The sequence below is a fragment of the Haliotis cracherodii genome, unplaced genomic scaffold, assembly GCF_022045235.1.
Source record: "Haliotis cracherodii isolate W230 unplaced genomic scaffold, xgHalCrac1.p SCAF_5, whole genome shotgun sequence".
In the NCBI taxonomy this organism is placed as follows: domain Eukaryota; kingdom Metazoa; phylum Mollusca; class Gastropoda; order Lepetellida; family Haliotidae; genus Haliotis; species Haliotis cracherodii.
Window position 1 is genome coordinate 22,383,898 of NW_027266308.1, and position 140,005 is coordinate 22,523,902.

General features: G+C 38.9%; 12 protein-coding genes and 2 pseudogenes across 14 annotated transcripts; 12 read left to right on the forward strand and 2 right to left on the reverse strand.

Annotated features, from left to right (window-relative positions):
* Positions 1-1,777: 1,777 nt before the first annotated feature.
* LOC139444258 (proton-coupled folate transporter-like) lies at positions 1,778-4,894 on the reverse strand. Its single transcript, XM_071225181.1, has 4 exons — positions 3,778-4,894; positions 2,915-2,998; positions 2,372-2,528; positions 1,778-1,841 (listed from the first exon to the last, which is right to left on the reverse strand). The coding sequence occupies exons 1-4, from the start codon at positions 4,892-4,894 to the stop codon at positions 1,778-1,780; spliced, it is 1,422 nt and encodes a 473-aa protein (XP_071081282.1).
* Positions 4,895-12,999: 8,105 nt separating this feature from the next.
* Positions 13,000-17,084, forward strand: LOC139444254 (lysosomal proton-coupled steroid conjugate and bile acid symporter SLC46A3-like). Its single transcript, XM_071225177.1, has 4 exons — positions 13,000-14,140; positions 14,588-14,671; positions 16,448-16,604; positions 16,877-17,084. Exons 1-4 carry the CDS (start codon positions 13,000-13,002, stop codon positions 16,923-16,925), a joined length of 1,431 nt encoding a protein of 476 aa, XP_071081278.1. The 3' UTR covers positions 16,926-17,084.
* Positions 17,085-18,100: 1,016 nt separating this feature from the next.
* LOC139444248 (lysosomal proton-coupled steroid conjugate and bile acid symporter SLC46A3-like) lies at positions 18,101-23,925 on the forward strand. The gene is made up of 4 exons (XM_071225172.1): positions 18,101-19,643; positions 19,906-19,989; positions 20,742-20,898; positions 22,283-23,925. The coding sequence occupies exons 1-4, from the start codon at positions 18,521-18,523 to the stop codon at positions 22,374-22,376; spliced, it is 1,458 nt and encodes a 485-aa protein (XP_071081273.1). The 5' UTR covers positions 18,101-18,520; the 3' UTR covers positions 22,377-23,925.
* A 974-nt stretch (positions 23,926-24,899) lies between these two features.
* Positions 24,900-29,270, forward strand: LOC139444234 (lysosomal proton-coupled steroid conjugate and bile acid symporter SLC46A3-like). Its single transcript, XM_071225157.1, has 4 exons — positions 24,900-26,028; positions 26,340-26,423; positions 26,906-27,062; positions 27,984-29,270. Exons 1-4 carry the CDS (start codon positions 24,900-24,902, stop codon positions 28,231-28,233), a joined length of 1,620 nt encoding a protein of 539 aa, XP_071081258.1. The 3' UTR covers positions 28,234-29,270.
* A 16,720-nt stretch (positions 29,271-45,990) lies between these two features.
* LOC139444233 (proton-coupled folate transporter-like) lies at positions 45,991-50,006 on the forward strand. The gene is made up of 4 exons (XM_071225156.1): positions 45,991-47,147; positions 47,474-47,557; positions 47,976-48,132; positions 49,129-50,006. The coding sequence occupies exons 1-4, from the start codon at positions 46,019-46,021 to the stop codon at positions 49,394-49,396; spliced, it is 1,638 nt and encodes a 545-aa protein (XP_071081257.1). The 5' UTR covers positions 45,991-46,018; the 3' UTR covers positions 49,397-50,006.
* A 2,567-nt stretch (positions 50,007-52,573) lies between these two features.
* On the forward strand, positions 52,574-59,818 carry LOC139444235 (lysosomal proton-coupled steroid conjugate and bile acid symporter SLC46A3-like). Its single transcript, XM_071225158.1, has 4 exons — positions 52,574-53,850; positions 54,207-54,290; positions 58,336-58,492; positions 59,124-59,818. Exons 1-4 carry the CDS (start codon positions 52,707-52,709, stop codon positions 59,350-59,352), a joined length of 1,614 nt encoding a protein of 537 aa, XP_071081259.1. The 5' UTR covers positions 52,574-52,706; the 3' UTR covers positions 59,353-59,818.
* Positions 59,819-61,187: 1,369 nt separating this feature from the next.
* On the forward strand, positions 61,188-63,892 carry LOC139444240 (lysosomal proton-coupled steroid conjugate and bile acid symporter SLC46A3-like). Its single transcript, XM_071225163.1, has 4 exons — positions 61,188-62,324; positions 62,450-62,533; positions 63,184-63,340; positions 63,704-63,892. The coding sequence occupies exons 1-4, from the start codon at positions 61,205-61,207 to the stop codon at positions 63,828-63,830; spliced, it is 1,488 nt and encodes a 495-aa protein (XP_071081264.1). The 5' UTR covers positions 61,188-61,204; the 3' UTR covers positions 63,831-63,892.
* Positions 63,893-64,392: 500 nt separating this feature from the next.
* LOC139443600 (lysosomal proton-coupled steroid conjugate and bile acid symporter SLC46A3-like) lies at positions 64,393-68,783 on the forward strand (annotated as a pseudogene).
* Positions 68,784-71,137: 2,354 nt separating this feature from the next.
* Positions 71,138-75,243, forward strand: LOC139444244 (lysosomal proton-coupled steroid conjugate and bile acid symporter SLC46A3-like). Of its 2 annotated transcripts, XM_071225169.1 has the most exons (5): positions 71,520-71,535; positions 72,066-72,245; positions 72,511-72,594; positions 74,644-74,800; positions 75,060-75,243. In XM_071225169.1, exons 2-5 carry the CDS (start codon positions 72,086-72,088, stop codon positions 75,187-75,189), a joined length of 531 nt encoding a protein of 176 aa, XP_071081270.1. In that variant the 5' UTR covers positions 71,520-71,535; positions 72,066-72,085; the 3' UTR covers positions 75,190-75,243. The 2 variants fall into 2 exon arrangements, with proteins under 2 accessions (XP_071081269.1, XP_071081270.1); XM_071225168.1 differs by having other exon boundaries at positions 71,138-72,245.
* Positions 75,244-83,313: 8,070 nt separating this feature from the next.
* On the forward strand, positions 83,314-88,321 carry LOC139444252 (lysosomal proton-coupled steroid conjugate and bile acid symporter SLC46A3-like). The gene is made up of 4 exons (XM_071225175.1): positions 83,314-84,424; positions 86,465-86,548; positions 87,802-87,958; positions 88,192-88,321. The coding sequence occupies exons 1-4, from the start codon at positions 83,314-83,316 to the stop codon at positions 88,319-88,321; spliced, it is 1,482 nt and encodes a 493-aa protein (XP_071081276.1).
* A 1,802-nt stretch (positions 88,322-90,123) lies between these two features.
* LOC139444255 (lysosomal proton-coupled steroid conjugate and bile acid symporter SLC46A3-like) lies at positions 90,124-93,199 on the forward strand. Its single transcript, XM_071225178.1, has 4 exons — positions 90,124-91,231; positions 91,482-91,565; positions 92,162-92,318; positions 93,121-93,199. Exons 1-4 carry the CDS (start codon positions 90,124-90,126, stop codon positions 93,197-93,199), a joined length of 1,428 nt encoding a protein of 475 aa, XP_071081279.1.
* A 9,454-nt stretch (positions 93,200-102,653) lies between these two features.
* On the forward strand, positions 102,654-106,575 carry LOC139444242 (lysosomal proton-coupled steroid conjugate and bile acid symporter SLC46A3-like). 2 transcript variants are annotated; one of them, XM_071225164.1, is made up of 4 exons: positions 102,654-103,833; positions 104,004-104,087; positions 105,180-105,336; positions 105,647-106,575. In XM_071225164.1, exons 1-4 carry the CDS (start codon positions 102,723-102,725, stop codon positions 105,774-105,776), a joined length of 1,482 nt encoding a protein of 493 aa, XP_071081265.1. In that variant the 5' UTR covers positions 102,654-102,722; the 3' UTR covers positions 105,777-106,575. The 2 variants fall into 2 exon arrangements, with proteins under 2 accessions (XP_071081265.1, XP_071081266.1); XM_071225165.1 differs by having other exon boundaries at positions 104,028-104,087.
* A 17,908-nt stretch (positions 106,576-124,483) lies between these two features.
* LOC139442169 (uncharacterized) lies at positions 124,484-125,517 on the reverse strand (annotated as a pseudogene).
* A 3,322-nt stretch (positions 125,518-128,839) lies between these two features.
* Positions 128,840-137,249, forward strand: LOC139442993 (lysosomal proton-coupled steroid conjugate and bile acid symporter SLC46A3-like). The gene is made up of 4 exons (XM_071223921.1): positions 128,840-130,178; positions 130,354-130,437; positions 131,860-132,016; positions 132,327-137,249. Exons 1-4 carry the CDS (start codon positions 129,068-129,070, stop codon positions 132,400-132,402), a joined length of 1,428 nt encoding a protein of 475 aa, XP_071080022.1. The 5' UTR covers positions 128,840-129,067; the 3' UTR covers positions 132,403-137,249.
* The last annotated feature ends 2,756 nt before the right edge of the window (positions 137,250-140,005 follow it).

Genomic DNA, 140,005 nt, shown 5'->3' on the forward strand with positions numbered 1-140,005 from the left:
AATCCATCTTTAATGAAACAATTAGATTTAAGTGTAGCGAACTTATGACTAAGTTTCTGGGGCTTTGAGTTGCATGTGTGCAAATATGTAACTGTTTTTTATTACGTGTAAAAACATTTTTTTAACATTTGTCCTCAACAAATATGCAGAAAATATTTGTATGCTGAAAGGCAAAAGAAACGTCTCTTCTGAAAATACTGATAAAACTTAACAGACACTGGCAGTTACATGTTCTGTGGTCAATAAACTCATTTAACGTTCTACTGCTTCTTTTTGTTGCCTTAAAGTCCATTTAACAATTGAGTTTAAAATGGAGTGCTTTGCCCAAACGCAGAGGAAAAGTCTTGTCAAAAACATGATGCACGTGCATATCGTGGATGGTATGGGTATAAAAGACACCCAAAACTGTTAAGCTGGCTTTCGTTGTTTCGATTAATCAGCCATGCCAAGATTATCAGGAAATGAGAGACAACAAGCGATCGGAAGACTGCAAGCAGGCCAGAGTGCACAGGTCGTTGCAAATGCATTCAATGTCAACGTCAGAACGATATATCGTTTGCAACATCGCCACAACACCACCAACACCACCGACGACCGGCCGCGTAGTGGTCGTACTAGAGTCACTACTTCCGGACAAGATCGGTTCATGACACGCCAACATCTGCAGAACCGATTCCGAATGGCCACTGAAACAGCTCGGCAAACCATTGGCAACCACCAGCGTGCCATCAGTGATCGTACAGTCCGACGTCGCATAACTGCCAACAACATCTCGTGCCACCGTCCTGCCCGTGTACCCTACCTGAGAGATCGTCACCGACAGGCCCGACTGCAATGGGCCAGGCAGCATCAAAATTGGCGTCAACAGCAATGGAGAAGAATCATCTTCATTGTTTTAAGTTGCTACTGTGTTTCAACGGTGGTTGGCAGAGCCAGGGTCTGGCGAAGGAGGGGCGAACGTTGTGCTGATACTTGTGTTATGGAACGAGATCCGTGGGGCGGCCCAAGCATCATGGTTTGGGGTGGAATCGGACTGAACCAGAGAGTGGGACCTGTGGTCTTTAGTTATTGGTCAAGGCAGGGGTAATGGCATCACAGCTCTCCGCTACATTGACCTAGTCCTCAGACCCCATATCGTGCCTTTTTTTGCCCGTCATCACAACAACACCTTTCAGCAAGACAACGCCCGTCCCCACACTGCCAGAGTCACCAGGGACTTCCTCCAGCAGCACAACATCCAAATCATGCCTTGGCCTACCCTCAGTCCGGATTTGAATCCCATTGAACACTTGTGGGGTGAGATCCAACGCCGACTCAACGACGTACGCCCAAGGCCGACAACTGCAGCAGAACTGCGTGTAGCGTTCCTGGGGATATGGGCCCAGATCCCAATGGCCTTCATCAACAGGCTAGTCCACTCCCTGTACAGAAGATGTGTGGCTGTAGTCAACGCCCATGGTGGCCACACCAGGTACTGATTTGGAACCCCCCAGCTGTGATGCTTTCTGGTGCCTCCCCAAATTCACAATTCGCAAAAACATTCCCCAGACTGTTAATTTCATGTGGGTCAAACTCTGACTTTCTCCAATGTCTTTACTTACATATATACGCATTTGAAAATAAAGATATTGATATGATACATCCACATGACGTTTCTTTTGCCTTTCAGAGTATTTCAATGTTGACAACTGTTGGCTACATAGCACGTGAGCTACAATGCCATGCGGTGCATCGTTTCTTCTGGGAGAAATGCGTTTTTGCCAATAACCACACCGCTCTAGTTTACATTGATTTGTAGCGCTGTTGATTTCCTCTGTTTTTGTATGAGGATCGCCATCACTCTGAAACATAACAACTATATACCATAGGGACATAACCATATCACATCTGATTTTTAACTTCATCTATATAGATAAAACCCCAATATTGACTGTACATTTGGTCGCTTAGTTTTAGTGATATGTTTGGGAATAGACATGCATACAAGTTCAGCTTAGATAGATACAAGAAATAACTGGTTATATTTACGTTGACAACAATAAATGAATTATAATATGGCTCTATGGACTACAAGGCCTCACAGATTAACCAGTGACGACACCAGACGAACCAGGGTCCATAAGCTAGATCACAACAAACTAAGTATTAGAATCTTCTCCCAAAACCTTTGTTTTTATGTATAGTTTATTATCTACGCTCACAAACAGATCAGATGCATATACGATTTGGGGATATATGAACTCTCTGATAAGGCTCTGCGGAAGGTGGAGCACAAGAAATAGATATAGATAAAATAAATAGATATGATCTATCGTATCTTTACAGTGATAAGAAAAACAAATAATCCCTGTATTGGTATATATTTACTCACATGAACACAATCAGGGCAATGCCATTGGTGGCAGCATAGGACATGTAGACAGCGCCCCGCCAGAAGGTGACAGTCACCTGGTAGATGTTGTTGTAGAGAACAGCTGCCACCACAGAACACAACGCCTGCACCACTGCCAGACTCGCGAATATCGCCCCTGTCAAGTACACAGTAGTTCATACACGGCCAGTGAATAAATAGAGACGCAAACATCGTCCTGTCAAGTATACCGAGTTTCATAACAATCCAGTGAATAAACAGACACTGGGATATCTGTAATGTTATTACTTATACATACCTTGTCACCCCGTGGGGATTCCGGGCTAGAAAATGTCAACCTATGCTGTTCGTAAAGGATCGAGTGGCCAGGCTCGGACATCGTACCTCGACGGCGTTGCTTGCTGCTAATAACGTGTGTATCAATTACTGGATTGTCGGTCCCAGACATGATTTTTAAAGGCTTCATTTCGACAGAATACTTCTTAATGCAGCGTTAAACAACAAGCAAAACAAGCCATACCCTCTGTCTACCAAACAAAATACCTTGTCTATTTGATGGCAGTTGCTTGGACAGAATACTCCGGGCCATTGGTGTTGGAAGAAAACCGACGATAGCAACGCCAGGATCTGTAACGCATAACTGACATGTAGTGATGGCAACATTAAGATAAGTATGTTACCGCTCTGACATGATATATGCTCTTCAACAGCAAAAATGTTACAATGAACATATATGGGTAACTATTTATTATATCTAAGGTATCAACATTGGTGACTATCGATAATTAGCCTGTACTCACAGCTTAAAAGGACAAATATCGCAAAAAACACAATCGAACAGAAAGAGTGACATTAAAAGCATCGAATATTCTGTACGCAGAACTTAATACGCAGTCTGTATTTCTTTATGTTTGTGATTTTTAAAAAAATGTTGAATTATTGCATTAAATTATGTTTAAAATTTATAACCATGTTATCATGTAAAAGCCACACACAAACGATGCATGTGACACATACACACACGCCTCCACCCTATGATCTAAGGGACGCAACTCCTACACTACACCATGAACAAAGCTGCATAACAGATACTGAATAGTGAGAGAGTGAGTTGGGTTTAACGCCGCTTTTAACAGTATTCCAGTTATATCACGGCGTGTCAGCTTAATGTGGGAGGAAAGCCCGAAGTGATGCAGGTCTCAGACGTTTACCACTTCGGTAAAACCCACGGGCATGGGTATGGTGCTGACAAACCTAGAAACATAATCGGGGCGAACCGATCATAGGTTTCTGGCGTGCCCAAGGGACGCGACTCTGCACAGCGAATCGCGGCGCCTTAGACGACTGGGCCACCCGTGCCCCCAGATACTGAATAACACGAGTCTGTTTATAATGAAAATACTTACATCCAAGATACAGCATCCACTCGACCGATGCGAAGGCGAACAACATTTCTCCCCCAGCGTTAGAGATCAAACCTAGCATCCCCATGGTGATGTCAGAGCAGCAACATTGTAAGAGACGGACGATCGCTACACCAAATGTTTTCCTCACTACAGTGCTGATCGTGTCATATATACCCATCTTCTCAGGACTCCAACAGAACGGCAGGTTCATGAAGAACAATGTGTCTATGTTAGATCCTCCTTCGTCACTCAAAGACGAGAAGAAGAACACACACAGACCAAGCCAGAAGATAGCACGTTTCAAAACAGTACCACCAAAGTATATGTCAGTTATATTGCGCATGCCATGCAATAGGGATTTGCTACTCTCTTTGTCATTAGAATCTGTTGGTTTGGCACTCTCTATGAAACATACCACCAGCAACATATCAAACAATGTCACCGCTGCGGATGTAAGGGAAGGATAGAAGAACCCAGTGTTTTGAATGAAATAGCCAGTAGCTGTTGAAGCAAATGACTCTGACAGACCTATTACACATTCCAGGATGACTATGTTCAAACTCCTGCTCTGTTCGGGAGGTGTGTGGTCTGCTGTATAGGCCATGGTGGCCAGCATAAAGCCCCATCCACCGCCAAGTAAACCATCCACACCCGTAGCTAAGAAGAAGTAATTCAAATCCAGGCGCCAATGGATTATCACTGCAGTCATAGCGTTGCGCAATAAATGGCCAGCCATTGGACAAAGGAATAGAAATTTTCTCCCAATGATGTCCGAGTACGATCCAAGAATGATGTTGCTGAAGACGGCGATACCGGCTGAAGTACTGGAATACTGCCATAACTTGGTAGAGGCGATCTGTTGAGCCTTCTCCTGAAGACGGTATCCTTCATCAGACGTGTTCTGGAAGCAGGGAGCCAGAACAGTGAAGTTCTTGATGCGAGTGTCATTCCCGAATACGGAGTCTGCCACACGATGGTAGATGTATTGACTCATCACAGGCATGTAGATATGCGTGCCCGACGCCAACAAACAAACAATTATGTTGTTAATAACCAAACTTTTAACATTCACCTTGGTGCCGGGTGACACCTTCTCAAGGAGAGGTGTTGTTTCCATGTTTACTTGTAATGCATTGACACAATTATAGACCGTTCGATATGTGTCTCCTTTAGGTGATGATACTGAAATCAAACCTTGACTCACTCTATATGAACGGTTATCTGTATACACGAGGATAGCGGCTGATAACTGATTGTTGATCACAACAATATATAATCAGGTATTTGTGTCAATTGTTAAATGCAACCTATTTACGACATGCACATTCCTGCACCAAACTGTTTTTCCTGGTCTTCACATCTGCATTCAGGATTATAGATAAAAATAATTGTTTTTCTAAGAGCAATCTTGACGTTAGAAGTTATTAACGCATTGGCGATATCTCAGCTGTATAGCGACAATAGCATTTAAGACCGGGAAAAACATACATACGTATCCGAAAGTCTATTCATCCACCTCTGGTGATTCCAACCGACCGATCCTACTTTACTGGTGTACAATTTTTGTCTCGTTAGCGATTACTGACGGTTCTGTTGATAAATACTCCATGGGAATTCCGGTGCAGAATAGGCCTCCACAGTCCCATACTTGTTGAATGTGCCGATTCATGACGATAGTTCCAATGTGTCTTCTGGCTTGTTGCGGGTCACCGTCCCCCGGCGGCATGAATCGTTGTTCATGCTATCAACCACTGTTTTACCTGACCGCGAGTATTTACAAGCCGTCTTGGTATACGTAAAACAACATTCACTCACCAAACTTTGTTATAATTTGTATTCATTCTTTCTGTCCGTCTTGTCACCGTCTAACATTTTTATGACGTTTTACAATATTATAAAATGATAATACACCTTCCAAAAGCCCGTGTTAGATTTGGTTAAGGGTGAAACGATACACCGATATTCCGATGCATCGCGATACTTGACCCACGATACGATATACGATAAACGTGGGCCCATTTATCGATACACCACGATACGGAACGCAAATCTCAAGTACTGCGTTTCCTCGCTATTGTGCCTTTCAATAAACCGCTAACTTGGTTATAACGCGCTAACGCATGGCTCCCCAAAACGTACTTACATTTTTAATAAGCTCAGGTTTTACACCGACAGATGTTTTTTCCGCCATCTCATAAAACATTATCAGCTGATCACCGCAAGCACATAACACCGAAAATACCAGTCAGCAAATCCGAACTGAAGTACGCAATTCATTACTATTATTATACTATCTTGTTATTAAAACGTATTTATTGTATATCTGGTCTTGTGTTTGTAATATCTTCTATTAATTTTATTCAAAATTTCATTTAATATTGTAATAAGTTATGTGAAATCGTGTGTGAAGAGATACAGCAACCATGGTCAGATTACCGCTTTTGACGCATTGAAACGAACTTTAGTTGCTAGAGAATGGATACATATATTAAAAATGCCATACTTTGACTCGTTAAAAGTCATATTTGTGGCAATTTGGCTAATATATGTCAACATAACGTTTTCGCAATCGAAATACATGTAGCCCGGGAAGGCCCTAGGGTGACTGGTCAAATTGTTCCATACATAAAAATATCCTGCAACAGCAATCACCAGTACCAAAATGCTACACTTGTGGTTCATATAATTTTAAATATATATATAGTAAAAGCTGCAACTAAGGTAACACGATATTGGAATATATTATTCCTGCTAAAACAATCATTTCAGATACAATTTCTTCGACCATTGCGTCAAATTCTTTGAAGTTGTATCACTGGTGGAGTACATTAATTATTTTCTGGTGTTTGAACTTTAAATTGTTTTGAAGGAAAGTTAGAGAAAGTTCCACTTTGAAGCTGAACAACTTCAGTTGTCTTGTTATCATAAAATAATTTTGACTGTTCCAAAATCATGAAAGGTTCAAACTTAACATGCTTTAAGTCTTGTTTTTTATCATTGCGTATCGAGATACGTATCGAGATACGTATCGTATCGTGACCAGAATATCGAGATGTGTATCGTATCGTGACCCTTCTGTATCGTTGCAGCCCTAGATTTGGTCACAGCAACCAATGCTACATGTGAGAGGCGACTAAATAGATCGCGAGATCGCGAGCTCAGGTGACTTGATTGATTCGGCGTACACACACACACACACACACACACACACACACACACACACACACACACACACACACACACACACACACACACACACACACACACACACACAAAAATACGGAAATGCATACAGAAATACATACATACAGAAATACATACATTAATGCAAACACAGATACAGAAATACATTCAGAAATACATACAGAAATACATACATACAGAAATACATACACACAGAAATACACACTTATGCATACATACATATATACTGAAGTACATAGAGAAATACATACATACAGAAATACATACAGAAATACATACATACAGAAATACATAGAGAAATTCATACATACAGAAATACAGAAATACATATATACATACATACAGGAATACATTCGGGTTGTTTTTGTTTTTGTGTGGGTTCTTTTCGGGTTGAGTGGGTAACGAGCTTTCACTGTATGGTGTTACGTTTTACCCTCTGTACCTCTCTTAGTGTAACATGTAATTTTACTCTCAAAACAACACACACGAGTACAAGAGCACAGTTTACATAATATTTACAATTATATACAAAATTGCGCCTTTTGAAAGACAATCCCATCAATACTTTGCTGACAGTAATGAGATAAATATCTTTTAGTAGTGTAGGTCATAACAACACGTCTATATTCATTTTCGCTTGGCCAATAAAAACCTTTCTGTAAATACATGTACAAATATATCTATGAGAACTATAATAAGGACATCTGAATAGATAGTGAAATCCACATTAGATGAATGGACGCACATATGTTCTGTAACAGTTAAATGTAAATGCACTTGTCCATCCAAGGTTGATCAGGGAGCAAAATGTGGATTCATGTTTATTTATAGTTTGTTCTTTATGTTGTTTATTTCATATTTAGGTTAGTATATGGTGTAGAATAAAAGAAATAATCTTACATATTTTTCAGGTCAGTGAAATTGAGTTATTCATTTAATTACCTGGCATATGCATACCAGATAACAAATGGCCATTTTGACGAGTGTAACAGCCGGCACTTATCGGAAGGATAAGCAGGTCATATCTAATAGTAGCATGTGTTATATGACAGATCAAATGCTGGCACAAACAGAATAATAATTTGAATCAAGCTGGGGTTTGAACTCATCATCAACTGACTGGTCCGTAGACGTCGATGAAGGGATACGCACTTGGTTAATTTCGTAAGCATGCAGGCCTTCGGTTTATAATCACACAAATACATACGATGCATGTACAGTATCAAGCATCATATGCACAACTTGGACACATTAGATGATCGTGACATGTCATTTCAGGGCGTTTTCATTTTGTTAGTGACATGTAAATATAGAACTTTTTGAATGCATCATACCGTCTGTTTTGTAGTGGGGGTACTTCCAAATATACATCTAAATATTCTCTTTACATAACCACCTTTACATCAGAACAGAACAGCAGAATTTCTGGATGTTTTCACAGCAGACGCAATATCGTAATTAGTTTCCGGTATAGCAAGACATAGTAACCCTTTCCGCGAACACCTGGTGTCATTGCTAATATACAGTAATTCATTGACTTCATTTGACTTTAACACCCAATGGAATCTGTTTAGGATACTGGTTATTCTCTAAACTTTACGTTATATAATTACTTTAACTGGGTCGATGTTTCTGCTAGTGGACTGCATGCCTCTTTACAAGAAATGGTCACTGATTTCACGTACACATCGCAGATTTAAAATTACGCAAGCTATTTCCAAAAACATCCAGGCAGATATTATTTTCTCAGATCATAGAATATGAGCAAATTAATAGATTATGGAATTCGCTCCCTGTACACTTATTGCAAGCTGGACATTTTGTAGGTTATGTTTCTATAGCTAAGTATCTTCTTTTCATTGTTTTTCGTTTTAAAAAGACCAGCTCGAAATGTTACAATAATCATTATGATTCTAAGCATGCTGTCAGTTAAACTGGTGACTTGTAAAGATCAATGAAATGAGAAATGAGTATTGAATTAATAGTAGACCACATGAATAGTAGAATAGTATGGCACCCACATTTATCGAAATACAATATCATCTTTTATGTAACCAGTCACAAGCAAAATGTCTTACATTTCAGAAAATAATTGAATATCACTATTGCCATTGGAAATAACTTCATTTGATGCACGTTTGAAGAGTTAAAAGAGAGATTAATAAACATCCTAGACGTAACTAGTTGAACAATCAAAAAATCTGTTAAACTTATATAGCCTCTTACACAGGATCTAACGCATTCATGTATACTTCGTATAGCTTTCAGTTTAACAACTTGCTATTCGGAGCACTCAACACATGTGTCTGCTGCTTCATTTATAGCAATATTATCAAAACTCATGAAACAATTAGCGGACACCAGCAAAGCTTATATATAATCCATTTACCGACATTCCATACTCCACTGGCATTCAAATGATTGATTGTTTAGGTTTGGTCTCCATCGTGTGTTGAACTGTCACGGTTGATATAGCCTGAACAGCAGTATGAACTGTCAGCATCTGATCAAACAAAACGAGCCTGCTCACACATGTAGACCACTTGTTCATCAGCTCTTATAACCAGCAGGGGGTTGTTGTGAGCTATTCCGACTACGTCACGGCGAGGAACGAGCAAGTGGGCATCCACACAACTAAAGCTGGTAATGTTGTAAAAAATATTTGCATTTGGTGTATAAGACTGTGATCTGTTATGCGTTTAGTGGACAATCTTTTACACACATCCAATCACTTGGAAATCTTAGTATCCATCAATGTGTCAAGATCACAGATAATCTTGTATATTTTAATTATATGTTAGTACTTCAGATAGATGTATTACGGTACGGTTACATTAGTATATTAAGCTTAGCGGGTTGTTTTTAGATATTGTCAGGTAATACTATGGGAACAGGTTAGGTTCAGGGAAGCGTGACTGGGTACGGGTGATGGCTGGGGAGTTAATTGGTGTAACAATAGGGAGGTCAGGGGTAGCTTGGGCTTTGGGGTCAGTTTAAATAGCGGGGCAGGGTAATAATTAGTCCTGCACCATGACCGTGGAATATATTTATTTTATGAAAAAATAATAATCTAGAAATGCATACAATGTGTAATATAAGATTTCAGAGACTAAATGTTAGTCTAGGTAATAATTTGTACAGTCAGCCAGAATCAGCATGGTCATGTAAGGCATGGACTAATATTGTGGGAGACTTCTACTCTGGTTGGCGTAAGTTTTTTTTACATTTATTGTTTCATGTTGAATTTTATTTTAGAGGATAGAATTTTGAGTTATGTATTTTTTCCAAACGTAATTATATACACATATTGATGGTAATAGCGTAAAGCCACTGTAACAAATAACCACAACATGATCAAAGTATAAACAGTTCAACTCAGTAATATGTAAATCGGAGTATTGGTGCATGGCTGTATGTATTGTGAGGTAGTGACACATTCCTCAGTGACTGTAATTGCTTATATTACATTGTAGTGTCCCGGAACTACGCGAATGTAGCATGGAAGGATGAAAGAATTTTTCCTTGTAACGTATAGGAAGGGGTTTATCATAGCAGTGTAGAGGAAGAAGTTTATCATTGCAGTGCAGAGCAAGAGATTTATCTTTGCAGTGTTGCAGATAGGGTTAATCATTGCAGGGTGGGCGGAATAGTTCATCATGGCATTGTGTAGGAAAGGGTTTATCAGTGCATTGTAGAGGACATAGATCAACATTGCAGGGGTGAGAAAAGAATTCATTATTGCAGTGTAGAGGAAGAGGTTTATTATTGCAGTCCAGAGCAAGAGGTTTATCATTGCAGTGTTGATGAAAGAGTTAATCATACATATATATGGAATAATTCATCGTGGCATTGTGTAGAAAAGAATTTATCAATGCAGTGTAGAGGAAAGAGATTATCACTGCAGGAGGGAGAAAAGAAGTTATTATTGCATTGTAGAGGAAAGAGAATATTATTGCAGTGTAGAGGAAGAAGTTTATCATTGTTATGTAGAAGGAAAAGGTTATTATTGAAGTGTGGAGGAAGAAGTCTTTCATCGCAGTGTAGATTCAGTATTGCAGTATAGACGGAGTGGTTTATCTTTGCAGTGTGGACGGAGAGGTTCAATACTGTAGTGTAGAGAAAGACGTTTATCATTGCAGTATAGAAGAAGACGTTTATCATTGCAGCGTGGAGAAAGCACTTATCATTGCAGTTTATCGGAAAGAGTTTATCATTGCAGCGTGGAGGAAGCAGTTTATCATTGCAGCGTGGAGAAAGCAGTTTATCATTGCAGTTTATCGGAAAGAGTTTATCATTGCAGTTTATCGGAAAGAGTTTATTATTGCAGTATAGAGGAAGTAGTTTTCATTGATGTATTTTGGTGGGGATAGATGCCATCCTTAATACAAGAACGGGTCACCCAAACACGCCGTATTTGTGGAAGCGTGTTTTTTCTTGTTTCCGGGCCAATTACATAAGGCCATGTCACGCGATTGAACCCAGTTAATCTTCATAGTGTCGCGAGACCTAGTCAGGAAGAAGGCCTTTGTGAGTATAATTTTTGTTACGTTAAATGAGGATCAATATGTGGAATGGATACTCTGTGTTTAAGTGTACATACGGTTTGTTTTGACGAATGTATTGTTTCGTTGTGGAAACTTGTTGCTCCTGCATGGACATGCGGTTTTCAAATCAGTCACATATGCATCACAAACTGTCGAAAAGACGGACATAGCTCTGGACGACGGGGTCGAGTGCTTAAAGGACATGTTGGCGGTATTTTGATGAAGAAGATTTCCATCTTCTGTGGAACAATGCCGTGGTCACGATTTTATTTGACCCCGTGTCAAATAAGGCCGAGCTGACTGTACGATTTGATTTTTTGTGTGAAACGTTGCTGTGTTCACTATTCCATTTAACCTTATGAGAAACAATGCTGTTGACTTTCATAAATATCAAAAGGGGTTGTCTTCATTTTTTAATGACTGTGCTTAGTTCTGCTTTTGAGATGTGACATGTAGAAGAGTTTATCAATGTGGAGTAAGAAGTCCCCATTGCAGCGTTGGGGGGGGGGGGGGGGGGGGCGGGGGGGGGGGCTGATAAAGTACTGCAAAATATACAGTTTTATAGGGGCGTGAAACTCTCGTACTTCGTGAGACTTGTACAAATCAGCTTGGCGTATAGGCCTTAGGCAACAAACATTATAATATCGTGCATTCGAATACTAGTATTTGCTTCGAATGAGGATGAGGATGGTGGAGTACACAGTACATTTATATCCCTATAAAGTACTGTCACTCGTCCTTTATATATAACATAGCGACATATGCTAGTATGCTAAACACATTGAAGCACATATATGCTACAATAGAACATATCGGTAGTTCAGCTGGCGTCTAAACATCCGGGCTGCACTATATTTAGGTCAGCTCGTACACGTCCTTCTTTCTCTCCTTCTGCTCCGCTGGGTCAGCGAGAGGGCGTTCGGCGGGTCATCTAAAGTGCAGGGTCAATGTACAAGTCACGCTGTTGCAGAACAAAAGCACGAGCCAAGTGATTGAATGAGAAGACAACTGTAATTTCCAGGACATTCATCTCCTCATTTCGTTTTGTTTTCGTCTGATGCTGTAGGTTTGTGAAATGTGTATGTGTAATGACGAACAAGCAGAGAGAGCATGGAGAGCAATCGAGTAGTATTCAACCCAGGCAGCAGAAGAAACAAAATCTACGGAATCTTGTTGGAGTCAAAATCATTGTGTTAATGAACATGATCTAAAATAGCCATCTTTTTATTTTTGCAGGTTCTTAAAGAATTGTCAGTACGAGTACTGGAACTATGAACATGATAAGCCTGCATAGTTATTGAGGATCGGTGTATATTCGCCCCTTTAATGTTGTTTTACGCCGCTTTAGGCCATATTCAGCAATATTACAGCGGGGAACATCAGTACTGGGCTTCACACTTTGTACCTATTTTGCGAATATAACCCGGACTTTCGTATTAAAGGGAACTTTTGAACCCCTAGGCTGCTCCATATCATGCCAGTGATAGTGACACGTGTGGAGATGGATGACGAGCCATTGGTTGATGTACCAACAACCACTAGAGGGACCAGAACAAACGTACGGAACCTCATTGTCGTCAACATCATCGTGGGTGTACTGACGTGTTCTACGAAGATATATGAACCTGTGATAGGGCAGTACGTGTACCACAGAGTTGCTGATGAGGTGTTTGGAAACGACAGTCGTATAAAGAACTACAGTGTTCTGGCCCCATGTTTCCAGAATACATCCGACCCTGGGTATGTTCTGGTGCAGACACTCCAGGAACGATCATCCTCCGTTATGTGGCATTTCTCTCTTGTCGGAGGGCTCATTGCAAGTGTAGTTAACATAGGGGTCGGATCATATTCAGACGTTGTCGGCAGAAAGTTTATCTTCATAACATGCATGCTAGGCCAACTTTTGAGGAATGCCATAACATCTGTGATAATCGGGCTTCATCTCAGCATAGACTACTTCTACATTGTGTCAAGTGTTGACGGGTTGTTCGGGGGTTCGTGGGGCTTGCTGCTGCTAGCATATGCCTACATCGCCGACAACACCCCTCCACTACAGATTCGGTCGTTTGGAATATTACTCTTAGAGTGCATGAATGCTTTAGCTGAAGCAGCAGCATCAACTGCAGCAGGATATTTTATCGTACGTTCAGGATTCTTCTACCCTTCACTCTTAGCATGTTGCGTGACGGTCTTTGGGATATTTCTAGTGGCAGTATGTTTAACAGAAACTGTGGTGAATACAAATACCAACCAGAGCAGGTGTTCGTACATCTTCAACGTGTATTACCTGTTCATAAAGGAAGGACGTCGACGTCAACGCCTCCTGCTGTGGGTCGGCTTGGGCGCCTTTTTCTTCTCGGTCATCAGCACATCCTCAGAGATCAACGTGGACCTCTTGTTTCTGATGAACCAGCCTTTCTGTTGGAGCCCGTTCCAGAACGGCATATACGATACAGTGAGCACTGTGGTTCGGCGTACTGTAGGGGCAGGTGTGGTGAAAGGCCTGCAGAGGTGTATATCCGATGAAGTGTTGGGAGTGTTGGGGTCTGTGTTTGTCATACTCGGGGACATCGTCTTCAGTATAGCAACTTCAGGCTGGATGTTGTACCTCGCATGTAAGTTTTCATTAATTAACTATAATGAAAAGAAAATACCAAATGAATGTTTCAAAGTTCTTCACGAAAGATCAGACTATGTCAGAATTCATCAATTTTACATGAATTTTTTTTTTCATTTTATATAATATTACTCAAACAGCGACATGTATTTCTTACAGTGTTACTTATTTCAGCAATTACCGACCAGGGTGCCGTTGTACAAAGCGATTTTAGCGCTAAGGTGATCGTAACTCCCATACCTTAACATGGACTTACGACCGTCGTAGCGCTAAGGTTGTTTTTGTACAACACCCTGGTCACGATCACGCTGAAACAGATATCACGTGGTTTCATTTGCCATAAATGTGTACAAGATGTACATTTTGTTATATCAGATCAATTTCGATAAACCTGAACATTCATTTTATAGACCTACAGTTTTCAAATGACGTGTTTTTGTTCCAGTTCCAGGGATAGGTCTCATTGGTTTCCTGGTGTCGCCTATTGCTCGCGGCATTATGTCCAAGTTAGTTCCACCTCAAAGGCATGGTAGGTATTTGGTCGTCTGCCTTTGTCATCTGTATATCTATGGTTCTATTGTTCTGGACTCTTGTCGAACTTGTTATCACCCCGCATATCCATCCACCACATCGAAGTGCATTTCAATATGAGTGTGTAAACGAGACTTTCCGGCAACAACACGCGAGCTGTTTCATTATGCGTGTGAAACTGAGATTGAGACGAGCCGTATAAAACCTAACGAGGTACGCAGAAAACCACATGTACCCCGAGTGATACGGCTACAACGAATTTATCTTACCGACACGTTTTAATATGCCGTTGAAAAAGAATGAAGAGAAACTAAAAATTGTAGAAAAACTTCTGTTCGGTTGAGGTGAGGTTAACTTATGCTATGTCACACAACTTCATTGACTCGGAAAAAACGTGCGACTTTTTGCTTCGAAGCGGGGTATAAGGGATTGTTTCTCCCGCTCAGGAATCCACGTGCAGTCTGTTTTGTGGCGGGACATATGGGATTTATTCTCCCGCTCAGAAATCCATTTCCCTCCAAGGCGGTATAGATAAATATATAGTATTTTATCAAGATCACGTGAACCAATCAGATCTCATCATTAGGTATGAAAAAGAACGTTATACATGCAACATAAATCAATATTGTTATTGTCAAAGTATGATTACAGACAGTGATTACATACAGGGAGAGTACAGTTTCAGTATGCGTAGGAATCTATTTTATATAATATTATCTATTTTTATATTACCATTCCCATGTCCCAATGTCATGTTTCATCCCAAACTGGCTTAGTTAGATCATGCTGTGGCTCTTGGAAGATATCGTTTAAATGAAATTGCATGGCAATACTTTGCAGAACATTATGAAGTCATCAGTTTCTGTGACGTCACACGCAAATGACATCCCAAATCTCTGCCATTAAAGCACATTTTTAAACTCAAGACGCTCCATGCGTTCGAGTAATAAAATTAGAGTGAACTGAGTCAATCTGAGTTACGACATTTATGGCAACTAGGGTTGACTAGATTCAAATAATTTGCATTATTGATTTTCCGTAACAGTATATCAAAACATACATATGTTATCAGTACCTGGTTAATTGTATTGATTAAAATGTTTATATTCATGACTGAATCTATAAACAAATTAGCTTTAACGATGACATCACTAGGTTATTACCAAGCAGAATACCGGACACCAGAGGTTCAGTTGGAATAGGCAATTTAGGTCACTCGAAGTATGCCGTAAATCAGTGAACATGACCTAACATTGGTCAACCAATGTTAACTTCGGTTCACCTGAGACATACAGGGTTTTTAAATCGAATGCAAGCACTGTTTTTTGGCTGTTCGTAAACTGATATATATGGAAGAATACTTTTGGACGATAAATAGACTCTCACCCTTGTGTTTCATACATGTAGTCATACTTAAAACAAAGTAACGTGAACTTTAATGATAGTTGGATAGACGCAATCATTTTGCTAACACTCCAATAGGTTGAATATGGGTACTAAATCGTCCCATAGTCTTTCTTCAAAGGTTCCCCTCCCGTAGTTAAACAAGAGCGGTCACCCTCCCATAGTATAGCACAGTATAGCGTATATCACTTGAAGATTAGTTTGGGACATTAACTTGATCGAACTTTGTTTTAAGTAGGAGAAAGTCCGAAATCTCGCGATTATTTTCGCACGTGAAACTTGTTCTCGGCCTAACGGCCTCGAACAAGCTTCACGTGCGAAATTAATCGCGAGATTTCGGACATTCTCATATACATATTTCCCACTGCAGGTGCTGTATTTGCGAGTCTGGCGGTGGTGGAGTCACTCAGCAGTGCGTTAGGTGCTGTCACCTTCAATAACATCTACACGGCTTCTGTGGCTGTCTGGGGTGGAGCGGTATATGCTGCAATGGCAGCATCCCACTTCTTAGCTCTGTGGTTCTTTCTGTAAGTGCTGTAACATTTCAGACAGGAAAGTTTCGCAGTGAAATCCACAATTCATAAAGAATCCTTTGTACAAATTTTCTAAATAACCGCATACAAAACTAGACTATATTACACAAACCGACATGCTACGCTAATTCATCAACAAATACTGGTTTACAAAATAGTCCAAGTTATTCAAGGAAGTACCTAATCAAACGATTACAGTGCCACTAATCCTGCCTTTTCAGTCGGAAATTCAGAACAGTTGTGAAATGTTTTTTCTTTTCTTGCAGTGCATTCAGGTTGCTGAACAAGGACGGTATACCATTTGAAACAACATGAATAGCAAATGACAAGGGTTGCCATCATAAGCGTCAGTCGTGTCACATGTTGAATACAGTCGTATACCGGCGTGTAACTCGGCTGCACACACTTGCATCATCATGCTGTCATTTTCTGTAACTTCTTGTAGATTTTCTGAGAATAGATTGAATATACGTTCTCATTTGATAAATGAATCACTACAGAAAGCTTTGCTTTGCCAATTGGGTGATAGACATGCAGTGTTTCAATGTAGATCTGTGTCAATAAGCATTAACCGCGCTAAGCTGAATTTCGAACCGAACGCGCAGTTAATGTTTAATTTAGCGAGTTTAAAACCAACAGGTAATCTAGCTCTACATTGAAAACACAGTAGGTTTATCACCATTCCACCATGACAAAATTAAACGCAGATTCTTGGATGTTAACCGCTTGAGTTAAATTTTCACACATTTTATTTATGACGTTATACCGTTCATTGTGATCGATGCAGAAAATATATCACATTTGTCTATAGAAAAGCGCCACATTTCAAGCTCGCTGTTGTCTTTATATATACCTAAATCTTTATACACACTTACTGCCCAAAATGTATTATAATAATCATCGTAACTCTTCATCTGTAACTTATAATTGTACATTTCATGATTTAAAAATGTCTACCGGGAATAACCGAAAGAGAAGACCTTTTCTATAGATATATATTCGGGTGTCATTGTGATTTGATACCTTTGTTACATTGAGTAACTTCCAAATCAAATGTATATATGGTATTGAATAAAAATATACAATGCAATATTACAATGTGTCAATTTCTTATTATTTAATTAAAACAACATATCACGTTCGGGGCCAAGTATAACGAACAAACCATTGTACAGGTTTAAATTGCCCCGAGGATGTAACTTACGTGTAGGTATATAAACTTTACTTCTCATGAAATGTAAAGTTAAACATCTGTAGTCATGTGATTGGCTGAACAACTATAACTTTATCATGCGCGACGAAACCTGATGGACGTGTTACAACAGACACGTGTTGTTCCGCCATAATCCAAGTTTGTTTATAAATAGCATACAGCTTAAATACGGGACAAAGAAACGCTTAGTCACCCGGTTGTATAATTCACGGCTATTTCCGTGTCGTTACCTACCACTAAACACACACAAACACACATGTATTGACGCAAGTAAGATTCGAATGTTGATTCATAGGAGACGAGTTGCGCTAAAATCTAGTTGGTAATATAGCAACTTCTCTATACATAAACATTGCCGTCTTGAGCCGTGATGCCTCGATCCCAACTGAAATCACTTTATTGAGGTCACATGATTGAGGTCCCATTGGGTGAACGATCAGTATATAAGCCCGCGACTCGTGGATGGATCAATACAACCACCGAGGCATGGACACTATTAGCTCTGACTGACAAACAACCAGGATATTTATGAAAAGACATCAAGCGGGACACCGCTTGACCTGGACTCCCAGGCAGGAGGGACAGGTGAACAGTGATAAGACAGGCGTGTATTTAGCCCAGGTATGGTTGTATTTATAGCGACAGTCATGTGAGTGTGTTATTTTGTATTCATTAACTAAAGCCTGTCAGTGTCAGCATGGAGGACGAACCGCTACTACCGTCCCATGACGGGGAAAGCCGTAGCGGAGAGAAATCCATCGTCAAGAATCTCCTTTTTCTTAATTTGGTGATGTTCATATTAACGCTTTCAGGCAGCCTATTTATGCCTGTGATGAGTCAGTATTTGTACCATCGTGTATCAGAGGATGTATTCAACCACACTCTTGTCAACATGACCACAACACAACCCTGTTACCGGAACACCTCGAGCCCCGATTATATGCTGCAGGAGAAGGCTCAGCAGGTCACTGCTGAAAAACAATTGCAATTCACGATGTTGAAAAGTGCCCTGGCTATCTTCAGTAACATCATGCTGGGTGCTTATTCCGATTCTATTGGTCGAAAGTTCCTGTTTGTTACGCCAATGACAGGGCAACTGATAAGAAGCGCCTTCACAACAGTTATCATAGGATGTAGGCTGGACTTGAACTTGTTCTTCCTGTCTGAAGGCATAGATGGTCTCCTGGGAAGTTATTACGGCATCCTACTCGCGTCCTATACATACACCGCCGATAACACGCCGGCTACAGGTTCCCGTACCATCGGCATCGCTGTCGTCGACCTCACCGAGTTCCTAGCCACCTCTCTCATCTCCATAGCCAGCGGATACTTCATCCAGGATGTGAACTTCTTCTACCCAGCTCTCACTGCCACGCTGGTGTGCATGGTGGCCCTCCTCATAGTCACACTATTCCTTCCGACAAGCACATATCATGTTAGAGATACGGGCTCGACATGTATGAATCCAGTGGAAGGTCTGAAAAGAGTGTTTGGGTTTTATGTTTTCGACAACAGCGCCTTAAAGAAAGCGTGTTTCATCCTTATTTTGCTTTCCTTTGTGTTTAATGTCATCAGTTCTGTTGGAGGCTCCAACATCGACACTTTGTTTCTCCTGAATGCACCGTTTTGCTGGACTCCAGAGAAACTTGCATATTACGTCACAGCCTTCACTGTGTTATGTCCGCTGATAGGAGTGCCCTTAACCAGGCTGTTTCAAGTGTGCCTGATTGACGAGATCATTGCCGTGATTGCAACATCTGCAACCGTCGCAAGCGATGTCATACACTCATTTGCGTCGACGGACACCATGATGTATATAGGTGAGTGTCGATTTAATCACGGTTATGCTATTAGAAGTGGTCTTATTATGATAATGACTATTATGCCGTATTTTTGACGTCCACCGACGTTGTATTGCTGAAATATTTTTTAAAAACTCACTCACGCACTATAAGTGCAGTAAAGAGTTAAGAAAAACGCTGATTCCTTAGGGTTCGTTCAGTTGTAGCCTACACAACGAATCAATCAATGTGTGATAAATATTACAACACTGACTATATACAGTGCATACACTTGTTGCAGTCGTCGGGGTGACGTCAATCGGCAGCACGCTTTCAGGGATCACCCGAGCCATCATGTCCCGCATGGCGCCACCCAACAGACAAGGTAAGACACACCATGAGACCGACAGTACTGAAACAGGTCACTGTTCGTCAGTATAGCTGTACTATTGCTACAGGTCACTGTTCGTCAGTATAGCTGTACTATTGCTACAGGTCACTGTTCGCCAGTATAGCTGTACTATTGCTACAGGTCACTGTTCATCAGTATAGCTGTACTATTGTTACATGTCATTGTTCGCCAGTATAGCTATACTATTGTTACATGTCACTGTTCGCCAGCATCGCTGTACCATTGTTACATATTCCCTGTCAGTCAGTATAGCTTTGCTATTGTTTCATGTTCTTAGTTTGTCAATATTGCTTTACTATTGTTACATGTTCCTAGTTCGCCTGTAGAGCTGTATTATTGTTCCAGGGTCACTGTTCGCCAGTATAGCTGTATTATTGTTTAAGGGTCACTGTTCGCCAGTATAGCTGTATTATTGTTCCAGGGTCACTGTTCGCCAGTATAGCTGTACTATTGTTTAAGGGTCACTGTTCGCCTGCATAGCTGTACTATTGTTCCAGGGTCACTGTTCGCCAGTATAGTTGTATTATTGTTCCAGGGTCACTGTTCGCCAGTATAGCTGTACTATTGTTCCAGGGTCACTGTTCGCCAGTATAGCTGTATTATTGTTCCAGGGTCACTGTTCGCCAGTATAGCTGTACTATTGTTCCAGGGTCACTGTTCGCCAGTATAGCTGTACTATTGTTCCAGGGTCACTGTTCGCCTGTATAGCTGTACTATTGTTCCAGGGTCACTGTTCGCCAGTATCGCGGTGGTGGAGACGATCTGCTCCCTGGTTGGCTCTCCCTTGTTCAGCAGGGTCTACCAGGGCACGGTTGTCATTTGGCGAGGCCTGGTCTTCATTGTCATGGCTGGAATGCATGTTGTCGCTGCCGTCATTCTCGTGTAAGTATCTCAAAATGTCAGCTACTTACGAACAAAGTAAAACTAATTATGTAATGTGCAAGTGAATATCGATAAACGCCGCACCAGCAACATTACAGCTACATTCGCGGAAACTTGACATATGTCATAATTTGAAGAAATTATTACAGCTACACTCGCGGAAACTTGACATATGTCATAATGTAAAGAGATTATTACAGCTACATTCGCGGAAACTTGACATATGTCATAATGTAAAGAGATTATTACAGCTACATTCGCGGAAACTTGACATATGTCATAATGTAAAGAGATAATTATTGCTACTCTCGCGGAAACTTGACATATGTCATAATGTAAAGATATTATTACAGCTACACTCGCGGAAACTTGACATATGTCATCATGTAAAGAGATTATTACAGCTACATTCGCGGAAACTTGACATATGTCATAATGTAAAGAGATTATTACAGCTACACTTGCGGAAACTTGACATATGTCATAATGTAAAGAGATTATTACAGCTACATTCGCGGAAACTTGACATATGTCATAATGTAAAGAGATAATTACAGCTACACTCGCGGAAACTTGACATATGTTATAATGTAAAGAGATTATTACAGCTACACTCGCGGAAACTTGACATATGTCATAATGTAAAGATATTATTACAGCTACTCTCGCGGAAACTTGACATATGTCATCATGTAAAGAGATTATTACAGCTACATTCGCGGAAACTTGACATATGTCATAATGTAAAGAGATTATTACAGCTACACTCGCGACAGGTTGACATATGTCATAATGTAAAGAGATTATTACAGCTACACTTGCGGAAATTTGACATATGTCATCATGTAAAGAGATTATTACAGCTACACTCGCGGAAACTTGACATATGTCATAATGTAAAGAGATTATTACAGCTACACTAGCGGAAACTTGACATATGTCATAATGTAAAGAGATTATTACAGCTACACTCGCGGAAACTTAACATATGTCATCATGTAAAGAGATAATTACAGCTACACTTGCGGAAACTTGACATATGTCATAATGTAAAGAGATTATTACAGCTACACTCGCGGAAATTTGACATATGTCATAATGTAAAGAGATTATTACAGCTACATTCGCGGAAACTTGACATATGTCATAATGTAAAGAGATAATCATTTTTACAGCTACACTTTCGGGAACTTGTCATATGTCATAATGTATTTAGATATGGATACAATAAAGTACGATGCCTTTTAACACAAAACAATCAGCATCAATTTGAAATGTTGCCCACATATACAAATGTGAACTTTCAAAGGAATCAAACAAAGATTATCATATTACGAAATGATAAGATATAGAAATATATAACAAATGCCAATATCTCTCCCAGGGTATTCATCTTTGTATCTCGGCCAGTGAGGGAAGAACAGAAGAGGATCAGGGCATTGAATGTTCAGGAGACGGAGGAGGACACGAGGAGCTAATCCAACAGGTCATCCAGTGCTGGAAGAGATCGGAAATTCTGACAAATTATGAGGCACGCGTGACTCATAAGAGATACCGCATTTCGCTGTTCAGAGTTGTGTTCTTTAGGCTTGCGAGAACCCTATGATCATGGGTTCGAATCTCAGATACGCCCTAATTATGTTTATGGTTTGTCAGCATCATACCCGTGCTTGTGAATTTCAAATAAGTGGTAGACATCTTAGATCTGCGTGGATTTTCCTCCCACCTAAAGCTGACACCCTGTTATATATACAATCGAACCTCGCTTGTCCGGACACTTGCGTTTTCTCAAATAATGTCCGGATTATACGAGTTTCGATTGCCATATAATAATCAAACCACAACAAATATCACTATGAACGAGTCAGAATTTGGCATTTATTATATATGTATCCATTTTATGACGTTGTTTCAAGGCGTGAATAACGGTAGTCTGACCACGATTCTATAAATATTGGTGCGATCTGCCAATCAGTTCACACACGATTTGTCCGAAAGTAATACACTGTGATCCCACATGACACCAGCCCCTTTGACGTCGGAGGCGGGACGGTGAATTGCAAAACAAACATAATCAAGAGTGGTCAGGGGCGGTTAAGTAGCTTAGTGGTCAAAGCGTTGGCTCGTCACGACGAAGGCCTGGGTTTGATTCCCTACGTCAATTATTAAACCTCATTTCTGGTGTCCCCCGCCGTGATCTTGCTGGAATATTGCTAACGGCGACGTAAATCCACACTCACCCAAGAGTGGTCGCTGTCCGGTAAGTGGGACACAATGGTGTGTATTTTCACTGTTGGCAGTTGTGACCCCGAGGAGAAAACAGACCTCAAGGGTGCCAGGATTAAATTGTGCGATGACGTCATAAAGACGTTTGACGTCAACTTACTTCAGTGAAGATCGATATGTGTGATGTTTCCCCTTCATAAATATGAATTGAAGCTTGTGAATTGTATTTTTGTGTTCCGAAGGTGCTGTAGTTTTAAAATAAAATTAAAAGTCAAAATGTGATTTTTCACCCATAAGGTCCCTTATCTCATGGTTGGTCACAATTGCATTTCACTTTCCGAGTAAATGAAGCATTTTATGTAGTATAGATCGTTTCACGTAAATACCGTCTCCGGACATGTGTGGTCCGGCTAAGTGGGACTTCACTGTAATTGATATATAATATTCAATGCGGTGTTCAATCAAACGCACTCATTCACTGCATAAAAGTTGTTACCAGAATCATTGTCTCTTTCAAGTTGAACGCTTTCATCAACTTATAATATGAGGTGTTCAATAAAATAAATTCACAAATTTTAACTCAAAATACAAACTTTTGAGTGAGTGGGATAAAATTTAACATCGCATTTTATACAAATGTTCACAGTATTCAGGTGAAGTTATTTTCCTCTGTGATATACATGGCTGCGTGGAAACATTACGAAGGGCTTTCATAAGGTCAAGAGATGTTTTTGCTTGATCATTCTTATTATTTTCACGTACATATGATTGTATTCAGAACACTAAAATAAAGACACTTTTATTACGGGTAGCCTTATTTGTGTTAAGAAAAAGGAAATTGCAAGTGAAAATTACAAACAATTGACAAGGACATGACGTTATAGGTTTATTGTTTTATGGTCGAATCTGGTTTGTTTGAAGAGCGAATATGCTAATCACACAAGTTCCCGTCTTCCTGAATATGTTTTGTATGTGGGAGAATAAGGAATATGTAATACGTGACAATTGAACAAAGAATCTGCATGCTTCTTTTTCATAGCAGCTTTTTACTCCTGAATCCGCTGTTCAGAGTTGCAACCCGTCTCCACATCCCTTCTCCCGTTCGAATCTCACATTCGCCTTGATTATGTTTCTTAAAAAGGTTGTTTTTTTTATCTACCTCATGGGTTTCAGCAATGTGTTACACGTTCAAACTTGCATCTCACCGAGCTTTCCATCCACATCAAGCTGACACGACCTGACCAAGCTCAACGCGAATGTCGAAGCTTGTTAACTTGTTAACTTCGGTGGCACAATATTACCAAGTAGATGCCACGCATTCATCTGGATGTGTCACAGATTCAGGACAAACCCATACACTTACCCAACTCAACATTTCAACTCTTCAAATTCCTGTTCGGTGTAGCCTTTATACAGCATGGGGTGTAAATACGATATGCGGAAGGAACGCTGGTTTTACACGCTACTGTCTCTTCCTCGTCCTAGCTGTACGGTCATAAAGATATCAAGATAATGAATCACACACATTCCTCGTTACGGCTTGATTGTTTTCCTCAAAGAGGTCAATGCTATAATTATCACAAAGGATCGTTTACATGTGTAGGAGGGTTCACAATTTGGCCGCTATATCTAATGGGTTATCTTCAGCCATGGCAGTGCAAGGCTGAAAGTTGATCAAGTTATGTTATCCAGGAATGTCCATGTGATGTTATATCATGTGACAAAATTGATGTTGATATCACAGGTAGTGTAGCGAGCACTTCATAACATACAACATGGAAACAGAACCGCTCCTGCAAAAGGTGGAGGACACTCCGGAATCTGAAGTAAAGAAATCTCAGATCAAGAATCTCCTGTTTGGCAATATGATAATATTCATAGTTGTAATGGGGGCGATGTTGTTCTCGCAAGTGATGAGCCAATATCTCTACAAACGGGTGATGGAGGACGTGTTTAGTAACCACACGGTGGCGGCGAAAGGCCCAATGAATCACACATGTTACCTGAACACATCCAACCCAGACTACATCCTTCAGGAGAAGGCACAGCAGATCGCAGCAGCCAAACAAATGCAGTTCACAATTCTGAAAAGCAGTCTAGCAATCATCACTAACATCATACTTGGTTCCTATTCGGACTCTATTGGTCGCAAGCTCCTCTTTGCTGCACCTCTGACTGGCCACTGTTTGAGATTTGGATTTACAGCAGGCATTATCTACTGGAAGTTGGATATCAATTGGTTTTTTATATCAGAAGGGATAGACGGCCTAACAGGGGGCTACTATGCTTTGCTACTAGCATCGTACGCCTATGCTGCTGACAATACTCCGGCGACAGGTGCTCGAACCATGGGCATAGCCTTCGTGGAGTTCTTTGAGAACATAGGATCTGCTGCCTCATCAACAGCAGCTGGCTACTTCATCCAAGACGTGAACTTCTTCTACCCGACACTGACTGCCACACTCTTCGTTCTCGTGGACGTTATCCTGGTGGTGACACTGCTGCCCAAGACAAAGGGGATTAAAAGAGCGAAGAGCAATTGGATTACACCTCTTGAGGGATGTCGACGAGTGTTTGGATTTTATGTTTTGGAGGGCAGTAAACGGAAGCGAATATGTTTCATATTAGCTATCTTGATATTCGTTTTCACTGCCTTGCCAGTCGTATGTGCGTCTAATATTGACATACTTTTCAAACTGAACTTTCCGTTTTGCTGGACCCCTGAGAAAATAGGTTACTATAGTTCAATAGGCTCTGTGGCACAACAGGTGATCGGTGTCCCGTTGACGCGACTGTTACAGTGTTGCTGTATCGATGAGGTGATAGGAGTGATTGGTTTACTGGCAATAGGTGCGGCAGACAGCCTACAGTCTATTGCAAGCACAGACTGGATGATGTACGGAGGTAATAGATAGTGAATATGATCGACCATTTTATCTTTCCAGGTACCAATGATTATGACAAAATGTACACTGGTTTCCCTCTTGGTGCATTCATACTTAATGAATTATGGATGTTATTTTCAATCACATCTGCTGAAAATGCTGAAAAGATTCATTGAACCAAGATCATGGTTCATTATTTGTGAAATTATTCATTACAGATCATACTTATCCTTAAACAATTAACATACTAACTTGACTATGATGCATGTTAAAAAGGTTCTTTAACGTTACATGTGATTAATAACACCGTTAGTATTATTGTTCTTCTAGTTGTGGGCATCAAGATCCCTGCTGCCACGATGTTCCCAATTGTTCGCTCCATCTTGTCCCGGTTGGCTCCAGCAAACAAACAAGGTCAGAATGTGTGTATGGAGGATGTACTGAATATATCATATACCATGTCAAATGAAGCACCTTCTATGAAAAAAACCCCGATGGCCTCTATCCAAAATGCACGTCGTGATATAACTGGAATACGGTTAAAAGCGGCGTTAAACCCAACTCACTATCTCACAAGGTAAATTGGTTCCTTGTAGGCAAGCATGAATATTGTACTGTTCATATATCACACGGACAGCATAAATAAATGGCAGATATGCTCGTGGGGACACGGATGGCACTTTTGTTGCTTTGTCTTGTGTAAAGGGGCTGTTGGGAGACTCAGTGTCTTAGGTGATTGCATATTGTCACACACGACAGATGCTTATTCCAACAGTCACTTGTTGGCTTTACCAACGCCCAATTATTTACAGACACACTGGTATTAATGAATATTGCTGACTACAACATATTTTTAAAGATGCACATCTCTGTACACAGTTGTGCTCTTATTGCAGGTTCCTTATTCGCCAGTATAGCAGTGGTAGAGACGATATGCTCGCTGGTGGGGACTCCGATCTACAGCAACATCTACCAGGACACGGTGGTGGTGTGGAGAGGGTTGGTCTTCATCTTCTTGGGAGGCACGCATGTAGTCGGTGCCATTGTTCTCGCGTGAGTAGTTAATGCACTTCTTTGTCCATATTCACAATCTATGACCGTTTTAAATAAATGTTATCTTGTTCAGTTTGTCAGCTTATGATTGATCAAGAAGGATTTGTACGCAGTTTTAAAAAATTCAAATTTGTGGAAATTCCAGGTTAGAATAGATGGCCAGAATACTATGCTGGTCGTAAGAGGCAACCAAATGTATCGGGTTGTCCAGCTCGGTGATGTGGTTGAGTGTGTGACATCGAACCAAGACGGTGTGGAGAGTTGCTCACCATACCAATCACTTGATTGTCTTGTCCAGACTTTATTGGCCGCAGTCAAACAGCTGGAATATTGCTAAATGTGGCGTTAAACGACAAACAAACAATATTCCGGTCACATCAGCCAAAGCTTTAACCACTAGGCTTTTCAATCTCTCAATTCAGCAGATGAACGATAAATACTGGTACTACTTCTGACTAAATCAACCCGTAGCCTTGTCTACAAACGGAAAAACAACCGTTTGAAATAATATGTGTACTTTTCTCTAGTGTACTTTTTTCATGACGCTGGTAGCACTTGGCTACTGAACACCTATTTTATTGGTGTACTTCTAGTTATAAATGTTTAAGTGCATAGATTAAAATGATAAATAATCACAACTCGGTCGTCTCCTTGCTATGAATCTTGAATGTACATGTAGGCCCCTTCCACCCATTGATTGTGAACTTGTACTAGGAAGTCAATAACTGGATTGAAAAACGCAGGGTCCATTCCAGGCGTGTTTCATTCTGCATAACGTTTTATCACATTAAGCATTTATTGATTTAGGGTATAACCCATAATTTCAGATCAACTATTCGGATCAAGTGTTATCACCGATATATGTTTCATGTGAGTAATCCCCCGAAAGAATGCAAATGTCACGCCTATTCTTTGTTTCAGAATCTATATATTCGTGTCAAAACCGATCAGACAGAAGCGCGATGTTCAGCAGCTTCAAGCAGGTGTTCCAAACGTTCAGCGCGGGGCTACAGTGTACCAGACAGAAGTAACCGAGGATCCAACAATGCACGTGCATGGGCGGTCGGTGGCAGGCCAGGAGGTGACAGATGTCACCCAGGCCAGCATACACGTGCATGTTCAGTCAGCGTATGGCGAAGCGGATGGACAGTATATCAAAACAGAGGAGTAGTTGATTTTCATGACGCCAAATGGATGTATATACATCCCAAAGTGTGTTCATTTTATGTTTGTCAAGCATTCTGTGTATGAGCTATCTATTAATGCTCACGTTTTAACGTTTTGATGAGTTAGCTTTTCAAGAAACTCAGTTCCTCAACACTCATTGATTGTGGTCAGATGAAATTAACATGGTGTACATTTGCAATTTTGGGTTACTGTTGAGCATAATCTGTACAAATTCCATCCAATAGAGACAACCTCCTAGTTTTATGGAGACCAACTTCACAATGTCTTAGTCAAAATCTCTTTGTTAAGGCCTGAATGCAGAAATATTTACCTCATCCTTTAGCAATCCTGACTTTATAAGACTATCTGCTATTTGATTACCCTGCAAACCGATATGAACCGGAATCCAAACAATAGCACATGAGATTTATAATGTATTCAAACAAAGTGCCAAGTTTCAAAATTATGTATACAATATAATTTCAGGATTTTAACTCCACAATCAATAGCCCTAATGGCAGCCAATGATCACAAAACATGATTGATTCGTGGTTATATTTATCCACCCTATGTCAATGCTTGTAGAATTGATATAAATTATGTTCCGATCTAGGTTGATGAGGTGGCCTTCGGGAGCAGAGATAAAGACTTTCAATATTTTTAAAAAGCTGACAAAAGCTCCCTGACATTCTGGGGTATTATTATGGTGCATGGCTAGTCGTGGCGTCAGCCAAGTATCGCCTGTCTCCCGTCCAAAATTTTCAAGTTCCTCTTATCTGGGTAATGCAGCACATGCATTGCTCAGCAAATTGTTGTGGTTGTGTTTAGGCGATTGTTTCTCAACCATTTTGTAACACTATTCAGGGTCCAACATTCAGTTAGGTTATGCTACTTATATCCTTAATCCACAATCTTAGTAATTGAAAAGTACATTCCTCCAGTAGATGTGAGTACAAACATGTCAATTTGAAAGGGTTTTGATACACATGGTGTTGTACAAAAATGGTCTTTTATTTATTATTTTATAAATGTTTTATCATACTGCTATTTCAATTGTTCTGTTTCAAAGTCACCCACATGTGCATCTGTACAGTTATTATGTTTTAGTGAACAGTGAGAAACTTTAACATTCTTTCCATCAGTCAAATTAAAAATGTATCGTCGAAAAAATCTCAATCTGTAAATAAAAACACAAAAACAACATGACTATACCCAAACGCCATATTGTGTATAATCTTCATGGTAACGTCAAGGCGACATCATCAATATAAAAATGAAAGATTGTATTTAAGATATAGACCAAAACTGCCATTTCTACAATATCCATTACATCCACACAACCTTACCAGATACCCTAGCAACATGTCCAAAACATTAGATCACTTACCATAACTTTCCAGTTACTTATCAACATTAGAATTCCTTTCTAACAGTGTTTACATTCGTTATCTCTTACAGTAACTAGAGTCATCTCCCTTAGACTTAGGTGCCTGTCGCTGACACAAGAACACTTTTACAATGGACTCGGCTTTCACGTATTTCTTAGGGGTTTGTTGGTTTTATTTATCCTGATAAATATCTGTATTGCCATTTTCGTGATCAATTCAATCAACAAAACTACCTCAATACAGTAATACAAGAAAATCAGAGTGGTGTGGAACATCATCATATTTTGTACATTGCTATATTTATTTCGCAATGTCTACACTCATTTGTATAATTACGCATTTATATAAGTTATATAATGCATATAACCTTCACCTCAGACGTTGTGTATTGGACATGACCTTCACGTCATAAATAGGTTATAATCGACATAACCTTCACGTCACTTGTTGTATATTGAATACAACCTTCACGTCACTTAAGGTATAATTGATTTTACCTTCACGCCACAAATATATTATAATGGACAAAACCTTCACTTCACCAAAGGTATAATGGACATAACCTTCCCGTCGGTATTTGTATATTGCATATTAACCTCCACGTATGTATTATGGATATAACCTTGACGTCACAAATTGTATAACTGATATCTACTTTACGTCAGACATGGCATAATTGATCTAAAAATGACGTCGCAAATGGTATAGGAACAAAAAAAAGCACCGCCCCCCCACGTCCACCTGACACGCTGTGCTGTACAGTGGAACCTCGCTTCTGCACGCTTGCATTTTTCAAATATTGTCCAGATAAACGACTTTCGAAACGTCATAACGTCTTGTTGCAGTATAATAATCAAACTACAACAAAGATATGCCATATGCCATTTATTATATATGTGTCCAATCTCGGTCAAGTGATGTTCGTTTCAAGGCGTCAATTGTGGTAATCTGGTCGTGGTTGCTCTAAAGTGGTTGTTGTGCGATCTGCCAACCTGGACACATACGATTTTGCCGAAATTAATGTAAACAATATTGAATGAAAGAAACACTTATCCAGGTATACAATGAACACGTTTTCTTATAACCAGATTGTGTGATAACAGGATTAAATATACACTGTGATCACTAAAATGGCAAACTTCTAATCACATATAATACCTGAATGGATTTTCCGCCCATATCAACCTGATGCGCTGTGATGTATAGTGGAACCTCGCTTATCTGCACACTTGCTTTTTTCAAATATTGTCCAGATAAAAGAATTTCGATCACGAAAACGTCATGTTGCCGTGTAATAGTCGAACAACAACAAAAATATGCCATATGCCATTTATTATATATGTGTCCAATCTCGGTCAAGTGATGTTCGTTTCAAGGCGTTAATTGTGGTAATCTGGTCGTGGTTGCTCTAAAGTGGTTGTTGTGGGATCTGCCAACCTGGACACATACGATTTCGCCGAAATTAATGTAAACAATATTGAATGAAAGAAACACTTTTCCAGGTATACAATGAACACGTTTTCTTATAACCAGATTGTGTCATAACAGGATTAAATAAAAACTGTGATCACATATGATACCTGCCCCTTGAATTACAAAACAAACATCGTCATGCATGGTCGCTGTCCGGTAAATGGAACAAAACAGTGTGTATTTTGCATTCTTGGTAATTGAAATTCACTGTCCGATGCGATTTACAGATAAATGAATCATTTTATGCGGCAAATTAGTATCACAATTAATGCCCCTTTCAAGTTGACCACCTTTCATCAATTACTGTTGGTAATTATAATTTACTGTCCTATCCGCGAAACCCGTATTCCAGATAACTGAAGCACTGTATGCAGAACATATCGTTTCACATAAATATCGTCATGTTGGCGATGTTTCCGGCCATCTATGGTCAGGATAAGAGTGATTTCAATGTAACTGAAGTACACTTCAAAGCGACATTAACAGAAACTCACTCACTCATTCATTGTGACAAATTAGTATCACAATCAATGCCCCTTCAAGTCAAACGCCTTTTATCAAAATGATATGAGGTGTTTCATGTAAATACTTCCCAAATTGAATCTCAAATATCAAACTTAAACGAAAACCCGCTGAAAAAGTACGTTTGTGTGATTCCGATAAACTTTAACATCATATATTATTTAAGTTATTTTCCTATGTGATATATCCGGATGTGTAGCACAATTACGAAAGAGTTTAATTTTTTTCAGTAAGTCACTTGATCATCCTAATTCTTTCACGTACATATGTCTAAACTCAGAACACTACAATAGCTATGCATTTTTACGGGAAGCCTTTATTGTATTAAGAAAAATGAGATTGCACGTGAGTAATCATAAAGATGTAACAATGACATGCCGTAGGTTTAGTGTGTTAAGGTCGAATCTGGTTTATTGAAATAACGAATGTGTTAATCACACACGTTCACATCAGCCTCAGGAATTATGTCTTATATTAATTTCATCTGATAAAGGTCTAAAATATATCTTTTGTTGTTGTTGTTGTAAAACTGGCTGTGTAGTACATTTGGTAGAATAAGACATGTTTTAAAGTGATAATTAAACAAACAAGCTAAATCCATCTTTCCGACAAGAAGGGTTATTTGTGGATTTGTTGGTCAGAATAACATCACCGTGCCAGAATCCTATGATCATGAATCCCAGATTGTTCTCCGTCCTCATGGGTTTCACCAATGTGGTAAAGACCCAAACCCATATCACATCGGTTTTTTTTCCCCAAAAAAAAGGTGACACCCTGTAATTTTACTGATACATTGTCCAAAGTGACGTAAAACTATATACATCATTCTATACTTTCCAGAATGATAGTAAATAATACTGTATGATAACTAAAAGTTCTTCTTTAAAATTGATTGTAACAGAGATCCATTTGTATGTTCTGGTCGTTCTGTCACACTCTATCTTGCTAGAGTCAAAATACACGTTTCCACTCTGGTGCTGTTCAATAGAAAGGATATATACATATATATATATATATATATATATAAACTGAGGGCCAAAAGAAACGTTACCAACATTAACTGATTTGCTACTTTGAAACAAAGATGCTAACCTGTTCAAAAACAGTAAAGAGAAAGGTTGCCATTAACATGAATTGCTCCAAGATGACCATTACCAGACTGGTCGCACGTCTCCGGCTGACTGGCAGAACCGCAGACAGACCACGGAGTGGCAGACCAAAGGTCACGACCCCGCAGGATGACCGCTTTTTACGGGTACTTCATCTGAGGAACAGATTTCTTACTGTGACGTCATCAGCTGCCAACAGCTTAGGACATCCGGTCAGCAGACAAACAGTGACCAGACGACTACGACATTATGGTCTCGGGGCTTATCGCCCTTTCAAGGGCATGACCTTGACCCGTCAACATCGACGTGCCAAATTGACATGGTGCAGGCAAACTCAGCGATGGCAACAAAGGGAATGGCGGCGAGTGCTGTTTAGTGCTCTTCAAACCTGATGGGCGGACGCGAGTTTATCGACTACGTGGTGAACATACGGCTCCTTGTTGTGTCCAGGAGGTGGATGGTGTGATGGTCTGGGGCGGCATTTGCGGGGACGAGAAGACGGAACTTGTCATCATCGAAGGCAATCTGACAGCACAACGCTACATTGACAATATCTTACGGCCAGTGGTTCTTCCTTTCATCCAGCGTCAACAACGGACGGTGTCCCAACAAGATAACGCCAGACCCCATAAATCCCGTATTACTAGAGACTTCCTCAACGCCAACAACGTGACTCTCCTGCCGTGGCCAGCTCGATCACCAGATCTGTCACCCATAGAACATCTCTGGGACAAGCTGGGGCGTCGTCTTCGGAAACGTCAACATCCTCCCTTCACGAAACAAGCGTTGATCGTTGCCCTCCGTGAGTAATGGAATCGGATACCTGCAGAGGATGTGAGGACGCTTGTCTACTCAGTTCGACGCCGCATTCGAAGATGCATTGCCGCTCATGGAGGTCATATCCCGTATTGAACGGTCTGGTCCGTCGTCACCTTAAAGTTGTAACCAATGTTGTTGATCGAATACTGGACGAATGACCCCTTGTCAATAAATGTCCCTGTTGGAGGTCAAGGACTTTGTTGTTGAATTAGTAAATTCGCATTTTACTGTTCTGAATGATGAATTTCTACAATACAATTGTTATTGCTGGTTCAAATTGTGTTGGTCATATTCTATCCTAGAAATATCGTTGGTAACGTTTCGTTTGGCCGTCAGTATATATATATATATATATAGATATAGATATAGATATATATATAGATATCCAGAATAAGTAAGTGGCTTTTTGTTCAATCTGAACCAATAGAAACCAATCGTTGCAGGTTCCCTGAAAGCAAGCATACACACGTATTTTCACACGTACAGGTTATATGTATGCCCATATCAAAATGAGCCCGTGGAGACTCGGGTGGGATGGGCTCCGAAAACTTTATTGCTTAAGCTCCTATGCAGATACATTTAACTGCCATCGTAACCGACAAGTGCTTATTCTCTCAATCACTGGTTTGTCTTACTATTGCCAACTAATTTACCGGCCATCGTGGTTTAGCTGGAATATTGCTGACCGCAGTGTGAAGCAATATAATTTTAAAAAATACACATCTATGTACATAGCTGTACCATATTGTTGCAGGTTCCCTCTTCGCCAGTGTAGCGGTGGTGGAGACGATGTGCTCGCTGGTGGGGACTCCTATCTTCAGCAGCATTTACCAGGACACGGTCGTGTTGTGGAGAGGGATGGTCTTCATCTTCTTGGGAGGCACACATGTTGTCGGTGCTATTGTTCTTGTGTGAGTATTTTATGCACTTCTTTGTCCATATTCAATCAATTATTTCTCGTTTATTTCGTCATCTGATGTTTGATTGAGAAGGATGTTTACGCAGTTTTAATAATACCCTACCCATGACAATTCTTGGTACGAATAAAATCACCAGCATAATTTGCTGATCGTAAGAGGCGACAAAATGGGTCGAGTTGTCAGGAACGGTGATGTGCTTCATTGCGTGTCATCGAACCCCGACGGCGTGGAAAGTCGCTCACAATATCAATCACTGGATTATCTGGACTTTACAGGCCGCCGTCATACAGCTGGAATATTTCAAACAAACAATATTGCTGTCATATCAGCCAAACTTTTAACCACTAGGCTACTCGATCTCTCAATTCAGGAGATGAACGATACATACTGGTACATGAGGTTTCCAGGGAACGACTTCTTCTGTCATCATCAACCCGCATCCTGGACCAGAAAGGGGAAAACATCGTTACAAATAATATATATACTTTTCACTTGCGATATACAATTGGCTACTGAACACATATTTTACCTGTGTAATTCCAGTCGCGAAGGTGCACGAGCATGGGTTAAAATGTCAAATAATCACAACATGGTCTGCTCCCTTGTTATGAATCTAGGTGAAATACATGAAGGTCAATAAACTTGTACCGGAAAGTGAATAACTGAATTCAAATGCAGGGCGCGTTCTAGGTATGTATCGTTGTTCGTGAGAGTTTATCACATTACACTTTAATCCGTTAGAGCATAATTCATACTTACAAAGCAAATGTCACCAGTGAATGAATGTTTCAGGCTCTGCAAATGATCATTTTACAAACTGTGCGGAACATAAAGACCTATATATAATTGTAAATAATAAATATTCTCTGTGCGGACTACACAAAGTATTAACACTGATATATTTTCACTGGGTAATCCCAAAAGGATGCAATTGTCACGCCTATTCTTTGTTGCAGGATCTATATATTCTTGTCAAAACCAATCAGACATAACGCCGATGTTCCGCAGGCTTCGCGCGATGTTCAACAGGTTCAACCAGGTGTTCCACATGTTCAGCACGTGGTCACAGTGCACAAAGGGACACAGACAGACATAACCGGAGATCCAACAATGCACGAGCATGCGCGGTCGGTGGCAGGCCAGGAGGTGGCAGAGATCACCCAGGCCAGCATACACGTGCACGTTCAGTCGGCGTATGGCGAAGAGGATGGACACTATATTAAAACAGAGGAGTAGTTGATTTTCATGACGCCGGTAACAGGCTTGCCTACGTCAAACGTGGAAATAATGATCCCATTTGACCACTGAGCTCAGTGACAGACATATATTATCTCAAAGTGCTTTCATTATTTGTTTGTTATGCATGATGCATTCCGATGAATGACTATTCAATGATCTCAAGAAACTCCGTGGGGAACACACACACACACACACACACACACACACACACACACACACACACACACACACACACACACACACACACACACACACACACACACACTCACACACTCTCACACATATGCAGGATGCTGAAATGCTTTATGCCGAAGCGCGTATTGGTTTTTTACTTTTCTGATTTATTTTGTCGTCGTGGTTTCTGGCTGCGATCTGTCGAATCCTTAGGCCGGAAAATCAAAACGTTTCACATTACTATGGGAACCAGAACACTGATGTTCAGCAAACGAAATCTAAACCTTGGGGAAAAGTAAACTGCCATTTCAACTGAACGCCCAGAACAATACATCTGGGTATTACGTTCAGTCTCCTTCAACGCTTATGGTAGTTTTTCAACATGAAATGAAATATTTATCTATAAACACAATATCGTGTTTAGTGATAACGTGATAACGTCAAGACGCCATTATCAACATAATAGTAAAAGATCGTAACACGGCTAGTCTACAACAATTTACTTAAGATCTAGACCCAAAGTGCCGTTTCTACTTTCTCCGTTACTTCAATACAACCTAACCCGATATCCTAGCAACATTTCCAAAACATTAGATCACTTATCATTACTTACCAGAAACATTAGAATTCCCCAATTAACTGATAGTGTTTTCATTCGTTACGGTAACCGGAGTTATCTCCCTTAGACTGTAAGTGCATGTCGCAAACATGTGAAAGGACTCCTTCTCAATGGACTCGGCATTCAGCATGTATTTCTTTGGAATTTGTCGGTTTTATTTATCCTGATAATTTTTTACTTCCATTTTCCTGTTTTATGCAATCTGAAAGAAATTTTTGAGAGCAAAAACTACCTCAATACAATAAATGAGAGTGGTGAGAGAACATCATTATATTTTGTACATTGCTTTATTTATTTTACTTCGTCCAGCGGTTATATGTATATTTAATTACCTTATTGCTCTTTACAGATTTTACATTGCAAGAAGCCAGATGAATATATCTCCTTAACAAATTAAAGATAAAAGATAAATATAGAAGTGAAGATACCTCATTTGAGTCAATCTTTGCCTTTTGATGTATGTAAATTACGCATTTATCAAGTATATAGACACAACACTAGTAACTCCAAATTCCTTAGATATACAGGAGAAATGTAATAAGTTCTATTATGGATAGATAAATAGATTGTCTTTATTTCCTCCAGTATTGAAGATACATTATATAAGATAGATACATGAATATAGATTAAAACTATACAAAGTCGTTACATGCCAAAGTGAAGGGGGTATGAACAAATGATGCCACTTGTTAACATAATGAGAGAACAGTAACATAGTTTCGCCCCATATCTCAAGCTCAAGGTCTTTCATGCAATCAGGCAGTCCGCCTAAGAGGAAAGACATGATAACATTATCATCATTCGACCAAAGGTCAACAAAGGAATTCGCATCCGTGATATCAAAGATATTTTCGAACATTTCATTTCTTTCTTGCATATTAATAGTACATGACATAAAAATGTGTTTGACTATGTCATGGGCAACAGTTCCGTAATAACACTCTTGCGATTCTATCTTAGAGCAGCCTATTTTGACCATATTAGACAGAACATAAAACTTTGAAGGAAATCGTAAAGAAAGTTGCCAAATCCTGTGTTGACCTTCTGACCTGATACCAGTATATCTTAACAGGTCCTGTCGGTCACACATTTGTTTCACAATCCTTGCAGAATCTGCATTTCTTACCTTTTCATCCACAAGACTAGTCCGTTTACATTTACTGGGAACATTTCAATATCTATTACGATATCTATGTAATCATTCAAGACATGGAAAAGAACGTATTTATGTACCAGGCGCAGCATGTTGAAACAGGGAGATTTATAACACATTTTGGCAAAATCTGGTTGACATTTGTATTGCCCAAGTCTGCCAATCAATAGTTGTTTGAAATAGAAGTTAAGCTAGATCGCCACAGTTTACCAAATAAGATCAGGGCTTGTTTATCAATGTATGGCTGAATGGTTATAAGATCTAGACTACCCGGTACAACTTGGCTTGATGTAAGTCTTGGTAGGCTCTGTACTATTTTACTGAAGTAGCGCTGTGGTATTTCCAGCAATTCATACCCTCTACCAGTAAGTTGCCCCCATACATTGCATCCATATAAGGCACATGGTAAGATAACTCTCTGTAGTATTCGCACAGCCGCAATTGGGTTCAACCCTGCGAAATACAAACCATTGTTATGGTTTACATTAAAAAAGTCTTTTCAGTTTTTCGCATGCAATACGCGAGCGTTTGAGTGTTGAGATACTGTTACTAAGGCATGCCCCAGCATATGTTACAAAATTCTTGTGTGGCAATTCTATCTTTCCACAGGAAACATGAGGGTACGGCACATTATATTTACAGTGCGAAATTACTACGACTGCACTTTTATTCACATCATAAACCAAACGCCATCTACACGCATAATTGTGAGCAATATCTAACAGGTTTTGCAGTGCTGATGGAGAGCTACTAACAATGGTTGTATCGTCTGCTAGCAGTTGACCTGCATAGTGACCCCAAGGTAAGCGGAGGCCGTAGCCAGAGCAATCAAGCGTGCAAATGAGATCATTGATATATAATGTGGAAAGCCAGGCAGATAATACAATACAATACAATACAATATAGTTTATTAAAGTCTCACCATTTGTACAGCAGGGGTTTAAATAAAGCATTTTAAATATCTAAAAACTTAAAAGTACAAATGCCACCTAAGGGGGTTACGAGAGACTATATCTTACACAAATGTAAGTGCTTTATAAAATAATGTAAAATGAGATAAAGTTATACATAATATTATAATCTTAGTCATAATTTAGGAATATAAATATTAAGAATGTAAATGATAAGGTAAACAGTTAAATATATTGTTAAATTATACATAAAATAATTTTCTATGCAACAACATTTTGAAGCACATGCTTCCTAATAGTGGTATGTTACAATGGTTATTTAAAATGGTGATATCTACAGGTGTAGGATAGAACATATTCTTAAGATAAGATGTACGAATATCGTCATAAAAGGGACAGTGTAAAAGAAAGTGGGTTTCGTCTTCAACTTGGTCTGTACAATATTTACAAAAGCGTTGTGTAGCCGGGATAGGAGGGGAGCAGTATCGGCCCGTTTCAATCTCCAATTTTAGGTAACCACATCTCAGGGAAGCAAGTATCCATCGCTGGTATCTTGGGAGTCGAGTGTAACTCTCAGTGAACAACTCAGTCTTAAAAAGTTTAAAAGTTCTTAACTTTGGTGTTGACTGGACGCTGTCTTTCCATCGCTGTTTGTCAAATGGAGACAAGTTTGGATAAAATGCTATAATAATTTAAAACCCACGGAGATGACTTATCAGAGGTATTTAGCAAATCTGTCAACTCCAGATCACTGTAGATACGTTGTAGCTTTTTCTCCCAGGACTTTCCTCTTGTAAGTGACCACTGGTGTATCCTGTAGGTCAGTCTTGTCGTGGGCATTCATTGTAACCTACACCACAGTCGGGCAGCCTCCATATACAGTTTAGACTGCCAGTCCAACCACCCATCCCATATCTCCTCGAACGGCGGTGTTACATGTATTTCTTGAAACTCCGAGGAAGACACGGCATGCTCTGTTCTGTATAGTGTACACTTCTTTATACTTGTTAACTCCCCACAGACCAGAACAATAGGTTAAAACAGGTTGAACGATGCTTTCATAAAGTCGGGTAAAAACATCAAAGTGCATATCACCGCAGGTGTAAAGCTTGTGACAAAGATATCTTAGAGCACGTGAAGCAGATGTGACCAGTTCTTTAACAGCATAGCGTAAGTCACAATGCACGTGTAGCCACAAACCTAGATAACGGTAGCTGTCTGCGTAATCGAGTGTCACATGGCCACAGTGGAAAGTCCCGTTATGTTGAGGCACGCTTTTCCTCCTGAAATGTACAGCGCTCGTCTTGCTTGCGTTTATGCTGACTCGCCACTTCTTTGTCCACAGATAAAGTATGTTCAATATCATCTGAAGACTTTCAGGATCAGGGCTGAGTAAAACAATGTCGTCTGCATATAATAAAACGGAAACATTAAAATTGTCAATCTGTATACCGCAGTTGCTCTCTTTCAACTCCTCAGCAAGATCGTTAATGTATATAGCGAACAGCGTGGGTGATAAAAACACATCCTTGCTTCACACCAGATTCAACAGGGAAGATGTCCGTCTCATAGTTGTTTACTTGCACAGAACATAGAACGTTGTCATACAGCGATCTGATAGCTTGGAGAATATTGCCTGATATGCCATAGTCCATGAGCTTAAACCACAACAAGTCTGTTTGCTGTTTTTTTCTGTTATTTACAATACTATATAATATATAAACTATATACATGATCAAGGCAGGACCGTCCTCTTCTAAAACCGTTTTGCTCGTCGACCAATATGTCCCGGGACTCGAGATATTTACACAATCTGTGATTGATGATGTCAGCGTATATCTTGGAGGGTATAGATAAAATGGTTAGTGGTCTGTAGCTTAGAGGGTCACGTGGGTCGGCGTCTTTACTCTTCTTGGGAATGGGCTTTATTTTACCATGGTTCCAGATGCTCGGCACATTACCTGTACTAAAACTGTGGGAGACGAGTTGATACATTAACTCAGCACAAACATCATTTTTGAGTACAACGCTCGGAATGTTATCAAGTCCCACCGCCTTTCCAACCTTAGCTCGATTAATAGCACTCACAACTTCTTCCCTAGAGATCGGGTCATTCAGGACAGGAATAGTCTCTGATTCTACTTGAATGTTGCTAAACTTCTGTTGCACATTACTTAGATGTTCGTCGTTAAAATCCCCAGAATCACTTGTAGGGTTGTACAAAGACACGTCCTTGACCAACACCTTGATAGATAGAAATACATCTGAGCTGTAGCGTATGTAACATATGATTGCATGGACGAATAGGCAATACGCAAAACACGCCATGTTTTACCAGTTATACCCATGTCATATAGCTTAAGGAATAAGCTATGAAGCCATAACTCCTAATTCCTTATATATACAGGAGAAATATAATAAGTTCTATAATGGATATAACCTTCACGTCAGACAATGTGTAATGGATATAACCTTAACGTCATACATTCTATAACAGATATAATCTTCATGTCACAAATGGTATAATGGACATAAAATTCACGTCGGAAATAGAATAATTGCCATAACCTTCACGTCACAAATTGTATATTTGATACAACCGTAACGTCACAAATGGCATACATGTATTGACGTAACAGATGATCTGACGGACATAACCTTCACATCAGAGTTGAGGAGAGGTAAATTGGGTTTAACGTCGCAATCAAGATTAATGCACTGACATAGCGACATAGGCGGACGTTCTACCATTAGACCACGAAGACGGTCTTCACATCAGTAGTCGTATAACTGACGTTAACCGCCACGTCACACATGGTATATTGGATCTAACTTTCACGTTATAAGTTGAATGATGGATATAACCTCGACGTCACGAATTGCACAATTGATATAAACTTTACGTCATACGTGATAAAATGGATCTAATCTTCACGTCGCAAATTGTATAATGGATATACCTTTCACGTCAGAAGTTGTATGAAAGATATAACCTTCACGTTACAAATGGTATAATGGGCATAACACACACATCACAAATAGTGTAATGGATCTAAGCTTTATGTCACAAATGGCATAATGGGTATAACCCGTACGTCACAAATAGTGTAATGGGTCAAACCTTTATGTCACAAATGGTATTATGGGTATTACCCGCACATCACAAATGATATAATTGGTAGAACCCGCACATCACAAATGGTACAATGGGTATAACCAGCACATCACCAATGGTATAATGGGTATAACCTTCAATTTACAAATGGTATAATGGAGATACAAACCATTATGTCACAAATGGTATTGTGGGTATAACCCGCACGTCACAAATGGTATAATGGATATAACCTGCACATCACAAATGGTATAATGGGTATAACCCGCACATCACAAATGGTATAATGGGTATAACCTGCACATCACAAATGGTATAATGGGTATAACCCGCACATCACAAATGTTATTAAGGGTATAACCGGCACATCACAAATGGTGTAATGGATCTAACCATTGTGTCACAAATGGTATAATGGGTATAACCTGCACATCACAAATGGTATAATGGGTATAACCCGCACATCACAAATGGTATTAAGGGTATAATCCGCACATCACAAATGGTGTAATGGATCTAACCATTGTGTCACAAATGGTATAATGGGTATAACCCGCACATCACAAATGGTATATTATATATAACCTTCAATTTACAAATGGTATAATGGAGATAACCATCGCGTCCCAAATACACTTTCACGAACATAAGCTCCACGTCATATATATATATATATATATATTTAGGAAGCCGGATGATGAATTACAAAACAAACGTATTCATGCATGGTCGCTGTCCGGTAAATGGAACACAACAGTGTGTATTTTGCATTGTTGGTAATTGAAATTCACTGTCCTTTCCGATTTACAGATAAATGAATCATTTTATGCGGCAAATTAGTATCACAATCAATGCCCCTTTCAAGCTGACCATCAATTAGTAATATGAGGCGTTTTGTATAATTACCTCTCAATTTAAAACTCAAATATCAAACTTAAACGAAACCCTGCTGAAAAGTACGTTTGAGTGAGTGGGGTGAAATTTAACGTCGCATTTGATAGGCATGTTCACAGTATTCATGTTTGTATGTATGTATGTATGTATGTATGTATGTATGTATGTATGTATGTATGTATGTATGTATGTATGTATGCATGCATGCATGCATGCATGCATGCATGCATGCATGCATGCATGGATGGATGTGTGTGTGTGTGTGTGTGTGTGTGTGTGTGTGTGTGTGTGTGTGTGTGTGTGTGTGTGTGTCTGTTTATATCAATCTGAAATGAAATAAGATAGCATATGGCAATATGTAAGTTATGTTTAAATGCAGTTACTGTAGTACGTTGCCTTGCTGCAGTACCACACGAACGAACTACTCCCAATGGATAAAATAAAAATTACAACATTAAGTTGCAGAGGTTTAAATTATAAGGTAAAGCGAAAATAAGCATTTTACTAAAGGTATGGAAGAACAAATTTACAAAGACTGGCAATGCAAGAAATGTTATTTTCGTTCATTTAAAAGTAATTCCATAGGGGTAGCCTTTTAATGTTCCAAGTACTTATATTTTAACCTTGATGATTTGAAAAGTGACGATGATGGAAATATGATCACAATAGAACCTACGACAGATGCATACACATTGGCTATTATCAATATATACGGTCCAAATATTGACGGAAATAGCTTTTATGATAAACTAGATATGCTGATACGCGCACTAAACAGTGTCCACGTTGTGGTATGTGAAGTATGAAATGTGGTCCAGAATTATTTTATCCATACTTATTATTACAAAGACAACAATAATCAAACGGCAAGGGAGAGAATAACGCAGCTAAAAGATGAACTAGATTTAGTAGATCCATGGCGGTATAGATACCCAAATGTTAGACGACATACATGGCGACAGCCAACACCATTAAAACAAGCTAGGCCCAACTATTTTCTGATATCTCATTTTATGATCTCTTCGATTACGGATGCGACAATAGACGCAAGTTTTAAATCCGACCATTCGCCAATATGTACCTGTAAGTAATTTAATCTCACAGAATTACAGCATGGAAAGTGGTTTTGGAAATTCAACAATTCTCCCTTGAAAGATACTGGCTATGTATGTCAACATGGTAAAACAGACTATCCCTGAAACTGTTACTCAACACGAAAACACATATGATAACACGAATGAATTTAGTATTCGGGTGTTTTTCAAAACCCTCAGTCTAGTATTAATGATTAGAGGAGAAACCATAAAATATTCATCCCATAAAAAATCGAGAAAGAGAAAAAAAAGTATCTTGCTTAACCAGAAATATGGATGAAATAAGACAAAGAATGGACGAGGATTGCAACCACCAAACCAAAACTAATGCAAGGAAACGAAGTATTAAACGAAAAAAATGAATAAATCAATAAGATAAAACATCAAGGCCTTGTGATAAGTGCTGAAGCTATATGGACTGAAAAGGGAGAAATACCCACAAACTATTTTCTTGGTCTAGATTCACGGAATTTTCTAAACAAATCATTTGTAAGATTAGAAAGCAGTAAAGGAATTGTTATTGAAAAACAACATGGAATTAAAGAAGAAGTTAAAAGCTTTTACTTCAAATTATATACGAAACAAAATTTTACTGATATTTACCTGGAAAACGTGCTCACAGAACATGATGTCCGCAAATTAAGCAAAATAAGTTCAGCAGCTTTGCAAGGCGAATTAAAATATGGCAAAGAACAGCCTGCTATAAAATGTTTAGAGAATGACAAGAGCTCAGGTCCCGATGGCTTCACTGCTGAATTATTATTTTTTCTGGATCGCTTCTCAAATTGACTTTATTATCATTCAAGATAATGATATACTTACAGAAGGCATTTGGTATAATAACAACACATAGATTGGCGAAAAGGGTTTTTCACGCAAAGAATGGTATAACCATGGTATCGAATGAATGACCTAATCGATGATAAGGGGAAACTACTCACTTTCTCATATATACGGGCATTGTTAATCCTATAAAACAATATTTTCTGAAAGGCAACATACAATTTCAAACTACCTAACCTAACCCTACCCACATATATACAACAACTCTTGAAACATTCCACAGGAACTCAATATTACTATGAACTGTCACTGAGTGCAGAATGCAAAAAAAACTAAACACTGGGCAAAATGGGACTAATGATTGGCCACACAACAATGTAACTCACTTTAGGTCTACACAAGATACAAGTTTGCAAAGGTTCCAATACAGAATACTACACCACATCTTACCGATTAATAATGTATAGTCAAAAAATAGGATATGTAGATAGCAGTAGTTGTAGATAGTTGCATCCAAGACATAGAAACAATGATCCAATCAACATTATCATTATACATTACATTGTATACAAATTTGATTTTTCAAAGTAAGTTTCACAAAACTATGCCACCATTCTCAACTTTCCAGGATGAAAAAAAACAATAATCGCTAAATGTCCCTCTTTAATAGATTGTAAATTAGATTCCTTTTATATGTTCTGATCGTCATGTCATGTTTTATTTCGTTAGACTAAAAAAACACGTTTCCACTCTGGTGCTGCTCAACATGTTCTGAGATAGATGTTATTCATATCACCCGCAGGTCATTTTTATTTGTTTTCCTGTAAAATGTTGATAAATGCAACAAACGAAATTAAACATATAAGAAGTAGCTGACACCCTATGATTTGACTGACAAAGTGTCCAAAGTGACGTAAAACCAAACTCACACACGTCATTGTTTGGGCTTGTTGATATCCGCACAACGAAATACATGACTTGGTTCAGTGGCACACACATCCCCAACTAAATACTGATAACACCACTCAGTTATCTAGATGTGTCACAGATTCCGGACACCCGTACAAACCTCAAAATTAAAACTCCTCGAGTATTCCCGTCTGCTTTTGATCCTAAGTCACCTTGACACCACATATGGCATGGCATGCCCTCAAATAGGAATTACATCATTAAAATAAGCTGTTTTGTATGCGACATTGTCTTTTTCCTTGACCCGGCAATACTGTCGGTGGAAACGTATAACTGTAATGTGCTAGTAGCACGTCGCATTTTAGAAGATATTGAGAAACAGGCGTTGCTAAATCACACACAGTCCTCGTTACGTCTTGAGTGTGTCACGCTAAAAGGTCACATGCTATATTTATCACAAGGGATCGCTAACATGTGTAGGAAGGTTCACAATTTGGTCTCTGTATCTAAATGGGTTATCTATAACCATGGCAGTACACGGATTATTGTTATAAAATTAGGTTATAATAGGTTATATTATACAGCAATGTCCACGTGATGTTATATCATGTGACGAAATTGATGTTGATATCACAGGTAGTGAAGCGAGCACTCCACAACATACAACATGGAAACAGAACCGCTCCTGCAAAAGGTGGAGGACACTCCTGAATCTGGAGTAAAGAAATCTCAGATCAAGAATCTCTTGTTTGGCAATATGATTTTATTCATATTAACACTAGGGGCATCGATGTACTCGCCAGTGATGAGCCAATATCTCTACAAACGGGTGACGGAGGACGTGTTTAGTAACCACACGGTGGCGGGGAAGGGCCCGATGAATCACACATGTTACCTGAACACATCCAACCCAGACTACATCCTTCAGGAGAAGGCACAGCAGATCGCAGCAGCCAAACAAATGCAGTTTACAATCATGAAAAGCAGTCTAGCCATCATCACTAACATCATGCTTGGTTCCTATTCGGACTCGATTGGTCGCAAGCTCCTCTTTGCTGCACCTCTGACTGGCCACTGTTTAAGATTTGGATTTACAGCAGTCATTATCTACTGGAAGTTGGATATCAATTGGTTTTTTATATCAGAAGGGATAGACGGCCTAACAGGGGGCTACTATGCTATGTTGCTTGCATCGTACGCCTATGCTGCTGACAATACTCCGGCGACAGGTGCTCGAACCATGGGCATAGCCTTCGTGGAGTTCTTTCAGAACATAGGATCTGCTGCCTCATCAACAGCAGCTGGCTTCTTCATCCAAGACGTGAACTTCTTCTACCCAACACTAACTGCCACACTCATCGTTCTCGTAGACATTATCCTGGTGGTGACACTGCTGCCCGAGAGAAGGGGGGTTAAAAGAGCGAAGAACAGTTGGATTACACCTCTTGAAGGATGTCGACGAGTGTTCGGATTTTATGTTTTGGAGGGCAGTAAACGGAAGCGAATATGTTTCATATTAGCTATCTTGATATTCGTTTTCACTGCCTTGCCAGGCGTGGGGGCGTCTAATATTGACACACTATTCAAACTGAACCTTCCGTTTTGCTGGACCCCTGAGAAAATAGGTTACTATAGTACAATAAGCTCTGTGGCACAACAGGTGATCGGTGTCCCGTTGACGCGACTGTTACAGTGTTGCTGTATTGATGAGGTGATAGGAGTGATCGGTTCTCTGGCGATAGGTGCAGCAGACAGCCTACAGTCCATTGCAAGCACAGACTGGATGATGTATGGACGTAAGTACATAGGGAAGTATGAACGATCATTTTACATTTCCGGGAATTTGTGATGGTAACGAATTGAAATATAATCCGTTTTCCCTTTTGGTACTTAATAAATTATGGATGACAATTAAGTTTTCGATCACATGTGCTGAAAAAAAAGAAAAGAGTCATTTGTCTCGTAATAGCCAAAATGACGGTTCATTATTTGTGAAAATATTCATTCAAATTGGCTTTTAATATTGATATAGCATTTGGGCTATGACACATTTAAATGCTCTTTTTTAGATTTATTAAGTTATGTGTGATTTATAACACTGTTCATATTATTGTTCTTCCAGTTGCCAGCATCAAAACCCCTGCTGCCACGTTGTTCCCAATTGTTCGCTCGATCTTGTCCCGGTTGGCTCCAGCTAACAAACAAGGTCAGACTGTGTCTATCGAGGATGTACTGAATATATCATAAGTATATCATGTCAATGAAATACCTTCACTCACAGCCTGTGATACAACGGATGACTCTACGCAGGCAAAATAAGTGGCTTTCTGTTGTTCAGTCTACATACAGGCCAAAGACATAATAACCACAAAAATGGGATAGGTCCTCAGCTCTTTATTGCTTAATTTGTTTTTATTAAGAGGTATCTAAATTGGATCGGCTTGTCAGACTCGGTGTCTTTGCGGATTGCAAGTCATCGTACCCTCACAACTGTTTATGCCTTCAGTCACTGGTCTGCCTAACAATTGCCACAATGTTAGAGCTGGGATATTGCTGACTGCAGTGTAAACAAACGTAGTTTTAAAGAATACACATCTACGTACATTGCTGTACTATTGTTGCAGGTTCCCTCTTCGCCAGTATAGCGGTGGTGGAGACGATGTGCTCGTTGGTGGGGACTCCTATCTTCAGCAGCATATATCAGGACACGGTGGTGGTGTGGAGAGGGATGGTCTTCATCTTCTTGGGAGGCACACATGTTGTCAGTGCCATTGTTCTTGGGTGAGTATTTAATATACTTTTCCCCTCTATATTCACAATCCATGACCGTCTTAAATCAATTTTGTCAGCTAATGATTGATCGAGGATTGCTGCGCAGTTTTGATAATACTCCTACCCGTGGCAATTCCGGGTTGGAATAGGTCGCCAGTAAAATATGCTGACCATAAGAGGCCACACAATGGATTGGATTGTCAGGCACACTGATGTGGTTCATTTTCGTGTCATCGAACCCCGACGGCGTGGAAAGTCGCTCATAATATCAATCACTGGATTGTCTGGTCAGACTTCACAGGCCGCCGTCATACTGCTTGAATATTTCAAAACAACAAACAAACAATATAGATGTGCACGAGCATGGACTAAAGTGTCAAACTCCCTTGCTATGAATTTAGTTGAAGTACACGTATGTCCATTGCGCCCCTATCCTGATTGTAAACTTGTAACCGAGAAGTGAATAAGTAAATTCAAACGCAGGGCCCGGTTTAGGTATTATCATTGTTCAGGAGAGATTATCACATTAAACTTTTAGTTAATTATAGCACAACCCATACTCACAGAGAAACTGTCCCCAGTGAATGAATGTTTTAGGTTCCACTAATGATCATTTTACAAACAGTGCGGAACATAAAGTTGGTTGGTTGGTTTGTTGTTTAACGCCGCACTCAGCAATATTCCAGCTATATGACGGCGGTCATATAAATAATCGAGTCTGTACCAGACAGTCCAGTGTTTAATATCATGAGCATTGATCCACGCAATTGGGATCGATGACATGCAACAAGTCAGCGAGCCGGACCACCCGATCCCGTTTTGTCGCCTTTTTCGACAAACATAGTCACATTTTACGGCATGCATGGGTTTACCGAAGACTTACTCGTAAAGACCTATATATAATAGTAATTATAGTAATAGTAAACTGAACTTTTTATCACTGAAATCTGTTCCACGTGGGTTATCCTAGAAGGATGCAATTATCACGCCTATTCTTTTTTTCAGGATCTATATATTCGTGTCAAAACCGATCAGACAAAACGGCGATGTTCCGCAGGCTTCGCGCGATCGCGATGTTCAACAGGTTCAACCAGGTGTTCCACATGTTCAGCACGTGGTCACAGTGCACAAAGGGACACAGACAGACATAACCGGAGATCCAACAATGCACGAGCATGCGCGGTCGGTGGCAGGCCAGGAGGTGGCAGAGATCACCCAGGCTAGCATACACGTACACGTTCAGTCGGCGTATGGCAAAGAGGATGGACACTAAATTAAAACAGCCAACTAGTTGATGTTCATTTTCACGACGCCGGTAACAGGCTTGCCTTTGTCAAGAGTTGAAATGATCCCCTTAGGCCATTGCACTTGAATGACAGACGCTATATACATATATATTATCCCAAAGTGCTTTCATTATATGTGTGTTATGCACGCTGCATGTGAGTTTTTTTATTGCTCACGTCATAAAGTTCCGATGAATGACTATTCAATTATCTCACGATGCTCTGTGGGGATTTGGGGGCAGACTAGATCCCCAGTATATCTTGCTTGTGGTAAAATGAAACTGTTGTGTGTCGAACATGGCTTGACCGCTGGGTTTGACGCTCGTGGTTTGACCTACTACAGTATACAGGTCGCCGGGCTATAGCTGCATATTGTTGACGGTCGGGATATGCATATGTCAGTCACGTACTCACTGCTAGTTCTACAAATGGTAGATGACCTTAATGTGATTTAGGTGCCGCTGAATACATTAATTCTAACCCATCATGAGTATTCCGGAGAAGGATAGTCCCCAGCATTCAATGCTTGTCGTGTGTGCTGACAGATTGTAAGGGACGCGATGATCAGGCTGTGTGGTGTTTAATGCAAATGTTTTATTTTTTAAATAAAGGTGTATATGTATTTTACTTTTCTTATTCACTTTGTGGAATTGTGTTTTCTGGCTTCGATATGTCGAATTTCTATTGCCTCAGATTGCTATGGGGACCAGAACACTGATGCTAGGAAACGAAATCTAACCCTTGGGAAAACAAACTGCCATTACAACTAAACACCCAAAACAATACATCTGGGTATTACGTTCAGTCTCCTTCGGACATTATTTCGTCTATGTTGTGTATCACGTACTGTAACAGTTTCAGGCTTTAGTTGATTTATTGGACGCTAAGTAGTTTTTGACCATGAAATGAAATATTTATCTATAAACACAATATCGTGTGTAGTTTTCATGATAACGTCAAGACACTATCATAGACATAATAGTAAAAGATCGTAACACAGTTGGTCACAACACGACTTGTATATTTAAGATCTAGACCCAAACTGACATTTCTACAATCTCGTCACTTCCACACAACCTAACCATACATCCATCAATATGTACAAAACATGCGATCACTTACCATTTCATACCAGTTACTTGACACATTAGAATTCCCCAACTCACTGACAGTGTTCACATTCGTTCTCTTTTCAGGTAACTAGAGTTATCTCTCTTAGACTGTAAGTGTCTGTCGCTTTCACAATGGACTCGACTTTCAGGTTTAAGTACGTTGGTTTGTCGGTCAAGTTCTCCTGGTCATTTTCTTGTTAAATTCAATTTGAATGTAATATATGAGGGAAAAATCTATCTCAAAATGTAAAACACCTCCCCACCTCTTTGTACAAAAATTTAAGTAAATGAGAGTGTTGATAGAACATCAATATATTTTGTATGTTGCTTTATTTATTTCGGTCGCTGTAGCGGTTATCTGTATGAAGGAAAACCATATAAATTTGCGTACAACTTTTACTGACGAATACATTTCGAGAAGTCGATGTATATAGCACATTAAAAATGGATTTAGATATAGATACCTCATGTGTCTCAATGTCGTTCTTTTATTGAGTTACACAACCATCTGTCAATTAGGCTTTTATCAGGGAAAATATAGACGTAATAACTGCGTCCTCCTTCATATTTTGCAGCTTGGATATACAGGAGAAATACGTCAAGGAAATGGTATATTGTGTAGATACCGTTCCCGTCACAAATAACATTTAGTGGCTTATATCCTTCACGTCACAAATAATATATGGATATTTTGTTCCGTCACAAATGGAGTTTAACGATTATATCCTTCACGTCGCAAATAGTGTAATGGATATAACTTTAACGTCACAAATAGGGTAACAATTGATATATAACTTTCCCGTCACAAATGGTACAGTTGATATATCACTTTCACGTCACATATAGTACAATGGGTATTTTGTAACGTCAATAACAAGGTATAATGAATATATCCTTCGCGTCGCAAATAGTATACTGGATATAACTTTCACGTCACAAATAGAGCATCATGGATATATGACCTTCACGTGACAACTGGTACAAGGGATATTTTCTTGAAGTCACAAATGGGGCATAATTATTGAATATATCCTTCGCGTCGCAAATAGTATAATGGATATAACTTTCACATCACAAACAGGGTACAATGGATATATGCCTGTCACGGCACACATTGTGAAATGGATATTTTCTTGACTTCAATAACAGGGTATAATGAATATATACTTCACGTCGCAAATAAGGTAAATAAGTTGTCCGCGTTACGCCTTGAAACGTGTCTTCATATATCCACGACTGTAGGTGACATTTTACATTTCGTTTCGAATATCATTTTCTAAGCTTTTAAGGGACCGACCATTTGATATTCTGGAGGGGGTGGGAGTTCGTATCGAATATTAGATATTTTATTTTTTTCAGCTACAGCTACAAAACCAGATATTGTTTTATTTGCAACTCTGGCCATGAATTTCTTTTCAACAGTTTGAAGTATAATAATATTTTTTTTTTGGAATTTTCTGGGACAATTTTTGTTTGCGATAAAAACCCAGACCCACACACCCCGACCCGTACCCCAACCACAACCCCATGAGAATATCAAATTGTCGGTCCCGAAGAACTGCTAGCATACAATTACATACTTTCACACTAATCAATCATGTGTCACCGTGGGCGATTCATTTTTGTGTGAATTTCTTTATATGTACTTCTTGTACACTCGTGAATAGTGTGACGTAAAATATATATACATCATACAGTTTATGTCCACTTGAGAATTTGTGACGTGAAGCTTATGGACTCCATTATACAATTTGTGACGTGAAGTTGATATCCATTATGTAATTAACGATGTGACGTTTATGTCAATTATGCAATTTGTGACGAAAAGGTTATGTTAATTTGATTTTTTTATTGATATACGTATCTATGCTTACACTGCTAACAACACTCCTCCCAAGAAAACTAGGACTATAGCAATATATGTATATCATTGTGGATGTTTACAGATATGATAAGCACATCGGGGTTATCAGTTATCTGTAAATCAAAGTACACACACAGCATAACGCTCTATACACCTTTTACATGAACACAGCCTAGCCACTTGGACGCCGTCCTCTATACCTTGTGTGTTAAGTTGCTGTATACGGTGATGACGTGGGTGTTCATCGTCGTTGCATGTACTTGCGACCCCATCTTCAGTGGGGCCCCGGGCTAACGAACACCCTCCCACACAACCTTTAACATGAGTGTATATGACAAGCAGACCCGTGGCCGGGGCACGGAGACGTTCCCATTGCTGCCCAAGCCTGGAGGTCAAAGCCTTAACATTCGGAATCTCGTCATAGGAAACGTCGTGGTATGTCTATATTTCATAGCAACTAATTTCCATAATCCTACAATGGACCAGTATTTATACAGACGGATGACAGAAAAGGTGTTTGGAAATGAAACTCACCATGACTCTGTTAATCAAACCTGCTATGTAAACAAGTCAGATAAACATTACCTTCTTCAGGAGAAGGCTCAGCAAATGGCATCAAGGGCACAAATGTATTTCACAGTGGCCCGGGGTATATTTGCAGTTCTGAATATCGTATTCGTTGGAGCCTATTCTGATTTTATTGGTCGGAAAGTGATGTTTGTTGTGGCCATGACAGGTTGTATAGTGAGATACTGTACACTGACCGCCATCATCTACTGGGAACTGGACTTCAACTACTACTTCATTGGGGAGATAATCTCCGGTATAACGGGTTACGACTACTCCTTCCTCCTTGCGAGCTATGCCTACACCGCCGACAACACTCCTCCCAAGAAAACCAGGACTATAGCAATAGCCGTTCTTGAAACAACTCTGAGTCTTGCGAATGCTGCTTCCCAAACGGCAAGTGGATTCTTCATCCAGCGAACTGGATTCCTCTACCCTTCGTTCACCTCGGTCATATTGATGTTACTGGCGGTCGTGTTTGTTCTTGTGTGTGTCACGGAGACTCTGCCGCGATCAGAAGTGCAACAGAAAGAGTGTATTGGTCCCCGCAAAGGCATCAAAAGAATTGTTGGATTTTATCTATTTGATGACACCAAACAGACCCGTCTCCTGTTTATATTAGCTTTGGTGACGTACCTGTTCTTCATCTTGCCTTCGAGTGGTGTATCCAACACTGGAACGCTGTATGTGCTGAACAAACCATTCTGCTGGACTCCTGAAACGATTGGGTATTATACAATGGCGGGGACTGCGCTGAAGCAGGTGTTTGGTGTGCCGCTCATTAAGTTCCTCCAACACTGTATCAGTGATGAGATCATTGGAATAGCCAGCTCTTTCGTGATGGTGGCAGCGTATACTCTCCGTGGGCTGGCGTACACAGACTGGATGATGTATGGGGGTAAGATGCAGGAGAAACATCATCACATGATAATGGATGAACAATCTTTTAAAACAAATTCCCCAAATGTAAATCCAACTTGATTTGGGGCAAAGTAGATCACTAGAGTCGTCTTATATCATGCTCATGTGATCATAATATGTGAGCGTGTGTTTAATCGCTGCTCATTCTATCAAACACTAGAATCCAAGATTTATCTTCGATTCACCAGGCCGACGTGTAATGGCTAAGATATCGCTGACTTTGACATAAAACCAACATTCACTCACTGACCTCAAATGCATACCTTAATAAGGAAAACCTCATACTGGTAACATAATGTTAATGTGGTTGTGATAAAGAATTTTTTAAATCAGTTGCAGGACTGGAGGCTTTCACGTTTGCGATTTCCCCGACGGTTCGAGCCATCATGTCCAGAATGTCACCAAAAGACAGACAAGGTATTAATCATCAAAAGTACTGAAATACAACATTGTTAAGTATGTCTATCTTCGAATTCTATCAAAGATATGGTATTGTGAAGAGGCATCAGCATATTCAAATACCTAACAAGTACCCATACCATACCCCCAATGCTTATCAGAAGAACCTTCTTAAGTGGGGATTCAGTTGTTACAGTAACCTTATTGACCCTGACTAAGGTCACGTGGATCGCATTATTGGCATAAACTACTTGATTGTAAAGCTATTCACATGCCGCAGTGATAAAGCAAGGATATTGCTGACTTCGGGGCAAATCAACTTTCACTAAACGTACATGTACTTGGACATGTATGTAAAATCATAGGAAATGTTGTTTTTTTATTTGATGTTAATGTCACTGATACTTAGCCACAACTAGAGTCTTTGATACAATTATTTGTTTGATTTGTGCTTTCTTGGTTTTTTGTCTTGTGACAGGTTCTCTCTTCACGTGTCTGATGCTGATAGGGAGAGTGCTTACATATTCATGTCTTGTGACAGGTTCTCTCTTCACCTGTCTGATGCTGATAGGGAGAGTGCTTACATGTTCATATCTTGTGACAGCTCTCTCTTCACCTGTCTGATGCTGATAGGGAGAGTCCTTACATGTTCATGTCTTGTGACAGGTTCTCTCTTCACGTGTCTGATGCTGGTACGGAGAGTCCTTACATGTTCATGTCTTGTGACAGTTTCTCCCTTCATCTGTCTGATGCTGGTAGGGAGGGTCCTTACATGTTCATGTCTTGTGACATGTTCTCTCTTCACCTGTCTGATGCTGATAGGGAGAGTGCTTACATATTCATGTCTTGTGACAGGTTCTCTCTTCACCTGTCTGGTGCTGATAGGGAGAGTGCTTACATGGTCATGTCTTGTGACAGGTTCTCTCTTCACCTGTCTGATGCTGATAGGGAGAGTGCTTACATTTTCATGTCTTGTGACAGGTTCTCTCTTCACGTGTCTGATGCTGATAGGGAGAGTGCTTACATGGTCATGTCTTGTGACAGGTTCTCTCTTCACCTGTCTGATGCTGATAGGGAGAGTGCTTACATTTTCATGTCTTGTGACAGGTTCTCTCTTCACGTGTCTGATGCTGATAGGGAGAGTCCTTACATGTTCATATCTTGTGACAGGTTCTCTCTTCACCTGTCTGATGCTGATAGGGAGAGTGCTTACATTTTCATGTCTTGTGACAGGTTCTCTCTTCGTGTGTCTGATGCTGATAGGGAGAGTGCTTATATGTTCATGTCTTGTGACAGGTTCTCCCTTCACGTGTCTGATGCTGATACGGAGAGTGCTTACATATTCATGTCTTGTGACAGTTTCTCTCTTCACGTTTCTGATGCTGGTACGGAGAGTGCTTACATGGTCATATCTTCGGAAAGAGACGCCAAGCCGCAAAGACCTAGCACCACAGACATGGAAACTGATAACCCAGGTGTCCTCAATACATTGTTTCGCAATTATATCTCCCTGATACACACTGATACTTTTGATAACAATAACAAGTATAACAGTACATAACAGTATAACAGTCCAGATCCCTGATGGTTAATTCTGACTCTAACGCCGATAGACAAGGGCAACACTATGTTTGTTTATAAGCACTGAAAATAATACTTTCCTAACATTTCATATTTTCATCTTTATCCGATAGGACCCCTACGGATACCGTTTTCAATATGTCAGCTTTATTTAGCCAAAAACAATACTCATAAATGACAGGTTCTCACTTCTTGAATGGTTACATCATAGGACAGCTTCTATATAGGTTAAGTCTTCTGTCAGGTCCTCCCTTGGTTATATCTTCTGTCAGGTTCTCTCTTGGTTATATCTTCTGTCAAGTTCACTCTTGGTTATATATTCTGTCAGGTCCTCTCTTGGTTATATCTTCTGTCAGGTTCTCTCTTGGTTATATCTTCTGTCAAGTTCACTCTTGGTTATATATTCTGTCAGGTCCTCTCTTGGTTATATCTTCTGTCAGGTCCTCTCTTGCTTATATCTTCAGTCAGGTCCTCTCTTGGTTATATCTTCTGTCAGGATCTCTCTTGGTTATATCTTCTGTCAGATCCTCTCTTGGTTATATCTTCTGTCAAGTTCACTCTTGGTTATATATTCTGTCAGGCCCTCTCTTGGTTATATCTTCTGTCAGGTTCTCTCTTGGTCATATCTTCTGTCAGGTTCTTTCTTGGTTATATCTTCTGTCAGGTCCTCTCTTGGGTATATCTTCTGTCAGGTACTCTCTTGGGTATATCTTCTATCAGGTTCTATATTTGTTACATCTTCTGTCAGGTTCTTTCTTGGTTATATCTTCTGTCAGGTTCTCTCTTGGGTATATCTTCTGTCAGGTTCTCTCATGGGTATATCTTCTGTCAGATTCTTTCTTGGTTATATCTTCTGCCAGGTTCTCTCTTGGTTATATCTTCTGTCAGGTTCTCTCTTGGTAATATCTTCTGTCAGGTTCTCTCACGGTTATATCTTCAGTCAGGTTCTTTCTTGGTTATATATTCTGTCAGGTCCTCTCTTGGTTATATCTTCTGTCGTGTTCTCTTTTGGGTATATCTTCTGTCAGGTTCTCTCTTGGTTATATCATGTCAGGTTCTTTCTTAGTTATATCTTCTGTCAGGTTCTTTCTTGGTTATATCTTCTGTCAGGTTCTCTCTTGGGTATATCTTCTGTCAGGTTCTTTCTTGGTTATATATTCTGTCAGGTCCTCTCTTGGTTATATCTTCTGTCATGTTCACTCTTGGTCATATCTTCTGTCAGGTTCTTTCTTGGTTATATATTCTGTCAGGTCCTCTCTTGGTTATATCTTCTGTCATGTTCACTCTTGGTCATATCTTCTGTCAGGTTCTTTCTTGGTTATATCTTCTGTCAGGTCCTCTCTTGGTTATATCTTCAGTCAGGTCCTCTCTTGGTTATATCTTCTGTCAGGATCTCTCTTGGTTATATCTTCTGTCAGATCCTCTCTTGGTTATATCTTCTGTCAAGTTCACTCTTGGTTATATATTCTGTCAGGCCCTCTCTTGGTTATATCTTCTGTCAGGTTCTCTCTTGGTCATATCTTCTGTCAGGTTCTTTCTTGGTTATATCTTCTGTCAGGTCCTCTCTTGGGTATATCTTCTGTCAGGTACTCTCTTGGGTATATCTTCTATCAGGTTCTATATTTGTTACATCTTCTGTCAGGTTCTTTCTTGGTTATATCTTCTGTCAGGTTCTCTCTTGGGTATATCTTCTGTCAGGTTCTCTCATGGGTATATCTTCTGTCAGATTCTTTCTTGGTTATATCTTCTGCCAGGTTCTCTCTTGGTTATATCTTCTGTCAGGTTCTCTCTTGGTAATATCTTCTGTCAGGTTCTCTCACGGTTATATCTTCAGTCAGGTTCTTTCTTGGTTATATATTCTGTCAGGTCCTCTCTTGGTTATATCTTCTGTTGTGTTCTCTTTTGGGTATATCTTCTGTCAGGTTCTCTCTTGGTTATATCATCTGTTAGGTTCTTTCTTGGTTATATCTTCTGTCAGGTTCTTTCTTGGTTATATCTTCTGTCAGGTTCTCTCTTGGTTATATCTTCTGTCAGGTTCTTTCTTGGTTATATATTCTGTCAGGTCCTCTCTTGGTTATATCTTCTGTCATGTTCACTCTTGGTCATATCTTCTGTCAGGTTCTTTCTTGGTTATATCTTCTGTCAGGTTCTCTCTTGGTTATATCTTCTGTCAAGTTCACTCGTGGTTATATCTTCTGCCAGATCCTCTCTTGGTTATATCTTCTGTCAGGTTCTCTCTTGGTTATATCTTCTGTCAGGTCCTCTGTTGGTAATATCATCTGACAGGTTCTCTCTTGGTTTTATCTTCTGTCAAAGTCTCTCTTGGTTATATCATCTGTCAGGTTCTCTCTTGGTTATATCTTCTGTCAGGTTCACTCTTGGTTATATCTTTTGTCAGGTTCACTCTTGGTTTTATCTTCTGTCAGGTTCTCTCTTGGGTATATCTTCTGTCAGGTTCACTCTTGGTTTTATCTTCTGTCAGGTTCTCTCTTCACGAGTCTGATGCTGGTTCAGGCAGTGTGTACCCTGTTGGGAACCCCGGTGTTCAACTCCCTATACCAGGCCACTGTTGAGGTGATGCGAGGGAGTGTCTATCTCGTCATGGCTGGTCTACAACTGCTCTCTGTCACTGTGTTCATGTGCGTATACACCAAAGCACTGCCCAGCACCTGAACCCAATGTTAAAAAAGACTATTGCACAAGCTATAATGAACTAAGCCTTGAGGGTAATATACCACAGAAAAACAGATGAGGAACATAATAATCCTCTCCACATAAGTATAAGCGACAACACCCTTTCCATAATCATTAGAAATCCCTGCTGTCCATTCTACGATTCCAAACATTTTATAAGTACATGCATGTATGTGTTCATGAATCACTTTGCAGCATAATGACAGCAATTTCAGAACAGTTAATCAGGTGAACTCTGTCTATATACCGTATCGTTCTGTACAATGGACTCCAATGGACTCGCTGTATTATCACTATTTGATAGTTTATTCCCAAACCCATGCTCATCATATATAGCTAGAATCGTACAATCGACTCTGCCTTCAGAAGCTATTTCTTATGAATATGGAAAGGGTTTTGTCGCTCATATTAAGTATGTTGATATTGTTTTTTATGTACATACATCTACGACCTGGGTAATCGCTAATTAATAAATTGATATTGATAATAAAACTGATTAAGCAGACTGGAAATGTGGTCCTGCTTCATTTGCCTCATCAAACGTACTTGTCATGTGTTTGTCCATTATGATTTCAGAGTGTTCGCATGTCGGTCCCGTGGTGCTGAACACGGCATATATAATGAAGAAGAAGTGACGATACAGGACAGTGGCTCTCGGGCATATTCGTCACCGGGTCTGTCGGCGTCGTTTGAGAGGAGCGGTTCACACGTGCAGTCACGTGGCGATCTAATATCACAGCCAATCAGGAGCAGCGATCATTATATATGTTCCTACTCGTATTCTTCCCAGGATTCTCTGCCCTAACGTTGTTACAGAAAGACAGTGACTCTGATTTCGTTCATCCAAAAACAGATAAATGTGTTTTTTTGATGAAATCAATCAATACAAATACTGTTCGAAACGTACATGTATATTTATCATGCCATGTCAATTAAAAAGTCATTTGAGTGTACAGCCTCTCCGCATATTCAGCGTAAAACATGTACCAAGAGCCTGTAGCCTTTCAGTGTTGAGAACAAAAGGCATTGTGTCGTGATTTAGCCTTACATGCTGCAGATTTACATCATTAAAAGAATGGGAATTTGTAATTTTTTAAATTTAGATTCCCACAAAACATCACGAACGTTACTTGGCTGAAAACAGTCGCCGAAACACTGAACATGCGAAACACAACTATGACACTCGAATGAAATACATCACCATCTAATAACCATTTCTTGTGTGTTTTTTTCATTTTTAGACACCAATAAACATGGGTGTATACTTTCTTTTGCCCCACAGTTCAGATCGAGTTTATGTGTTTTACGTTTGATTAGATTCATCACAAATCAGTAATTTACAGGTTCAAGCTGTTTTCCTTTACGTTGTTAAGGGGGTTTCTCTTAAAGTGTGCAGTACTAGATGGAATAATAGATATGGAACTGTGGCTTTGTTGGCATAAGAAATCAAGCCAAAAAGGATCAATTTAAACTTACCCGGGATCTTGCTGACTTGGTTGACGCATTACACCGTATCCCGTTTCCTTTGATCGATGCTCATGATGTCAATCACTGGATTTCCTGTCCAGCAGCAATCTATACTACTACAGTGCTGCCACTGCTACATAAAAATAGTTCCAAGTCACTTACTAACAGAACAGCACAATGTGTTTATGGGCGGAATATCTGAAGCAGCAGTTCCATCATATATCACACTAAAACCCAATATCTAGATAAAGGCATAACAACTATGGCTTAGATTTATTAGATATGTGTAAGATACTTGGTTTCCATATAGTCAATGGAAGATTAAAATCAGGTATCATATGCAATTTGACTTATGTATCACATTCTGGATGCAGCATTGTTGACTATTTTATTATTTCTACTGATATTTTTACTAATACAATAGATGTGTCGGTTCTTCAGCAAACTGAGTCAGACCATTTGCCAATCCGATGTACTCTTCAGCCTGTCAACCCAATAAGAGGCTTGAAACTACTCATTTGTTAATAAATCATACAGTTGGATACAGACTCCCTGAAGATAAGATTACTTCGTATCAAAAATATTTATGCAGCACTGCGAGTTAAGGAATGTTTGAGTGAGTGAGTGAGTTAGGTTTAACGCCGCTTTCAACATTATTCCAGTTATATCGCGGCGTGTCAGCTTAATGTGGGAGGAAAGCCTGAAGTGATACAGGTCTCAGACGTTTACCACTTCGGCGAAACCCACGAGCACGAGTCCCCTTACACTTAGGACCAACATGCATGTGCCTTTTGCTACTTGTACCAGTGAGGCATTTTATTGGTTTTATAGTGCTGGCTCACCGAGATAACATGGCCAGTTTAACATGCATACCCACACCAAAATACTGTCTCCGAGCCGACCAGATCTTGCTATATCTCCTGAATGCCGAATGCAAGGTAGGGCTACAAGTACCACCTTTCAACCTTTCAGGTATGACGTAGTCAGGTGATCATACCACCGACCCTATTCCGCCCTCCGGTTAAACGCTCGATCGTCTAGATTATGGAGGCGCTTTCACATGATTATCTGCAGGATTTCGTCACGCGACACATGGTTATCAATGCGGCATAGTTTATGTGTGTGTCATGTTAGCAGTCTAATACATTTACATCTCACATGAATTATATTCACTACTGTTTACCACAACAATGGAGAAGAAACCACTTCTACCAAAACCCAAGGAGGGGGAATCTCTCCTCAATATCAGGAATTTGGTGATGGGAAACATTGTAGCAGTTCTGTACCACGTAGCGTCAGCCTTTCATGCCCCGACACTCGATCAGTACCTCTATAAGAGGTTGTCGTTGGAAGTCTTCGGCAACTACTCAGGGGACAGTGTCAGCCCAGCCAACGTGACCTGCTACAGCAACAAAACATCTGAGGGATACATTCTTCAGGAAATGGCCCAGAAAGCCACAACAAGCCAACAGATGTACTTTTCCCTCGTCAATACAGCCGCAGCATTAGTCGGTTCTCTAGTTCTTGGATCGTATTCTGATTATTTCGGCAGGAAGGTCGTGTTCATTTTGCCAGCCATTGGTGACATGGTGAGGAGCGCTATGCTAACTGCCATCATTCATTGGGAGCTGGATCTAAACTGGTACTACATCGGGGAATTTCTGTGTGGACTTGGCAGTACCAACAGCGGTATACTCCTGGCTAGTTATGCTTATGCCGCTGACAATACACCACCCCGTAAGTCTCGGACATTAGCTATAGCAGTCATAGACACAACGAGCAGCATTGCTTATGCAGGTACAAGTGCTGCCACAGGATACTTCATACAGGATATGGGGTATTTCTACCCATCTCTCGTGTCTGCTCTCATAATGTGGGTGCTCATTCTTGTTGTCGTCTTTTTCATAAGGGAAAGTAAGCATTCCCTCAAAAAGACCAACAAATCAAAGGTGAACCTGACTCAGGGGATAAGAAACGTGGTAGGGTTGTACCTGTTTGACAACACCTGTCGGGTACGGAGCCTGTTCTGGTTGGGTCTCATGTGCTACTTCTTCTCCCAAATCAGTGCTAATGCGGTAATCAACATAAACACGTTATTCATGATGAACCTGCCGTTCTGCTGGACGCCGGAAAGGATAGGCTACTTCACTATGGCATCAACAATGGCCAAGCAGCTCTTAGGTGTGCCGCTGATCAAGCTCCTGCACTACTGCATAGGCGACGAGGTCATTGGTGTCTTCAGTGCCTTTACCTTCATAGTCGCGGACCTTCTCCATGGCCTTGCAACAACAGACTGGATGATGTATGGATGTAAGAGATAACATATTTCACATTTTCAAATATTTAAGACGGATAAAAGACGACGCCATGTTTTTGAAAAACTTTTTTATTTTTTTCTTAACTTCGCTATTTGAATTACCCTTTTTTTATTTCAGATGCAATGGCGGGAGCTCTCTCTTTTGCTGCCGTACCTGTCATCAGAGCAATCATGTCCAGAATGGCCCCGAAAGACAGTCAAGGTATGTGCTGCGTTCAACATTTTCTATCCTGAATACGGTCATTGGGGGATGCATTACCGAGGAGATTCGTGAGTCAACTGCGATCATTTAGTACGTACCAGGAGAGAAGGTTCGTGAAAAAGTCTATGTCACTGCGAGACCCTGATGATATGTTATATGGCAGTGTACATCCAACGCATTCAGCACACATCATTGCTTAGATTTGCATAGGGTGCCTTTTGCAAGACTTCCTTCCACACCAAGTCTGCAACTGGGACATAGATCGGGGGATGCAGAGTTAATGAATGGTTCCATACAACAAATTTAGTCATGTACCACCTATAGATGTATTGTCATTTAAATGCTGCGATATTTAAACAGTACTTTTCTATTTGATGTCATCAATAATGTATAAATTCTATAACACTTCTGCAACAAGGATATAACAATATATGATATACACAATATTTTAATACAATTATATTTATAAACACTTATTATACAGTTATTTCCAACATTATTTCTCGGAGTGTGGTTTATATGATGATGTCAAGGTTATGTTGTGCGTTGGTGTTTACAGAAAGAGAAGTATTTTTGTGTTTGAACATAGAAATAGGATATGTTGAGGAAGATCCCAAAGTGGATCTTGAATAAACAAAAGTGTATTTCAGGATCTCTCTTTACGAGTCTGACCCTCGCTGATAAGGTGGGGGGGCTGATGTTCATCCCTTCGTTTGCTTACATCTACGAGGCCACTGTGAACTTCATGCGAGGCTTTATCTTCCTTGTCTTCGCTGGAACACATGTGGTTGCCTTTATGCTCTTGATGTGAGTATGTTACCTAATTGTTGTCTTTATTTGCGTTAGAAAATAGCGTGGTTGCCCAGTTGTCTATAGTTCACTTTGAATAATACCGTCCATTTGCCAGGATCCGATGATACGATGATTATTTATTCCAATCTCAGATTCGCCGCGATTATGATCCTTGGGTAGTACCATAACCGTGCTCACGTCCATGACCTGGTCATGAAGGTCATGAAGCCCATATTATGATACCACACAGTGATATCACTGATATAATGTTCAAAGCGACGCTAAACACAAATGTGTATGTTGCGAAATAAGACTCCAATGTGGTAATGCAGACTCCTGAATACTGAGTTTAATATATTAGTTTTGTCTTTCCTTCAGATTATTTGCTTGTTTGACATATAAGCATAACAGACGTATTGAACACGATGACACTGTGACAATACAAGACACGGAATGGCGTCAACCAACTTCCCAAAGCAACCTAGCACAGAGCACTGAAATGTGAAGAGCACTGCATGCAGGCATGGAATTAGGCACGGATATAAACAGCCTTAGTATGCTTGCTACACCGACATCATGCAAAAGCGTCATGTACACCTTTTTGTTTTATTGAATAAACCTACATTATAAGGTATCCATACTTGTTTGCATCTGTCATCAAATTATGAATGAGTGAATAAATGAATCAATCGAAAGTAGTACCAAAAAGGTTTGATGTAAACAAGTTTCTGATAAACCCTTTTCAAAATGTAAAAATGGTATCGTCGCATACTGGAAAACACACTATACAACACCGTATAGCCAAGGCCTTCATATGTTCATATGTAATCGTCCGGCACATACATGTGTATGCGAAATCGGTGTGGTGATATTGGTTCACCTTGTCCACAGTCACGACGCAGATTAAGTAAAATTGAGTTGTTCCACATATTATTCATAGCACTGAATCTACCTTTAACTAAACGTATTACCTATAGTTTGAAAATAAGTCCACAATACAAACCTTCAAATTTATTTTCGATTATTCCCCACGCTTTTTCACCGTTAATACAAGTCCAGGCACTGATATGATTCACAGTAATTCAGTCCAGTGTTTTCTCCAATGAATCGATTTTTTAAAACAAACCTGGTTGCGTCTTACTTATATAGTCTCTGACGAAAACTGTTTCATTCTGTATGCGAATGAACCTGATATGCAATTTTATACCCCACATTTAATAAGCTTTTTGGGCCCTAGTTATTTAAGTGTCGCACGTTGTATATTACAGCTCCATTGTGTTATCTCGCGTACATCACAAGTAAACGAGGTCACTAAGTCACGTGCCTACAGGGTTTAAAATTCACGACCTCAGATAAATCCTTAGCAAGGGTCAGCCTTGTGAACGCTGGTCAAATCATCGTGAACGAGAACGGCGACCACATTGTTACCAGAAAACAAAGACAAAGAAGGAAGTGTAAACTGGGGAATTTATTCAAGGCTAACGTCGTGTTCCTTGTTTTCCATTTTTCTGTCAATGTCCACGATCCATTATTAACACAATATCTTATCAAGAGGTACGCTGAGGAGGTGTTCAGTGACAGCACAGTCCATATCCTAAAGTGTTATGTTAATCAGTCGGATCCAGGATATATATTACAGGAGCAGGTACAAGACAGGATATCCAACATACGGACTTAACTAACAGCTACATCAAGCCCGTTTCTACTCATTATATGTATATTTCTTGGATCATATTCTGATTTTCTTGGTCGAAAATGTCTTTTTATGGATCCTTTAATCGATGAGTTCCTGAAATATATGAAGATGACATTATTTGCTGAAAACAAGACCTGAGATGCTTCAATATAGGAGTAGTCATAAATGGTTTATCAGGAGGGTACGATGGTGTGATGATGGCTAGTTATGTCTACACACCTACACACGGCTGACAACACACCACCTAAGAACTCCTGCACAAAAGGCATTGCGCTGATAGACTTCACCACCCACCTAGCTTCTGCAGCTTCTTCAGCCAGTGTTGGATATTTCATTAGGCATCTGGGTTATCTCTACCCCGCCGTTTCGCTACATCCTTCTCCCTCCACTCATTGTCGTTTGTCTTCTCCAAAACAGTATCATCACGGATCGGATGCCACAACCCCAAACCAGTAAAAGCGGTGAAAAATGTCTTTGGATTCTACTTTTCGAAAGATTGCGGATGAAAGCGAATCCCTTTTCTGGTTTCCAAATGCTCCATATTTTGAAATATATTTAGTGGAGATGGTGTTTCCATCATAGAATATCTTTTCCAACTGAACCTGTCCTTCTGTTGGGGTCTGAACTCATCGGCTACTACAATTTGGCGTTGTCCCTCACGAGGCAATTCTTAGGAATCTATATACCTCAGACACACAAATATGTATCATAACATCTATCATACAGGCAGGAGCCTATGTCCTACACGGCCTGGCCAACACTGATTTCATGCTTTTCACAGGTTAGTCATAATGGACATTATCTGTTGAATAAGGTAAAGAAGGCACTGTTATAATGGAAGAATAGATACATCTTAAAGAATAACATGATGACAACTTCAATGGATATTCCCTCCAGGCTGTAACACGTTAATCAAAATATTAAGTAACTTTTAGTTTGAAGATTTTCAAGAAAAGGGAAATAAAATCATATATTTGCCACATATACAATAAATTCATTTATTTTGTTTGCAGTTGTTTTTTCCCTGCGGTATCGTCGCTCCTCTGTTCCCGACTTCGAGTACCAGATAGATGCAAGACAGGACAAGGTTACTGATGCCTATGAAAGATGAAGTACTTGTATCAGCTATTTGTTTGACCTTTTCTTGTAATAGCAATTTCCTGTATGATCTTACTGTGTATGTCACAGTAAACAGTAATTTGGAGATTCATCAATATCAGGGTGAGTGAGTGAGTATGTTTTTAGCAATATTCTAGCAATATCACGGCGGGGAACACCAGAAATGGGCTCCACACATTGTACCCATGTCGGGAATCGAACCCGGGTCTATGGCGTGACGAGCGAACGCTTTAACCACTAGGCTACCCGACCGCCCCCAATAACAGGGAGTTGCCGTTAAGTTATTGTTGATTCTAATTATTTGGCATTGGGGTTTTTGTTTGAATATTGGTTATAATCTGGACACCACAAAATGATCAAGTCGTCACTAATGTCGCTATTTTTCCCCTAATGAATAATGCTGTGTGCCACATGTTCTGTCTAAATTTAACATTCGTATAATTCGTGTCCTTGACCTTTGACGGGTACCTCTTTACGAAGCATTTGCTGTATAAATGTATGGGGTGAAGATAACCCCATAAATAAAACATAGCACCCTTGACACAAGCTAAGAAATTAATGTATCGCATGAAACTACACTATTTACTATTCTAACAGGTTTACCTACCTATTTGGATTATGTTTCTAGGTTTGTCAGCACCATACCTGTGCTCCTGGGTTTCACCGAAGTGGTAAACGTCCAAGACCTGCATCACTTCGGGCTTTCCTCCAACATTAAGCTGACACCCGTGATATAACTGGAGTACTGTTAAAACCAGCGTTAAACCCACATCACTCACTCAATTGTGGATTAAGTCCACTTTTTTGTGTGAACTTTTATTTCTAAGTTGTTTTAACACAACGTTTCTATTCGAAATTCCAGTATTGGGGAGAAACATTAGCACATGTTGTCACTTTCAAAGCCTCACCTGATACTGTCACAATTGGAGAAGTCTGTATACAGTAATTGAAGGAGACTGAAATACTGGTATCTAAACGCGTTTCAGTTGTTTCCGAATACCGTTACGAGCAGCGATTTTTGGTTTTCTGTGTTGTCTAACCTACCTTCAGTGCGATTAGGAATCTCATACTGATCACCAGTGTCAAGCCCCCAATTTTTCCATATGCTTTTGGCTGTTTTACAGAATACTCTTCCTTATATTTCTGAACATCTTTGGTATGACCTCCTTTAATACCATTTGTTGCTTTCATATTTCCATTGAAGTCATTCCTTAGTTCAACTATACAATCTATTATTGGAGAGTGAAATGCAGTTGAACCACTATCCAATTACCCCTGTGCTATTTCTATCACTTCAGATGTTTCATCTTGACGTTATGATATTTCAGCATCAGCCTTGTGCACATTATCTATGCCATGAATATGTGTAAGCCCATGTAATTATATCCATGACTTTCACCTGAAGTGGACTCAGGCATAACTTGTTCCACTGAAGAATTCCTCTTATTTATGTCCCTTTGTAAACAACGCACATTTAGCCATGTTTTTTGCTTTTTAAGGCTACGGATACTTTTCTAATTCTTGAACTTCGTTTGAAGGTTCCATTGTATCGCTGCCTTTGGGGGGAAGTGATTTAGTTTGATTCTGACATAACTTGAGTACCAGCAAACTGCTTCAAAAATAACGTTAAACAAAAGTTTATGTTGATACTCAAACCTCCTTCCATCCTAGTACAGTTGATATGAAACTGAAACCATTTTGAATGAAACAACCACACTCTGTAACCAATACTCCCTGGTTTATCTTAAGAGTAATTCGTGAGTGTCGATTCTTAAAACGGTATCTTGGAAACAGTTCCACATCTTATTGAAATATGGAACCGTTTTCTTTTACTGCTGACACAGGGATACATTACGTCAACATCAAACTTGAGAGAGATAAGTATTTCATGTAATGAAACGGACATTGTTATTATTAAATTGTGAGCCGTGACGCTGACCCGACACTTCATCGATTCGTGAGTGCAAGTCCTGAATAGTTTATGAATAGTCATGTGACATTTGAATCATACAAATTATTGACAACGAAATATGTTTACTTGATTTCAATAAAAGCAAATCTGTAAATCAAATGGAAAAAAAACATCAGCTGAAATTAAATGAATTTCCGGATTTCCAACAATAATCCCAATACGCAATAAACTTGCAATAATTATGTTTTTGTAGAACAACTTATATATTATTATATTGTTTCAGGATCACTGTTTGCTGGTGTTAAACCGGAGGTCTAGGAGTGCCGGCTTTCAACCAGATGTATACTGCCATCGTGAGGATGTTCAATGGCTTCGCTTTCATCGAATGTGCTGCCTGTTACTTGTTGCCTACAGTTATCATTGTGTGAGTGTATGCATTAGCATAAGTATTATACATATTTTGGGAAAAGTATATATTTTTACATAGACATGTTTAATGCAAGCATCTCAGTATTTCAATGTCAGTCAAGATAAAACTTGTCTGTTTGTTTGCTTTGAATTTTAATTTCTACTGAAAGACTAGTCTAATTTGCATAACTTAGAAACATCCCTGTTCGTGTGTTTGCAGAGTGTTCCTTTGCATATCTCGTCGGGGCATCGTTATCGACACAACTGCTATTAACATCAACGACTACATCTGTGTAGATGACTGTGGATGGGCATTCTCATGATGATGATAATGTGAGGCATTGTCTAATTTTCCTATCTTTGGTTAATGTATATAAACGCAAGAAGTGTCTCAATGCATTAGTAGCGTTTTAGAATTTATGAAACATTTATATACTCACCGCCAAATTAACGCGACACATATAGAGAAGTATATACGTTGAGAAGAGATGTTTCCAATGTGTACCACTTAATCACAAAACTAAAAATCAGTGCAAGTGTAACTATAGTGTCTGTATTCTTATCACGATGCGCTTCACGTGATTTCCAAACTTTACACGCTAATCCTGCACGAGACAAATGGTGCATCTCGAGTCATGGATCAATGACGTCACATGTGATGCGTTACTGAGCGTCGAATCACGCAACATAATAGTATGTTCGTTTCTGAATCGAACCAATCTAATATCTCTCGAGTAATTCTTCAAATAGTAACCAACATATATGGTTTTCGCGTTTCTTTTGTTGGTGAGTATATATTCAGTTGTAAAGGAACAGTAGAAAATACTGAACGTATCTGAAGAGATCAATTTCACTACAAGTGTTTGTACATTGTGTGAAACAGTATGTGAGGGAGTATAGTTTAATGCCGCATTTAACCACATTCAATCAATATTCCGCCTGGGAACACCAGAAATGGGCTTCAAACATGTGACATGTGCGTGATGAAAATACTATTAAACGTTAACCATTTATAACCATTTATAACCATTATGCACATTGTGTAGTACAGAAAGCATGCATATGTACTGCAGGAACACGTTTCACTGACAAACTCCCAACATCCCTCGGGTTAAACAATGACACTGCAAGTAGAGATGATAGATCTCTGAGAGGAGCTTATGCACACTCGATAACCCCAGCAATCATGTTGCTGGGCTGACGTTACATGGCATTGTTTCGCAGGTGGATCTTGCAAAAAAAAAATCCACAAACTACGTCATAGGTTATTGTGATGTGATTGTAAACTTTGTGGTGCAGAGCCCCTATCTGGAAGGCTATCATAGCGCACGACAGTCCTAAGTCTATGAGTTTCGATAACTTTAGCACTAAAAAGCTTTCTGAGTCGGACCCCTCAATTCTAAAGGGAGGCCGTTTTATGGTATTAAATTAATACGTATAAAAAAAGTATGTGTTTGGAGCTTGATTCTGTTAAACTCATTAGGGTTATGCTGTGGATCGCATAGATGCCTGCCTATTCACAAACGACAGTAAATTTTAAAAACGTCACAAGGGGCAAATAATAAATAACACACTAAACTCGCTTCCGTGTAAAGCAATTTTATGAAACTCGTGAATAGTTACGGTATCTGATTCACTTTCGCTCATAAAATAAAACTGGTATTACACGGGAACTCCTTTAGTATTCCATATATACGTACCAGAGAACATTTATTCTCATCATGTTTTATATAGTAGTACAATCCATACATGATGCCCGACTGTTATGTATTTTAACCTCGTTACTCGTGACTATGCTTGTCGTAAAAGGCGACTAACGGGATCGGGTGGTCAGGCTCGCTGACTTGGTTGATGCATGTCATCGATCCAAATTGCGTGGATCGATGCTCATGATATTAATCACTGGATTGTCTGGTCCAGACTCGATTATTTACAGACCGCCGTCATATAGCTGGAATATTGCTGAGTGCGGCGTTAACCAACCAACCAAACAACCAACGTTACCAATAATGTTTAATCAGTGGAGTATGTAACCGAGGAGGTTCTTTCTACCTGAATTACTTTGATATAGTGTGTTGATACCTGTATTTGATTAGTTTAATCAGAACGTAATATAAGTAACAAATTGTTATGTCTTTCTGAATATCAATCTGGTTCCATGGCATGTATTTGAAGCTATCAAAATTGGCATACATATGTCGTACAACTAGGATGGTTATGGTAATGTTAAATCATGGATTAATAATGTACCGTTGCTCGGCAGAAGAGTTCAGATATCCATTAATTCGTCTTTGTGATCATCAATGGATGAAGCAAAGTATAAGATTAAAGAACATACTTCTGTCACTAATGAGTGGATGGGTAAAGGTATAATATGTACAATAAACATACTGACCAATATATAGCAACTGTGCCCGATTTTCAGACACTTTAGACATATATGTATCAGTTAATCAGGACACATAATGATTCCAAAAATAGCCATGCATATGTAGTTCATTCACCCTACGAGTGATATGTGCGTAGGTCTGGATGACGGATAACTTGGTGTTTATCACTTATGTTAGAGATACGACGTTAGTCGAGGTCACTACATACACTGTACATCTATCACATGATATTAGGATACAGATCATGTGGTATTCACAATCCACTGATGGCATGATACTGGGGGAACATGGAGTCTACACCGCTACTTGAAAACAAAGATAAAAAAGACAAGTCAACACTTGGAAATCTACTCAAGGCTAACGTTGTGTTTCTTGTTTTCCATTTGGCTGTCAATATCCGTAATCCACTGGTAACACAATATCTTTACAAGAGGTACTCCGATGAAGTGTTCGATAACAGCACAGGGTTCGCCAACACTCCAAATCAAACCTGTTACGTTAACAAGTCGGATCCAGGATATATGTTACAGGAAATGGTTCAAGAAAGGACATCAAACTGTCAAACTATACTCACAGCTATTGGCAGCTCCTTATCAGTTATCAGCTGTCTGTTTCTAGGGGCATATTCTGATTTTCTTGGTCGACGATTCCTCTTTATAGTACCATTAATTGGAGAGGTTCTAAGGTATGTGTCTCTTACAGCTGTTATTTACTGGAATCTCGATCTGAGATACCTGTACATTGGCGAGGCCTTAGATGGTATTTCAGGGGGGTTCAATGGTGTGGCTCTAGCTAGTTATGCCTACACGGCTGACAACACACCACCTAAGAACTCTCGCACAGTAGGGCTCGCTGTGATAGATTTCACCACCTACCTAGCTGCTGCAGTTTCCTCAGTCAGTACTGGTTACTTCATCAAAGAGCTAGGTTATCTCTACCCGTCGATAACTACAACCTCACTCATGCTTCTCTCTCTCCTCCTTGTTGTTGTACTTCTCCCAGAAACTATCCACAGGGATCGAAGATCTCAATACCCGACTCCAATGAAAGCAGTGAAAAATGTATTTGGATTCTACTTTTCAAAAGATTTTGGACCAAAGCGAATCTATTTCTGGCTTATACTTGCAGCATATTTTATATCCTATTTCGGTCAGGCTGGGGTGTACATTGTGCAATATCTTTTCCAACTAAACCTGCCTTTCTGTTGGGGACCAGAACTCATTGGCTACTTTAATATGGCGTTCTGCCTTACCATGCAATTACTGGGGATTCCAGTCATCAAACTCCTCCATCTGTGCACCTCAGACCCAGGAATATGTATCATAACAGGAGTCATACAGGCAGGAGCCTTTGTCCTTGAGGGCCTGGCCACCACTGACTTCATGCTTTACTCATGTAAGTCATCATAACAATTGCGTCAAGGTTTTAAATGTTTCCAAGAAGTTGGCATGTTTCTGGCAAAAGGGTGAGAACTCATGCCCCAAGGAAAATGTTATTGTGCTATATATGAGAAAATATTATCAGCCTTTGCTATTTACTTTTTGATGTCTTTTTGTAGTTGTTGTTTTGCCCAATGGTCAAGGAAGCTTATTTGGAGCTATATATATCAGAAAATATTATCAGCCGTTGCTATTTGCTGTTTGCTGTCTTTTTGTTGTAGTTGTTCTGCCCAATGGTCTTGCAGCCCCTTTATTGCCGACACTGAGGGCTATCATGTCGCGGATGGCTCCTGCTGAAATGCAGGGTGAGTACACAGACAGATGTCAAAGATGAAGTCATGGATTTCAGTCACAGACAGCGTTCTTGTGTCAGTCACCATTTACAGTACAGGGAGTGAATGGGTATGGTTTTACGCCGCATTAACAATATTCCTACAATAGCACGGCAGGGAACACAAGAAATGGGCTTCACACATTGTACCCATGTGGCGAATCGAACCCGGGTCTTCGAACCACTAGGCTACCCCACCGCACTTACTTTCAAGAGTATACATTGGACACTTTCATTTGAGCAAGATGTATCAATACAAGAATTGAGAACAGTTTACCTAGTTCAAACAAGTGGAAATGGTAATCGATTCCGAAAATGCTCCACAGAAGCAAGGTTGTTGCTATTTCATTATTTGTTAGAAAAACTTGAAAACATAAATTAGAAATCCAGTAATTTCAAGCTCTCGCTGATTCTGACTATGAGATTAATACAACCACATATATCGTGAAGAGTTTCCTTAACATACTGCATTGTAGCTGAGCAGTAAAGTGATATGTTAAAACTTGATATATGTAACATGCACTGAGGGAATTTGAAAAGAATGCTTTCTTTAAAGGTTAATTCACTAATGGTAAGGTATATTTGATAATAACCATGGGAATTACCGATTAGAACAAAGGTCATCAGCACCCCATGCTTATCGAACGAGGCGGGTCAGGCTCGGTGACTTGGTTGATTGCATGTCATCGTATCTTATTGGATACGTGGATCGATATTTATGTTGTCAATCACCTGGATGTCAGGTTCTGATTCGATTATTTCCAGACCGCTGTCATATAACAGAAATATTGCTGTGTGCTGCGTTAAACAACGATCACACAAACACACACTGATACTTCAGCTTTTAAAATGCCACGTAAGATACGTTCCAATTTGTTAGTGTACAGTTTAAACACATTGGTATTTCAGAGGAATGGAGCGCATTTGATACATACTGATGTTTCTGCAGCGGAGGTTTAGTTAAATTGTTTCTGCCACGGGAGTTTGTAGGCGTTGCTCTACCTACTGGTGGTGGTTTCGGTGGAAAGGTGACGGGGAACGACCTCCTGTCTGAGCCAGTGGCTTGTACGTGGCGACTAAATGGATCGGGTGTTCAGGCTGAGTGACTAAGCATGTTCTTTCTAAGCGCGTCATACGACTCAGAAGCTGTTTGATCAAGGTTAATACAAATCCATGCCTCAATAAAGCTTTCAAAAGGGTTTTTTTCAGGTGAGCAATTGACTTGCCTTTGAATTCTGCTTGTGAAGGGTTCCACCGGTGGGGCAGGATACGCTAACCTTTTCGCGAATCATCACTATTTGATAGTAATTCATAAACACATGCTTATGACATAGTCGGAATCGTACTATCGACTCTGCTTTAAGCAGAGCTTTCTATTGGATGTGGAAAGGTTTTGTCGCTTTATTTGATGACTGCATGTCATCATACTTCAAATGAGTGGATCAATCACTTGATTTTCTAACCTACATTCGGTAGTCCACTGTGATATAACTGGAATACTGTCAAGTGCGGCGTTAAACAATAAGCAAACGAGTCGGGGGGTTTCTGGCTAGAATATGTCCCCATCAGTCTAGGCTTGTATGCGACCACTGATTGGAACGGGTGGTCACACTCATTTTGATGGTTAAATGCGTGGCCACATACCTTGATGACTTGGGACAACGCACATCACTGGTGTGTCTGGTCCAGGTTCGATTATTTACAAGCTGCTGTCACATTGCTGGATATTTGGTTTGCCAAGTGCGTCGCTGAACAACAAACAACAAAACCTCACTGACCACTATCTATGTAGAATATATTGGAATTATATTTCCATAGCATAATTGAGATGATGTCTCCATTCATTTGGTTCATCTTGTTCAATGACAAAGTATTTAATTAAAAGGAATAAAAATAAAAGGAACTTTACACTTGAGGAAAAGATGCCAATTGACACTGTGAAATATTTTGTAACATGTTTTATAGGCGGTTGAGTACTGTTCCTAAATATCGTTTGTAATGTTATGTTGAACATTGTTTTCAGGATCACTGTTTGCCGGTATTGGACTTGTGAACATCATCTCATCAATTATAGGCATAACAGCTTTCAACGAGATGTATGATGCCACTGTGAAGATACTGCGTGGCTTCGCCTTTTTCGTCTGTGCGGGATTCCAACTATTGTCTGCAGTTATCATAGTGTGAGTTCCCCCAAAAAACTGATGTAATCTGTTTTCTATTTAAACACTTATGTCTATATTTCATTGTTTTTACACTTCGCTACTTTATACCCATGTTCATGTTGCATTGGCGTTTGCAATAAATGTACATTTGGTACCTAAAGTTGACAGGAGAATGAATGGAAAGATTGAGATACAATCTCATTAGCTATCCAATTCTACTAATCATGTAAGGAAAGAGCTATTATATGTATAACAAATGCATATCCATGTGTTTCAGAGTGTTCGTGTGTACATCTCGTCGCGTGGTCGACACCAAAACCTCTACTGTTGTTGTCAACAACGAACCAGACTGGAAACCTGGTCCCATCATCTCCCAGGACAAGGCTGTCACCGAAAACACGACATAGTTTCCTTTGTCAAAAACTGTTTAAGACGTATAACAACTTCTTGTTAAATAGCAGTCACTGTCACAACATATATATGATAAACTACCATTTGATATAAACGCGTCAACTCGTCAAAATATTTTCATTTCATTTGCTTGCGATAACAATCTTCACTTATATTGCATAAAATATGTATTATGTTATGCTTAAATATATGTTGGTCAGTATTTGAAAAACATTGTGATTCGCGAGTGCTAGGACTCGTATGTCTAGCAATTGGTCCACTGGATAGAAGCGCTGGAAAGGTTAAAAACTCAGGGCAACATACATATAATGTCTCATGCATACGGTTATCCTAGTTTTGGCAAATCTATAGTCATATGACTGTGAATTTTATCACAATGTACAGTAGGCTAGTGTACACTGAGTCGTGAGGGAATACACTACCACTGCACTGTCAACACATACACCTGGAGGTGCACCAAACATATCAAACAGAGATTTCAGTGACATAACGTTTTGTCGAGACATTATCTGCTCTCTACACACGCATGTGTAAGGGACGAGTGTTGTTCTACGTTGCAGTCAACAATAAGCCAAATACATGTATACATTAGTCAAAAAAACTTATTCTTAAGAGCATGATCACTGATCCACTCCTTCGATGGGGGCCTACACAGCCTTGGAATTCCTAAGGTGGCTTAATGTCTGTTAAAGGCCGACCACGAGTATCTTGAAACATGGCTTAGGTTAATCTCTTCTTCTGACTGTTATTAGTAATATATGTTATAGTGATTATCAAATGTAATTAAGTGAGTGAGTGAGTATGGCTTTACGCCGCTTTTAGCAATATTCCAGCAATATCACGGCGGGGGACACCAGAAATGGGCTTCACACATTGTACCCACGTCGGGAATCGAACCCGCGTCTTCGGCGTGACGAGCGAACGCTGTAGCCACTAGGCTATCCGACCGCCCCGAATGTTATTAAGAATGCCGGTTTTTTTGTTTTTAAGTTGTAAATCAATCACATATTCCTCAAACCTTTTTCTTGATTGTTGTAAAATCCCAGAATAAAACCAGCAATAGAAATTAGGAATGACGTCCTTTGAGTTGACAGGGCTGATTGACACACATAAACAAAAGGTCTGCTGCCTCATGACAACATGATAAAACTGATAACAGCATCAAGATACAGATATTCGAAAGGTAGACCGTGGTCGGCCTTTAAGATATGTCGATAAACGTGAGGCTGCACTCACATCTGCCCTGGCTCTGTACAATTCATATATTTTAGCTGAAGCAATCCTTAACTACAACATCCGATATTAAAGGATTCAAGCATTTAATATCATAAAGGCCTAAGTACATTCATGTTTAAGGTCACGTGACTCACAGTGTGGGATACGAAATAAATAATAATAATTACAATGTTATGGTTTAAAAAATATGTTATACTTTGACAAATATTTACTTCTTGTTTGAGAGCACACAACAAAATGGACAAAGAAAATCATCTTCATTTATCAGAAGAAATATTTCTTATGTATTTCTGGACACCAAGTATATTATAACTAATTCAATGTTTTGACAATGTAGTTCTATTCTATAGTTCTTGTTTTCACATCGAAAGTTTGATTTAAGTTGTGTATAAACTCTTAAAGAGGGGTTTGAGACCAAGAGTGCCAATCTCTAACTCGTTGTTAAAATAACTGGTTAAACAAATCTGAGTTACCAAGATTCTGTGTCATCCAAGCATAGCCAAAACCATATTTGAAGAGATTCTTCACATGGATTGCCCAATTTGGGTGCCTTCTATCACATGTATTTCTCATCATTTTATAAGATTCAAAATAGAATCTTGGGTAAAAGGGAATCATTATTCATATTTAATAACCTTCACCAATATTTTATACATTTAACAAAATAAATAGAACTTAAAGGAAGTCTCCCACATTCTCCATAGGTGGACACATTGAAAATCTTTACCCCAACCCTAAATGGAATTTTAAAAAATTCCTATAGATACATTCAATACTTTCTCTATAAACATATCCCTATATTTCGCTTCCAAATAGGGATTATTTCCCAGTAAAAGATTTTAAATTAATTATTTACGGGCAGATCCTTATAATAGATTTTAATTAAAAATTCTTATTATAGATCTTACAGGGAAAAAGTTTTGGGAGCTTGTACAGAAAGAACCTTCTACCCTACAGTCCAAATTAATTTCGGGGTTTGTATCAAACATAAATATGTATAGCTACTTATTACTTCCAGATGCCTACCATTCAATGACCATCCTTTATACCTAGAGAGGGTCCCGCTAACAATAATTTGGTTTGGTCAATATTAACATCCATACCCCATTTATCGCAATAAAATTGTAGAGCAATTAATCTGTTCTGATGACCAATAACTTTATCTGAAACAAAAATAAGATCATCTGCAAAAAGCAGAGCAATAACATTATAGATATTATAGGGTTTTTTTCCGATAGAACATTCCACCCTTTAGTCCAAATTAATTTCGGGGTGGGTATCAAACCTAAATATGTATAGATACTTAATGCTTCCAGATGCCTACCATTCAGTTACCTTCTTTTATACCTACAGAGGGGCCCGCCAGGTTCAATAACAATCATTTGGTTTTGTCAATAATAACATCCATACCCCATTTATCACAATAATCTTGTAGAGCAATTAATCTGTTCTGAAGACCAGTAATTTTATCTGGAACAATAACATCATCTGCAAAAAGTAATGCAATACTATTTGACATTTCCTGTGAAACATAAATTCCATTTTCAAAACTATCACGCATATATACAGTCAATTCCTTAATAAATAAGAAGAAAAGTAGTAGGCCCATAATGCACCTTGTTTATACCACTGAGACAGGTTAAATATTCTGCCGGCATCTTTATTATATCTCACTTGTGGACAATCATTAGACATAATGCATGTGCTTTCATCGATAGGTAAATTATCTATATTGTCATATTCTATAAAGTCAAACTTAATTCCAGTCCTGACATTAAAGTCCCCTAATAATATTATTTCACTTTGAGGGTAGCTTTCTTTTAGCACTGTTGATATATTTTCCAAAATTTCAATACAATCTTTACATGTCATTGTCTCTGGTATTATGTATACACACGCAAATATTAGGTATTTTTCCTGAAAGGTTTTCCCTTAAGATGTCAAAACAACAAGGTCAATCCACTCCATAGATTTGTTGGGGCTTGTTAAAACATGCATTTTGTCATTTACTGCTGTTCCACTACTGCATCTTCAAAATTTTCTTTTAAATTATCTGAAAACAGCCACATTCAGCAAATGCATTACTAAACTTGTCAATTGACTTCGCCAAAGTTTCGATGAGACAAAACATGTCATATTGATCCAAAATTCGCTTGAAGTCTGTAAATCTGAGCTTATTTATTAAACCGTGTACATTCCAACCTAAAACTCTCAGTGTAGAGGAATGACGAGTACCTGCTTCATGTTGATTGTCCGAAATGATCAAGTCCGGTCCCATGCCCTACCTGTTCCCACTGATGTCGAGCGGTTCTTGGGCACGAGAGCTATGATGTTGGAATCCTCGTTGTTATATGAATAAACTTCATTGTCGATGACAAGCTTATCTCCATGCAGATAGGACATTTTCCCCTCATCCTGAGCAGTTTGAAGGAATGAAAATATATTTTACGTTTGTTATGTGTCGTCTGGACACTAATGATCTGTTACCAACATTTCTCCAATGTCTTTTAGATCTCCCAATGCCAACATCTAGAAAACATCCGACACTGTTTGACATAATCTCTGTGTCGGTATACATTGATGTTTAATGGTAGCTAAAATGAAACAAAAACGAAAAGGTTATGCGATCGTGACGGATAACAGACGGGTATCATGACTGTGTTTGGACTTCAAGTTTGCTGACTTTCAGCGACTATTTTCAGCATAGTAAACTTTAATAACCATTAAAATGTTTTGGTTTATATAACTTTTGAAGGGTGGTCAAATTATATTGCACAAGCATGGATCCTACCATTCTACCAGAAATATAAAATGTCTACGCCAGGGAATAATTCGTCTCAATTATCCATTCCATTGGCTGTCAAAGGCAAAATAGCGATGACAATTTTAAGAATGGATCACTGAAAATATAGAAACGACACCAGGTGTTCGCAATGGATCAATGAAAATTAAAAAGACGACACCAGGTGTTCACGAAAACAACATTCAAGAAAGTTTGCTAATATAGGGAAACCTCAAGGCTAATGTAGTGCTTTTGGTTTTCCCTTTTGCTGTCAATATCTATCCATCCACATCCAGAACTCACTCACATTAGGGATCGCTATGATAGATTTCACCACCCACCAAGCTTGTGCAAATTTCCCAGACCAGTACTGGATACTTTGTAAAAAGAATGGTTAATCTCAAGGCTAATGTAGTGCTTTTGGTTTTCTATTTTGCTGTCAATATCTATCCATCCACATCCAGAACTCACACACATTAGGGATCGTTATGATAGATTTCACCACCCACCAAGCTTGTACTGGATACTTTGTAAAAAAAGAGTTTTTGCACGTGCAAATTGTGAATCACGTGGAGATGTCTTCATGAACAGGTACTGAAAGATGCATTATTTACTTTAAGAATACATGCATTTTCTAACTTAATATGAAGCACAGTTACATTTCTTAAAGGGCAATTTCACATGGAAATGAACCATTTTTTCTTGTACTTTTTCCACATTAAAAGTGTTAACATAGAAGTGTCATAGACAAAAATATAAAAGCATCATATTTAATTAACATATTTATTGCACTAACACGATTTATATTTTTCACATTTACCAAGTGTTCTATTTCCATAACAAAAACACCATGGCTTATGCCCCTTGCAATATGACGTCATTGGTGCCAATTGATAAACATTATGACGTCATCATGCTTTGTTAGAGCCGCTTCACGTGGTGTAGGTACAGTTTTGTGATTCTAGCACTCTCAGATGCCAGCCAGAATTGTGTTATGCTGAGTCACCACTGCGCCGGAGTGTGTCGTAGACCATGTTGTTTTACCGCAAACTGGTCCTTGATAACTTTTGCGTTGAGAATAGACAGGGACCCAGTTGAATTGGCACCAATTACGTCATAATCTAAGGGGGATAACTCAGGCCCATTTCGCTCGTAAAACGAAGGCCTCATAACGGCATATCACTTTCACACTATTGTGAGCTTCCTACTTTCACTGTGAAAAAAAATGAATATATTTTCAAACACAGATACTAACTAATTCTAAAATTGCGTTTTGTTTAGAAAAAGAAAGAAAGTGATTTTTGCGTGTACACTTCCCCTTTAAGACACTACATTTACTCCGGGATATATGATTATGTATATGAGAGTAATTGTATTCTCATTGTGTTAGAGGAAGTGGTAGAAGGTTGTAAATTAACACAGGGTGTCTAGGTATGTTATTTCAAAGATTTTGGCCAGCAGTTTATTTCAACCTAGTGACCAATAACGATTACACATTGTGCTTATACATGCATTTGATGATTTTGATCAGGTTGCAATAGACAAATCGCAATGAACATGTATTTGTTATTATCATATACACAAAGAAAAACGTTAAGCACACCCCATTTCAGAACAAAATTCATGGCATGGGATGACTGACCACGGGAGCTGGGCATTTCCAATATCAACGGATATAACATACATTTGACAACAAAGAAGATATCGGTGAGTTGTGATTGGAATTTAGTGACATAAACATCATGGTAACACAGGTACTGTTTTTGACCTAAGACAATACCTGAAAAAAGTATGGAGCTGCAGGATTAAGTAAACGATTTACGTTTGATGTTTCATGTGAAAATGTTCCTTAAAGTCTCTACTTGACATGACACGTGAAACAGATCAGTAGCGGGTTTAACCGCCCGGTACCCGGATGACGCATTCCACCCTACGTCTCATGCCTCCAGTCAGACGTTGGATCTGTTGATGGTTATACCACAATCACTCCTGGTGCAATGCTGCTTCCAACTGGCGTAAATCGTGTACAGGAGGATCTCGTGCCTGTATGCGCCGCCCCAGAATATCCAAAACATGTTCAAGGGGGTTCAAATCTGGGCTCATTGCTGGCCAGGGTAGAGTTGTTATTGCATTGGCCCTCATGTAATCCACGACTGCATGCGAACGACGACTGGCCTCAAAACGTCCCGGATGTACCGAGCCCTTGTTAAGTTGCCCCTTGTGGTGACCAAATCAATCCTGCAATTATGAGAGATACACCCCCAAACCATTACTGAGCCCCCGCCAAGTTCTCAGATTCCAGTTCTGTTGCGCAATACACCATGCTAAACGAGGGAATTGCCTAAAAGTCGGGCCAAGAAAATTCGGGCCGGGCCGGGCCAGCGGGTAATACTAAAAATGGATTGCAGAATAATAAAATGCATCTTCAGTAATGTAATAAACTGATAATTATAGCTACATACCGAGAGTCCATACCGAAAAGTCACTGTCTTGACTGTGTCTTTTCTTTGATGAGAAGGTTTCTCACCGACCTTAGCGTGTAGGGGTGTCATGTCCTGGGCAGGAAATGACAGTGTTTTGACTCCTCTTCTTTCATTAATTAACGTGTTTGGCATCCCTAATTAACCTTTACTAATTTACTGTTACAGAGCTTATTCATTAACTCGAAAACAGTGCTTCAAATTCTTCTGGACTGAGTTAAATAGATGATGTTTTGGGAGAGATCGTAGATACTCGGACTTGAAGAAACGGACATTAAACGTTGCACAGGTGAAGGATTGGTGTGGACAAAACGGGAAAGGGATCCCTGATTGTATTTTAAAACTTGTGCGCAAAGTGTATCCAAATCCCCCGAACAAAAAATACATGGGACAAGTGTGGATCTAATGATCAAACTCAGATTTGTGTGTGAAAATTCTGAGAAAGGAAAGGAAATCTATAATTAAAGTTGTCTTGGAATATGTGAATTGAGTTTTCGTTTATCGTAAGTACAATATTATCTTGATATGCTTAATGTAGGGTAAAACATCAAGTATATTTCGTTACTTATTTATTAGTTGCTTATACGTGACATATTCATATATTGTAGTCAAGCTAAGAAATATTGGCGCAACTTCTGGTACTTCAAATTAGGCCCCTTCCTAAACACCAGTTGAAAAATCTTATTAATAATTGAAGTTTATATATATAATCTGATTATTGTGTGGTATAGATCGAACTGTTGAATCCAAATGACCAAAACTAAACAAATATCTGTAATTTTCGGACTGAACTGACAAAATCTTGTCGTCAATTTCGAATTTATGTATCGTTACTGTTACATTAACCGAAACTGTTGTTCTGCTGCTGTTCCGCTGTAAAAATATTCAACACAATACACTTTGACCACAAATGCATTGAATGTGTCACATGTACACATGACCATGTGCTTTGCTATTTATAGCGCAACCGTAATTAAGCTCCGCCAAATGTGATTGATGCAGACGCCAAAAACGATCGATTCGATTTTTTATGATAAAACTACTGAAAAGTTATTGACTTATATCTAGATATGGAGCCATTTGTGGTATCCAGGGTTTGTCATTCAAGTTGATACGAAGTTTGACGGTCAATGGTGATCTTGTTTGCGTACGGTTTTCAAAACGCTTCTCCGGCACTCGGTTGTGTTTACATTGTCAGTCCTTGTTCGAAACTGAAACACCGCCACCTTGCAGGCTTTTTATGGTCAGGGTGGGGCTTTAAACAGAGATTGTCCACAATGCAATAAACACATTATATTGCAATGTTGTTAAAATGTAATTAATAATGCAGAAGGATACTAGATCCATATTTATTAACACTTCGTTATTGTAATACCCGAGTCAAGTCTGTGTATATCTCCGGACATAGAGTCAGTGTCACAAATACCATGTTAATAAAGGTCAATGGACAAGACAGAGACAGGGCGATCTGATTCAACGATGATTGATAGTGTTATCTAGTAAGCACCACCAGTAAACAAGGTCACTGTCACACGTCTACATGGTTCGAAAATCACGGCCTCAAGTATGTATGTATAACTAGAAGCAATTCTTGAACGGTGTTCAAATATTACTGAACAAACATGGAGTCTTCACTGCTACCAGAAACCAACGACCTAGAAGGCAAGTCTAAACTGGGAAATCTACTCAAGGCTAACGTTGTGTTTCTTGTTTTCCATTTGGCAATCAATATCCATGATCCACTCGTAACACAATATCTTTACAAGAGGTACTCCGATGAGGTGTTCGATAACAAAGGGTCTGCCAGCACTCTAAATCAAACCTCAAAGTGTTACGTCAATAAGTCGGATCCAGGATATATGTTACAGGAAAGTGTTCAAGAAAGGACATCAAACTGTCAAACTATACTCACAGCCATTAGAAGTTCCTTGGCAGTAATCAGCTGTATGTTTCTAGGGGCATATTCTGATTTCCTTGGTCGACGATTCCTCTTTATAGTACCTTTGATTGGAGAGTTTCTAAGGCAGTTATTTCTAACAGCTGTTATTTACTGGAGTCTAGATCTGAAATACCTGTATATAGGCGAGGCCTTAGATGGTATTTTAGGGGGGTTCAATGGTGTGGCTCTAGCTAGTTATGCCTACACGGCTGACAATACACCACCTAAGAACTCCCGGACAGTAGGCATTGCGCTAATAGATTTCACCACCTACCTAGCTGCTGCAGCTTCCTCAGCCAGTACTGGATACTTTATCAAAGACCTAGGTTATCTCTACCCTGCCGTGACCACTACTTCACTCATACTTCTGTCTCTACTCCTTGTTGTTGTTTTGCTCCCTGAAACTATCAACACTGATCGCAGACTTCAATATCCAAGTCCTGTGAAAGCAGTGAAAAATGTCTTTGGATTCTACTTTTCGAAAGATTTTGGACCAAAGCGAAGCCTTTTCTGGCTTATACTTGCAGCATATCTTATATCCTTTTTCAGTCAGACTGGTGTGTACTTTGTCCAATATCTTTTCCAACTAAACCTGCCTTTCTGTTGGGGACCAGAACTCATTGGCTACTTTTATATGGCGTTGTCGCTTTCTCGCCAATTACTGGGGATTCCAGTCATCAAACTCCTCCATCTGTGCACCTCAGACCCAGGAATATGTATCATAACATCTGTCATACAGGCAGCAGCCTTTGCCCTTGACGGCCTGGCCAACACTGACGTCATGCTTTTCTCATGTGAGTATTTATAACAATTGCTTTTATATTTATAAATTATTTTCTCGCAGTAGCATGATTTCGGGCAAAAGTGTGAGAATTAGTAGAGAAATAGATTGTCCTTTATAAGTTGTTCTGTAAGTTTTTAATGAAAAAGAATTCTCAAATTGAAACGTGAAGGTTAACCCCGAAATCGGTAGGTACAGAACTAAATAGTGAAATCAGTAAGTAACCACATGAGATCAATGAACACATGACCCATGACATTATTAGATCTAAAATTAAAAAAAGGGCTCGAATCACCTCATTTGATTCTCATGTAGGTACAGCCAGACTTCTAGAAACTGTTGCCTTGCGAAGCAACTCGAATGAGATCGTCACTCCCAAAAGGGCATTGCAGCAAGTATCAAGCGCTGGGGTGGAGCATCGACTGTGAACAACTATGGGCAGTTACAATATATCTACTGCCACATAACAATTTTGGCATAGGTCAGTAGGCCCTTGTAAATGGACTTTGTTAGTAGCATCAAATAATTGAAATGCTTGTAAAATGTTGAGAGTTGTCAATAATTTAGAGTTATCCACGCTTATTTCGACATACTTTGTGTACCCTCTGATAAGTGTAAATTGGCACGGCGTCCATGGCCAAAAGCTAGCGATACACAATGCCTTTTTTGGAGAGTGATCAAATGTGACAAATGTTATAACTGGGATAACACTTACTTTTGTCGGATTTCCCTCAGTGGCTGCGTGGGTGAGATCGCTGACTTTGTGTGCTGGTTTGAAACACGATTCATGTGTGATGTCTGGTATTAGACATTGTTACAAGCCAGGTTATTTGAATATTATAATTCTTTCATGTGCTGTGACCTGTTCTTTGGCTACCCAGATCTCCCATGTTTTTGTAAATAAAAATGAGGCCACTTCTGATCTTGTTGGTACTTTTATGGATCATTCTCTTCAGTACCTTGTCAAGCAGTAATGCTTATTTCCCTGTACTCTCTCAAACTCAACGCATTTCTTCTCAGGGTGACCATATAGAAATTCACACACTCGCCAGACTAGCACTTTCTTCCAGTGAGGTTGCCAGAGTTCATGTTTGTATCTACTACCAAGATAGTGTTATGATGAGACATAGACACCTCTAGAAGATTCTGCTGAAGATGAGTGGAAAGATTTTCACCCCACTGTTTTTCTGAGATTTCATGAACATATTCTCATATAACTGGTCTTTTGAGTTTTAACAAAACATGTGAAAAGGTTTTAGCTTCGGTTATTATTTGCACCTAGATAGTCAGTTCAAGAATCGTTTGTTAGTCTAGGTAGTTAGTCTTTGGTCTGGAACCACTTGACCATTTCAAAGAACAAAGGCTTAAAGACCATCAGAAATAAGTTGTCTTTGTGTCTACTTTCCAAAAAATACTACTCTATATTTGAAAACGGAGACTGGCCTGTTTCACGACATAAGATGGTGAGCAAATTTCGGATATGTGCGAGTGCACGTATATTAATAACGGGCCCTATTACTTATTGCTCCTGCCATGATTGATTATTGCTTTTTTGTGGACCTAAATATGTGTGTTATAATATAACTTATATATCATTCATTGATCAAATGTGGTCCTTTACCGATTTCACAGTACTGACGTCTGGGTTAAGTTTTGCGTTCCAATTTGGGGAGCCTTTCGTAAAACTATAAATGAGAACTAAATATTAACCTGTTTATTATCCCCTGCCCGAAGTAGAAGGGGGATATAGGAATGGGTGCTGTCCGTACGTCTTTCCGTCATGATTCGTTTCTTGTGTAATTACTCAAAAACCATAAGAGATGTCTTAACCAAACTTGGCACATAAAAAGATCTAGATGTACACTGGTGCCTTTTGATAGTTTTGGATTTTGGTAATTTTATTTTTCGAGTTTGACTTAGACTGAAAATTGCGATAGTGCTTATTTCCGGAGCAGATCTTGAAAACCGTATATTTCTTGCCTTGCACACAACCAGACATGTCATATTGGCTGTCGATATGAGTTTTTCATGCTTTGAAGTCTTTCTTTTGCAGTTGTTTTGCCCAATGGTCTTGCAGGCCCTTTGTTGCCGACAGTAAGTGCTATCATGTCGAAAATGGCGCCTGCTGAAATGCAGGGTGAGTACACGGAGAAATGTCAAAGGAGGAGGTCATGCATGTCCTTCACAGAAAACGCTTTTGTGTCAGTCACGTTCACTTGTGTGAAGAGTAAATCGTTGCAATGTTTTTACCGTTGCATTTGTCTTACGGTAGCAAAGGTAAAGAGTGAAGCAGTTTTGACGTGTTTTTTTATGTACAGTACAGAGTACAATGGAGACATTCGTATAAACCTAGTTCTAGCAAGATTTATTTAAAACATGAATTGGCAGCAGTGTACTTAATTCAAACGGGTCTAACGTTTCCGAAAATTAGCTTCAGAAGCAAGATTGTAGATATATCTTTAATACTTGATTTAACTGTCCCAACATGAAATTAGGAATCATATTTTACTGATCTAACAATGACATTATATAAATTTATTGAGGAATAATTTCCATTACATATTGCATAGTATCTGATCAGTGATCTGATATAATGAAACATTATATATGTATAATGTAACATACAGCCTTGAAAGAACTGCTTCTTTAAACAGTTAAAAAGTCATAAGGGATAACCTCATTAATGTTAACATACGTTTGATAATGACCTGTGGGGATTCTGTGTAAGAACATAAATCCCTGCCATCTATGCATGTCGTGCAAGTCGACCAGATTGATCGAATGGTCATACTCGGTGTACTGGTAGATTGCATGTCAACGTATCCCAATTGTGTGGATCTATGTCTCGATGTCACCAACATGAATGTCTGGTCCAGGCTTGATTACTTACATAGTGCCATCATATAAATGGAATACTGTTGATTTCGGCGTTAAAACAAACGAGTCGTGGGGATTCCCCGTTAGAATAGGTCCCCACGAACCATGGCCTGTGCGAGGCGACATGATGAAAATGATGTTCATGCTCGGTCAGTTGATTGAATGCGTGACCTCATACCTTGATGGCTTTGAGCAATGTACATTACTTCAATCACTGGCTTGATTATTTACAAGTTGCTGTCATATAATTGCAATGTTGGCAAGTGCGTCGTTGAGCAACAAACAACTATACTTCACTGAACAACGAGTGTTGAATATTCTCTATATTCAGGTAGAATCTCTTAAAAAGGAAACTTTCCAAAGCAATACTCAATATGCTTTTATTCATTTGGTCCATCTTATTCTTGAGGATTTGAGACGCTTACTGACACTGTGAAATATTTTGGAACATTTTCAACGAGCAGTTGAGTACTGTTCCCAAATATCGTATGTACATGTACTTGTCTTTGCCAGGATCTCTGTTTGCCGGCATTGGACTTGTGAACATCATCTCAGGGACCATAGGGATAACAGTTTTCAACGAGATATATGATGCTACTGTGAAAGTACACCGTGGTTTTGCCTTTTTCGCCTGTGCGGGATTCCAACTGTTGTCTGCGGTTATCATAGTGTAAGTACATGTCGCGGTGGGGATATTCAACATAAAGGACGCCCATAGCCAACCTAAACATCTGACATAACATGTGTTCTTTTTATACATTGATTTCTGTATTTCCTTTTTTACACATCACTGACCAACACCTTTGAGCCATTGAGATGCATGAAAGAGGTAAGCAATCACATTTTACTACTTCTGTAAGGGAACCAGCTGAAATACTAAACAAATATATTCATGTATTGCAGAATATTCCTGCTTGCATCTCGCCGCATCGTCGACACTGATACCTCCACTGCTGTTAGTATCAATGACACAGATTGGAAACCTAGTCCCATCATCTCCAAGGATAAGGCTATCACCGAAACGATGACGTAGTCTCAATGGGCAATGCTTATGACTGTTGAAGACGTGTGTCAACTTATTGTTGAATCCCAACCACTGTCATAAATAATACATGTAATAAACTATCTTTGATATTAACGCATTTACTTGTCACACTATTTTCATTTTAGACCTTGACTATGGCGAAATAAATCTTCACTTATATACATAATTTATGTATTGTTATTCCTTACATGCATGTTGGTCAGTTTTTGAAAAACATATGTGTAGCAATGAGTATAATGAATAAAATGCGCCAGAATAGTTAAAACATTAAAGGCAATATAAATAACATGCCCTCAGGCATACACAGGTTGGTCGAGTTATTAATCACATGGCTGCGGATGTTATCACACATGTACAATAGGTATGACACTGAACAGGGTGTTAACACACCACCACCAACACCGCTAAGTCTACATATATATCTGAAGATACACTAAACATCTGAGACAGATTATATTTCATGCATATGACATACTGTTTCATCGAATCATTTCATGTTCAAAGGACTTATAATTAGAAGGTAAACATCGCAACAACAGGTTTCACAGAAATTGCTCAATCTGTTTTTTAACCTAGCATTAGTTTGTGGATCCTGCAGTGTTAACGTTCTTAATATATTTGATGATACCGGGCCACAAGACGGTGTAAAGTACCACAGATGCTCTATTTTTTGGAAATGTCAGGGACTTAGCGGACTTCCGTTTGCCTTCTCGTGGGAAGTAATCGGTGACGACCTGAGGTCTGGCATTGTCCACTTGCAGTTCGAAATTTCTGCGGATAATTTTAGCGAATGGACAACGACAGGACCTGGCATACCGCTCGCCGCAACGTCGCCAACAACGCAATTTAGTCTTTGTTTAGCGATAATCGAGAACGAAGCTCTGATTTTAATGAGATTGCCAAAAACGTGTTCTGCTATCTGTGAATCGGAGGAGACACCTTGATTCGTCTGTAAACATGGTGTAACGCCATTGACGCACAGCCCGTCACTCGAGTTGCCTGTCAATCACTGGATATCAATCACTGGATTTACTGGTTCAGAATTGATTATTTACAAACGGCAGACATATTTTTGTTGTTCTTTGTTTGTTGTTTAACACCGCACTTAGCAATATTCCAGTATATGACAGCAGTCTATAAATAATAGAGTCTGGACGACACAATCTTGTGATTGGCATCATAAGCATCGATCTACACAATCGGGATACGATGACATGGATCAACAAAGTCAGCGAGCCTGACCACACGAACCCGTTAGTCTCCTCTTACGGCAAGCGAATATTGCTGAGTACCAAACAGCCATGCAGCTGGAATAGTACGGCATTAAAAAACAAAACAAACAAAACAAACAGTAATATAGAAGACTATACTCTCTTTCTGAAGTCCATTGACTAAAATCCAAAGATGTTGTTAAAGTTGTCTACAAACAATCCCATGGCATCGTGCCGAGATCACCGGTTCTGTCAGTCCCAATGATCAACAGTTGGCTGGTCTGGCTGTGGTTGCTGACAGGATAGAACATATTTTGTAAATAGTATTTAAGAGGTTGACTAAACTCTATAATGTATGTCTGATATATGTTATATATACCAAGCATAGTGGTGTTATCTTGTCTCGCTCACTTTCTGCATCCAAACAGCTTCATTGTGTTATGAACAAACAACCATCGTGTATATCACCAGCAAACAAGGTCATTATGCCACATGTCAACAGGGTTCGAACTTCAAGGCTTCAAAGATATACTATCTTGGAGCAAGCTCTAAATACTGGTCACATTTTACTCAACGAGCATGGAGTCTATACCACTAGTAGCAGACAACAATCAAGAAGGCAAGTCTAAACTCGGAAATCTCCTCAAAGCTAACGTTGTGTTTCTGGTTTACCATTTGGCTGTTAATATCCACGAGCCATTGTTAACGCAATATCTTTACAAGAGGTACTCCGATGAGTTGTTCCATAACAGCACTGCACATACTTCAAACCAAACATCCACGTGTTACCTCAATGAGTCGGATCCAGGGTATATATTACAGGAAAAGGTTCAAGACAGGACATCAAACATTCAGATTGTACTAACAGCTATATCAAGCCCGATTCAACTCATAAGTTGTATGTTCCTTGGGGCATATTCTGATTTTCTTGGTCGAAGATTTCTTTTCATTGTGCCTTTAATTGGAGAGCTTGTGAGGTATATGACGTTGACCATTGTTATTTACTGGAATCTAGATCTTAGATACCTGTACATTGGCGAGGCCTTAGATGGGATTTCAGGGGGATACAATGGTGTCATTCTAGCTAGTTATGCCTACACGGCTGACAACACGCCACCTATGAACTCCCGAACAGTAGGTATCGCTGTGATAGATTTCACCACCTCCTTATCTTCTGCAGTTTCCCAGATCATGACTGGATACTTCATCAAAGACCTTGGGTATTTCTACCCCTCTGTGACTACTTCATCACTTATGCTTCTCTCTCTACTCGTTGTCGTTGTTCTGCTCCCAGAAACGATCAACACAGATAGAAGATCTCAGTACCCAACGCCGGTAAAAGCGGTGAAAACTGTCTTTGGATTCTACTTTTCGAAAGATTTTGGCCCAAAGAGAAGTCTATTCTGGCTCTCAATTGCAGCATATTTTCTGATATACTTTAACACCGGTGGTGTGTACATTGTAGAATATCTTTACCAACTCAACCAGCCATTCTGTTGGGGCTCAGAGCTCATCGGCTACTACAATATGGCGGTGTCCCTTTCCAGACAACTATTGGGGATTCCAGTCATCAAACTCCTCCATCTGTGCACCTCAGACCCAGGAATATGTATCATAACATCTGTTATACAGGCAGGAGCCTATGTCCTAGAGGGCCTGGCTGATACGAACTTCATGCTTTTCGCAGGTACGTCATATTGACAATTATCTAAAGAATATAGTAAAGCATGATGTCATTGAAGCATCAGCTGCATTTAGAAAATGCAAGATGCTCTGATAACAATGTTCATTGATGTGAATTGCCACGTTTCCCTCCTAGTTGTAACACTGACTAAGTATCCATATAATAAGGTCTTGACAAATACTCTGTTTGTAGGATTTCCATAAAATGGGAAATAAAGGCATCTACATAAAAATTAATTTTGTTTTCATTGCAGTTGTTTTGCCATGTGGCATTGCTTCCCCTCTCCTACCGGCAGTGCGAGCTATCATGTCAAGGATGGCCCCTGCGGAAATGCAGGGTGAGTCTCAGATAGATGAAGTGCATATGTGCCAGGGAAAGATAAACCTCAGTTATGTAATGCATCATTTATAATATACACTTTACACCAATCTACGATTCCAACAACACCATAAGCTGATATGTAAATGAATCAAATATATATTGATAGTATATCAAATATTGATAATGCCAGGTGAGTAAATAGTACAGGTAAAAAAAGGGAATTGTATCGGACATCACTTTGGTCACTGATGCGTCAAATATAGAAATGACATCCACACGTCTAACATAAAACCTCAAACGTTCTGAAATGTAGACACCAAAGGCTGGAGCTGCTGGAATATGGCTCAACATAGAGTGATAGTTAACAATTGGAAAGTTGTCATCCGGACTTTATCATTGAATATGTATGCATTGATCTAAATATGAACCAGATGAGGCTGTTTTACTGGATGAATTGGCTATTTGATCATTACTGAGCGATTTAAGATCCTTGGTATACACGAATCTTAATTTAAACTTCTTGGCCTAATGCCCTTGTTTTGAGTTTTCCAATCAGAACAGATTATGATTCTGATTCCGATTCGTATGCTTACGGACACCTATTTCTTGCAGGATCACTGTTTGCTGGGGTTGGGCTAATGAACATCATCTCAGCAGGAATGGGGGTAACAGTGTACAACGAGATGTATGATGCCACTGTGAAGATACTCCGTGGATTTGCCTTCTTCGTCTGTGCAGCTTGTCACGTGTTGGCTGTGGTCATTATAGTGTGAGTACATGCATTGGCTTGGGTACTTTACCTTTAGGGAAAATGTACACGAGTTTTCATTATCACCTGTTAAATAAACATACAGCTGTATTACACATTGTGTAATATCAAAGCGCGTGCTTATGTACGGCGGGAACAAGTTACACTAACAAACGTTGAAAACTCTCAGCATCCCTTGGATTATTCAACGACATTGCGGGAGGAGATGATAGATCATTGAGAGGAGTTTATGCACTCTCAATGATCACAGCTACACCGTTGCTAGACTGACGTCACATTCTGTTAAACTCAAATGGATTACGTTGTGGATCGTGTAGGTGTCTGCCTATTCATACACGACAGTGGAATTCTGAAAAGGAATAGCTATAAATTGCAGGTAATAAATAAAATACTATACTCGCTCACGTGTGATACCAATTTTATGAAACTCTGGTATCCGGCACGCTTTCGCTCGTCAAATACAAGAACTATTCCCTCGTTTCATAAAATTGGTATTACACGGGAGCTCGTTTAGTATTCTCTATTTAACTGTTCTTGATGGAAGAACTTTCGTCTCTCAATGCCAGTACACATATTACATAGTGTTGACATTATACATAGAGGACATCTAGTGTTTCCAGTGTCCATATCTGTTCGCTGTTCTGTTTAGTTTCAGTATTATTTTTACACTTCACTGACTAATAAGTACGATATCACATCATATGTAGGGTTGAGATTTACAATTAAAATATGGTTCTTTTACTCATGCTTTAAAATTATGATTTGACACAAACTCGTATATATTAATATCTGTATCTTGCAGATTGTTTCTGTGTATATCACACCGTATCATCGACACTGACACCTCACCTGTTGTTGTGATCAATGACCCTGATCAGTAGCCTGGCCTGGCCTGTCATCCCCATGACAAGGCTATCATGCCATGACAATGTAGTGGCACTGGATGATGCCTGTGACTGGAGAAGCCTTTATACCTGAAGCATAGATATTGACATAAAGCCCAACTCTTAATACGGTGAATCGTTGTTAGTCCAGAAACTTCCGGGAAGATTACTGTCGCGAACGACCATATATGGTTTAAGCAGTAAGTGATATTCAAGTATGACTTTACATTTATGTCTGTCCATATTATTTGAAGCCTAAAACTGATAACAGACACCCAAGTGACTGCCATAATTGTCATGTCAAAAGTTTGATAGAAGACACATACCACGTAGTGCTCGGGTTAGTCTACAGACATGAGGCCAAAATCATGACAGTAGGGAGAATCATTGCAAAACGTTCTTCTCGCCGTGACTTCCTGTAAATTTGCTAAACACATTCATATTTCATATTTTAAAGCCACCTAATTAGATGGTTCAGTTTGTGAACGTAACATGACTAGCAATTTATGATATCCAACAACACTGAGGTATATTTTCACTGCACTCACCTATCATAGAACATATGTTTCTTTTATTGCACACTTGATACTAGGTTACCTGTACGAATTACATTCCCAATAAAGACTCGATGATTGTGATAAAAAAAATGTGTTCATCCTGATAATTCAACATGGTTGCACTGTTGAACGTAAATTCTTGCCATAATGCTTCCCTCGAGGGACGTTGAAATGATGTTCATTTATTGAAGCGTTGATAAATGTAATGCAAAGGTATGCATGCGGTAAATATACTGGATTGAAACATGAAATAGTATTATCTTGTCATGTAAGTGCATCATGGGTGCATCTTGAAACCTTTCTTTAGTTCACTGAATTATGTGTTAATTACCTTTTCCCTGAACTTTAAAAGCGCTTGCAGCATGATCACAGGATGCATTTACATTTAATAACAGCTAAACGCATAAGGACAATCATCAGTGACAGGACCATTAGTATGTTGGGAGCCAGACATAACCCCATTGCTTGACACTTTGGTTGCATTCATGAAACAATCACCAAGTTGTTTTGCCCTAGAAACTATTGTCAAGCGCTTCAGTATATCCAGACGACTGTGTCTCCATGATTCAGGAATACTTTGAATCAGATATAGTTTCAGCCTTTAACTAACATATTGTTGACGCCATAACACAAACATGACTAACAGAAAGTTGACGTCATAACTATTACATGTAATAAACTATCATTTAGTGTACTGTTCTGATTTCCACTTTAACATGTCACATAATTTCATACCATGTCCTTGTCCCCGGCGATAACAACATTCTTATTAACACATCAACACCTTATTCTCTTACAAATTTCACAATTTTTAGTGGATACAATTTTGGTTTGGTTTCTACATTATGGGCATTCTATGAGTATGTTCAACACTGAGTATAATGAATAACGTACACTGGAACAGTTAACGTGTTTAACTCAAGGCTATATGTACCAGCTATCTCACTAAAATCAGGTCTCAGTTCTCGTTACATACAGCTAAACAAAGATCTCAGGACATCCCAATTCAGATCATGTCAGAACGACTAATTGCCAACAACAAGTGGTATATTTTGGGCAAGTTCTTGATTCAAATTTTTGAATAAATGAACAAAAGAAAATTCTGGAATGTCTAATAGGTGGCCGAGATTTATGGCAGTACTTCCAACGGCCTGGGGAAAGCTCTTCCGTTTCAAATGTTATCACATAAAAGTGAGAGACGAACGATGAGTTTGACAACATCTGTGGTACGGCAAACGACTGAAGTCCCAATGTTAACCATTTTGAGATTCCATAACCAGAAAACCATTTCAACAGCCATGGCAGGGCATCAGTGTTATGATGCCTCAAAATGTCTGTCACAATATGCGGAATATATGTGGGCGGGCAGTATTCGTTAGGTCCCAGCATTTGCACTTAAGGTAGAACATGATCTTGAACGATGACATCCCGGTAGCGAACGACGATGAGTAACGTAAGCGTCACTGAAACGTTCTCCTTGACGCCTGTAGACCCTTCTACGACCCTTGATGAAACAAGGACAATATACTGTCCCAGTCTTGTCTTCTGAACCTCAGATGCTGACTCGGAAGCAAAACGTGAGCGTATCACTGGACGTAGGGCCGGATTTTGTGCTCATTCAAACTATTGCGTGCGGTTCTGCCACTAATTTGTCACTAACCCAGGAATTGTCCTAGCTGTTAATGTGGCAGTTTGGTATCGATTTAGTAGACGCACGAAACGAATATTGTTGTCTTGTTGACGTGATGTCACATGTGGGCGACCGGTCCCTAACAGGTCATGAGTGTTGCCCTGCTGTAGACAACGTCCCCAAAGAGCTCGTATTGTGTTACTAAATTAAGTAAATTATTAGCATTAAATGTTATTATATTTAATGAAATATTTGAAAACTTCGTTTTTGCGGGATTTCTGTTTGCAGCATACCCACAGTACGCCGTGTCATTTGGTAAGCGTTATTTCCAGTTAAACAAAAGTGTTTTATGTGCACCTCAGGTCAGACAGACCAGCACTCCGGAATCTCACCCCCGCCCCAAACAACCAGAGAAGAAGACCAAGCTCAACACAAGTAGGGGAGGGGAATCTATCTTCGGGATCATAGAAGGGATCTACCTGATGCTATAACAATTTCTTTTGTGAATGTCTGTGGATTTATGAGAAAGTTCAACTGACGTTGTTCGTTTCATTAAATAATCTAATATAACTCAACATGGAAAACCTAAACTAGATGTCTGTGATACTGTTGACATTCCACACTTTATCAGCTATACAAAGAACACAAAACTCAAGCACCAGACCTGGTGGCCTAGCTATCGCTGTTGAAGATGTTTCAAAAAATATTTTAAGATTATCCCTACAAAATATGAATGTTTACTGTTAGTCAAAGTATCATGTGATATTCTGTGTTCTCAAAGAAATCTCTGTCTTTGTACTTTTCTATGCCTACAATTAACAACATTCTATAGATTGTTTTGACTCATATTGCAAAAAATGGAAACGTCATAAATACGCGTAAATGAAAAGTAATTATTTTGGGGCGTACTAAATATGACAAAAGAAAGCATACAAATTTAGATGAAAGTAATGTTGAATTTGTAGATGAGAATAAGGATCTTGGGATTTATTTTCAGAAAGAAAAAAAACATTCACAAAATCAATCAAAAGCCTGTGTGGTCAAGCTACTAAAGACATGTACTTTGCTTCAAGTAAATCACGCACATATCACCTTTCACTTAATGTCAACTTATTTGATGCCATGATAACACCTATTCTTGTAAATTGATTTTAAGTTTGGGATTTTGAAAATAATAAAGTCAATTGAAAACATTTTTCTGAGAAAACTTATCCAAGTTAAAATGAAAGTAACAACTTTTTATACTTTATGATACGCTGGGTACAACTCCCCTTCTCATAGATATTAAAAAAGTAATGATAACATTTTGGTGAACGCTTTATCTGGAAATGTAGTAATCTGTTCTATATTTTGTACATGCTCTTACATAAAGATACACTCACCAATTGTAGATTTGTTTATAAATGGCTCACTTTTATTAAACATATTTTAGATCCGAACGACCTGGGCTAAGTGGTTATTAGTCTTCAATATTGATAATAAGCTTGAATCATATTTGTCAATTATTCCTTTCATTTTAGCTCTTAAAGTGCGCTTCTTTGGAACGTCTTGCCACCGCTTGCCAATTTAAACAGGAAGCTGGAATAACACGCCAATAAGTGATCGGATTTGTTAATATGTGATATAAATTATGTGGTTGTTGAAAATCATTATATTTAAAAAAAAGTAAACATATTTTAACGATGCTCGTAAACTATATATCTCATGTAAATATAAGAATTAGCCAATATGCTAAAAACTCATAGAATTGTTTACCTCCCCAAAAATCTAACCACCTGTTCACCTCACTATATACATTTTTTTATTCCTCCGTAGGAGAGGTGAAGAGGAGATATTTAACATGGATTGAGAATTACTTTGGAAGTTGCACAAATTATACAGGCTGGTCGAAAATAACGCAAACATCCAAATTTTGCGCCGTCCATTAGCATGCACGTGCAAATTGTGAATCAGGATCTTTATACTGCATAATTTAATTTGAGAATAAATGTTTTTTTATTAAACTTTACATGAAGCACAGTTACTTTATTCCGTTGGTATACACAATAGAGTGTATCTCCGAAAACACGGTTATCACGGCGTGATTTTCACATGACTGAATGTTATCACAAGTGTACTATAGGTCATTATGACACATCTCACTACTAATCAGTCACCACATATGTCCAGAGATATACTAAACATGAAAAGAGTAATTTAATATTAGTGAAATGACATGACATTTCATCGAATAATTTCTTTCACAATGAAAGGCCAGTATCAAAATAAAGGCATTCCAGACATATTTTCAGTGATCGATTCTTATAATTATCACTTTTTTCATTCGAACGTTGTTATTCTCTAGTTGTATGTCTTCCCCTTATCAGAATGAAAACACCAAGACTCCAATGCTTAGTCTGGTAAACGACAGTGAAAATTTGTTTGTAACAAAACAGGTTTTACAATCATAACAATATGCTAACAGAGGTTATTATCATGCACCCAAACTACTTAATATCTGACTGGTTGAAGGCGACAAAATCGTTTTTGTTTTCTATTTTGTTTAAGATATTGGGACCATTTTTAGCCCTCAAGCCTATTTCGTACTACTTTTCAGTGAGGTGGTGTGTAATTCAGTCTGACCCGTGAAGACTCCGGGGTAGAATAGGTCTTCAGCAACCCATGCTTGCCGTAAAAGGTGACTATGGTTGTCGTTGGTTGGTTGGTTGGTTGGTTGGTTGGTTTGTTGTTTAACGCCGCACTCAGCAATATTCCAGCTATATGACGGTGGTCTGTAAATAATCGAGTCTGGACCAGACAATTCAGTGATTAATATCATGAGCATCGATCCACACAATTGGGATCGATGACATGCATCAACCAAGTCAGCGAGCCTGACCACCCGATCCCGTTATTCGCCTTTTACGACAAGCATAGTCACCCTTTACGGCAAGTATGGATTGCTGAAGACCTATTCTACCACGGAATCTTCACGGGTCTATGCTTGTCGTAAAAGGCGACTAACGGAATCGGGTTGCATGACTATTTATTTTAATACTAAATAATGTGACAGACAAAATACTGCCTTTTGGGACACCTTGATCCTCAGTATAATGGTCAGACAGGAATGAATCGACTCTGCCTGTCTGTTAAAAATGTGATATAAAATGCGGTAAACGAACTATCAAGCCAAAATCATGTAAATCTTTTACAATGCCATGCTTCCAGGTTGTACTGTATTCTTTCTCAAGATCAAAGTGAGTGTGTGAGTTTGGAGGCGTGTCAGCTTAATGTGAGAGGAAAGCCCACCGTGAAGCAGGTCTCAGACGTTTACCACGTCGGTGAAACTCAACAGCACGGGTATGGTGCTGACAAACATAGAAACATAATCAGGGCGAACCGGGATTTGAACCCACAACCACAGGTTTCTGGATACTATGTGTTGTTTATTTACTCTAGCACTTTGAGTAAATGATTCTAATCATACTAAATGATCAATAGTACTTCTATTTTTCCAGAAACCACATCGAATATTTGTGATAAGATTATTGGTTCCCAGATACCAAACTAATCTAGTGTTTACCATTCGTTCCATGGTTTTACAAACGCCACTGGTTAAAGATATAGGGCGGTAATTTGAAGGATCTGTATGATTCCGGCCAGGATTTGGTATGGGGACTACAATGGCATTATGCCATTCAGGAGGAATATTCCCTGAAGTCCATGTATGATCACATGTATCTCAAAGTGTCTCAAGACATAATTTGACGATGAAGAAGTATATTTGCAATGTCAGATGTGTCAGATATTAATGTGTCACCATCTTAAAGATGGTGTACAGAAGATTTTGAACCTTTGCCTTTTTGTTTTCTTAACCATCTTGTGGTGTGCGTGATTTAATTTTGTAGACACAGTTCCTCCATGTTTGCCACATATTTTGCTGTAGGGTGTCGGCGGAAATATTTGTTCTGCTTTCTTCCTACACTTTCTTGCTTGTTTGCATTCATTATTTAACCATGGTCTACGAACATGAGGATTTGTGGAAGACATAGGAAATGTATGATCAGTAATTTAATTTAGTTGAGCTGAAAACAACTGGATGGAATCTGGTACATTTCTGGAATAATCAGGTTTTAGTTTCTCAGCACATAACATTTCATACAACGACCAATTGGCTCTAGTTAAATTTTATACGATAATGGGTAGCCATTATCCGGTTTTACAGCTTCTAAAACAGTAAGAAAATTATCACTTCCACAAAGATCGTCATGTTCAGACTATTCACATTCATTTTAAACAACAGAGAAATTTATTGTCTTTACCATGGCACAAAACAAATATTGTGTATTTATTGTGGTTCAGCAAACCTGGTCCCTGCCACGGAGGGTCAACAAGATTGGTCCTTGAGCCACCTCCTTCTGGGAATACGCTCTTGGCAAGTATCATAAAGTTGAAGAACAGAAGACTATTTGAAAATTAAGTGAATTGAGTCAAACCATATCAAAAACTTCATACACAGGGCTTGACATGACCAGCCGATTGATAGAACCAGGCCCATTCTACCACCCGTCCAGGTGAAGTCAGGGACAAAGTAGATTGTTGGTCAAAAGGAACACTGTTCCCTCAAACACCAGAATCCATTTCTCCACCAAAACAGGAACGCACCCACGGCAAACGGGTTTATCATTCTTTCATAAAAGTGAGTAGAACAGTAGTGGAAATGGACTTATGTTACCTTACCCAAACATAATTACCAGTCACATGTTCCAAAAACGTAATAAGGGCAATATTGTACTTTTGCTCAAACGCTCCTCGCGCAAACCTCATTGTAGCTTTTCTTTTCCCCCAAAAAAAAGCTCTCTATCGGCAAATACAATAATTCTGAGATTCAATTTGGAACATCAGTATGACACACATGCTCACATAATAATCTCTATTTACAAAATAATCACAAATTATGTTCAAATTATCGATACAATAGAAGTTTTAACATTCCTTGGCTTTCTTCAGAAAAGCAACAGTACAAACAATTTATCTACCTTTTGCCTCCCAAATGTGAATGTTGCTCATGTCCAGCCAGTGCCAGTATTGTGCAGCCTGTCGGTCATATCTTTTCCTGGATATTTAGAGGCATTTGGGATTACAAACTATGATTTCCTCATAGCGGTGTCCCTTCACCTCAGTTGTTCCTCTTTGGACAACCAAAAGCTTGACATTGTGGTATGTTGAAAACGCACAGTATCAGCTTGCAACCAATTGCAAATGTCACAGACGTTCACAATTTAGCGCTGTCTGTGGTGTGTTGATGACATAATCTCGCAATTTCACGCACTCGCTCACAAAACCTAAACATGGCCTCATCCTTGGAAGAGCGGCAGATTGGCATATTTAGTTTGTTTGTTTAAACATATTTTATTCAGATTGAAATGGATTTGGAACAAAGTTATCCAACTTATCTGGTGAAAACTCCCTCTCCGTGGTATTTACAAAAGCTTGTACAGTATATCATATACAAGGAAAACAGAAAAGAAGATGAGTGTATAGATATAAAAGAAATATACAAGAGAGACTTTTGCACTGCCTAAAAGATATGTTGATATGTTTTTTGTTTAACATCACACTTAAATCTTATTTAACATTCTGTAAAATGTACCGAATTATTAATAACATATATTTTTCTTGGTGAAGATTCAATGGACACTCCAATAAAAAATTAAATGCGTTTTCACGTGGATTATCACATTAATCTCTATTCTGTATAACTCATAATTTAACTGTCTTTTCATGTATCTTAATCGAGTATGATAAATATTCAACTTTCTAACACCATAGGAAAAATATGGAGGTACAATACCTTGCTATTTTTATATGTAAGACTTGAATTGGAATGTTGATGTAACATTGCTACCTGCTGCAGGAATAGTGGTCCATACACTTACAGTTGATGGAATATAAGAACACGTTGAGTGTTTTAATCTAGTATATGGAATCACAATATTGTCTGAATTCATATTATATGATATACATTATATTATATATTATATTAAATTATATGATACATTTGAACCTACAATGTTTGATACAATGTCTTTAAGATAAGTTGGGGCAATATTACTTTATATTTTGTAGAACAAACACAGCTTACGTTTCCTCATTCGTTCTCTTAACGTTTCCCAATACCAATGTTTGTGCGAAGTATAATTTGGGAGCCCAGTAACTATTCTGGCAGCTTCTAGTTGGAGATTTTCTAACTAAGTTGATAATTCTACATTACACACATCCCACAATTACACGCATATTCGAAATGGGGTCTTATGAAAATTGTATATACCTTATCTTATGTATTTCTGTTCAATATAAATTTTAATTGTCTCATTGAATTTATCATTTTTGATGTTGATCTAATAATATTATCTACGTGACAGGACCATTTTCCGTTTGATGCAAACGTTATACACAAATGTTTATGACTTTGAACATGCTTAACTTTACATTCATCAAAGTACAAGGTAATAAGGTCTGATTCCTCTTTTATTGAAGATTTAACCGTTTCGGTTTTATCTGGGTTGAATTTAACTGACCAGCGTATCGTCCTGTTACACAGCTTGCTTACATTTTAAATTTAGAGTTAATTTAACTACTTCATGATCTGGTGAAGAACAGCCGATCGTGCTGTATCGTCAGCAAATTTAGTGACATATTTTCTTTTAAATTAGATTTTTCCTTTAAAATATATGTAAAAAATATGGGGATAATCACTTATGGATGATCAAAAATAAAACAATTCTGAAACGTCTCTCTTTACAGTACAGTTTGTACTTTATATAACTTATGAAGACAGTAAAATTGCAGTCAATTGATGCCATGTACAAATGTACTCTGAAGATACCCCTCTATCTGAAGTACCAGTCTTGGAGACAAAAATGTCTGGGATGAAATTCAACGAAGTTTGCGACGTCTCTCAAATAATCCAACAAGGGTGCAGGAACTCCGGCTTATCGTTCTACAGATTACAGATTAGTTCATTATAATGAAAGCAACAAGTTAACCTCCCATGTTTTAGCACAAATATATTTAGCTGAAGATCACAAGAGGTAGTTTGAGTATCCATAATATCTGCCATTTAACATATCCACACAGCGAGAGTGTTCACAACTAGATACTGGAACACTCTGCCACAATGCAACTGATTATCTCAACATTGTGTCACATGTCCACATGTCACACACACCTAGTTAATCAGCCTCACAATATGCACTGCGCATTTATCACGGCATTAGGCTACACATCATTTGTTTAGAACACATGAATGAAGATTCGTCCAGATCTCCTGGTTGCATGACACTGGACGAACATGGAGTCTGCACCGCCTCTTGAAGACAGGGATAAAGACAAGTCTAAAGTGGGAAATCTACTCAAGGCTAACGTTGTGTTTCTTGTTTTTCAAGTGGCTGTCAATATCCGCAATCCACTGGTAACACAATATCTATACAAGAGGTACTCCAATGAGGAGTTCAATAACAGCACAGGGCATGTCAACTCTCCTAACCAAACATCCCAGTGTTACGTCAATGAATCGGATCCAGGATATATGCTACAGGAAAAGGTTCAAGAAAATACTTCGAACTGTCAAACGATACTGACGGTTATCGGAAGCTCCGGAGCAGTAATCAGCTGCATGTTCCTAGGGGCATATTCTGATTTTCTTGGTCGACGGGTCCTTTTCATAGTACCTTTAGCTGGAGTGGTTGTGAAGTTTTGGTTGACGACAGTTGTTATTTACTGGAATCTAGATGTGAGATACCTGTACATTGGTGAGGCACTTCAAGGTTTTTCAGGGGGATACAATGGTGTGATTCTAGCTAGTTATGCCTACACGGCTGACAACACACCACCTAAGAACTCACGGACAGTAGGGATCGCTGTGATAGATTTCACCACCTACCTGGCTGCTGCAGCTTCTCAGGTCATTACTGGATACTTCATCAAAAACCTAGGCTATCTCTACCCCTCTGTGACTACTGCCTTACTCATGCTTCTGTCTCTCGTCCTTGTCGTTGTTCTTCTCCCAGAAACTATCAACTCAGATAGAAGATCCCAATACCCAACTCCAGTGAAAGCAGTGAAAAATGTCTTTGGATTCTACTTTTCAAAAGATTTTGGACCAAAGAGAAGCCTTTTCTTGCTCTCACTTGCATCATATTTTATATTATATTTCAGTCAGAGTGGTGTGTATTTTGTAGAATATCTTTTCCAACTAAACCTGCCTTTCTGTTGGGGCCCAGAGCTCATCGGCTATTTCAACATGGCATTGTCCCTTACACGACAATTTCTAGGGATTCCAGTCATCAAACTTCTCCATCTGTGCACCTCCGATCCAGGAATATGTATCATAACATCTATCATACAGGCAGGAGCCTATGTCCTACACGGCCTGGCCAACACTGACGTCTTGCTCTTCTCTTGTAAGTCACCATCGCAGTAAATAACATAAGTTCATGGTAATACTTCTGAGGAGGATTTGATAAAAGGATATCTTGTCAATGAAATATCATTCAATATATTTTCAGAACATAAGGTACATATTGACATGAATTATACTTTGCTTTTGTTTAAAAAGTGCTGTTTGTTGCAGTTGTTTTGCCCAATGCTATTGCAGGCCCTTTGTTTCCGTCACTGCGGGCTATCATGTCGAGAATGGCCCCTGCTGAAATGCAGGGTGAGTATGCAGGTAGTTGTGGATGGCCAAGCTCATCATCAAAAGATATCCTTCTTCTGGCATTCATTTGTTCTTTAAAAAAAGTGTTGTCATCAACGTTATTATATAACTGGTGTAAACATAGCAAGAGAGGATCCCATGCTACCAACATTCAAATGCATATGACATAACAAAGACAAAGAGTCCCCCGCCGTGATATTGCTGGAATATTGCTAAAAGCGGCGTAGAACCATACTCACTCACTCATTCATTTAATGATTATGTCTATATCATAAATCACCGCTTAACTCAAATGATGTAAATACTAGTCAGTAGCTATCTTTATCAAACACATTTTCTACAACATTTCTAAGAGTTGTCAATTTAACAAATGTCCTGTTAGTTAAGAATTTAAATAAAACCAACAAAGCCCTCTCCATAATCATCAGGGTCCATTGTACGAGTCCAACTATATCATACACGTGTGTTTATTAATCAGTATCAAATAGTGATGATAACAAAGTGAACACAAAAAGGCGAGCGTATCACTCGTAACAAGTCACAAACACATTGCATTATTTGGGTCACTAATATGTTGGATACCTTTTCTTTTTTTTAAATTAAAATTCCTTGTATACAAACCATGCATGTCCAGCAGTGTAATTCATTCGCATGGAAAGGAATACATAAGATTTAACAATTAAGCTGATGAAACACAAGGTATTAATTAAGGTGCAACTGTATGTTACCCTGATTTTTATACCCTCCATGTGGAGGCCATATTGATCGTGATTACGTTCACAATGCAGCTTGGAATATCTATAACAGCAACCCTGCAATCTGAAACTTAAACTGTACAATATATACAAGTGGATAACAATCTTAATATACAAGTGTGGATGCTGCAACTTTTTCTATAAAATTCGAGTAATCAAAATGCTTTCTATATTCATTTGTTTAACAATGTGCACCGATTAGTTATAAAAGAAAGAGACTGTAACAGCAACATCATTGAGGTGAAACATTTCAAAACGCTGATCTTAAATTTGTTCCTTTATTCTGCAGGCGATTGCCTTCAGGTGCATGCAGTACATTGTTGACCATTGTTTTCAGGATCACTGTTTGCAGGTATTGTTCTGGTGAACATCATCTCAGAAGGTATAGGGATACCAGTTTTCAACGAGATGTATAATGCCACTGTGAGGATACTCCGTGGCTTCGCCTTTTTCGCCTGCGCGGGATGCCAACTGTTGTCTGCAGTTATCATAGTGTGAGTGAAAGTCTAGTTGTGGGTATGGGACTTTCTGTAGTCATCCCAAACATCTGATGGTCTCCATGTCTATTTTCAATATTTGTGTATACTTACAGTTAAAAAATGGGTGGTACCTATGTTGTATTGACGTTTGTAGTGGAAATATATTTGGTACCAAAAGTAGACAGAAGAGTATGGCTTTCATCTCGCATACTGTATCAGTCCATGTATCAATTGGGATACATGCAAAAGGTTAGCGATCACATTTGCCTCATCGTGTAAAGGAAACAGCTGTGATATTAAAAAACAACATATTCATGTGTTACAGAGTGTTCCTGTGTACATCCCGACACAGCGTTGACACAGATACCTCCACTGTTGTTGGCATCAACGACAACGACTTAAAGCCAGGCCTCACCATCCCCCAGGACAGGTCTATCACCGACACGAAGATGTAGTGTCCTTTGTTGATGTGTCCGACTGTGGAGGAAGATACCCCGTTAGTTCGGGAAACGCGCCTTTTGGACCACAACAATCGTTAACGTTTCATATATTAATTAATACAGCTTTGTTTTGTTTATATAGAAACTTGTTAATCAGTACGATTTAACGCGGATTGATGCTGTCGGGAATATTTGTAATAACTATGGTTGGGGTGAAGGGAATGTGTGGTGGTGGAGTGAGCTTCTTGATGTTGCAATCATGACTTTATGTGTGCCCATCTTTCGAACATCTTGCGACTGCTTGCCAATTGAAACAGGAAAATGGAAAAATACGCCAATAAGTGATCGAATTTGTAAATTATGTGATATCATTGATGTGGTTCTTGAATAACATTATATACTGAACAGCATTGAAAACGCACCACCATGAAAATGGGTGTATGTTTTTATCCGGGCTTAAGTCATATGAAAATATATAAGTGAATGAGTAATATGCGACGTTCGCGACGAAGCATGAAGAAGAACAGCTCGTCAAAACACATTCCTAATTTTTTTGTGAGCGAAATCGCCAAAACGCAACAAATTGCGTGCACATCATGGAACACGTGTTTTGTTTCACGGGAAGCATGCAGAATGGGGCTATAAAAGACTAACTAAAGATTAACAGCAGAGGAACGTGAACGTGTCTTGGGCATGCTTCAAGTTGGGACATCAAGTAGAGTCGTTGCACAATGGTTTCAATGCCATCATTCAACAGTCCTCAGGCTACTGAGCAGATACCAGCAGACAAGAACCACCAGATATCGACCACGTCCGGGTCAACGTCGTGTAACTACGCCACGTCAGGATCGCCATATTGTTCGTCGGCATCTTCGTGATCGTACACTTCCGGCTAACAGGACTGCAGCAACCGTACAAGGCCGACGGGGTTTGATCAGCGCTGACACCGTACGTCGACGTCTCCGCTCAGCAGGGCTACGTGCTCGACGTCCATATGTTGGACCCATACTCACTGATCGACATCGAAATGAATGTCTGCGTTTGGCCAAAAGGCATCGTCATTTGAGATTGCGGCAGTGGCATGGTGTGCTGTTCTCTGATGAGTCCTGTTTTCATTTACGGAATGCTGACGGTCGACTGCCAGTGTGGCGTCGACCGTCAGCATTCCGGGGATGGGGGGAGTGTCATGGCGTGGGGTAGCATCAGTCATAACCATCGAACAGAGCTCCATGTTTGTCGTGGAAGAGTTAATGGCCTTTACTACAGGAATAACATCAGCACCAGGATATGCACACCTTCCAGCAAGATAATGCAAGAGCGCACAACACAGCACGTGTTTCAACACAGTACCTAGCGGACAATAAGGTGCCTCTGCTTCTAGGCCAGCCCTGTCACCAAATCTATCGCCAATTGAACATCTATGGCATTACCTGGGTCAACGCCTCTCACGTCGTCCGCAAGTACAGAACCTGAGAGAACTTGAAGATACACTGCGTCAAGAGTGGAATGCCCCAGAACACTATTCGCAGACTTATTCGATCAATGAGAAGACGTTGCATGGCCTGTGTTGCTGCCAAAGGCGGACATACCAGATATTGACTTTTCATTTTAACCCTATGTGTCTTCCTTACACTGATGACGTAAATGTAATTACTGTGTGGTATTCCTGTTTCCTTTGTCGTCTTTCTTAATAATCCGTCTATGTCTGTTCTAATTAAAATCGGTCATTGCTCAAGTTGTTATTGTAATATTTCAAGATTTATTGCTGGTGCGTTTTCAATGCTGTTCAGTATATTTAGAAAATAAACATATTTCAACGATGCTCGTAAACTATATATCTCATTTAAATATAGGAATTAGCCAATATGCTAAAAACTCATAGAATTGTTTAACTCCTCAAACATCTAACCACCTGTTCACCTCACTATATAAATATACGTTTTTATTCCTCCATAGGTGAGTACAAAAAAGGTTATAAGTTAACAGTGAAGAGGATATTTAACATGTATTAGAATTACTTTGGAAGTTGCACAAATTATACAGGCTGGTCCCAATAAACACGCAAACATCCAAATTTGGCGCCGTCCACAAGCATACACGTGCCAATTTTGAATCAGGACCTTAATGTTGCATTATTTAATTTCAGAATAAATGTATTTTTATTAAACTTTACATGAAGCACAGTTACTTTTTTCCGTTGGTATAGAGTGTATCTCCGAAAACACGGTTATCACGGCTTGGATGGCGTGATTTTCACATGACTGAATGTTATCATAAATGTACTGTAGGTCAGTATGACACATCTCACCACAAATCAGTCAGCAAACATGTCCAGAGATATACTAAACATGAAAAAAGTAATTTAAAATTTAGTGCAATGACATGTCATTTCACAGAATCATTGTTTTCACAATGAAAGGCCATTTTAAGAATTAAGGCATTCCAGAAACTTTATGGCAGACATACATTCAGAGATATTTTCAGTGATCGATTCTTATAATTATCATTTTTTTCATTCGAACGTTGTTATTCTCTAGTTATTCTCTATGTCTTCCCCTTATCAGAATAAAAAAACCAAGACTCCAAGGCTTAGTCTGGTAAACGACAGTGAACATTTGTTTGTAACAAAACAGTTTTACAATCATAACAATATGACAACAGAGGTTATTACCATGCACCCAAAATACTCAATATCTGACTGGTTGAAGGCATTAAAATCGTTTAAAATTGTTTATCCTCCAAGCCTATTTCGCACTACTTTTCAGTGAGTTGGTGTGTAATCCAGTCTGGCTCCATTCCATACAGTTACTAGTGATTCCTGCAATACAGGCTGGAGCCTATGTCCTGTCGACACTGACTTTATGCTTTTCTGGTGGAAGCCATGTTCATAGTAAATTACAAAACAGTTTTGTGTGATACTACATATTTGCATTGTTGACATTAGTGGAGTTTGAAGAAATCCTGCTGAGGTCTGTATCCGTAAGTCCCCGTGGTCACTAGTCTGGAGATCTACCATCAGTTGCTGGCCATCAACAGCCTGGTTATACATTGCACTGTCAAATAGTAGTCAAATAGTAGTTAAATAGTAGTTATAAACTTTTAATTCTCTTATACTAGTTTTACATACAAATTTGTAATATTCTAGCTTATGCTGTCTATCGTCGGTAGGTTGTAGGTATAAGCAAAGTATAAGTTGTGCCGGTCACAATATAACTGAGATATTGCTGATGTGACTTATATCTCATTACTCGACAATACGATAATAATAGCTACAGTCAAGGCACATGTCATCAATTTGAACAACTATGCTTCTCTCAAATGTACAATACTTTCATAGGCATATATTTAGAATTAAATCTTCAACAATAAATTGAAAATACTTTGAGGTAGCAAACATCAAGAATGTTAAGATGCCTGTTTGACATTTTGTTCATCATTTATTTTCTTTAATTAAATGTATTTCAAGAATGCATTAAATATGATATTGTTAACAGTGACAACTATTTTCAACAGCTTGAATGTGATATAAAATGCAGTAAACGAACTCTCAAGCCAAAATGATGTAAATCTGTTAAAATTCCATGCTTCCAGGTTGTATCGTATGCTTTCTCAAGATCAAAGTGAGTGTGTGAGTTGGGTTAAACGCCGCTTTTAACAGTATTCCAGTTATATCGCGGCGTGTCAGCTTAATGTGGGAGGAAAGCTAAAAGTGATGCAGGTCTTAGACGTTTACCACGTCGATGAAACCCACTAGCACGGATATGGTGCTGACAAACCTAAAAACATAATCAGACCGAACCGGGATTTGAACCCACAATCACAGGTTTCTGGCGTGCCCAAGGGACGCAACTCTGCACAGCGAATCGCGGCGCCTTCGACGCCTGGGCCACCCGTGCCCACCTCAAGATCAAAGAAAATGGATACTATTGTTATCGTACTAAATGATCAATAGTACTTCTATTTTTCCAAAAACCACATCGAATATTTGTGATAAGATTATTGGTTTCCAGATACCAAACTAATATAGTGTTTACCATTCGTTCCATGGTTTTACAAACGCAACTGGTCAAAGAGACAGGGTGGTAATTTGAGGGATCTGTATGATTCCGGCTGGGTTTTGGTATGGGGACTACAATGGCATTATGCCATGAAGGAGGAATGTTCCCTGAAGTCCATGTATGATTACATTTATCTCAAGGTGTCTCAAGACATAATTTGATGATGAAGAAGTATATTTGCAATGTCAGATGTGTCAGATATTAATGTGTCTCCATCTTAAAGATGGTGTACAGAAGATTTTGAACCTTTGCCTTTTATTTCTTAACCATCTTCCACACCTTGGACATGGGTGTTCGTGAATTGATTTTGGAGACACAGTTCCTCCATGTTTGCCACATATTTGGCTGTAGGGTGTCGGCGGAAATATTTTTTCTGCTTTCTTCCTACACTTTCTTGCTTGTTTGCATTCATTATTTAACCATGGTTTACGAATATGAGGATTTGCAGAGGACATAGTAAATGTATGATTAGTAATTTAATTTAGTTGAGCTGAAAACAACTGGATGGGATCTGGTACATTTCTGGAATAATCAGGTTTTAGTTTCTCAGCACATAACATTTCATACAAGGACCAACTGACCCTTCTAAAATTTCACCAACAGAGTCTGTGAGGGACAGATCAAGAGCAGAATAAGTTCCAGTGGCAGGATGTAAATTGGTGCTTGAATCGTCTTTGAATACAAATAAATTATTATCAGAAATATAATCGTCAATAAATTTCCCCTAATTGTTTGTACTTGCACTTCCCCACAGAGGGTTATGCCCATTTAAATCGCCCTTGGTGATGCAGGGCTTTTGGATCTGATTATATAGGTTCTAAAGATCATATTGCCTAAGCGCAGATTAAGGTGACATATACAACGAGCACAAAGGAAAGGCAATGTGCACGGTAAGGCTGTTAGCAACATGTATGCAGATGAACAGCGCTGTGAATGACGTTCTGCCTGACTAATATTTTTGAGCCTCCAGTTGATTTATCTCATTTAGGAGAAAATGAATGAAGACAGTTATACTTCCTTCGGTCAAATTACATGTGTCTGTATGTTTGAGATATGTATCTTGGAGACAGATTGCTGACAGTTTATAATCTTGTATAAATAAGTGTAACGCATTAACATATGGCCTGAGACATCTGCAAAGAATAAAACGATTTGGGTCACTCATGAGGGTGGAGTAACAGGGGATAGACTCCTGGCTTTCTTTTTAGGAGAGTGGCCTCTCGTACAACCACAAGAGCTGATGTGAGGGGGTACTTCCATATCCATATCCTCGAGCAACCCATACCTGTTGTAGAGTTGCACAGGATTTTTGAGTGCCATCAAAATTGAATTTTCTTTTTTAGATGCTATAGCTTTTGGGAATGTTTCTGTTGATGTTGATGTGGGTGCTACCTGGGTTCATTTTGGAGCTGTAACTTTGTTTCATGTTGGACAGTTTCGATTTCAGAAACTTGATTTTGCGTGTCTCCTACTGCCCATGACAGATCTGTCTGACAGTGAACTGATACAGTTTTAACCATTTGACCGGTTTTAACTACAGAAGCATAATAATGTTGTCGTTTTGCTTGTTTCCTGGCATCGAAGTAACTGATGTTTGTTCATATTTATTGTTTTGGACAATGGATTGAAACTTATATTCACTGCAGTCAGTTGAAGAAAACATATGATTACCCTGAGTAGCTTTACATGCACATTAATTCACCACATGTCCAAGTTTCTGACATTAAAACAGCGAGTAGGTCGTGGGATGTAGAGGTCCACAGGCATGGAGAAACAACCAACTCTTACTTGACGGAGCTGTTGTGTCGAAGGTCAAAAGATATGTGTTTGATGGAAAAACACTCTCTACGATATGTGAATGATTTGGTTTCAATCACCTCGAAGTTCAGATACAATTTGGTCAATAGTTTCTTTGGCCAGACTGTGATGACGGTCTCAGATTGTGCCCTTGCTTCAATTTAGGGTCCTGCGAGCAGCACAGCTGACAGTTATATCAGCGAACTTAGTTGACGTCATGAGACTGATGGCTTGTGTTTTGTGGACGATAATTGCAGAAGTTCGGGGGAAAAGAACCTGGACAAAGGATTTATGTGCTACATCGAAGGATATGTACATCGTATTCTCGCGGGTACGGGTTCCATATCCCCCATGGTGGTAAGGTAATGACGAGATGAGGACAGTTCACTAAGAAAACGTTTGAAATCAATGTATTGGTATGCATGAAATAATCCAGTGATAGGTGAAACAAGCATTCATACAATAGGCAATACAATCTACACTGTTTGGGTCCCAGTTTCAAACAATATACTGTCAACATTTAAACAATAACGAATGTCTGGTGGCTCTAGGCTAAGCTCTAAAACTTCTCATTATCGGTATCTGTGACAGTTCGTCTGCTTGTCTGTGCATATTTGTTGGACATATCACATCCATTATGTGATCACAATTCATATTGGTCCAAAGTAGATCAAAGTTTTGTTGGTTTACCGGTTACATCCTCAAAAATGGTCGCTGGCATAGAAGTTCCTGAAATTCACCCTGTCGAAAAAATGATATATGTTGACTGTTCTTAAAAGATTTAAGTCTAGGCCTTTATATTGACAGTTTTAAAACATACTGTATAACACAGAAACACTAATATTGTCGCCAGGTAACGTTCCCTAATTTTCTTATTCTATTTTTCTTATGTGCGGTTAAAATGATGAAGATCTAGGGCCTAAACAGTTTTCTGAATGTTTTCAGCATCAAAGGTTGATGATGGCTGCCGAGTATCAGCAAGGTGTTACCATTCACAAAGCAGGAATGAGCCTGCACACACTATCGAGGTATAGTTATCTTCAAGAATTAATGATTTTAAAAAAAGACTCAAGGAACCAGTTGTCCCTGGTAAAACTCGGTCTCAAACCCTTTTAGATCCTAGCCAGAAAATGTGTTTTAATGTGATAAAATTGAGAATTTATGAACTCTTTTTGTGTTCAGATATTGTGTATAATGGTTTCATTTTTATATATTCCTTACCTCCATTCTCAACTTTTGTTACAAAGGATTTAAGGATTGTGTTTACAGAAACAAACCTTTCCTTTGTGGTGACCCAATTCATAATACATTATGGCAAATTGGCCATTATGATGGCAAAATGATGGTTTCAATCAAATTAAATTTAGTTGTCAAGACGCCTCATTGGTTTGTTTCAGGTATTCCTTGTTAATGGCACTCCCATACAAATAAAAGGAGCAACATGTTCATGCATTATTAGCAAGAGTGGTGCATGTGGTCATCAACTGGCTAATTACAAGACACTTTGGAAATTGACAATTCCTACTGATGTGGCCAAGACATCACTCCCACAGACCTGGCATGTCCCCCATGGTGATCACACCAAAGGTCAGAGTGTCCACAGTTTAGAGATGAGAGGTCAACAAGAAAGAAGAGTCAAGTGCCTTGAAGTCTACATTATGCAACCCTATGCGGACACCTCTACCAGATCTTGTACATCATATCACAACTATACATTCAATTGACAATTCAGTTTCCTTGTTGACAAATGTCCGAGATAAGTTTCCGCATAATCTGCTTTTAATTTCTACTTCCCTTGGAGAGTTTCTCAAAGGCAGTGCATTGACTTATCAGCAAAATTTGCACAGTGACTTTGTTTTGTATATTTTGAATCCTCTACTTTTCCCCGATTTGCCTGTAGATACGCATTATCATGATACCAACTTATCATACAATGCTTTTTGAGATGCAGACTGTTGCACTCTCTACCCTGTCTGTATCACCCGAGGAGTGTCTACAGATAGACCAGAGCACCGGTTAGCAGTCCAGTGAACCACGATGGCATGCCATGAGGATGGATCAAGTCACCGCATCACATGCAGGAGAAATATTCAAAAAAGAGGTAATGTAAACTGTGATTAATAAAAAAATTGTTAAATCATATTAAAGTAAAATTGGATTTGGAATTAGTTATAAGGAAATCTAGTTCATAACTACCTAAACTTCTCACAGTCTTGACCTTTAAATTAAAATATTTATCTCTTTTTTAACTTTGCAATGACAAGATAAACATTCTTATATTAAATAATATATTAAAAGAAAATAATGTTCTATTTTTTCGGATAATGGTGAAAAAGTAATCTGTGTAATCTATGCCAGTGAACAGAATTATTTTCATTCATATTTTTCAATAATTAACTTGACAGATAAAGATGCATTTGCAAAGCAGCTAAAGACCACTACATCAAGACGAGGCATCAACATGAGGTTTAGTCTGTCCAATGAACCAATTGCAGCTCAGGCGTATTGTCAGGTAGCAGCAATGTCATGGTATATCCATATTTAATGTCATTCATTTCAGCTGGGTAAGTAGATTTTACCCAAATTTTATAAATGTCAACATCCTTAAAATGAGTCCGATTTATGAGTTGTCTCCCTTGCACAGTGAATATATGTATTTTTCCTATTATGCACTCCATTTCTAATTGCAGTAAAGAGGATGTGTATCTGAATACAACGTTTTGTTTCTACATTCCTGTAAATACACTTCTTTCATTATGTGTTTCTTTTGAAATGAACAAGGAGGTCAACATCTACCCATGTGGAATTGTGATTCACCCAAAGTGCTATTGGCTTGCTGCATCTCCAGATCGAAAAGTGTATGACCCTTCCTCTGACCCCCCCCCCCCCCCTTTCGGTCTCCTGGTGATGGAAGTGTCGTTGCTCCTAACTTGGGGTATGTAGCTTACCTGGAAAGGACACATGGTGTTATGTCTTTAAAACAAAATCACAATAATTATTTCCAGATTCAAATGCAGCTTGCTGTTACAGGACGTAAGTGGTGTGATTTCTTTGTTTGGTCACAACAGGGAATTCACCTGGAAAGGAGCATTTAATTCTGATTGGTGGTGCAGCACTCAAGCAAACCTTGATGAATTTTTCTTGGAATGTTATTTGTAGACAATTGAAGATGTGATTTTAGATATACTGTTAGCAAGACATTTGTATACTAAGAATTTTAAATTCAGACCAAATATCCAGTGCTATGTATTGGCTCAACTGGTAATTCGCCATTCACTGTCAAGTCGTCAGGCATCCCATTTATCCTGAATACAGTATTATAACGTCAATACTATATTATTACTTTCTCCTAGCGGTGTGCGGGGTAGATGAAAGTGAGTAGTGTGCCCCAGTAGCCCTGGCACAAACATGTAGATACATGATCATGTATACACGGCAGTTGATAGATCCTTTATCCTTACTCGAACATAGTGAGAAAGAAATGCGAACATTAGCTATACTTGTAGTGTAACCATTGAGTTTTATTGTTAATGTCATTAAACAGTATGTCACGTGACTAACCACGGGTCCGGGTAGTCATGTAGGTACCCGGGTCCTACTCATCTAATGTATGTATGTGTAAGCAGCTGCGTTAATACAACTTGTTAATTAATCACGATTAAATGTGTTGTTATGATGTAACACAACAGTTGGTCATAGAATACAAAATCAGTTCAGTACTGGTATCAGTGCACTTAGATAGCTGTCGAATAATGTGACAGTTGTATGAGTAATAGACAGATACTAGTATCTTTGCTTATAAACTGACGTCCAAAAGAAACTTTACCGACTGAAAATATACATTTCAGACAAAGTACAAAAAATGTTTCGATGAAGTCTATCTAAAACACATACCCTAATTACAACAATAGTGTATGCAGAAAATGTTAATCGTCTGTTACATGTTTGCGAGATAACAGGCAAAAAAGTGAAAAACACGTGCACCACGGACAACTGCAAATGCACGTGCGGGTAAAGGTATAAAACGATTGCAACAGCAAGTCAGACATCCACAGTGATAAAAAAAAAACACAAAAGAAATTCCACGACTAACAGTCGAACAACGTGAACGAGCCTTGGGTATGGTACAGATGGGAGCCACCCACGCCCACATTGCACGAACCTTCGGTTGCTCCAGTGTTGCCGTTACCAACTTGATGCAACGTTACAGACAGACAGGGCGGACCGCTGACAGGCCAAGAACAGGCAGACCCAGCATGACCACGCCCCATGATGACCGGTACTTGCGTACCTTGCACCTCCGAAATCGCTTCGTGACAGTGACGTCATCGGCGACAAATGCCTTAGGTCACAGGGATAGTCGACAGACACTGGCCAGGAGACTCAGGGCTCATGGAATCAGGGCTCTTAGACCATACAGAGGACAGCTATTGACAGCGCAACATCGTCGTCTGCAGTTGAGATGGGTCCGGACTGTACGACGTTGGCAACGACGTGACTGGCAGAGGGTTGTCTTCACTGACGAAAGTCGATTCTGTATGTTTAGGGCTGATGGAAGACAACGTGTTTACCGCCGAGGGGGTGAACGAACGGCGGCGTGTTACGTACAGGAGGTCGTACCATATGGTAGAGGGAGTGTCATGGTGTGGGGAGGGATTTGTGGGCAGAGCGGACACCGCTGTCATCGTTGACGGAAACTTGACAACTCAGCGTTACATGGATAACATTCTTCGTCCAGTTGTCCTACCATTTCTCCAACAGCAACCACGTGGTGTCATTTATCAGCATGACAACGCTAGAGCCCATACATTTTATCACCTGGAATGGTCGTCTCCCGTTTCCCCTCTTGCTGCAGCGAAAACATATTAAAAAAGTCAAAACTGGAACTACATTAAATTTAGGAACAACTGTAAATCTAAAGTCCCCATGTATAACGTAAGATCAGTAAAATCTCAGGCTACAGATATAAGTAAAAAAAAATATGAGTACCATCATAAAAAAAAACCTAATGTAATTTTGTTTCCATATACACCGGTCTGAAAAGAATGGTTTATAAGCCAGACAAACCAGTGATTGTTATAATGAGCCACGCCTCACAACCTCTGTCAGAGTACAATGACGCACAATCATGTTAGTACAAACATAGTACTTCGGTTTTCGATCACCATTTTATTCTCTCTCATTGTCAAAAACTTTCAGAGAACCAAGTATCATATGAAATGTATTTGTTACTACGTGTATTGAACATAATACAGTTCAATATCGTTATAAATAGTTAGCCTACATGGCAACATATGGAGATCTAAAACGAATATGGTTGCTATCAATTTCATTGTATACTCAACAACAAAAGTTCCTGTGACACCAATATTTTAGTGTATTTTTCAAACAAGTAAAGTTTGGTTTTCAATATTGTAGTACACGTATGGAATCAAGTCACAAAAACGCAACTTCTACAGAAAAGCATGCATTCCATGCAGAAGTTTACTTTTATGCAATCCCCATGCATTTCACTACCCAATAATGGGTATAAAACATGTGCGTTAACGGGATTCCATATGCATTGTTTAGCATCGTGCTGACAACAACCACTCAGAAAAACAACAAAATTACGCAATTATTCAACATTACGAAATGCCACGCCTGTCCGAAAATAAGCGTCTGCGAGCCACTGGTATGCTTGAAGCAGGATGGAGTCAACGTGATGTTGCAAGACAATGTAACGTCCAAAGAAACACCATTTGGTGTTTATGGCAACGTTGGCAACAGATGACTGCAGTCAGAAACCATCGTCGGAGTGGAGGCCACGCGTAACAAATAATCGACAAGACAACTGGAATCGAACAACACACCTACGAAATCGATTCCAGCCAGCAACAGTGACTGCAAGAAGCATCCCTGGCCTTCGACGAATATCTTCACAAACCGTACGTCGCCGCCTCAGATGTGGAGGGATTGTCGCCAGAAGACCCGCCAGACGTCCCATTTTGACAGGAAACCATCGTCCAGCACGTCTACAGTGGTGCAGACAGCGTCTACGCTGGACGGCCATGCAGTGGGGACAAGTTCTATTCATTGACGAGTCTCGTTTTCACCTCACCCACAGCGATGGACGGATTCGAGTGTACCGACGTCGAGGTGAATGTTACGTCAATCATTGTGTCATGGAAGAAGATCGGTTCGGGGGCCGCAGCGTTATAGTATGGGGTGGGGTTACAGCAAGACAGAGGCCCCATTTGATAGTGGTAGAGGGAAATCTCAATGGACAGCCGTTTTTGCGTCGTCATGGCCCAGGCATTACCTTTCGTCATCCCCTGGCCGGCTCGCTCCCCTGATCTCTCACCAATCGAGCACATGTGGAATGAGATGGATCGGCGCCTTCGACGTAATCCGCTCCAGGAACTAGGAAACATGCTCCAGCAGATATGGACAGATATCCCACAGGACTTTGTGCGACGCCTGGTCCATTCCATGAGACGAAGATGTGTTGCTTGCATCGCAACCAGAGGTAGACACACACGCTATTGATTTGTAAATTGACATTTTGGCATGTTCATGTTGTTTTTTAAGAAATCACGCAAGTTTCTGAAGTCAGTATGGTAAATTAAACCATTTGAACACTTACAGGAGTCTTTTATCTGTTGCCAACCGAAATTGTTTCAGATTTGGTAAAAAACATAACTTGGCATGAAATCTTATTCAAATGTCACAGGAACTTTTGTTGTTCAGTATATTGTTCATTGGTGCGCATTGGCTACACCTCTCTCACCTTAATTATCAACCACTGATGACCACCATAGTAACAGGTGGCGCTCATGGCGACAGGTCGCACATAACAACCTCCCGAGCAAAATCCATCAAAATCGTAACTAAAATGACCAATCTAAGAAAAAGACAAAGAGGTAAAGGTGAGACTGAATCTGAGCAAGCTACTCAGCAAGTTAATTCAGTGGACCAAACGTCAACGAAGTCAAAATCGTCGACTGATAGCGACACTACCACGACACCTGAGAATCCAGCAACAGCCATGTTGGTGAGCATGTTCGATGACATGAAAACATTCATTAAGGATTCACTCAAAAAGTAAACAGATGAAATCACTGACAAAATTGATAAAGTAAACAATGAAGTTACCAAAATACCATCTAAAACAAAGATATTCTGCGGTCAGTCGAGTTCAACTCCGAGCAGATAAACGTAAACAAGCCTGAGATTCAAATGTTGAGGGACGAAATGGCTGAACTACGTAAAGACACAGAAGCGAAATTATTGACACAAGAACTTTAATTTCGAAAGAGCAATTTACTGATCTATGGTATACAAGATTAATTAGACCCAGACACAACTTTTCACTGACCTGGGTTTGCAACGTGCTGACGAAATTAACTTTGTCAACATCCATAGACTACCGCGCCAGAGTACAAATATTAATCCCTATACTGCTCAATCACCAAAAACCATCGTGATAAAATATGTCAATATGAAGGACAGGTAATTAATCGTGGATGCAAGTTTCCGAAAAAAACGATGTCCTGCGTGAGAGAAAAGTCTCAATCCGCACGGACCTTACTGTACCATTGAAAAAACTCCGTGTCAAACTAGCGGGTAAGGCCTACGAGCTTCGCAAAAAAACACCAAGTCCAGACACGGATTCAGGAAAAAGGGCTAGATATCACGCCCCAGTATAGGAAAAATGCAGACCGACCGTGGTTACATATCAGTCTCGATGAGGATATTGACAACTCTCGGCTGTAGTAAACAACGGTGGCTACACCAATCCTGAGTGCTTGGCTTTGTGATAGTGTGTAATGCAAGTTACAATACCATTAAGTCTTAAATGTATCCATACAGTGCAACATGGATGATGAAGTCTGCATCTATTGTGACTTTGATCAGTTTATGATAGAATGGCCTTCAGTGACACTCGTATTGCCACTTTGATTTGAAGTTTGTTTACGTTGCTATTTATAGAATCACATGAGCGTCATGTGAGTAAACGTTTTCATAAATTCCCACTTTATCCTGAACCTAGCGTACATGAAACTTACATTTCCTTGTTCGTGAGATTATGTATCTCTCTTGAAACTTAACACCGACTGAAAAAGGTATATGTCAGGTAGACTCAATGTTATTGAATTTTGACGTATAGCGCTATAATTATCTATGAGATGTACCGGAACTACAGATCACGTGATTTGTACACTCCGCAAGTAGCAGTGGGGCATAATGCCGACAAGTGAGTAGCGGTATCTTGCTACCTGTATTGGTGTATTGTCAAATAGGTTTCGATAATTGTTCTACTGAAGATAATATCTGAAAACTACGTATGATTTATGGTGTCATTAGAAACATATTGTTGTGTTGACATCTCTCACATCATCATGTTCACACGTGAGTTACTTCCGGGTACAGGCTAAAACGGCACCTCAGCAAAACGTCACCGATTTCTCTGGCGAAAACGGCACCTCTATTTATAATAACGATAACAATGATTTTTGTAGTAATATATATGGTTTATTTACATGGTATTTGATGTATTTACATTTCATTTGATGTATGTGATGTATTTACATTGTATTTCCTGTTTTCACAGATAAGTAAATATGTTCATATATACAGTTTTTGTGACATGTCCATTGTCATCATCATCCTGTTCACAATATTCAACTATTCAACTTGTAATTGAGAGCTTATTGTTACTGAGAACAATTACACCAATCAGGTATAACAACAATATTAATACCTCAACTCGGATAAATAATTGTGATCTGACAGCACCATGTTAGGCCTCTTAAATACAGATTCAGCTTAAATTGACGTGTTGCTGAGGTGCCGTTTTCGCTATAACCCGTTACTTCCCTTGCTTGGCCTAGTTTGAAGACAGGTCAGTTGATGGCTATATTAGCACACCCAATTCTGGTCATGGCAATATTGTTTGATTTATAATACCCATGATGGATATAGCTTGTGGAAACGCTACCCTATCTATTTTGTTTTTATTATCATTGTATGTTTTCACACAATCTGTTTTTCCCACAAAGTTTAAAAACATTCAATTCAGTAGTTGATGAACCAATATATGATATAAATAACAGCCTTGACAACAATATGAATCTGTTTAGTTTGGAAAACACTGAATATGGGTGACAAAATAAGAATAGTATCAGCAAATTGCAGGGGCCTAGCAGATAAAAGGAAATGTAAAGAAGTAATGAACCTATGGCGAAAGAAGAAATTTTCTATAATATGTCTACAAGACATTCATATTTCTAAAGAGGACGAAACATTAATGAGAAATGAATGGGGACTTCAAAGTAAAATAGCGCCTTACAAGTCAAATGCAAGTGGAGTTGCACATTTTGTTAAGTAATGCTTTAGAAATATAAATCCATAGATTTAAACAAGATATTAATGGAAACTATATAATAGCAGATATCACAATAGAGGGCATAAGGTTAACTCTGACTAATATTTATGGGCCAAATCAAGATGAACCTGCTTTTTACAATACTTTGTTCAATAATATTGTCGAATTTGAAAACGAATTAATGGTTATATGCGGAGATTGGAACTTGGTTCTCAATCCAGATGTCGATTTTGAAAATTATAAGTATATAAACAATCCCAAAGCAAGAAAGTTAGTACTTGAAAAAAAAGAAAGTTTTGATCTAATTGATATTTGGAGAGAGAAAAATCTAGATGCAAAGAAATACACATGGTGGAAGAAAAAGCCTAAACAACAAGCTAGACATGACTTCCTTTTGGTCTCACAAGACATACAAATATAACTATTGATTCTACAATTATACCAGGATACAAATCTGATCACTCTGCAATAACATTGACTTTTTCAAATACACTAAGCAAAGAATTAAAGAGGTAGGGGCTACTGGAAGTTGAATATATCTTTACTGTTTAACAATGAATATATCTAAATAGTGAAAGATACACTAGAAGAAACAAAGCTAGAATATTAAAACAGTGTCATTAGCTGTATACCCAAAGGCACTAAAGAAAAACAACTACTCAAAACTGGCGACCAATTTCTCTCTTAAATTCATTGTATAAAATTTTGAGTACAAACAGAATTTAAACAACACTTAATACTCTTGTACACAAAAACAAAACTGGCTTTATCCCTGGAAGATGTATTAGCGAAAACATACGACTACTATATATTTTGTTTGAAACAAAATTACAAAATAAGCCTGGTTTACTATTACTTACAAACTTTTGATACTGTTTCAAAACAATTTACTATGTTGACACTGGAAAAGTTTGGCTTTGGACCTAATATAAGAAAATGGATATACATACTTATAAATAATGCTTCATCTTGCATCATATAAAATGGACACCTATCTACATTCTTCTGTAACGAAAGGGGATGTAGACAAGGAGACCCATTGTCTCCATATCTATTCCTGCTCATTGCAGAAACGTTGGGAATAATGATTTGTGATAATAATGCAATAAAAGGTATCAAACTGAATAATGTGGAACATAAACTTGGACAATATGCTGATGATACAGAAATATTTCTAGATGGGACTGGTGAAAGTTTAAGTACAGCGAATGAAGGCCTAAATGATTTTTATAAAATGTCAGCATTAAAAATTAATATTGATATAACAAAAGCAATATGGATAGGCTCAATGACAGGCTGTGACATCAAATTATGTCAGGATCTTAAACTAGACTGGCACAGTGGGGACTTTGAAATATTGGGAATAAAGCTTAATTCGAACTTAAATAATCGTGGGTAATCAATACAAAGAGGAGAATTGAAATCATTAATCAAATTTCAGGGAATTGAAGGAAAAGAAATTTAACATTGATAGGTAAATTTATTGTTGTCAAATTCTTGGCCCTGTCAACATTAGTGCATATATTTTCCTCTCTTCCAAACCCTCCAAGTGAATGTATTGATGAACTAAACAAAATATTGTACAGATTCATCTGGAATGATAAAAGGGACAAAATAAAACGAACAACTTTAATTAGAAAATATGACGAAGGCGGACTGAGAATGATAGAGGTAAGGTCTTTTATAATTTCTCTAAAAGTATCAGTTCTCAGAAAACATCTCCAAAACAAAAACTATAATAACTCTGGCATCTTTCCACCCAAAAACATATTCCTACTTGGGGCCAATATTGAAAACTGTATACACTTAGCTAACCCTTACTGGAGTGATGTTTTGGCTGCTTGGGGAACACTGTATAGAAGACACAAAACTAACTCCACAAACATTGAAGAAGTGCTGCCAGAACCTCTTTGGTGTAACCATCAGTTTAAAAAAAACAATTTCATTATAAGAAATTGGTTTTTAAAGGGAATTTACACTATTCAAGATCTCTGTAATGAAGATGATATAATGCCCTTTAATGAATTTAAAAGAAAATACCAAAATAAAGGCACCAATATTGACTATTACCAAGTTCTATGAAGCATACCAAAATTCTGGAAAGATACTATTAGAAATAATCACATTATCTTAAATAATCAACTTTGATGGACTTACTTGTATCGCCTCAAGGCTCCAGATATTTTTATAAGACTATAACTGGAGCAAATCTCCCAACAGTCTGTGAAGAATTCTCGACTTAGATATATCATGGAAGGGTGTTTTTATCAGATACAGAAAATGTACAAAAGATGTAAAATTACTTGATTTTCAATATGAATTTATTTCTTGCATCATCTATACAAAGAAAAAAATGTTTAAAATGAAATTCTCGATCTGTGCTCATTTTGTGAAACTGATACTGAATCCTTACTTCATGTATATTGGGATTGTAAGCATGTTAAAGAGTTTGGGGCTATAGTTGAATGTTTTCTGAATGCAAAATGTTCAAAACAATTTACATTTACAAAATGCTATGTTTTACTTGGGTACAACTCAAGTAACACATGACATTCTGTTAAATCACATCATACTGGCATGCAAAAAATATATACATGTACATGTATCAAGTATTAAAAAAAACAAATTGTCACTTGAAAAGTTTCTCAAGACTTTAATTGATATATTTCGGATAGAGAAATCAATTGCACACAAAAACAATACATTAAGACTGAATTCTGGTCAAACATATACTGCTTGCCCTTGATAATTACCCAACCCGTGAAGATTCCGTGGTAGAATAGGTCTTCAGCAACCCATGCTTGCCGTAAAAGGTGACTATCCTTGTCGTAAAAGGCGACCAACGGGACCGGGTGGTCAGGCTCGGTGACTTGGTTGATGCATGTCATCGATCCCAATTGCGTGGATCGATGCTCATGATGTCAATCACTGGATTGTCTAGTCCAGACTCGATTATTTACAGACCGCCGTCATATAGCTGGAATATTGCTGAGTGCGGCGTTAACCAAACCAAACAACCAACCAAACATATTAATATCAACACTGACGCTCAGTGAAAGTGACCGGCAAACTGCATTCTAAACCCCGCCACTTCTGAAAAATACGATTACCTTGATTCGTGGATATAAGGAAAGCTCACCCAAATTCGTGGTTTAAATGTCCGATTTTGTTTTGTATACTCACTGATCATTTAATTCATCTATTAAACTCTAAGAAAATGACGGAGATTCCACTCGTGACTGAAAAGTTTGTTTACCGAAGCCATTTGAATTCATCAGCCATTCATGTGCACACAAAATGTAACGTCACCTTGATTCGTGGATTACGTAGTGGATTAGTGTATCGCTATGTACGAAAGCCCAGTACCGTTACTGTGTAATATTTGTTTATGAATTCGAATCTATACCTACAAGCATTTCTGTGTCGGCTGATAACAGTTGAAAAGCATAGTTATTCAACACTCAACTCCAAAACGAATCTTGTTAATAAAGTTATGAACACTAATTACAGGTAAGTTTGTGTCCTCTTTCAGTCCTACTCTTCCGATGGTTTGCATGGCAGACCATGGCAAGGGCAACAAAATGTGTCATGAGTCCGAAGCACGCGCACATGACAACAATACTGTAAGTGCACACAGTGGTTACAGTCATGATACATGCACTGCCCCCACTGTACGAAAAACAGTAAATGTGCATTGGGCCAGTTCAGCAGGCTGAAAGTGATGACACACGCAACATGTTTCATCATCGGATATTGGCGAATCCTCAGTCACTGCTGTATAATCTATTAATCGCACCGGATGGTCCCGCTGCTGGCTCGGTGGTACGTTTAGGTTTCTTCTGAGATGGTTTAGCTGATGTATGTGATTTTGCTGGTCATTTCTTGGTTGGTACAGGCTATTTAGAAGTTGAACTTTTTAACATAGTTTTTAACTTGAATTTCGATCTCTGCATATTTCAGTAATGGCTTTGCCGCTAACGGTCCTGTGGATAGATCTGCGTGTTTGTTTTTGTTTCTTCTGAATGATGGGAAGCTGGTCAACAAAGAATTGGGTTTGGTCAAAGTTAGTGACGAGATTCACCTTCTCAACGTTAGGGTTGGAACGTGGGCTGTGTACATCGTCAATAGCTGGTACTTGCTGCGACTTGTCTTCATCGTGTGCTGCGTGGATAAAAGCAGCTGGTTGGAATGCAGATTTATCAGTCATATCTGGCGAAAAGGGATAGATTCCTCATTTTCTGAATGCCGACTGCAGGTGACCAGGCGTTAAATCAGCAGAATATGCCCTGCAGGCTACGGTGGCGGCAAGTTCATCAAAATACTTGTTGATGCATTCCTCTGAAATAGCTCTTGGACGATGTTCCGCGAGAGACTTGGCACTTCTAACTTTCAACTCCGGCCATCGCTCCAACAGACCATGCAACCACTTGACAGATAATGGATGGGCCAGGTCACGCTTTCCTAACTGACAAGCAAAGTTATACCCTAAGTGGATAACCTCTTCCCTGGTATATCCGTATCCGATGGATGTCATGTATGTTACATGGTCAACAAGTCTAATTTCTTGCTCCGCATCAAAAATTGGAGTCGCACCTGACTTGACTGTGTCAACATCGATCTTGCCTTGCCTCTCAGTGTTTGCTCGGGTACAGAGAAGTTTAATGCCGCTTTATGAACTGCAACTTTATTGTTTTTTACTTCTAAGTAAGCATTAGTCAAAGCTGTAGGCGAATAACTTTAGTATCCCTATCGTGAAGGCGTCGGTGTACCCTATGAAAATGAACAAAAATACGAGATGACCCGAAAATGTTTCCATATATTTTTAATTTTAACAGACGGCAGCACCTCAAGTAACGTGACTTATGGTTATTGACATCTAGACAAGCAGACGACGAGAGGTGTGAAGGGTGGTGCTTACGGTATATTTTTTATTTGATGTTTTGAAAATATGAAAATTGGTATTAGTGATCTAGGGCTATTTATCTCAGTGTTGGACATTTGGTTTTTCTGTACTTACGTGTAATGCAGCGATTCGGAACATCTTTGTCAGCAAGGCGTGGTAGTGTGTGTACATCAAAAGTACCGCTGTGTGCCGTTATACGAGACTTAATTTACAAGATATCACAATAATTACCGCGATCCACGAATCAAGGTTATCCACGAATTTAGGTAACGGTTCTGTAAATCATTTGACTATCTGCATGTACGGAAACATACCAATAGCGGAGACTGCTTTTGAAAAAAGAACTTACCTCATCCGAATTCACAGATCAACTATCCAGTTCCAGTTGCTGCACAATCACTTGGTTGTAATATGTCCAGGGTAAACTTGATAGCTTGACTAAGATGGCTGGTGACATCAAATCTTCCGAGATAATGTGACGTCATTCTGACGTCACTTCACGAGGCAACAAGGCTTTACTTTTCAGCAGTCGCTCTCACGCCGCAAAAAATGCGCGCCAATTGTTTTAAACTGTAATATTGGTTGTGACAACATTTAGAATACAGATTACTTCGTGAATAGATATAGATCTGTATGTTTCAAAAAAATAAAACTAGGAGATGGTAGATCTACAAGTGGTTTCTCAAACATCATTTACAAAAACGTGTTGTAATGTCCAAATCACAAGGTTATCACAAAGTTAATTTGTTACGTTGTGGAATAACGTTACAATGTAACGTAATACTAACGTTGGCATAGAGAGACGCAATTACGTTCTGAAAATTTTAGTATTAATAATGAATATAAGAGATGGAAATTCAAATGCCGAACATATAGAAAGATAATGCATTACTGCCTTGGTATTCTGACAAATTCAGGTTGATTTTGATAATGCAGTTCTATTCCTTTATGACTATCAAGAAGCAAACAATAACGTTTCACCGACGTTTCAGAAACGTAGTTACAAAACGTCATGTGATGTCCGATGCACAACGTTTTTACAGGGTAAATGTGCAACGTTGTTATAACGTTGTGAAATAACGTTGCACGTTGACGTTAAAATAACGTTGTGACAACGTTATATCACGACGTTACCAATCCACAACCTTACCACAACGTTGTGACAACGTCGTGTGTTAGCTGGGGTTATACTCCAGAGGATCCAGAAGATCAACAAGATTGGTCCTTGAGACACCTCCTTCTGGGACTGCGCTCTTGGCAAGTATCATAAACTTGATGAACAGAAGACTATTTGAAAATTAAGTGAATTGCGCCAAACAAAATATCAAAAACTTCATACACAGGGCTTGACATGACCAGCCGATTGATAGAACCAGGCCCATTCTACCACCCGTCCAGGTGAAGTCAGGGACAAAGTGGTATGTTGGTCAAAAGGAACACTGTTCCTGGCTCCAGTGCCCTCGTCACGCCGAAGACCCGGGTTCGATTCCCGACATGGGTACAATGTGTGAAGCCCATTTCTGGTGTCCCCCGCCATGATATTGCTGGAACATTGCTAAAAGCGGCGTAAAACCGTACTCACTCACTCACTCCTCGCGCAAACCCCCCTAAAACAAAAAAAAGGAAGATGAGTGTATAGATATACAAGAAATGTACAAAAGAGAGACTAGTATATTAACATTAAAATTAAATTACCCAAATCTCTTTGTATGACATAAAAACATTTACACTGCCTTAAAGATATGTTGATTTTCAATAATGGACAAACATCCTTTTCCGTTTGACATCAAACGTAAATCTTATTTAACATTGTTGTTCACGGCGTTCTGTAAAATGTCCCGAATTATTATTAACATAGATTTTCTTTGGTGGACATACCATGGACACTCTAAAAAATAATTAAATGCGTTTTCACATGGATTACCACTTTTAATATTGGATTACATTTTATCTCTATTTTGTATAAATCATAATTTAATCGAGTATGATAAATATTCAACTTTCTAACACCATAGGAAAAATATACATTTCTCTTTTGGTATGTATAACTTGAATTTGGATATAGATGTACAATTTCTACCTGCTGCAGGAATAGTGTTCCATAACCTTACAGTTGATGGAATAAAAGAACATGTTGAGTGTTTTCATCAAGTATATGGAATCACAATATAGTCTGAATTTCTTAAATCATATGATAAATTTTAACCTACAGTGGTTGGTACAATGTCTTCAAGATACGTTTGGACAATATTACTTTGTATTTTGTAGAACAAACATAGCTTACGTTTCCTCGTTCGTTCTATTAACGTTTCCCATCCTGTTGCATAATACAGATGTTTGTGCCCAGTAACTATTCTGGCAGCTTCTAGTTGGAGATTTTCTAACTAAGTTGATAATTCCACATTATACCCATCCCACGCTTCACAAGCATATTCGAAATGGGGTCTTATGAAAATTGTATATACTTTATTTCATTATTTCTGTTCAATATGAACTTTGAACATTCTTAACTTTACATTCATGAAAGTACATGGTAATAAGGTTTGATTCATCTTTTAATAAAAATTTAACCGCATCAGTTTTATCTTTGTCAGCAAATTTAGTGACATATTTTCTATTAGATTTTTCTTTTTAAATAAATGTAAAAAATTGCAGTCAATTGATGTTTTTTCTGCCATGTTCACAGGTACTCTGAAGATACCCCTCTATCTGAAGTACCAGTCTTGGAAACTTGGATGTCTGGGATGAAATTGAACGAAGTTTGCGACGTCTCTCAAATAATCCAACAAGGGTGCAGGAACTCTGTCTTATCGTTCCACAAATATGGAACCTTTCAATTTACAAGATTGGTTCATTATAGTAACCGAAACAAGTTACCCTCACATGTTTTAGCACAAATATATTTCGCTGAAGATCACAAGAGGTAGTTTGAGTATCCATAATCTGTGCCATTTAACATATCCACACAGCGACAGTGTTCACAACTAGATCCTGGATCACACTGTCACAATGCAACTGATTATCTCAACATTGTCACATGTCCACGTGTAACACATACCAAGTTAATCAGCGTCACTATATGCACTACGCATTTATCGCGGCGTTAGGCTACACACCATCTGCTTAGAACACATGAACCAAGATTCGTCCCAATCTCCTGGTTGCATGATACTGGACGAACATGGAATCTGCACCGCTACTTGAAGGCAGGGATATAGACAAGTCTAAAGTGGGAAATCTACTCAAGGCTAACGTTGCGTTTCTTGTTTTCCAAGTGGCTGTCAATATCCGCAATCCACTGGTAACACAATATCTATACAAGAGGTACTCTGACGAGGAGTTCAATAACAGCACAGGGCATGTCAACTCTCCTAACCAAACATCCCAGTGTTACGTCAATGAATCGGATCCAGGATATATGCTACAGGAAAAGGTTCAAGAAAATACTTCGAACTGTCAAACGATACTGACGGTTATCGGAAGCTCCGGAGCAGTAATCAGCTGCATGTTCCTCGGGGCATATTCTGATTTTCTTGGTCGACGGGTCCTTTTCATAGTACCTTTAGCTGGAGTGGTTGTGAAGTTTTGGTTGACGACAGTTGTTATTTACTGGAATCTAGATGTGAGATACCTGTACATTGGTGAGGCACTTCAAGGTATTTCAGGGGGATACAATGGTGTGATTCTAGCTAGTTATGCCTACACAGCTGACAACACACCACCTAAGAACTCACGGACAGTATGGATCGCTGTGATAGATTTCACCACCTACCTGGCTGCCGCAGCTTCTCAGGTCATTACTGGATACTTCATCAAAAACCTAGGCTATCTCTACCCCTCTGTGACTACTGCCTTACTCATGCTTCTGTCTCTCGTCCTTGTCGTTGTTCTTCTCCCAGAAACTATCAACTCAGATAGAAGATCCCAATACCCAACTCCAGTGAAGGCGGTGAAAAATGTCTTTGGATTCTACTTTTCAAAAGATTTTGGACCAAAGAGAAGCCTTTTCTTGCTCTCACTTGCATCATATTTTATATTATATTTCAGTCAGAGTGGTGTGTATTTTGTAGAATATCTTTTCCAACTAAACCTGCCTTTCTGTTGGGGCCCAGAGCTCATCGGCTTTTTCAATATGGCATTGTCACTTACAAGACAATTTCTAGGGATTCCAGTCATCAAACTTCTCCATCTGTGCACCTCCGATCCAGGAATATGTATCATAACATCTGTCATACAGGCGGGAGCCTATGTCCTACATGGCCTGGCCAACACTGACGTCATGCTCTTCTCTTGTAAGTCATCATCGCAGTAAATAACATAAGTTAATGGTAATACTTCTGACAAATGTGTGAGTTGATAAAAGGATATCTTGTCAATGATATAGCATTCAATATATTTTCAGAACAAAAGGTATATATTGACATTAATTATACTTTGCTTTTGTTTAAAGAGTATTGTTTGTTGCAGTTGTTTTGCCCAATGCTATTGCAGGCCCGTTGTTTCCGGCACTGCGGGCTATCATGTCGAGAATGGCCCCTGCTGAAATGCAGGGTGAGTATGCAGATAGTTGTAGATGGCCAAGCTCCACATCAAAAGATATCCATCTTCTGGCATTCATTTGTGTTCTTTAAAAAGTGTGGTTATCAACGTTATAATATAACTGGTATAAACATAGCAAGAGAGGATCCCATGCTACCAACATTCAAATCATATGACATAACAAAGACAGAGAGTGGGACGGCTTTAATGTTTTGAATGGCCTATTGTGATAATAAAGTGGGCAGTGCAATCACATTTTTCAAAATAACAACGAAGCCCTTTCCATGATCATTAGCGTTCATTTTATGATTATGTCTATATCATAAATCACCACTTAACTCAAATGATGTAAATACTAGTCAGTAGCTATCTTTATCAAACACATTTTCTACAACATTTCTAAGAGTTGTTAATTTAACAAATGTCCTGTTTGTCACGCATTTAAATATACTCAACAACAAAAGTTTCTGTGACACCAATATTTTAGTGTATTTTTCAAACAAGTAAAGTTTAGTTGTCAATATTTTAGTACATGTATGGAATCAAGTCACAAAAACGCAACTGCTACAGAAAAGCTTGCATTCCATGCAAAAGCTGACTTTTATGCAAGCCCCATTCATTTCACTACCTAAGAATGGGTATGAAAACATGTGCGTTAACGGGATTCCATATGCATTGTTAAGCACCGTGCTGACAACAACCACTCAGAATAACAAAACAAATACGCAATTATTCAATTATAAATATTATTCAATGTCACAGGAACTTTTGTTGTTCAGTATAAAGCAACAAAGCCCTCTCCATAATCATTAGGGTCCATTGTACGAGTCCAAGTATATCATACACGTGTGTTTATCAATCAGTATTAAATAATGATGATAACCTAGGGAGCACAGAACGGCGAGCGAATCCCTCGTAATACGCCACAAACACATTCCATTATTTGGGTCACTTATATGTTGGATACCTTTTTGAAACCTGTTTTTTATTCCTTGTATACAAACCATGCATGTCCAGCAGTGTAATTTATTCGCATGGAAAGGAAGACATAAGATTTAACAATTAAGCTGATGAAACACAAGGTATTTATTAAGGCGCAACTATGGTGGCCATATTGATCGTGATTCATAATGCAGCTTTGAATATCTATAACAGTAACCCTGCAATCTCAAACTGAAACTGTACAATATATACAAGGGGATAACAATAATAATATACAAGATGCTGCAACTCTTTGTATAAAATTCGAGTAATCAAAATGCTTTCTATATTCATTTGTTTAATAATGTTCACCGATTATTTATAAAAAAAGAGACTGTAACAGCAACAACATTGAGGTGAAACATTTCGAAACGCTGATCTTATATTTGTTCCTTTATTCTGCCTGCGATTGCCTTCAGGTACATGCAGTACATTGTTGACCATTGTTTTCAGGATCACTGTTTGCAGGTATTGTTCTGGTGAACATCATTTCAGAAGGTATAGGGATACCAGCTTTCAACGAGATGTATAATGCCACTGTGAGGATACTCCGTGGCTTCGCCTTTTTCGCCTGTGCGGGATGCCAAATGTTGTCTGCAGTTATCATAGTGTGAGTGCAAGTCTAGTTGTGGGTATGGAACTTTCTGTAGTCATCCCAAACATCTGATGGTCTCTATGTCTATTTTCAATATTTTCGTATATTTTCAGTTAAAAAGTGGGTGGTACCTATGTTGTATTGACGTTTTTAGTGGAAGTATATTTGGTACCAACAGTAGACAGAAGGGTATGGTTTTCATCTCGCATACTGTATCAATCCATGTATCCATTGAGATTCATGCGAAAGGTTAGCGATCATATTTGCCTCATCGTGTAAAGGAAACAGCTATGATATTTAACAACAAAATATTCATGTGTTACAGGGTGTTCCTGTGTACATCCCGCCGCGTCGTTGACACTGATACCTCCACTGGTGTTGGCATCAACGACAACGACTGAAAGCCAGGCTCCATCATCCCCCAGGACAAGCCCATCACCGAAACGATGATGTAGTGTCCTTGGAATGATGATGATACTGAGGCATTGCTATTCAAAAGACGCTGCATGTACTGCATAGGCCCCGTTAGTTCGGGAACCCCGCCTTTCGGGTCATAACTGTCGTTAACGTTGGGGTAAAGGGAATGTGTGGTGGTGGAGTGAGGTTCGTGATGTTGCAACCATAACTTCAAGTGTGCACACGCCGTGTGAAACTTGAAAAAGACAAAAATGACATGATCAATATTGACACAGGTAACTTACAGGTGGGATTTGTCTGAACTGCCGGGCAATCTGGTGTTCATGCGTTTGCACTAGATAAGATAAGAGGTATCTTATCTTTAACAGGAAGTACATAGTGTGACACCCAACATACAGTTATCTCAACTATACAGTAAACCAGTGATAGTATCACAAGTAGCGAGAACATCGCACCGCTTATCAGTCGCCACACAGCTGTGAAGTTACGCTATTCTTGGATGTGTTTCCATTTACTAAGAAATATCATTTTATAATCATTTCAGGTCTTATTCAGATGAAGGTTGGAATACAAAATTGAATAGGGAATAAATTGTTTTGAAGAAAAGTGAACGATGCTGATGACGGTCATATCCAAATATATTTTTAAAAGGAACCAGTTGAGAAATTTTTATGGAATTATTCCATTGAAAATAACATTAGGTGCATGGAAATTAACAACACTAAAAGCACATTAAGATATTTTGCAAATTGGTAAGTAACAAGTATAAGAAACATGAGACGAAAAACGACACAATTTCTATTTCCTCGAGGCGCCATGACAGATAGTCTTGTGACGTCATCTACACAACGATCGAAACTTCAAACATCAACGTCCCGTGTTAGGAGCTCGAGTGAGTGAGTTGCCTCCCCTTCGCTTGAAACTTGTCTCCCTTGATTAGTATACCTTCAACCTCCTCACAGCTGTAGCTCGTTTGCTGCCAACTGTGACAGCTCCCTGCTGTGCTGGACTCCACATCATGGAGATAAACTCGCAGCCTGACCGTTTTGTTTACAAACAAGTTGTGACCTTCGTGACGCTTAATAATTTTCCTTGCTAAATTGCTAAATTAGTTTGTCAATTTCATTTCAACTATCATATAATGGGTAAAGAAGAGTTGTAAGGGGGAAGTTGCAGTGCTTTTCCGTTTGTCTACAATCTCAAATCTGATCACAAAAACAACGTAAATTCATCTTGAAATAGTAACTCAGTAGTTGATGCACCCGATTATTCCATCTATTAGTATGTTAAGGATGATTTCTTTGTGTTACTATACATGGACTTGACTCATGTTACATCAAGGTCAGCGTAGTTTTAATAATGCAAGTGGCATGAAAAATAAATATATACCTTGGAGATAAATATGATAACGTCTTTCATAGTGAAAACATTTTGTTGATTGTTCTATGGCCATTTCAGTCTTGTGGCTTCAAATTTCATCAGGAACACTCATCTATCAAAGCATTATTACTACAGGCATGATAGGCATATCTTCAGAATTAGATCTTCAGCAAGAAGTTAAAAATACTTTACGGAAGCAAAAACACCCATGAATCTTTAAGTGCCCAGTTAACATTTTGTCTATCATTTTCTGTAACTAATTCCACAATGCATTACATATGATATTATAAACTAGTGACAATTGTCTACTACAAAAGCAAATTAATCAGCTGGAATGTTATTGCAAAGAATGAAATTTATCTGTCAACGAGAACAAGACACAAGTTATTGTTTTTATAAATTGAGGTACACTAGCTTAAAAGGGGAATGGTTTTATCAAGTACATTCATTATATGTTGTCTCGTTCTATAAGTATGTTTTCCAAACAGATTGCCATGGAAGAAGATCCTAATTGGAATACTTCAACATATGAAAGTTCTTGGAAATATATCCTATAATAAATTCTTTAAGTTTTTAGATACAAAAATAAGCGCAATTTAAGTATATGGGGTTTGGGGATTAGAATAATTGATGTTATAGAAAAAGTACCTTTATATGCATGCAAAAGATTCCTTGGTGTGAAACCTGGTACGTCTATTCTAAAGGTCTATGGAGAATGTGGATACCCATTAACTATGTTTGCAAAGTTAAAGACGATAAAATACTGGATTAAATTAGTTTAAATTCCTGTAACAAGAAATCCAAGGAAATGTTATAACATGTTATTACTCTATGATCAACAAGGACACACTAACTGGGCATCTTCTGTTAAGCGTCAACTTTATTCGTGTAGTTATGGTAATATATGGACAGAACAGGATACGTTTATACCAGGACATTTCATAGATGCTTTCACTCAGACCCTGAAAGATATGTACATTCAAAATTGGCATTTTTCCTTATCATTTATCCAAGAAACTATCAAGCTAATCCCTCTTTAAAAACAGTTTCTGTGGAGAGCATTACTTATTAGATGTGACACTAAAAACATTTCGAATTGCACTTGAAACTCTTTATCGTGAGAGAACACAGAATTTGTCAGTTTTGTGATTTAAACACTGTAGAAAGTGAATACCATTTCTTACTATTTTGGGGGCGGTCGGGTAGCCTAGAGGTTAAATCGTTCGCTTCGTCACGCCGAAGACCCGGGTTCGAATCCCGACATGGGTACAATGTGTGAAGCCCATTTCTGGTGTCCCCCGCCCTGTTATTGCTTGAATATTACTAAAAGCGGCGTAAAACCAAACTCACTCACTCACTCTTACTATTTTGTCCGTTGTATGCTGAACTCAGAGGACAGTTCATTGATAAATATTATATCCGTTACCCAAGTTTACAGAAATGTGTTATATTAATGTCAAATAGGAATGTAGTAATGACAAAAAAACTGTCAATGTACATATTGCATGCTATGAAGCTCCAAATGTGTTGCCTTATAAATGTATATACATCCATTACTATATAACATGTACTATAGGCCTAAGGCCTCCCAGTATTATGAATAAACACACATATGTATGACAAGGGTTTGATGTGGGAATAATGACCGAAGCAATTTTTAAATTGTGGGGTTTTTTTTTGTTTAACACCACACACACACACACACACACACACACACACACACACACACACACCACTATTCCAGCTATATGATATCAGCCTGTAAATAACTGATTCTGAACTGGGCTGGGTTTTAACTGCTTTGACATTATTATACATGCCAAATGTATCTTCATTTCTTCAACAAATGTCTTCCGTCTTGAGGTCAGCTGGGTTGAAAACATTTCAACAACAACAACATAAATTTGTTTTGCAGTCATAACGGTTGTAACTGGTATGAATAAATAATTTATAGTCCATAACTTTATTTGCAAACAAAATAACTAACCACTGTAACAATGACTTTGCTAGGGACACATTTGATCAGGATATTTTGAAGATTTCAGCAAATATGTTTAGGACATATTGGGTGACAAAAGGTTAATGTCCTAGAAACCATGATGTCAACAAGACACCACCAGCAATTTGCAATTTGCGTTGACAATACTTACATCACACAACAGCAATAGATTAGTGTCGTGGCATTTACATATATCAACAACCATGCAGGGTGATTCGTATTGAATTTGATTAACATGGTTATGTCGAACCATTAACATGATAAAGATATTACAAATATTTTACATTAGATTTTACATATGTTAATATTTATGTCATTTCAGTTACCAGCAAAATTTACAAGAAAAGTAGTAGAAATGTACTTATGTTACCTTTCCCTAAAATAATTACCAGTTTCACAGTTTTAAAAACCTAGTCAGCACAAGTATTTTTCAAATACCTTTTGAAGCGTCCCTTTTCTCACATAGCCCTCTCTCATCCCGTCTGTTAGCTTCTCTTTTACCCCCTAACAATCGGTTTCTTAAGTCTTGGTCTTGGCATACAACCTGAAATTAAGTGACTACATGTAATTATTTACAAAACAATTAATTAACAAGTCATTTCGAAATTGCTAATGCAATAAATGCAGGTATATATAAGTATTTCCTTAGTAACAGTAAGTTAGGGTTTTTTTTAGTTTCGTAAACTTTCGTAACTGATGTAAAATTATTCAGCCTTACGGTGTAAATACTTGCTGACAAACAAATTGGCACTTTACTGTGAGACCGCCTCCGTGGTCTAATGGTAGAGAGTCCGCCCGGAGAGCGGAAGGTCCGGGGTTCGATCCCCGGCCACGTCCTACTTAAAGACGTTAAAAGATGGTACTTGTTGTTACCCTGTCTGGCGCTCGGCATGAAGGGGCTAAAACAAGGACTGGTCGGCTCGGAGTCAGTATACTGTGTCTGGGTGGGTTATTCATGTTAAACTGCGGCATGGTATCTTAGTCGGCTAGCACTATAAATCGGCATCAGTCCGGACTAGTACAAGCAGCCACACACACACGTGCATGCACGTCGCTATATAAGTGCAATAATCTTGGACGCGCCATTAAACCCAATTTCACCTCACCTCACCTAATCAGCACAAAGGTAGAAAACATAATTCTAGTATATCATATTGTATAAATATTTGGTTATCTGCATTCAAGAATTATTTTATATCTTATACAACAAATAAGAAAAGAAAAGGTCATAATTGGTGTCCTTGACGCACCACATAAAACCTGTGACTGTCATACGTCTAAAGATAAACAGGATTTAAAATCACTGTGCATGTTTTTGAGTATGGGAAAAATATTACCTTTAACATTGCCAAACATAACAAAATGTTCTTGTTTTCGTCCATAAAATCAGCATAAAATCGCAGCGAATATTTTGCCCCATATTTCTAACAATAGTATTTGTCTAAAATTACATGGTTCATCTCGACTGCTCTTTTCTGAATATGAACAATTACAGATAAAGGCCTTCCTATAGAATGAATACCTGTAGATAAAATAATGTTAAATAAAAATGTAAGCATTTCAAGACAATGTAAGGTGCATGCTTAAGGAATTTTATTGGTGAGTCCTAGACATAGAACAGAATTCGTGTTCTTTTTCACACTGAAAATCATTTTGAAAAACAGTTTTAAAATACTCTATACAAACTGGAATATAACATTTACCAGGTTGTGGATTTGGTTTACATTTGAAATATTTCGAAGAAAATTTAGTGGTTGTGGTTGTAATTGCCATATTGATACCACCGTATAAGTTTTCAACATTGACCTGTTTTTTAGCACATAAGAAATTGTACATTGGAATATACTTAGTAGGCGTCTAGCCATAGATTCGCACAAGTTGCATTTAAAAAATAAGTATTAACAACCTGATCCCGCACAGCAGCACTCCAGTCATTTGACAGCGGCCTGTAAACAAACCAAACAATCAAATGATATGGAATGCCACGCACCGGGCCTTTCTCGAAAGTTCAGTGGCCCCCAATATCAGCCCATCCGTGCACAGCGTGGACACGGTCACAACTGACAGTGTGAACCTCTTTGTGTAACATGGTTTATTTCTACTTGGAATGAGGGACTGTTGCGCGTCACTTTACCCTCAGACAGTGTTCCATCCACGGCGGTAAAAGGTGTTTTGGTCAATTGTCTTTGTTATTATTTTGTTACAACAACTTTTGCTTTGAGTATATGGAATACATTAAAGTATGCATCATATCACATATGGTGTTACAACACTCTTTCCACTTTCATTAAAGATAAAAGACACAAATGTCATATTATACGCATGACAATCCCATTTGTTTCACTCATTTCGTCTGCAATTGAATATGTTCTTAATTGAACATCAAAACAAAATATAAAGTATTTTAGCTTAACACCTGACCAACATGCAGCAAGTGTACTCATGTTTTTCAATATATATTCAGGACACATTCCAATACAACAATGCATATCACCAAGTGTAGACCATTCATGCTTCGGTTTAGTTCATCATAAATGCCAGCAACACGTTACCCACACATGTTAATCAGGAATATATTTATCGGAAGGTCACAAGAGGTAGTTCGAGTATCCATAATCAGTGTCATATCACACATCCACACAACTAGATTGTCCACAATGTAACTGAAAAATTTAATTAAATTACCTTTCCATCCAAAATTATCCATCCCAGTATGACAAGGGTTTGATGTGGGAATAATGACCGAAGCAATTTTTAAATTGTGGGGTTTTTTTTTGTTTAACACCACACACACACACACACACACACACACACACACACACACACACACCACTATTCCAGCTATATGATATCAGCCTGTAAATAACTGATTCTGAACTGGGCTGGGTTTTAACTGCTTTGACATTATTATACATGCCAAATGTATCTTCATTTCTTCAACAAATGTCTTCCGTCTTGAGGTCAGCTGGGTTGAAAACATTTCAACAACAACAACATAAATTTGTTTTGCAGTCATAACGGTTGTAACTGGTATGAATAAATAATTTATAGTCCATAACTTTATTTGCAAACAAAATAACTAACCACTGTAACAATGACTTTGCTAGGGACACATTTGATCAGGATATTTTGAAGATTTCAGCAAATATGTTTAGGACATATTGGGTGACAAAAGGTTAATGTCCTAGAAACCATGATGTCAACAAGACACCACCAGCAATTTGCAATTTGCGTTGACAATACTTACATCACACAACAGCAATAGATTAGTGTCGTGGCATTTACATATATCAACAACCATGCAGGGTGATTCGTATTGAATTTGATTAACATGGTTATGTCGAACCATTAACATGATAAAGATATTACAAATATTTTACATTAGATTTTACATATGTTAATATTTATGTCATTTCAGTTACCAGCAAAATTTACAAGAAAAGTAGTAGAAATGTACTTATGTTACCTTTCCCTAAAATAATTACCAGTTTCACAGTTTTAAAAACCTAGTCAGCACAAGTATTTTTCAAATACCTTTTGAAGCGTCCCTTTTCTCACATAGCCCTCTCTCATCCCGTCTGTTAGCTTCTCTTTTACCCCCTAACAATCGGTTTCTTAAGTCTTGGTCTTGGCATACAACCTGAAATTAAGTGACTACATGTAATTATTTACAAAACAATTAATTAACAAGTCATTTCGAAATTGCTAATGCAATAAATGCAGGTATATATAAGTATTTCCTTAGTAACAGTAAGTTAGGGTTTTTTTTAGTTTCGTAAACTTTCGTAACTGATGTAAAATTATTCAGCCTTACGGTGTAAATACTTGCTGACAAACAAATTGGCACTTTACTGTGAGACCGCCTCCGTGGTCTAATGGTAGAGAGTCCGCCCGGAGAGCGGAAGGTCCGGGGTTCGATCCCCGGCCACGTCCTACTTAAAGACGTTAAAAGATGGTACTTGTTGTTACCCTGTCTGGCGCTCGGCATGAAGGGGCTAAAACAAGGACTGGTCGGCTCGGAGTCAGTATACTGTGTCTGGGTGGGTTATTCATGTTAAACTGCGGCATGGTATCTTAGTCGGCTAGCACTATAAATCGGCATCAGTCCGGACTAGTACAAGCAGCCACACACACACGTGCATGCACGTCGCTATATAAGTGCAATAATCTTGGACGCGCCATTAAACCCAATTTCACCTCACCTCACC

Excerpts from the sequence above, each read along its gene's own strand:
- LOC139444258 (XM_071225181.1), bottom strand. The coding sequence starts at position 4,894 with ATGGAAACAACACCTCTCCTTGAGAAGGTGTCACCCGGCACCAAGGTG. Across the intron at positions 2,999-3,777 it reads GTGGATGCTGTATCTTGGAT|ATCCTGGCGTTGCTATCGTC; the intron begins GTAAGTATTTTC and ends TATGCGTTACAG. Across the intron at positions 1,842-2,371 it reads ATTGCCCTGATTGTGTTCAT|AGTGATGGCGATCCTCATAC; the intron begins GTGAGTAAATAT and ends GTTATGTTTCAG.
- LOC139444254 (XM_071225177.1), top strand. The coding sequence starts at position 13,000 with ATGCCAGTGATAGTGACACGTGTGGAGATGGATGACGAGCCATTGGTT. Across the intron at positions 14,141-14,587 it reads CTGGATGTTGTACCTCGCAT|TTCCAGGGATAGGTCTCATT; the intron begins GTAAGTTTTCAT and ends TTTTTGTTCCAG. Across the intron at positions 14,672-16,447 it reads AGTTCCACCTCAAAGGCATG|GTGCTGTATTTGCGAGTCTG; the intron begins GTAGGTATTTGG and ends TTCCCACTGCAG.
- LOC139444248 (XM_071225172.1), top strand. The coding sequence starts at position 18,521 with ATGGAGGACGAACCGCTACTACCGTCCCATGACGGGGAAAGCCGTAGC. Across the intron at positions 19,644-19,905 it reads GGACACCATGATGTATATAG|TCGTCGGGGTGACGTCAATC; the intron begins GTGAGTGTCGAT and ends CACTTGTTGCAG. Across the intron at positions 19,990-20,741 it reads GGCGCCACCCAACAGACAAG|GGTCACTGTTCGCCAGTATC; the intron begins GTAAGACACACC and ends CTATTGTTCCAG.
- LOC139444234 (XM_071225157.1), top strand. The coding sequence starts at position 24,900 with ATGGAAACAGAACCGCTCCTGCAAAAGGTGGAGGACACTCCGGAATCT. Across the intron at positions 26,029-26,339 it reads AGACTGGATGATGTACGGAG|TTGTGGGCATCAAGATCCCT; the intron begins GTAATAGATAGT and ends TTGTTCTTCTAG. Across the intron at positions 27,063-27,983 it reads GTCGGTGCCATTGTTCTCGC|AATCTATATATTCGTGTCAA; the intron begins GTGAGTAGTTAA and ends TCTTTGTTTCAG.
- LOC139444233 (XM_071225156.1), top strand. The coding sequence starts at position 46,019 with ATGGAAACAGAACCGCTCCTGCAAAAGGTGGAGGACACTCCTGAATCT. Across the intron at positions 47,148-47,473 it reads AGACTGGATGATGTATGGAC|TTGCCAGCATCAAAACCCCT; the intron begins GTAAGTACATAG and ends TTGTTCTTCCAG. Across the intron at positions 47,558-47,975 it reads GGCTCCAGCTAACAAACAAG|GTTCCCTCTTCGCCAGTATA; the intron begins GTCAGACTGTGT and ends CTATTGTTGCAG.
- LOC139444235 (XM_071225158.1), top strand. The coding sequence starts at position 52,707 with ATGAGTGTATATGACAAGCAGACCCGTGGCCGGGGCACGGAGACGTTC. Across the intron at positions 54,291-58,335 it reads GTCACCAAAAGACAGACAAG|GTTCTCTCTTCACGAGTCTG; the intron begins GTATTAATCATC and ends ATCTTCTGTCAG. Across the intron at positions 58,493-59,123 it reads CTCTCTGTCACTGTGTTCAT|AGTGTTCGCATGTCGGTCCC; the intron begins GTGCGTATACAC and ends TTATGATTTCAG.
- LOC139444240 (XM_071225163.1), top strand. The coding sequence starts at position 61,205 with ATGGAGAAGAAACCACTTCTACCAAAACCCAAGGAGGGGGAATCTCTC. Across the intron at positions 62,325-62,449 it reads AGACTGGATGATGTATGGAT|ATGCAATGGCGGGAGCTCTC; the intron begins GTAAGAGATAAC and ends TTTTTATTTCAG. Across the intron at positions 63,341-63,703 it reads GTTGCCTTTATGCTCTTGAT|ATTATTTGCTTGTTTGACAT; the intron begins GTGAGTATGTTA and ends TCTTTCCTTCAG.
- LOC139444244 (XM_071225168.1), top strand. The coding sequence starts at position 71,138 with ATGGAGTCTACACCGCTACTTGAAAACAAAGATAAAAAAGACAAGTCA. Across the intron at positions 72,246-72,510 it reads TGACTTCATGCTTTACTCAT|TTGTTCTGCCCAATGGTCTT; the intron begins GTAAGTCATCAT and ends TTTTTGTTGTAG. Across the intron at positions 72,595-74,643 it reads GGCTCCTGCTGAAATGCAGG|GATCACTGTTTGCCGGTATT; the intron begins GTGAGTACACAG and ends CATTGTTTTCAG.
- LOC139444252 (XM_071225175.1), top strand. The coding sequence starts at position 83,314 with ATGGAGTCTTCACTGCTACCAGAAACCAACGACCTAGAAGGCAAGTCT. Across the intron at positions 84,425-86,464 it reads TGACGTCATGCTTTTCTCAT|TTGTTTTGCCCAATGGTCTT; the intron begins GTGAGTATTTAT and ends TTTCTTTTGCAG. Across the intron at positions 87,959-88,191 it reads TTGTCTGCGGTTATCATAGT|AATATTCCTGCTTGCATCTC; the intron begins GTAAGTACATGT and ends CATGTATTGCAG.
- LOC139444255 (XM_071225178.1), top strand. The coding sequence starts at position 90,124 with ATGGAGTCTATACCACTAGTAGCAGACAACAATCAAGAAGGCAAGTCT. Across the intron at positions 91,232-91,481 it reads GAACTTCATGCTTTTCGCAG|TTGTTTTGCCATGTGGCATT; the intron begins GTACGTCATATT and ends TTTTCATTGCAG. Across the intron at positions 91,566-92,161 it reads GGCCCCTGCGGAAATGCAGG|GATCACTGTTTGCTGGGGTT; the intron begins GTGAGTCTCAGA and ends TATTTCTTGCAG.
- LOC139444242 (XM_071225164.1), top strand. The coding sequence starts at position 102,723 with ATGGAGTCTGCACCGCCTCTTGAAGACAGGGATAAAGACAAGTCTAAA. Across the intron at positions 103,834-104,003 it reads TGACGTCTTGCTCTTCTCTT|TTGTTTTGCCCAATGCTATT; the intron begins GTAAGTCACCAT and ends TGTTTGTTGCAG. Across the intron at positions 104,088-105,179 it reads GGCCCCTGCTGAAATGCAGG|GATCACTGTTTGCAGGTATT; the intron begins GTGAGTATGCAG and ends CATTGTTTTCAG.
- LOC139442993 (XM_071223921.1), top strand. The coding sequence starts at position 129,068 with ATGGAATCTGCACCGCTACTTGAAGGCAGGGATATAGACAAGTCTAAA. Across the intron at positions 130,438-131,859 it reads GGCCCCTGCTGAAATGCAGG|GATCACTGTTTGCAGGTATT; the intron begins GTGAGTATGCAG and ends CATTGTTTTCAG. Across the intron at positions 132,017-132,326 it reads TTGTCTGCAGTTATCATAGT|GGTGTTCCTGTGTACATCCC; the intron begins GTGAGTGCAAGT and ends CATGTGTTACAG.